Here is a 144179-nt window from a genome sequence, read left to right on the forward strand (position 1 = left end):
AAAACCGATTTCCACATATGTTACATTTGTAGGGTCGCTCTCCAGTGTGAGAACGCAGGTGTATTTGCAAAGCACTATCACTTCCAAACACTTTGGCACAGAACCTGCATTTGTGCTTGAATATACAATCTTCAGATGGTGTCTTGTGTTCACATACACTAACATTGATGGGTTTGGCTTCGCTATGTTGGGCTAGGGCAGTCAAAGCATTCAGGTCCTCCACAATTGTCCCAATACGAGGCAAGGAGTTTGCAGACATATTAAAGCTGTTTGGTTTATGGGGCAATTGGAGTTTGTTTATAATCCCATCTGTAATTGAAGCAGGAGATTGTGCAGGATTTTTTAAATGAGCTGTGCCATCAACTGTATCGCTTACTGTGTTACCATTCAAAGACTGATTACTACACAGATCACTACCAATCTTTGATGGGTGGCCTCTGTTTTCATCACTCATTTGGAAGTTTCCTTTATCACCCCTTAAGTCATCTTGGGTGTTTTGTGAAATAACATGTTTAGACGGTTTAACATTAGCAGCTAGGTTTTCTACTAGCCCAGCAGCTGCTGTGAGTTGTTCAGAGAGGTGTGAGCTAAGTTTTATCAGTGAACTGGTTTGAGACAGACCATTGTAGGCATTTGTGGCCACAGGTGTATCAGAATTTTGGGTTGCTAATGGCATTATTTGGCGTCGAATTTGTTCAATTAGTTTTAACTGCTGCACCTGCTGTTCCTGCAGTGTTAACAGCTGCTCAATCAAACCAGAGGCCGCCATTTTGCTGTCGCTAGTATTTCTGCAACTTGTCTTTGGATTTAAACTTGTTTCGTGTGAAAACTGAGCAACAGCAACTTTGGTGTTTTCTAGGTTCTCAATGAAGACATTGCTATTAATGGCTGATAATTTACATAACTCAAGTAAGGTATTCTCTTGAGGTAGTACAGTTGAGAATGCTGAGCTAAAGCCATCAGCATAATCACTGTGTTCATTATTGTGATATAAATGAGACTTTTTGCCAATGTCATGACTGCGATTTTCAAATTTGTGTTCGAATGTGGATTCGTCAGCTTCCACTGATGTTCCTTCATTAGAAAATTCACAAAGTTCATCTTTATGGTCATTACTTGTCACTCCATCCAAATTCTCCTCAGTGTTGAAGAATGGTGAATTAATTGTGAGGCCAGAAGGTGGAGCATCTAGGCTTTCGTTTTCACTTACTATTAGAACTAATTGATCTTTTGAACAGTCTCTCTGGTGTTGGTATAGGTCTATTATACTGGAAAATTGAGCACAGCATTGTTCACAGATATGGACATTGCAGTTTGGAGTGGGTTCATTCTCCGTTGTATGATCTGAATTTCAAGAAGAAAAAATATATACATTTTTATATAAGGTCATATTAGATAGCAACACAATGTAAACTTAAAGCTTAGCAAAAGACAACACAGTAGCATGCATCTCAGATATAACACAATTCATCATGACATAGTGGGAAAATAAAATTCTTATTAAAAAATGACTTCCAAGTATAACATTGTATGATTATTGATTTAGCAAAATCTGTTTACGTTTTACAATAACTTTATGGCATTTTCATAATGATCTCAAATTATGTAAAAAGAACAGTTTTGTTTCAAGTGCATATCTAGGATATCCTTAATAGATATGTGGATTGATTGACAAATTTTGCTTTAGATTTAAATGACACAACTTTTTCCCCCCCATTATAAAGCAGATAATGTAAAGTTTAACAACAGGAACTATCTATTAATAGGGTACAATAATAACATCTGATTTTCTATTCACTTTACAACAATGGATTTTTTTATATAAATATTAATGGGCAACAGGGTTGCAGATTAAACTAGCCCCAAATAGTAGGGACTAGCTAGATTGTGACAAAATGTTAGTTTATAGATTTTGAAACACTTTTATTTCCCATTAATTCAAGAAAAATAAGAGATTGTTTGAACACCTCTAAACATTTTGGTAATAGAGTTAAATGATAGAGAGAAGCAACATTTTTGTAAAAAAAAAAAAAAGGAAAAAATGTGTAACTTGCTTGTCCCACCATGTAGGTAAAATGATATAGTATGTAGTATGTTACTTCCAGTTTTTATGGAATGTAATTTTTTTGTATTATGGTGAAATTCATGCAATAACACAACTGTGTTTAAAATGTGGGACACACCATATTGACTAGTAGGCCTACGTTTAGAGGTATATATATATATATAACAGTATATTAAAGCTATTACAATGCAAACAATATACAGTAATTTGATTGGCTTCTCCCACTGTTAAACTTTTCTATACTAGTGTTACAACTTGCATGTCATAATTTGGCATTAGGGAGTTGTGGATTAAGTTGTTGTAACAATGACGCTTTTTGAATGCAACTCTCAGAACATATACTTATATAAATATATATATACATATATATACATACATAAGCCTACATACATATGTATATATATATATATATATATATACATATATATATATATATATATATATATATATATATATATATATATAAACACACACACATACAGAGGAAATAGTTGTAGTTGTATTAAAATCCGTGGATAGAAATGTTGCACACATTCCGTACTTTTTTCAAACTTTGCCCGTTTTGATCAAACTCCCTCAGCATAGTTCAGAAAGTGATAGAAAACTTACCGATGAGAACACACTGTGGCTTAGCCTGTTTCCTCCGGGACATGCTGGAATATAGCCTGTTTTTCTCCCTGAAGAATCCACAAGTGTCCTTACATCAAAGTGAATCAGTGTCCGACCAAAAGCATCCTTGTCAATGAGCCCCGGTCAGGGTGAACCTACCGCCGGACCCTTCACGTATTCATCATAACTGAGAAATAAAATGTTGGCAGAAATGAAGTTGCGATGATCACACAGGAATGTGCTAATCGCAGTGATGTCAGCAAAGAAGAACTAAATAAGTAAAATAAGCGAAAGCCGTTCATACATCACCGCACTGTCGCTCACAATATCCAAATTACACACACTCCCACAACTCAAAACATGACAAACTCCAAGACCGCAAATCCATGAGGAAATTCTTTGACAGCGTTGAGAGACTTCAGCCCCGCCCTCCGATATTCCTATTGGCCAACGCGGTTCACGGCCACGCCCATCAGCGATCCTATTGGTCAGTGAGTTTCAGATAGGTGCTCATTAAAGCGTGTATGAGAGCATGAATCAGTGGCTGCTAATGTGAAGGATTATTGTTTCACCAGCAGCAACACAAAACCACAGTGATGTAACCTAGTAACACTTAATAAGTCATTTACAAAACATCATCATGCTAAACATATAAATAGCTAATGAACCTTTATATATACAGCATCAAACTTTAATGCCAAAAATGTATATTAACTAATCATCTGTTAATCATTGAGCATTGCTTAATGAATAATGAAATTATGACCGTCATGGAATTTATTATAAAGTGTGCTACCTATATAAAGTGTGTTTATATAGAGTGGGAACAGTTAAGAAATTCTACATTTCCAGAAAAATCTGTCTCTTGTTTGAAATATCAAATTAAACTGTAAACTGTTTGTCAAAGTTTTTATCGGTCTAATTACAGCATGTAATAAAAGGCCTAACCATAAACCAGTCATCAATTACTCACTCTCATGTCATCCAAATTCCCTAGATCTGAACATGTTTTCCAAGCAATTCATTAATTTAGAGGGAAGCTTCAAGCGTCCAAGAGGATGCAACATTACAAATAAAGACCCATGCACTATATGATATGTCTTCTGAAGATGTTCAACAACTTTGTGTGAGAGGTAGAAGGAAATTCAGGTCGTTATTATTCATTGACAGGCCTATTCTTCCCTCCAGTGAGCCATTAACCACTGCGAACCGACCAATGAGTCAGTGAGTGTTAACCGAATCAACAGAATCGATTCTTTTAGTGAATAACAATTAACGTTTGTGTCTTTCCCTCACACAAAGCTCCCCGTTCGTTATAACTGCAAAGCAGTCTTTGACAGAACAAATCGCAGAAGATCTGAAGAACGTCATACGGTTTGAATAACAAGGTGAGTAAATAATGACAACTTACATTTTAACTAGTCCAGCAAGACTAAAACTTAACCTGCATCAATAAAAAAAAAGTTACACTTAGGTCCATAGTGGACAGAAATGTCAAAAAACGGTCATACAAATCAGAAGCTGAGCACAGACTTAAGTTTGGTCTCATATTAAAGAAGACCCATGGCAGATTATTGTTGAAGTAAAAAAAGTTTAAAAAGTGAAACAAAAAAAAGTTATACAGGTTTAAGTTTATGAAAATGATTTATGAACAATATTTTATATAAAATATATATTTATGAAGCATATTGAACTCTAAACCTGCTAGAAAATCAAAGCCATAAATCTAAACAAGTTGTGTTCCCAGTTTGAGGTTGATATCTCCAAAAATGAGCTTTCAGTAAGATTTTGTTTGGGCGCAGTACCACATTTTCCCCATTAGATGCCAGCAAAGCTCCGCTGGTGCACACAGTGCTTGGATTCGTGATTTACAGTCCAGCTTCTCTCTCTCAAATTTTACAAGAACACACATATACACACACACACACACAATTTTTCTTATGACACACATACAAAGCACACTCTGACATCCATACCAACACACCCACACAATTATAGCTGCATTATTTTCCAATTGGCTCTTTAATATGCAGAAGCAGAAAACAGGAATAAAGTGAGTATATGCTTTATAGACCAAACCTGAAAAAAATGGCACCATCTGGTAAAAAAAATAGTAAAAAATTAATTTTTAAAGCCTTGCCAACAGAATGAAAGCCTATTAACAAAAAGTGCATAATTTTACAGTTAAACAGCACTGCGATTAATAATAGCAGTTTTAATGGGTTTCAATGGGGACATTTTCATCCAAAAGGTCCTGAGAGGAACAATTTTTTGTACCAAGTGTAAAATAGTTTTATTAAAGGAAATGAGGAAGGAATAAAAAAAATACACACATGTGTCAAAATTTATGCAGTTAGCATTAACTAACACAGGCCAAATTATCAAAAAAACAAAACTAAAATTGACAAAAATGTCCATAAGGTCGCACAAGGGTTAAATAGATATCAGAATAAGAATAACAGCCTAATAATAAACCATCCATGTATTTTTTTAAGCTTAATTATGCTATGTGCTTTATTTAAATTCACTTCAGGTTTCAGTTCTGTTTACAAATAAAGGGCGTTAGATGGAAATAGCCTTTTCTGTTAAAAAAAGTAAAAATAAAATGGAAGCAAAATAACAAAAGAACAAGGGAAATTATATAATTCATAATTCAGTGCTGCTTAGCCTGCTTGCATTACAAACTTACATTATTTTTAGCATGTAGTGACTTCAGTTGGCAACACAAACACACATTCATTATTTTCAGCCCACTTTTGATTAACTCATTCATCTCTAAAACCACACACACACACACACACTCACACAGAACCCTTAAAAGTTGACTGTGTGTTAGCACAGCATCCAGTACAAGCCATTATAACCAAATGCATTAATAGACGATGAGCCACGCTGCCTCGGAGGGTCTAATGATATGTTTTGCATGGTTGTCTGCTTTCAAAAAACATGATTTTATTAAATGCCAGTGTGATGTAAACAAGTTATTTTTACCTGTCGCTTCTTCTTGTGTTGCTGTGCACAATGAAGTGTTGACCGAAGCCGGTTACCTTATATGTGAGGAATTTTCCTCTGCTCTTTGATGGTGCGTGAACATGACTATTACTGTCCACCTGATCTTTTGATTCATGGTTCTTTCGTGCAACACACAAATACATAAATACATATGTCATGTTGGTTTTGTGTGAACAGGAGCACACCAGGTGCTCATACTGCGCTCATATGAGTCATGTTTTACAGTCATTAGATATGAAGGGCTGTGCGGGAGCGCTATTATCCGTGGCCTAGGGTCCTTAGCAACAGACTTGATATGGACAAATGACACCTTCACTTCCTAAAAAAACAAACACAGCATGCCAGCACTGTCTGACACCAATATTTTCACACTATACGAGCATAATTATCCGCCTGGACTTCCTGCTCGGGAATATTTTGCTTTCCTCAAAGCCACGGCCGTTTTCACACACCATTCTCCGTTTTCTGGTTGAACTGTTATTGTGAAAACAATCTTTATGCTTCATGATTATTACAGTATTCCTACTGCAACTTCTTCTGACTGGACATGCTCATCTTGCACATCATTCGTGTTTTCATCATTGTAAGACATTCTACACTCTAACTCAATTTCTTTTTTTTTATTCTAACTCTCATTTTGCTCTCATTTTTTGCTGGTAAAAGCTAAATTGCAATAGGTCAAGAGAATCTAATGATGCATTTATTGTCTATATACTGATTTATGTTCGTGTCTCTTACTCACTCCAAACTCCTTTGTTTGGAAATTATATACTTGATACAATATTCTGAATGAGGTGTTTACACGCAACAACATTTTAAGGCACATATTACTGTTTTAAAGTTTGGGATCAGTACAATTGTTGATGTTTTTGAAAGTCTCTTCTGCTCAGGAAGGCCGTCTTTATTTGATGAAAAATACAGTAAAAAACATCAATGTTGTGAAATATTATTACTGCTTGAAATAGCTGTTTTCTATGTGAAGATATTGCATTTTCAGCATCATTACTTCAGTCTTCAGTGTCACATGATCCTTCAGAAATCATTATAATATACTGCTGCTCAATCAAATATATATTCACTGGCAGATTATTTGTGGATTTATGTTTTATTTTGCATCTCTCTCTTCCTAGTTTTCTGCATGAGTTTGTATGTGTGGATTGCTGTTTTGTCTGGGGTTTTGTTCTCCTCAAAATCCTGTGAAGATTGAGCTACTTAGAGAGTCCACAAAAGCATCAGATGAAAGATGAATCATAGTGTTAAAAGACAAGAGAGAAATACATTCATTCCCTGCCACTCTTTTCAATAAAACAAACAAAATTGTTCCTTCCAAGTGATATTTCTAACCCACATAAGGTAGCTTTTGTGCTATAAATGAATGTATTTAGTGAATAAAACCAGTTCATTTAGATTTGTCAAATTTTTAGGTTACAGTGCATTTAATACGTATTGCTTATTGCATATTACTAGCATGTTTATTAGTATCCAAATGGAGACTTTTTGCTTCAGTCTTTTGCTTCTCGGATTTTTCTCCTGAGAAAAAAAAAAAAGATCAATTCTCACATGTCTAAAACATTTAAACATATAAACATTTGTCATCAGTTCTCTGATACGGTATCCACATTAATTTCAGAGCTGTACACTCTTACTGTATGCCAACAAAGTGTCTCATTTGTGTCTATTTACAGCTTTAAGATGAAAAAGCTGAAAGACCGAGCTCTACAATAACATCTTCCTCACCGGCTGTGTTTTTACTGCTCTCCATCGTTCACCGGCAGGTAAATGTTCCAGGTTTGATCAAGAACAAATATCTCATGGAAATGTTCTTAAGCATGGCCTTGGAGATGAATTAAACTCGCGAGGTTTGCTCTGTTCATTTTTGTTTTTACGCGAGCACGCGGCCATTACTGACGGGTATTGTCTGACATCTGCATAAATGCAGCGCATATTTATGATGTGTCAGCTGTGTTTGTCAGGCCGGACCTCACGGCGCGCTAAATCCAGACCCTAAAGCTGCCAGCGGTGAGGTGCGACTTCAGGATTGACAGGTCTGTGAGTGACAGAATGAATATCAGCTCAATGGATTACTTCAAAACAAGCCTGAGTTTTACTGCCTCCATGTTTCCACTGCTGCTGTGATTGTAAAGCACGAGAGGATATATATTTAAGAGAGAGACAAAAAAATGAATACGGGGGTGTGAATGTATATTATGTTAGACTTTCTCTCCTCAAACTTTATTAAATGTTACTTTATCATTTACAAGTGGCCAATAACAAACAGACGCCTAGAAGAAAAATATAAAGAAAAGTAGAGAGACCAGACTGCTTTTATCTCCAAAAACAAATGTTTTCTGGTCTGTTTGAGAAAGAGAAAAATAATGCTAGACGTTACAATGCAAATAATTATTTACATGTATTATAGAAACTTGGTCTTTAAAAAGTGTAAGTATAATGAATTAATACATTTTTAAGAAGTACTACTTATATTTGACAAGGATACATTAATTTAGTCAAAAGTAACATTTAAAAAAGTTTAATCTTACAAAAGATTTCTATTAAAAAATATATATCAAAGAATCCAGAGAAAGAGTAGTTTGGTTTCCTTAAAAATATTCAGCAGCACAGCTGTTTTCAGTATTGAGAATAATCAGAAATTGCATGATCATGTACAAATTCTGAAAGAGATTTCTAAATAAGAAATACATAAAGCCATTAAAAACACATTTCGGCATTATTATATTGCATATGTCTTTATAAACTGTTCAAAGGTTTGGCATCAGTAAGAATTCTGAGTATAAAGACATGTTTGCAATGTAATATGAAATGCCCAAATGCGTGTGTGTGTGTTTTAATTTCATATATATTGCGTGTGCCATTTAATCTGTGACTGAATATGCAAAAATAGACGGAATAAGAGGGAGCGTCACATTAAGAGGAAGTGACAAAATCACTGTTTTAACTTCTTTTAACTTTTTTGCTTAAGTGTGTTAACTTAAATGTCACTAGCTTTTTTTTTAATCTAATCCAATCCAGAGATTCAGATCCTTATGGAGGCCACCGAATGATCAAATGCAACATAATAACCATCGCGGGCTCTCAGTGATGCTGAGTGATCCGTATGAGAGCAGCATGTGGTCATATTTCAGACGCTGAGATCACACACTGACTCACGGCCTCAGCTATGGCCAGCTTTCATTCAGACTCAGCAGCAGAATGCTGAGACTCACACACAGTTCCCAGAAGCTCTGAATCACTTCCACAACGATGATGATGGAGGTCAAATCAACACAGGTGTCCCTCAGCCATTAGATAATGTCTTGATGTTTGATCGCTAATAATAGGAGACTCCATATGATCCCTGCATGACTTTCACAGCATAACTCCATATACAGTAAGCATGACAATGAAGTCAATAATTCATATAAGAACAATATCAGATGTGGACGAGACTGGGAAGGATGCTGCAGCTCATCTCGCTTCTTTCCTAATGAAAATTAGTAGCTTTTGGTATATGTTAACCCGAGAGTGAATTCTTGAAATTCACTATTCAAGATCACACGGTTTCAGTTTCTCAGACATTCATTGTGTATTTCCTCTCAACCGTTCAATATTAATGTGAGTAGCCTTTGTTATCCTGGCTGTGAGGGAGGTTTGGATATGAAATTCATACAGTGTGTTTCTGACTAATGCTGAATCATGTAAGATGAATCAGGTCGTCTGGCTCCAGCTCACTGCTGCTTATTGTGTGATTTGTATTATCATAGCGTGCTCTAGATATTATAACCCCGCGATATTTGAGCCCAGAGGCAGGACAGACTCTTTGTGTCTGCTTCTCACGCTTTGAAGTTTGTCGATGACACATGTTTGGGTTCAAATACAAGAGGGTATCCTGTCCTGGTCTGTTTTTATAGCAGCTTGGTGCTTTTTATATTGTATTTTAATGTAATTAATTTTTAATTTTCTGACAGTATTTTTGGCTCTTTTCTTTGAGAGGAGATGAGGACTAGCAGATGTAGATTTTAGAAATAACGAGAACATTCATTATTTTTGAAGCATGTTTAATCTACATGCATTTATCTATAGAAACTAGCATTAATTAGAGTAAAGCTTGATGAAGCATCTGAACAAGTCACGTTTGTGGGATATATAATACAAATCCATAACTCCAGTGCTCCATCTGCTGGGGAAAATGTATTATACAGAGACAACAAAGCACAACCTATTTATTTTATTCCCACTTTCTAGTCCTCTATAACAGAAATTGTTATTTGAATGCCATAATGTTAAACATTTAATAAGCCTACACTGCAAATAATCAATTTTCCGTTTTTTTATTATTTTTAATGGAAAAGTAATATGAACTGGTCTTTTTAATGATACTAACTACTGTATAAAAGCACTAAACTATTACAAAAAAATAACAATTTTCAGTGTAAATCAAATATAAATATTAGATGAATATTATATATACACTGCACTAGCAATCATTCCATGATTTTTGGAAAACAGTCGGCGATAATAATGCATATTAGTCAATATTTAAGGCTAGCCTGGTTAAAAACAGCATAGACTAGACTTGGTGTAGAGTACAATAGCACAACTTGAGATCAGTTTTCTTAGAAACAATTTATTAACATTGGATGATAATTTAATGCTGGGCCGCTGTGTTAGACTCAGTGAAGCAGAGAGATCATCAGGGAAGGAAAAAGGTGAAAAGGCACTTACAACAAACATGTCATTTTTCAGAAACGAGGGAAGGAAGCAGACGCTACTGAATACATTCCTTTCAGAGCTGACGAGGAAACACGATTCTAACACGTCTAATACATGCAGAGAACAACATGGCAAATAAATACATCAAAAGAGCACTCATCTCTACTAATAACATGATTGTTACCTGATGTTATTCGTCTAGCAAACTACAGTTCGAAAAATAGCATAAATATATAAACCAGCCTTACACACACACAAGACGGAGTTCACATACATCTCTATACATTATAAAACTCTTTAAGAAAAATAACTCTTTATAAAACACATACGGTAAACTCAGTGCAAGATCTGCAAAGAAATCAGTCGTTAAGTGCTTCAAATCTCCTTCAGTCTTATGACACATCCGAGCATTTTAAGCAAACACTAGGCTATGTCTACAAAATACTCATAAAAATATCTGAGCTGAGATCTCAGCTTGATTGTGATTGATTAGATCTTTTTGTAGCCCGTCTGTTTGTTAAAAATGGCTTTAAAGCAATTTTTCTCCCAAAAATGAAATGATCATGTCGTTCAAAACTTATAGTTTCCTTTTGTTTAACACAAAATTTCGATATTTTGACAAATCTTCACGCAGCTCTTTCCCAAAGGAGCCCCACACAAGACATGCAGAGAAACACAACAAGATATTATGGTTTATAAGGGGTCATATGACGATGTTAAAAATAACAGTTTATTTGGTGTAATGCTGTGTTTGTGGTTTAAGGTTAAAAAAATGACATTATTTTCCACATACCGTACATTATTGCGCATCTCTGCCTCGCCTCTCTGAAACGTGTTGATTTTTACAAAGCTCTTCGTCCTGAAAAGCACGGTGTGCTCCGATTGGCCAGTTATTCAGTGCGTTGTGATTGGCTGAATACCTCAAGCGTGTGACGGAAATGTTACGTCCCTTACCATATTTGGAAACACAGTGTCTCCACGACAACAATACCGGAGCGAGAATAAAAGTTACCCCTTCTTTCTTTGCGTAAACATTTGGGCGGAGTTATGCAAATCTTCCCGCACCGTGACGTAGATTTGTGGAGGCGTGAGGCGTTTTAGGAAGGAGTGGACGAGTCTTAACTTTTATAAAGAATGCCTCTGGGTTTGACACTTTAATCTTTGCAACTTTATGGATCTCATATGAGCGCAAACAGCTTGTAACACTCCAAAGACATCACATCATATGACCCCATTAAGTCTTATTCGTTTCACATAAATTGCCGCCACATTGAACTAATCTGTTTCCTAAGGAAGATCGTTTCCGCTACTGAATAAAATAAAAAAAATGTTATTACGACTTTTTATCTCACATTTCTGACTTTTTTCACAGGATTGTGAGATATAAACTCGCAATTGTGAGTTATGAAGTCAGAATTATGATTTATAAAGTCAAAATTGCAAAAACTCGCAGTTCTGACTTTTTTTCTCGCAATTGTGAGTTTATATCTTGCAATTTGGATTTTTTTCTCTCGCAATTCTGCCTTTTTTTCTCAGAATTGTGATAAACTCTCAATTGCGTGTTATAAAGTCAGAATTGCGAGTTTATATCACGCAATTATGAGAAAAAAAGTCAGAATTGTGAGATAAAAAGTTGTAATAACATTTTTTTTATCTTTATTCGGTGGCGGAAACGGGCTTCCATAGTTTCCGCACTTTGCTTGAAGGGATAGATGAAAAATTAAAACTCTGTCATCATTTACTCACCCTCATGTCGTTACACTCCTGCATGAGTTTCTTTCTTCTGTTGAACACAGAGTAAGATATTCTGAAGAATGTTGGTAAGTAAACAGTAGACGGTAGCCATTGACTTCAATAGTATGACAAACACTACCAGTATTCTTCAGAATATCCTCCGTATTCAACAGAAGAAAGGAACTCATACAGGAGTGTTAAGACATGAGGTGAGTAAATGATGACAAAATGTTACGTTTTTGCTCATTTGGGGGGATTTGCTCGCTGGGACTCTTTGATTGGTGGAACTTTCTGTAAAGTATCATGGGTAATGTAATTTTAGACTAGTGACTCCACTGTTAAACATGATTATATAAAACACAAGTTGAAATAAGGCAAACTGATGGCTTCAACAAAAGCATATCCCATCATTTAAACTTCTGAGCATCCACTAGATTTCTCTTTAAAGGTTTATAAATTATTGTTAAAAATCTGTTTCCTTATGGAGAACATGAATGGCATTTTTGCTTGCAGAACCTGACTGTTGTGCTCTCTAGAATACAGGCTTGACTGTAGTTGCATGTAATCAAACATGATTATTTGAGCATTCAAGCCTCTATCTAAGCTGTGATGTCATTTCGAGACTCATGTCTGTAAATAAATGATTTTGGGCGACTTCTATCTTTATGGGTGTTGATGTTGTGGACTCATCAGTGGGAGCAGCTTCGGTCGTTGGCCACATCCTGTAGGCGTCTGAGCAGAGCCGTCTGATTCTCCTGGCAGAGCCTTTTGGCGGGAGACTGCTGCTCTTCTTCCAGGGCGATACTTCGCTTCTTCGTGGGCGTCTCGCCCGTTCGGATCATGCTGTTAATCTCTCGCAGCCGCTGTGGGATGAAGTGAAAATAGTTTAAAGTGCCACTATTATGGATTTTTGAAAATGATCTTTCATGCAGTGTGTAACACAGCTCTAAGTGAATGAAAACATCCTGCAAAGTTTTAAATCTGAAAGTGCACCTTGTATAAAGTTATTGTCTCTCAAAAGAAAGAGTCGACTCTGAATCATTGAAACAAGTCATTTTTAAAACGAATCCCAAGTCGTTTCATGAAACATTAGCATATTCCCGCCCACTTGATTTTCGGGTTGGTCTGAATGAAAATGCAAATTCATTCTTTGCCACTAGGTGCCGCTTTTGGAGCGTTAAAAGCTCTCAAACACTGCTTTAAATGAAATCGACCAATTACCACAGATTAGCATCAGGCAAAGAGGGGCTTTGGAAAATGTATTGTTAAACAAATCGTTTGGGAGTCGTTGAGCAAATAAGGTAAAAAATAAATGCATATTATAAGAAAATTAAAGTGTTTTTTGACCTTGCATGCATGTCAACCTGTTGTTGGGGACTCCCACAACCAAATATGAACCTTTCATTACCAATAATAGGGGCACTTTAAGAACTATGTTTTGATGAATCTGAAGAGTTAATCTGAACAGGAAATAATGATTTGTTCTTTTACATTGGATGGGCTGGAGCTGACGTAGTAGAAGATCTTGTCTCGAGGAGAAATTGGGCTGCCGGTCTTGTGTGGAGAGATGTAGATGGAGTGATTGTGGGACAGGAGGATCCGGCGTGGAGAGCCAATGCGGATTGACGGATAAGGACAGAGGGGAGGAGCTTCAGCCTGAAAACACACACACACACACACACACAATTACAGATATAAATCTGAATCTGAATCAACACTGAATTTCCTGGAGTGGAATAATGGCACGTCTTTTGAGAGCTGCTTCAAAGCAGAATGTGAATACGTCTCATATTTGAAGATGTTTACATCAGCGATTCTGTTATTTTCCTGTTTATTACTGTGAAGCTGCTTTGAAAATGTGTATTTTTTTAAAGTGCTATGGAAATAAGGGTGACCACAGCAATATAGAGGAAGGGCAATAGTTACCCCGTTTTTTGGCGAGTTGCTGGAGTAACGCAGAGCGAACGGTTTGATCTGTTTGATGTAGACGTGGTTGTAGAAATGGATGAGGTCTCCCCTCTCCTCCTCCTGCTCTTGGGGGCCTCCAGGGGCCCGGGTCGGGGTGGATGGGGCGCTGCTGGGCTGGGGAATAGGCAGAGTGCTGCTGGAGCGCATGGACACAGGACTGCTCTCACCGCTGGCTGCAAAACAGAAAAACAGGAAGTTATCGTAATGAATTCACAACCGATTCGCAATTAATTTAATTTAATTACTATGACTTATGTCCCACGATTGCTAAAAAACAGTCCACATTTTTGAAACCAACATATATAGCTATTTTCTAACAAAACAACATAAGTATTACTCTGACTATGGCTGCATTGTTTCAGCACCAGATTTACTATTCACCGGCTTCAATGTGGGTGTATAAATTACAGAACTACCAAAATAGCAGATTTCCAGTGTCAAAAGCTCTATATAATGTGTGTTACCTTGCTCTTGTCCTCCCTCTGTGGGTGAGCACTGTCTGTGGGTGTTTTCACTATTTCCTGAGTGGCGTCTCTTCCTTCCAGAGATCAGCACACTCCTGTACACCTGAGATACAATCTTTATTAATATCTCCATCGTGTTAACTTCTACCTTACTGTTTTTACAGATGCACTGAAGATACACTCACGCTGCTGCTGGCTTGAGGTTGAGATCTGTAGCACTTCATGATGTTCTGAAAGGACTTATCTTCTTTCGTCACCTGAACAATGGACAAAATACTTAAAGCAGCCATTTTCCTTGATCTTTTGAAATAAAAAAGTTACGTGTGACATACTGTAACATACAACGTTGATTTCACACATTTTGACAAACATTAAACTGTACATTAATATGCTGAACAAAAACTGCTACAAAAGTCTAGAATATGACCAATTACATATAAATACACCTATGAATAAATACCTATAAATAACTTGTGTTTGATAAATAATGTTCAAATACCTTAGTCATGACGTAGATGGCACACATGAGGAGCTGGTCCAGATGTCGGTCCATCATGAGATCGGTGCAGTGCACTAGCGAATACTCAAAACATGTCCAGATTTTCCTGCGCAGCTCTGTGCTGATGTCCAGTTTTGCACACAAGTCTCTGAGACGCACACTAGCAAGGTGATATACCTGATGGGGGAAAGGGACATTATTTAGGATTGAATGACATCTATTGATATTTCGATCATGACAACTCTCTGAACAGTTTAAGCATGTTGATGGATATGACAATGTAAATGCATTTGGCTTTTGGTGGACTAGCTCAGCTACACACTCTGCTGCTGTTGGACTTGCTACTGCCAATAGACACGCTGCTGTTACGCTACACATAAATCCTGTAGCAGATGTAGGCAGGTGGTGCTGGGGGAGGTGGAGCGTTTCAGAAGAACAGATCTTACTGTACCTTGCGGAAGAACAGGCAGAGGGAGCCGGTCTTCTGCGCTCGTTTGGTGGGTGTTCCCTGCTGAGAGCTCTTCCTGTCCTGTTTGGCAGGGCTGGGGCTGTTCTGGACTGTGCCTGTGGGTGTTGCTGTCAGCTGCTGGGCCGTCAGGGTGCCCGTCAGAGCCTGGGCACTGAGCGTTGGCAGAGCCCCCCCACTCTGACTTGTCACGCTCACCTGCACCGGGATGAATGTGATGCCACCGCTCTCATTTGCTATTCCTGCAAACAGCATAAACAAAGATGTGAAAAATCAAAATTGTAATTGAAATAAAATGTTTGTAAAATATATTCTGTATTTTTACTGTTATAAATGAAAATTAAAACATAAATATTTCTATATTTTCACAGATCAATAATTGTTGTAATTTTGGGTATTTTATTTAATTTAATTTATTTAATTTTATTTTATTTTATAATTTCTGCTCCTTCTGCCAACGAGATTGCTTTGACAACATTTAAATAGTCTGGCTCAGTGTTTGCTCTAGGCTGCTCATTATTCTGAAACCCTCCACCTCCCCCAGCACCGCCTGTCTAGATCTGCTTAGAGATTGATCTACTATATGCCTATTCGTTAAGCAGCAGCTTATCTTACATGCTCATTGCAACATACAGATATGTTTTTTTTTTTTGAAGAATAAATGTTTATTTTTTTCTGTGGCATCATCTACTGAATAACAGAATCATAAAGGTACTGATGATAAACTGATGATTTTGTAAATATTTTTGCACCTTGAACAGGTATGGTGACCGTCTGGCCATTGTTTGCTGTGACAGTAGCTGTTGCCATGGTGACCACAGTCTGTCCAGCTGGGATGGGACTGATCAGAGATGGCTGGGCCACTTTGACAGGTTGAGGAGGCTCAGAGGTTGAATCTCCATCGACAAAGAGGCGGCGACAGGCCGTGCCAGTAGGGGGCGAGCTGTAGCGGTCATGGAGAGATGTAGGGGATGGAGAAACTCCTGCGGGAGCAAAATAAACATATTAAATTATGAACATTTGGTTTGTTTCAATAAATGTATAAAAATCATCTTGCATTTAGTCATAGTGCTTGTTTCATTCAAAGTAAGTCACCTTTTCCTGCAATATTTCTGCTGAACTCACTCTTCTTGGGAGTGTGTGTGCTGTTTCCTGAACTGTCCTCCAGGTGTTGAGGAGGCATTACCTGTAATTCATTTCACACTTAAGAATAAAGTATCCTAAAATGTACTTCTTTTTCAAGAGGGATAGCAAAGATCACTGATCATGTTTATGTGGTTATAAGCGGTTATATTGTTCTGACCTCCTGGCAGGCAGGAACGCAGTTCTTGGCGTCTCGGATGCTCTCCCACAGCGGGGAGTTTCCTTTCCATGCCAAAGATTCCAATACCTGCTCCTCAACACGGTTTAGATGTTTGACTACCTCCCGGAAAAGACCCTCCTCCGCCCGTACCAACACCTCAATCACCTATGAGCGAGATAGAGAGGCTTTGACTTTTATGAATGAATGCATACAATTGTATGGTTATTTTCTCTCTCTATAGTTGTTTACCTTGTAAAAGTGATAAGCAGGGAGGTCAAAGATTTGCAGGACTCTGGGAAACTCTCCTGGTGGTCGATATGAGAAGATGACGATCTCCAAGCAGCAGACGATCAACGACCGGTGAAATATATCTTGCTCTAGAATGCCCTGAGACACATGATATAACATTCAGCAGACAGAATTACCTAAAGTGTGCTGCTAATATTCAATAGTTTTGCATTCCTCGTGGCTTAGCTTAGGCATATAGTGTGATTTGTGTGAAGATGAAACCTACAGACAGGTCCATGTCTCCAAGTCGTTTCTTCTCCTGGTTGATGATCACTTCCAGTGATTTGTAATAAAGTGCCTCAGCCAAGCAAAAATACTTCACTGCAACATCTGTGAAAAAGGATCCGCCAATTTTTTTTGATCAATTGTTGAATTCTGGGAAAAGCCATTAGCTACAAATGAAAGAAAATAAATAGTATAACATGACATAAGTAAGTTTGAACATGCACACCTCTCGCCAGAGTCTTGTTATCGTCTCCTGTTCCCTCATAATTCTGAAGAAAAATCTCTGACATCTCCTTCAGTCTGACTGCTATGGACTCACTGGGGTCTCTTACACATGATCTGTTACACACAAACAGAAAATACCAATGATTCCAGTGCACAGAAAATTTCACTGTGACTTTAACAGTTCACTGCAAATTTTATAGTGTCACATTTTTACTGGAATCCCTGTAATCAGAATATACTGGAATCACTTAAAGGGCACCTATTATGCCCCTTTTCACAAGATGTAATATTGCTCTTGTGTGTCCCCAGAATGTGTCTGTGAAGTTTCAGCTCAAAATACCCCACAGATCTTTTATTTATCATATCTTTTATCTTTTATTTATTTTTATTTAATTACAGCTAGAAAGTGTCATTTTGGGGTGTGTCTCAAGAAAAGCTGTGCATCACTTTAAATGCAAATGAGCTGCATACTGCCGCCCCATCTCCATACGCGAAGAGGGCGTCGCGTATACGACTCTCTGCATTGAATACCTTCAGAAATAAACAGCCGGTAAAAGTAACTTGACTGAGAGCGAGAGCACCAGTGTTCAGCCGTACAAATGGGAAGCCAAATGCACTGAAATTGGGACGAAACGACACAAGTTATAGAGCTTGCGTCGCGCTGACCTGTCATCAGTGCAACTCAAAGGACCGCGCTACCGAACAAACAGTGCAAACTAATCTCACAGCCTCAGTGCTGATCAATTAAAATACTTTGATAACATATGCACACAAATACGGTTAAAACCACATTCCATCTGATTTCAGTAAACTGTGATTGCAGTGAACCAACAGTAAATACACATACTTTGCTTCTTGTATTTGGGTGTATGCAGCAGATTGTGAGTAACACAGAAGCTAACTCGGGCTCACCTGAACATGTCTCTGAGTCTCATGCTGGGTCTGTATTTGAATCCTGTCAGCAGAGTGTGCAGACGGCCCACGCTCTGCATCGCCGTGGAAACGGGGGTACCAGCACTGCTCTCCGGCACGTACCTCCTTCCTGTCAAAGGCGTGGACACTTTCAGAGCAGATGCCTGTGAAACAAACACACGATTATTGATAAGTATTACATCGTTGTTCATTATAGGGAATTATTCTGATGTGCATTTCTGTTTGTTGGACACACATACTGTCATTGAGTTCTGGAGGGGGTTGGCCGGTCGTTCCTGGTTCTCTATCCCTTCACACAAACAAGGTCCTGAGGTGCCAATGTCTTCTCTGGCTGCTTCTCCCAGAAATATCCTCTCATCCAGAGAACCAGATGACAACACGTGTTCCTCGTAGACACGGTTCAGAGAAGCACTGAAGAAACAGAGAGAGTGAGGAGATTGTAAACTACAGCAGCTTCACGCAGAGTAAAGGCCTTTCCACACTGAGCGCGATGCGAAAAAGCGTGGCGAATCGTCCGCGAATGCTGCTTTCACACCGAGTGCGAAACGAATGTTCGCCTTCTGCTAATTCACGCCTGCACGCTAGGTGGCGCCGACCAGCAATGCATTTTTTCTTCATGTAGCGTATGTATCTTGTATGGTTTACATCGTCCACTGCTCAATATGCAGCATTAAATTAAAATAAATAACTTAAATAAATATCCATAATGCCAACAAATACCAACAATAACAAGAACTCAGCATTCACTGCGGCGGAAAAAGTGTTTTTAAGCTCGTGATCAGTACAGTCTTCTGAGCTTTTAGCGCCACCGCGTCAACCTTTTGGGTAACAGCAGTTGCTCTGGCCACCTGATGTAATATTCAAATCATTCATTTTTCACTTTGCGAAAAGATTCGTTGGACTGGACGGAAAAAAACATTCGTATTTTCCGTGCGTGAATGTTCGCTGTCTATGTGGAAGCATCCATAGGAAGCTGTTGTTTTATTCCAGTGTGTCATCACGTCTGAAATTCGTTTCGCTTTTTCGCGCTCAGTGTGGAAAGGCCTTAAGTTTTTAATTGAATAGAGACACTCACAGACTGTCACCAAAATTCACCGGCTCCAAAAACCCTGTCAGTGTGTGTTCTTTCCCCTTCAAAACCTGTGAGAGAGAAAACAAACAAATTGAATACAAGAATTAATAATAATAAAGCGAAGAAAATCATAATACTATTTAAAGCCCGTTTGAAAGATGTGCAATATGGTTTGGAACACATGACATATTCTGAATGTGTAAACTCAACGGTCAAAAGTCTGGAATAATTAAAATGTTGTGATGTTTTTGGTCTCTTATGTTCACTAAGGCTGAAACAGAGATACTGTGAAATATTATTGTGAAATATATTTGGTAACACTTTATTTTAAGGTCTCTTAACTAGTTGCTTATTAGCATGCATATTACTAGAATATTAGCCTAGAGTTAATTAGTAGTAATTAAGCACATATTAATGCCTTATTCTACATCCCTAATCCCACACAATACCTAAACATAACAACTACCTTACTAACTATTAATAAACAGCAAATTATGAAGGGAAAATTCGTAGTTAATAGTAAAGAAGTGTTCCCTATCCTAAAGTGTTACCAAAGTTGGTTATTTATTTTTTTAAATGTAATTTATTCTTGAAATGGTAAAGCTGAACTCTTTTAGCAGTCGTCTTCAGTGTCACATGATCCTTCAGAAATCATTCTAATATACTGATTTGGTGCCAATTATTATGAATTTTTATTTGTGCTCAATTATTAATCATGTTTTTTTATTATTATCCATGTTGAAATTTTTTTTTGCTCTTTAAAATTTTTTTGTGGAATTTTTAAATGATACTTTCATAATATATCTTTTTGTTTAGGATTTTTTGGTGAATAGAATGTTCAAAACAAAAGCATGTATTTGAAATTGAAAGCTACTGTAACATTATAAATGTGTTTACTGTCACCTTTGATAAATTACTTGTGAATGGTAGTGTATGCACAGTACCCACACAAATATGAAACAGCACAACTCTTTTCAACATTTATAATAATCAGAAATGTTTTTCCGAGCAGAAAATCAGCATGATTTCTGAAAGATCACTGAACACTGAAGATAGAAAAAACTTACATTTTAAAGATATGTATAATCATTCTGTGAAATTTCATTAGTATTTCACAATATTATACTGCTTTAATATTTAGTTGTTTTATTGTAATTTTGATCAATTTGTTCAAATGCAGCCTAAAAGACTTTCATAAGAAAACATTTTGACGGCAGCCTACATCATATGTCTGGTGTATTTCCAGTACCTTGCGCTCAAAGAGTTTCCTAATAAAGGGTTTCCAGAAATGCTCTTTAGCTCCTTTGGCCTCCAGCACCAGCCCATCATGAAGCTCGCACAGCTTCTCTATGAAACATAATGAACCCGGGCCGGGCTTATAATCTTTACTGTTGAAGTCCTCAGGCAGCCCTGCGCACAAAACAAGCACAAACCAATGTTTGATTGACCTTCTGTGATCTCCTCCTGTCTGGACACCTGATCTCAAAACAAACGCTTCAGTGCTGTGTGGGACCTTTAAATGCCGGGTTGAGCAGATCTTTACGACTCGAGCACAGGAGAGCGTTGCAGTAAACCAGATCCAGAGCGCACAGGAGCAGATGATACGAGTTCACCAGATCATCACTGATCATTGGGAAGTTTCCTACAGGACAGAGGAGAACATTTTTTTGATAAAAATATAATTAATAATAATAATATATGAGGGCTTCAGTGGTGGTTCTGCAAGGATCTCTGATGACATTCAATTGTAAACACCTTTTTGGTTCTAGTTGGAACCTACTTTGGTATGAACATGTTTCCGCTACTGAAATGAAACAAACTGTCAAACGTATTACAGTAAAGAGCTGAGCACAATAGTGTTGAGCAGGAACACACTACAAACATATATCAAGCAGACAGGTGGCCAACTTTACTGCAACAACAGGAAAAGTCTGCAAAAAAATCAACATGTGCTGTTAGGCCACAATGCCTGGATTTATCATTTCCTGTTTAATTCATTTCAAGAGTTACAGTACCAGCCTGTGCAATACAAAGCATGCATCCAGCCTGTGAAGCCATATATATATATACATATATATATATATATAGAGAGAGAGAGAGAGAGAGTTTATTTGCAAAAACAGATAACTCTGTTTTTTAAAATGGTCAAAAATCATGTTTTTTTATTATGCTATCATGTTTTTATTGTGCTTTATTGTGTTAGTTAGCTGGTATTTTTTTTTTGTAATTTTGTACCTAATCAAAATAACCCAACTGCAGTTTAATTGAAATGAACTGGAATGCACAATGAAAACGGAGTTATCTGTTTTTGCAAATTAACTCTTCATATATATATATATATATATATATATATATGAACACACACACACACACACCCACACATATGTATGTGTGTGTGTGCACTAATAGCAAGTCTCAAGTGTTTGATTGCTTCCCAGGTAGTAAATTTAGATTATGAAAACATTCTTTTGATATGTTGAAATGTTCAGTTTTCTTGTCATGGTTATAGCATTGTATAAAGATCACAAGAACATTTCTTACAACATTATTCTAACTTTATTTTCACCCAAACTATAAAGTTATTTGAGTGTTTATTTTTAATATTCTCAGACTCAGAGCATTAAAAGGTCTTTTTTTTTGTGTGTGATTAGAATTATCAAAAACGCTATCTTAAAAACAGATATACACTTTTAAAATTTACAGTCTTTCTCTTCTGACAAAATGGGACAAATTCATGACTTTTTAAAAAATGATATTCAATATTGACATATTCTCAGAATGCCCTGTTACAAAAATGTAAGACGTGACATAATAATGGCACAATTCAGAAAGACTTGCAAATGAATTGTTCATACTGGTTATGATTTATTAATCTTGTATGGCATATAAATCACCACTCTTACTATTTTGCAGTATGTACTGCACAAAGTGTACATTTTCTAATATGACTCACTATTTTTCTATAACGTGCAAAATACAACCAGTGCACACTGCATACTGCATCCCACAATGCAATGCATTCAATTCAATATCGTCCATTCCCAGTCTGACGAATGAAGGTAAAAATCTGTGAATTAGAACTTAACTGTAATCTCCTTACTGCTTTGATCGAACTGCTAAAAGCCAAGACAGTTTTACGAACAAGCAAATATGCCAGCCTAACTGTCACTCACTTGCACGCATGCTGCTGTACCTGCAGGCCAGAAAACATGCACTATGCACCTTTCACATATATACATTTCAGATTTCCAGTGCACAATAAAACACAACGTCAAGCTAAGCTGAATTAAGTTTGCTGCACTTGGTACTTACATGCATTTTCTTATTTCATTCCCCAGATAACGTGACTTTGCATCTTTGACCAGCAGCAGGCTGTTTTCCCTGCATTGAGTTCAGCAGAATGAGGGATTTTGCTCCAGGACGGGATATAGAGGGACACAGATCGGCCCCAGTGGCCTGCTGAGCTTTACTCAAACACAGACAAGTCCTGACTTGTCATCTGGGCTGGTTGCTATGTTAAGTGACGCACAGCAGCACATGAGGAAATAATGCACTCAGCATTATGCAAATTATGCAGATTTTTTATTATTTCAAATTATTTTAAGTGCAAATTATTTATTTTATGCTGAATTACATCCATAAACCAAACAACCAATCAAAAACATTTTAAATATAGCATTTAATTAAAATAATGCAATAATAAATATATAATAATTAGCCTACTTATATTTGGGGTGTAGATTTCCAGCACAGGTCTTTCGGGTTAATATCTGTGGAACGTAATTTGAAACTCCTAGTCTTGTATTTGTTCATTTGAACAAATTGATATCAATTCTTAAATCCCAAGATCAGTCTTTTAGTTTATTCTGTTTCAGTTGAAAACATCACTATAAATGAAACAGACATAATTTGTCTTATGATTTTCACTGTTTTCATGATTCACTGATTTCTACTTGATTACTTTCCACCTCTGATGAAATCTTATTGCAGCTCAACACAAACAGCTAAAATATCCCCGTTCAACAAGCCAAATTCACCCGCAGCATTACACCAGCGACTCTGCAGATGAGATGAGGGCTTGTGTTGATGTGTGTGTGAGGAAATGCTCTGGCCTCTGACCGAATCAAACATGCCTGCACAAGCCCACATAATGAGCGCAGGTCACATGATCAAGCTCTCTGCACTCTCAGCCAATGACGGCCTGTCCTTCTGTCAGACACTCTGCAAAGCTCATGACCCTCTTAAGGGACACTAGAGGAGGAACAATTCCATGAAAATTGAAACTCTGCACCTCCTCCCAGGAGCTTTCCTCTGCTCCTGCTAATCTCTTCAGCACTCGTTCCTCACTAAAGTCTCCTTCTGTCCAGCCTTTCTACCCCCAGTCCACTGTTATTTAGCAGTGACTCATTACAGCATAAAAGCCTTGCTCTTATGAAATCTAAATTTGATGCGTATCCAGCCCAGATGGTCACTGCAGTCACCAGATCCAGTCCGTATCCAGATCAGATGATGGATCAGCACCTAGAGACGACCTCTACAGCCCTGAACGTCAGCGGAGACCAGGACACCGAGATGAGCGCCAGAGACAGATCCCCAGTGAGGACCCCGTCACCTAGACAGCCATCGGGAAAGACCACTGGAACCAGTTGAGCCCTCACAATCTGACTTTGCTGCAGTTGGAACTGAACTGCTGGTTCGTCTGGCCAGAGGAGAACTGGCCCCCGACTGAGCCTGGTTTCTCGCAAGGTTTTTTTCTCCATTCTGTCACCGATGGAGTTTTGGTTCCTTGCTGCTGTCGACCTCTGTTGGGGACACTTCATTTCCAGCGATATCGTCGACTTGATTGCAAAGACACTATTTAAACTGAACTGAGCTGGATGATGACATCACTGAATTCAATAATGAAATGCCTTTATCTGAAAATCTCTTTTTTTATCTTTTCATTTTACATTATTGACACACTATTTTCCTTTTTTGATATTGTGCAGCTGCTTTGACACAATTTACATTGTTAAAAGCGCTATATAAATAAAGGTGACTTGACTTGACTTGACTGTATTGTGTAAAACCTGCCTTGGTAAGGTTGCTACCTCTCGGGGCAACACTACTAACCTGATTCAGCACTTAAAAAAACACCACAAAGCAATCTACGATAGTTGCATGGCTAAAAAGCCGAGCACCAGTGTGTCAAGTAAGCCAAATATCACCTGACAGGGATCACTTACCGAAATGTTTGAAAGCATAACTCCATATGAACGTACTTCAAAACGGCACATGGAAATTACTCAAAAAGTAACAGAGTGCATCGCGAAAGATATGATGCCCTTCAGTACAGTGACCAAGCCTGGGTTCACTACTTTAATAAATACACTGGATAAGCGGTATAGTATGCCATCCTGCACATTTTTAGCCAGGTCGCCATACCGGAGCTACACAAAAATTGCAAACAGAGAGTTGCTGCGGAGCTGAAAACAGCAGAGTTTTTCACTGCTACAACGGACATGTGGTCAAGCCGTACAACGGAGCCCTATCAGAGTCTTACGGTGCATTTCATTACTGAAGACCTCAAGCTCAAAGCTCGCTGCCTTCAAACTGCCTACTTCCCAGACGACCACACAGGGGAAAATATTGCAGCCGGCCTGAGAGAGGGGTTTGCCAGCTGGGATCTCCACGAAGAGAACCTTGTCTGCATTACGACGGACAATGCATCAAATATGGTGAAGGCAGCACAGCTTAATGAATGGACCAGGCTCCAGTGTTTTGGGCACAGATTACATCTTGCCATTGGTAAGTTTGTATCTCGTGTGTGTGTGTGTGTGTGTGTGTGTGTGAGAGAGAGAGAGAGAGAGAGAGAGTGAGTGTGTGACTGATTTCAGAGTGAGTGAGAGAGAGAATGTTAGTGTGTGTGTGTGTGTGATATTGTGATAGACTTAAATTGTATAAATAACACTATTGTTAATCATTTATTTTTGCCAGAAATGCAATCAAAGATGACAAGAGCTATAGGGCTGTGCAAGAAGCTGGTGGGGCACTTCTCCCAAAGTTGGAAAAAGAAGGCAGCAATGACTGAGGCCTCATAACTGAGTGCCCAACAAGATGGGGGTCCAAAGAAAAGATAATTGCCAGAGTGCTGGAGCAGGCTAAAGCCATATCCCATGTATTGTCAGGTGACCGATATGCACGCTCCCTCATCCCAACCTGGCAGGATAATGAAGTGTTGGAGTCTATTCACAAGGCACTGCATCCTCTCCTGGAATTCACAGATGCTCTCTCTGGAGAGGAGTATGTGAGCATCTCCTACCTCAAGCCAGTTCTCCACCTTCTGGCCACATCAGTCCTGGCTGAAGATGCTGAGGACACTAACTAGGTCGATTAAAACCAAGGTCCTGGCATACCTCAATGACAAATATAGTGACTCCTACACCCAGGAGCTTTTGGATGTTGCATCATTCATGGACCCTAGTTTCAAAAAGCAGTACATCTGTGCAGACAACATCCCTGCCATTAAGACCCGACTGAAGCTAGTATCAGCAAGACGTACATATAACCAGGTTAATAATATATATAATAGTACTATAATATTATTATCATTATTAATAATTATTATATATTATAATAATATAGAAAAATATGGTTTTTCTATATTATTAGAAAAATAATAATATTTTATTATTGATCCTGTCAGATTGATCCCCCCCCAATCTGACAGGAGAAGAGATCTCGTACTGAAACCATACAGAAGCCTCACAGTGCACAGCCCTCTGGGGAAAAGGTAAAGAAGTCTCTTGGCAGCCTTTTCAAAACCAGTGTGGCCTCTTCTGCTTTGCCTGAGCAACTTGAAGATGTCGCGGAGGCAGAGTTAAACAGTTACCTGTTGACCCCCGTCATTGATGGAGAGGACGATCCCTTGGCCTGGTGGAAGGTGCACAAGATCAACTTTCCACGACTGTGCAAGCCTGCAAGTATCTTTGTGTACCAGCCACAAGTGCCCCCTCAGAGCATCTGTTTAGCACTGGAGGGAATATAGTGACTTGCACTCGCTCCTCTTTAAAACCAGCAAACGTGGATATGCTGGTTTTCCTAGCAAAAAACCTGTGAGCTACTGAGAACCATACAGTAGGATCACTATGGCAGTGCCATACTCATTGTGCACTTTAGTCTGTGTGGTATGTTGCTATTACTGACTGGAGATAATTAAGTTTAATATCTATATTAACATTGAGACAGTGTTTCTTTTTCTTTTAAGATTTAATTAAAAGTACAGGTTACATGTTTATATTATGTTTAACTTTAATATTTTCAAAGAGGTGCAGGTAGATATTTGTTCTGCACTTTGTGTGTTATGTTACTGACTGGAGATCAGTAAGATAGTATATATTTTTATTTATATTTATTTAAAGTCTGTCTAGTAAAGTTCACAGACAGTGTTTAAAAAGTGCAATCCACATGTTTACATATATATTTATTACAGTATTATTTATCAGTGCTTTTTGTTGTCATAATTATTATATGCTTACAAGTTCAACAAATCAGTCAATATACTACTGTGATTGTAGTTGTTAAATAAAAATGTCATTCATATCAATTCATGCATCACCTAATTGATTGTAACATATAGACCTGGCCTACAGAAAAGAACATTTATGTTTAATCTATCTAAATATTGTTTTGGTCATACTACAATTATTTATTGCTTGTCGTTGTTGAATAATACAGAACATAAAGAGCTTTCAAAAAATAATTGCATATTAAATCGCAATCGCAATATTGGTAAAAAAAAATCACGATTCAATTATTTTCCAAAATCGTTCAGCCCTATGCACTATGCAGACATGATGTAACTTTCCCAAATCAAAACTCCATCTCCAATCCATCCAAACCATTTCTGAAACAAAACAAAACAAAGCAAAGCAAAACAAAACAAACCAAGGCAAAACAAAACAAAGCAAAACAAATAAAAGCAAAACAAAACAAAGCAAATAAAAGCAAAACAAAGCAAAACAAAACAAAGCAAAGCAAAGCAAAGCAAAGCAAAGCAAAGCAAAGCAAAGCAAAACAAAACAAAGCAAATAAAAGCAAAACAAAACAAACCAAACCAAGGCAAAACAAAACAAAGCAAAACAAAGCAAAGCAAATAAAAGCAAAACAAAACAAAGCAAATAAAAGCAAAACAAAACAAACCAAAGCAAAACAAAACAAAACAAAGCAAATAAAAGCAAAACAAAACAAACCAAACCAAGGCAAAACAAAACAAAGCAAAACAAAGCAAAGCAAATAAAAGCAAAACAAAACAAAGCAAATAAAAGCAAAACAAAACAAACCAAAGCAAAACAAAACAAAACAAAGCAAATAAAAGCAAAACAAAACAAAGCAAAGCAAAACAAAGCAAATAAAAGCAAAACAAAACAAAGCAAAGCAAAACAAAGCAAATAAAAGCAAAACAAAACAAAGCAAATAAAAGCAAAACAAAACAAACCAAACCAAACCAAGGCAAAACAAAACAAAGCAAATAAAAGCAAAACAAAGCAAATAAAAGCAAAACAAAACAAAGCAAATAAAAGCAAAACAAAACAAAGCAAATAAAAGCAAAACAAAACAAAACAAAGCAAAACAAAACAAAGCAAAGTGAAGCAAAGAAAAACAAAACAAAACAAAATAAAACAAAACAAAACAAAACAAAACAAAACAAAACAAAGCAAAGCAAAGCAAAACAAAGTAAAGCAAATAAAAACAAAACAAAACAAGCACCTGTTTGAAATGCTTTATTATTATATTACTACAAGCTCATTAAATATGACCATTTACATCTCAGCATTCTGTGTCAGTGTGTGGAGGCTACCAATCACTGGAGGTCATTTGCAAATAGAATTCTTAAAGGTACAGTAGCAATAAAGTCAGAAATAATAGTAATATTGCTGCTATTTTATGATTTGGGGGCAGTATATGTTAAAGAACTCTTTACCTTTAGCATGTATGAACAGGATCCAGCAGAAGTTGAATACCTCAGTGACGGTGCAGGGATGTCGTCTGAGGACACAGGAAAGATCAGTCAGCACAAGCCTCTCACGAACACTCAATATAGGCTAGAGCTGTTTGTTTCCACTATCCAAGAGCTTTTGTGTAATCCAAATCAGATCCATATGCATAAACAACTGATCGTTCGCACACTACTGTGATAATCTGTGAACTCCGGAGACCTGTCCTGAGATTATGTGTCATGTGATCATGTGCTTCTCAGGTCAGGCTGAAGTACCTCTGTTTCCTGCCTCTGTGCGTTCTGGGTAATTCATCTGTGGGCGCCTTGAAGATGTCTTTGAATAAGGGCACGTATTTCTTAAAGATGACGGACGTGACGGTGAAGTTCCTCTCTAGTTTCTCTGTGCTCTGCTGGAATTCCTTGGGCAGGTTGGCCATGTCCTGCCACTTCTTCATTTTATTGAAAAACTCAATCAGGCTGAAATATAATATGGCGTTATAAATATATTTAAACCTCAGTATAGTGAGTGTTGCAATAATAAACAAAGTTTATTTTAATGTGTCCTTGTTACACATGAGTCATCGTGAAATTTAATCAAGTCATCTTTATTTATATAGTGCTTTTAACGATACAGATTGTGTCAAAGCTGAAAATACTATTTTTATTCAGTTATGATTATTTAATAGTACCATTACACAACTGTATACACTCCATCCATTTTCTGTGGCTTACGAGCTGTAAGAAGATACAAGCTTATGCCAAGAAGAATTGCAGCTCTATAAATCCTCAGCTGATCTTTAAGTTGTCTTGGGAACATCACAACATGTCTCTGTGTGTGTGTGTGTGTGTGTGTGTGTGTGTGTGTGTGTGCAACAATCACTGAACTGTTTAGCTGTATCTTTTGTATCTCTATCTATATTATCGTCAGAAGACGTTGATCCGTTCACTGACCTCTGCTGTGAAGAGCGCAGGATCCTGGTCAGAGACACATAGTTGCCCTCCGCTGTGCCTTTCCCTATAGTGGGCACCGATGAGCGGCACGCCACATACAGAGCACACGCCAACCAGTGCAGTTCACTGCCCTGACACACACACACACACACGGAGGATATAAAACAGAGGCTTTAGCTAAACTTAGCCTGAAATATATGTTCACAATAGCAAAACAGTATTACCCTGATATTACCATGTTACCTAGTTAACACAGAAGCGTCCTCTAACGATAGTATTTAGTTCTCATTTGGTTCTTTTATGGTCCAGCCATAAATTAATATTCTCAGAATGTTACAGGAAGGTTTTTGAGATACCTAAAATATCTTTCTTGTTTGACCATATTGGTATTGTACCATGAAAATAACATTGTATCCTTATAGCCAGTGTTGGGAAGGTTACTCTGGAAATGTAACTGTTACAGATTACAAGTTACCCTACTTAAAATGTAATAAGTAGTGTAACTATTTCAATTACTTTATTAAAGTAATGTAACTGATTACATTTGATTAGCCTAATTTAGGATTACTTTTGTAAATTTCTAATGTTTTCAACTGTTAATCATTTTGAAACATGAAAAGACCTTACAGTAGAACTGAACACTAATTATGAACCAAAATAGGAAATAAAACAGTTATCGAATAATTGTGTCATAAACTCCTGAAACATTGCAATTTCTGAAAAAAAAAATAATAATTCAGATATAACCCTCTTTGTAATCATTACCATTTTCATAAATAACTGTAATTTAATGACACATTATTTTTTTCTCAGTAACTGAGTAAAATTACATTTATTTTGTAATGAAATTACATGTGACTAGTTACTTCCTAACACTGCTTATTAGTGCTACCACATATGGATATGTATACAATAATAATGGTATTTGACAGAAAATCGTGCTTTTATCATTTACAGTACAGTACAGTAGCCAATGCTGAAATGCACAATAAGGTACTGTAGTGCGGATGTGTTTATTTGTACATATAGACTAAAAACAACCTGAAAGCACAGCTTGTTGTTACTGTGCATTATTATAATCGTTTGGCTGTAAAGCTGTTCATTCAGATAAAGCCGCTGATGATGATGTCACGCGCATTCTGCACTCTTGTCAAACGCGTAATATGCGCGTGCACATATTTGAACATTTTAAAGCACGCACTTTATTCATTAAAACATAAAAATAACATGTTAGCATGTCAATTCACATGAATACTATTAAATGCATGCAGAGCTACGTTTATTAACGCGTGCACCGGGCCTGTATGTTATGAGCTCTCACTTTACCTCCAGAGTGTAATTTTTGCTGATATTTTCATAACTCCTCCATGCCCCGTTACTCGACTCCTCATCCATATTCAGAGCTCGACACAGATCTTCAAATGCACGTCTAGTTTTCACCATCGTATCTTCTTCCTCGCTCATTTCTGTTGCTTTTGGTGCGTAGATGTATAAATATACGAGTGATTTGTATCTTTGTTTGCAATTCGAGAAACGTAGAAAAGCAGATCGCTATGAAATGAACGGCGGTGAATTAAGAATGAAGCTATTTCATGACAGCGCGAGAGACTGTACAGTTCTGCACGGTGTAGCCATTTAAATGTCCTTTGATTGACAGCTGGCTTCTGCCGTGTTTGAGTTACGCTGAGCGCGTGCCGACGCGGACGCAATGAGAACGTACGACGCGTTTCTGGCGCAAGTGTGAACGCGAATGCGGATCTGTGCGTAGAGCCTGTCACACGGAAGTGGAGGTCCCGCCCACTTTCTGACTTCAATATGCCATTTCTCCTTGACTTAACTCATAAATGACTGTTTTACGAGTCTAAACCTGCCAGCCTGCATCTCAGCTTTTGGATAATTTTAATAAGAGTAAATCAGACTTTTGCTGTGTTAAGTTTTGTTCAGTACTCCGTTTTCTTTTCTGTATACTGCTATAGATATATATGGCCAGGGGTGGACTGGGGCCAAAAATTCTATATAATTTTTTGGCACAGAGCGGCTCACCAAACCCGGTCCGCAACACACCACACCACTCAATAAATGACTGGCATATTCTTGACATTATAATTAGTCTTTTCTGGTGTATATGTCAGTCTTGGGTAAGATTTCAAAATATAAATGAATATGTTTCTTCAACAATGTTGAATTAATCAAAGATTATAGAATACACAAAGGGATTACATTGATTTAAGTGACAGTAAAGATATTTACACATTACAAAGTACTTATATTTCAAATAAATGCTGTTCTTTAACTGAGAACCATTATACCAATAATAAAACCATTATTAATAATTGATCACAAATAATAACTGATAATAAAAACAGTAAATTAAGCAGCATTAGAATGATTTCTGAAGGGACGTTGAAGACTGGAGTAATGATGCTGAAAATACAGCTTTGAACACAGAAATAAATTACATTTTAAAACATCCTAAATAGAAAAACACTATTTTAAGTGTTATATTATGCTATTGTTTTACTGAATTTTTGATCAAATAAATTCAATCTTCTTTCAAATAAATAAATAAATAAATAAATAAATAAAAAGCCTTAATTATTTCAAACTTTTAACCACAAGTGTGTATATAAAATAGGCTAATGCATGTGAATTAATAAGCAAATTATACTTTTATTAGGCCTATAATATACATCACTTTCCTATGCAAAAGTCTTCAGATTTACATTGTTCTAGAGTAAGACTGAGAACGATTTTTTTTATACTTTTAACACGTGAAATCACGGAAGAAAGCAGATTTACACTAAATAACTCTTATCTCTCATGTCTGCTGAAAACTGCATTATTTAGCTTAAATTGTGACGATTCGAATAACGGCATTAAAATCTGAGAAATGTGAAAAGACTAGTAGTAGTTTGCATTCCTGAAATGTCTGTGGTTTAACTAAAAGGTTGGCAAATATTGCTGAATTGTCTCTCGTCATGTTTAGCTGCTTGCATCTTAAGCTCGCATTCAAGTCTCGCGCAGCGCAGCGGCTGTGAACAGTAAACTCCGCCTTCTTCACTCTGATTGGCTGTTTCAAACATGTTGATGTTGACGAGCGCTTTTATTTTGAATGAAGTGGGCCGCGCGGGCCATTCGTCTGGGCCGATAGAAGGATATATGTACATTTACTACTAATCCATGCTTTATATTACGCAAAGAGCCGGCCCACATTGTACAACGGCCCACCTGGAAAACTCCCGGTGCTCCAGATGGCCAGTCCGCCCCTGTAACAGTTATATGGCTATTCCCTGCAAGATTTGTTCTGGCATTCAGACTTTTTTTAAAATTATTATTAAATATGTGATATATTTTCGTGTAGAGAACGAATGGTTACTTTGTACCAACATTTCAATGGAAATTCCACCGATGTTTCTGAGCGCAGTTCATTCTAGGCACTCGAAGACGCCACGCCGTAAAAACTACATTACCCATAAGCCAGTCGCCAGAAATGGAGCCCGCTGTAGCGGAAGTGGATGAGTTGTTTGTTAGCAACTGTCGCTGTGGTCTGTGTGTGATGCTTTTGAATCGGTGAGATCATGTTTGGATTAAAATATTTTTGTCTTGTGAAGGTTTAAAGTACGCGGTGTGCTTATAAGTTCGTCTACTGTAACATTGTTTTTCTGTGTTTTATTGGAAACTTAAATTTGTATTTCCGAAATACTACATTTACGATACAAATGACTTAATATGTTAGAAAACGTAGTTATCAGATTGTAATTCAAGTGTCAGTATCGATGCAGTCGAGTATCAGATGGTAATGCCTCGCTACTTTGATATATAATAACACGGTACTAAATGTTTACCATATTCATATGTGGTAATATTTACTTATGATACTAATACCATAATGCATGTCCATAGTAAACATGGTTATACCATTGTATTATTTTGTGTGTAAAATCAAGTTTTAATGAAATAATGGAATTATTTTATTATCTATATATTTGATTTCAGTCTGAATGATGTTTGCTCGTGCTGATGAGACAGCTGGAGATATTCCTGTGAAAGACATCACTGTCAACCCAGATGGAGCAGCCACATTGCCTGGTCAGTATTAAAACAAAAGTATTATAATTGACAATAACTGCTTTAGTTAATGGCCGCTAAATGAGTAATTCCTGTTTGAAACTGTTTTTAGAGGCCCTGCTGTCCCAGAATGTCAGAGAGAGGCAGAATGTGTCCAAGTTCAGCAGAGAGGAGCTGGAGGACAAATTTATACGGCTGCACGAAGAAAACCTCACACTTAAACAACATACATGCAAACAAGAAGACAAGATCCGCAGGTTTGATCAGTCATTAGATTCTAAACATGCAGATTGTCTAGTTTATTTGTATTCTTCAAAAAAAAAAAATGGATCAGTAACAAGAACAATGCAGTAAGTTTAGAAATGTCTTTGGGTGTTTCAGGATGGCCACCAAGTTGATTCGTCTGGTGAAGGACCGTAAGCAGAGCGAGGGCGGTCGAGATGTTGAGATGGAGGAGATGGTGGAGGAGCTGCAGGAGAAGGTTCAGGAGCTGGAGAAACAGAACGAAGGGCTCAAACGGCGGCTGTTAGCAGCCAAACAGCAGCTGCAGGTGCAGAACCACCGGTACACTCCATACAGCCACATCAACTCCGGCCTCCGCAGACTCAGAGACGACATGCCCACGACAGCATCACGACCTCACACTCCCAAAGCAGGTACACCTATTCTATTCTATTCTATTCTATTCTATTCTATTCTATTCCATTCTATTCTATTCTATTCTATTCTATTCTATTCTATTCTATTCTATTCTATTCTATTCTATTCTGTTCTGCAATCTACTGTATATTATATTCGAAATGTGTCCTACTCCGTATTTTGCTCTATTATTGTATGTTGTTACATTCTATTCCGTTCTATACCATGATTTATTACATTTTATTGTGTTTTGCAATTCTATTCTATTCCTCACTATATTGTAATTTAAATTCTGTAGTATGTTCTATCTGTTTATGATTCTATTCTATTCTACTCTATTCTGTCATTTATATTGTTATGCTCTGTTATATTATTTTCACTGTTAAATTCTACTCTGTTCTATTTGTATTCTGTTTTGTTGTATTTTTCTATTCTAGAATCTAAATGATATGTTCTGTTTTATCTGTACTCTATTCTTGTCAGTAATCTATCTGTTTTGTTCGGTTTTATTTCCTATTCTGCAGAACTATGCTGTGTTCTGTTGTAATTCTACTCTTGTCTTCCATTTATATTAAATTATGTTCTGTCCATTCTATTGTGTTCTATTCTGTTATTTAAATAGCATTATTTTGTTATATTCTGTTCACTGTTAATTTCTACTCTGTTCTATTTGTATTCTGTTTTGTTGTTTTTGTTCTCTATTCTATTCTATTCTATTCTATTCTATAATCTAAATTCTGTGTTCTATTTTATTTGTACTCTATTCTAGTCTGTAATCCATCTGTTTCTTCTATTTTATTTTCTATTCTGCAAACTATTCTGTGTTCTATTGTAATTCTACTCTATTATCTTCAATTTATATTATATTATGTTCTTTCCCCTCTATTGTGTTCTATTCTTTTCTGTAATTGTTGTGATAAAATGTTGTGATATTCTGTTCACTGTCTGTTCTGTTCTATTTGTATTCTGTTTTGTTGTATTTGTTCTCTATTCTATTCTATTCTATTCTATTCTATTCTATTCTATTCTATTCTCATCTGTAATCTATCTGTTATGCTCTGTTTTCTATTCTGCCAACTATGCTGTGTTCTATTGTAATTCTACTCGGTGGTCCCCTGCAATTCCTATTCTATTCGATTCGATTAAATTATTTTTGATTATATTCTATTAGATTCTGTAATCGAAATTATATTATGTTATCAATCCATTCTAGTCAAATTTAGTAATCGCTTTTTTGGGGCTGAGAGTGTTTCCATAACGTCTAAATATATTCTCAAATGATCTATTTAGTGTTTTCTAGGATGTGTAAAAACAGAAGTACTGGAGAAAATGAGGAAGACTTATATTTTAAATATGGTACAATTTATGGTGGGGTTTCTTTTTTTACTCGAAGGTATCAGGCATGTTGAAGGGGACATGAGTGCAAAACCACCCCAGGGTTTGTTGTCCCGCTATGGACACAGTCTGCTGGATGAGGCCCGTGCTGAAATCAGCAACCTGTGAGTGCTGACAGAAACACAACACTCACAGAATGGATGACATTACATATATTCTCATGTTTTGCCTGTTTTATCTGATGACAGAGAGAATGTGATTGAAAGCCAGCAAGCTCAGATGGAGGAGATGGAGAGATCAGCAGAGATGCTGAGAGATCAGCTGAAGAGGAAAGAGAGAGAGTTTGAGGAATCACTCCTTCAGATGAGAGAGCATCAGGCCAGCGGACAAAGGTGCTGCTCGCTCGTTTTAAACATTACATTATTAAACTCATATTAAATTGCTGTAATATAATATTGATATGACTACAGCAGAGTTTGAACTACAAACCTGATGAGATATGTGTGTTTTGCAGGTTAACTATAAAGGATAATGTGGAGATGATCAAACTACAGAAGCTGCTGTCTGAGAAAGCAAACACACTCACAGTGCTGGAGGGCAGATTTCTACAGCAACAGGAGGTACGAGATCGTAACTGTGGAGTGTGTTCTCTGCTCTTTCCTGGACTTGCACCTCTATACATGTTGCATGTGTAAGAATATGTGTATGCACACTAATTTTCAAAAGTTTAAGGTCAGTAAGAAATGTTTTGATAGAAATTATTACTTTTATTCAGCAAGGATGCATTTAATTGTTCAAAAGTGATAGTAAAGACATTTATAATGTTACAAATCATCTCCAATAAATTTCAAATAAATGCTGTTCTCTTGAACTTTCTATTTATCAATGAAACATGAAAAAATGTGTCTTGGTTTCCTCAAAAAGTATTAAGCAGCAGAAAATGATTAATCAGAAATGTTTCATGAACAGTAAATCAGCAAATTTAAAAATGATCCTTCAGAAATCAGTGACACTGAAGACTGGACTAATGATGCTGAAGATTCAGCTTTGATCACAGGAATTTTAAAATATATATAAAATACAAAACATTTGATCATTAATAAATCTGTAGTAAATAAATATGTAATCAAATTACAATTGAACCATTAATCAAACCATTAAGTGGACTATAATATGTTTTGCTTTATCAATATTGTAAATCTGTTTTAGGACCAAGGTGCTTCGTAATTTTTACTGCTCTACTTTTTATCGCACTTCATTGGCATCAACATCAGTGTCTCATTTGTTGTTCATTTGGTGGTCATGTCAATAGCAACTGCAGTTTTTGTAGAGTATGAAGACTCTGAAGGCCAGTCACGATGCAGCGCTGGTGAAGGTGGATGAAGTGAGCCGACAGCTGAAGGAGGAGCGACTGAAGAGTTTACAGCTGGAGGCACAGATTCAGACCAGAGCTCTGGACCAGAGACACACACAAGAGGTACAGTTGCCTTCCTGCACACATACTTTATATACAGTATGACACATGCTTTTGAAAGTGCAAAAGTATCACAGCCAGTGTTGTTACTGTTAACTAAAACTAAAACTGCAAATTTCGGCAATTGAAATAAAGCTGTAATAAAATGTAAATATAAGTTGAAGTACTAAAATGACTAGTTAAAGCTATAGAAATATCAAAATAAAAATCACATAAGAAAATATTCAAATAAAATCTAATTCAAAATATTAAAGTCAAGTCACCTTTATTTATATAGCGCTTTTAACAATGTAAATTGTGTCAAAGCAACTGCACAATATCAAAAAAGGAAAACAGTGTGTCAATAATGTAAAATGAAAAGATTAAAAAAAAGATTTTCAGTTAAAGGCATTTCATTATTGAATTCAGTGATGTCATCATCCAGCTCAGTTCAGTTAAAATAGTGTCTTTTCACAGTTTACTCAAATATTTTTTTTGTCTGTTTTCAGTTACAAGAAAGAATCCAAGATTTGGAGAAGGAGAGAGACTTGCTTAAGGAAAACTGTGATAAATTAGTGAAAAGGTGAGAAGATAAAAGCTTGAATGAACTATATTAAATAGTAATAATAAGAAGGATAGATATTACACAGTTCAGAAAACTAAGCAAGTATAGTATATTACTTATGGTAACACTTTATTTTAAGGTGTCCTTGTTACAAGTTACATGTACTTACTATTATAATTACATATAATTAGTAATGTATAATTACACTGTAACAAAGACACCTTAAAATAAAGTGTAACCCTACTTACTAGTGGTGTTTGCTAACTACTATTGTTATTGCTCATACTTAGTATTAAGGATTTCTACAAATCCTTAGCATTGTGGGGGAGCGTTTTGCTCTGAGCACATCACTGAATTTCTGTTTTTCTGATGCAGTAGTGCGTTTGATGTGAGTCAGGAGCAGAAATGGAAGATGAGAGAACAGCAGCTCAAACTACAGGTGGCCCAACTGGAGACGGCATTAAAATCCGACCTCGCTGATAAAAACCAGATCCTGGATAAGATCAAGGCAGAGAGAGGTAACCACACACATGACCGTAGGTGCTTTAAAACCGCTGGTGTGTTAGACTCACTGCTATTTTATTTTCATGGAAGATTCATATGAAAAACTGATGCAAGAAAACAAGGAACTTCAGCTGCGTTACAACGAGCAGAAACAACAACTGGATGAAATTAAAGAGCGCATGAAGTTCTTTACCAAGGTAAAGTTCAATATTTGTAGCAGTAGAGAAGAAATAGTCATTTGAAGGAGTGGTTCAAAATTAATATAGAATAGCTTTTAAAAAAATAAACAAAACATTTGAAAACAATTCAGATTATATTTTTTCACATTGATGCCTGGATCTGATGCTTTTCTCTTAAGGAAAGTGAAATAGATGCAGCTGAACTCAGTGAAGCCCTGATGCTTATAAAGGTAAATCCAAACTACCGAACTATGTACAAATTACTTAAAGGGGTCATCGCAAACATGGACGCATGCCTAAATGCGTCCATGTTTGCGCAAATCATTTGTTATCCAGCCTCACCTACAGAAGAAGTGAGTATATGGGTTTTTTTATGAATCTTTGCAAATCACCTTTCCTAATAATGTGCTAGTTAGCCAGTTTCGTGCCTGAAGTGAACAGTGCTCGTCACCCTATGGAAGAGAGGGGCGGAGTCAGCAGAGCTCATTAGCATTTAAAGCAACATGGACTATAATAGCTTGCTAAAAACAGAGCTGATTTTGACAGGTTTTTACTGCACTACTGTTTTTTACACTACTATTGAGAAATTTTAAACAAGGTATGTTATAGACTTTTAATTAAGACCCTAAAGAATCATATCAACTTGTGCAAAAATGTCATCCGATGACCCCTTTAAAATAATTAGTAATTTATAATAATTTGTGTATAGAAATTATCATTGTTCCTCCTGTCTTTTTTTTTTATTTTATTTTTTAATGAGGTTCGTCGGAGTCAGAAGAGTGGAGAGCTTGGATTTCTGGAGAAGGTGGAGGAAGATGTAAAAGTGGATGTGGAGCGATCTTTAAGGGAACTTCAGGCCACTTATGCTGAGACCATCCAAGAGCTGGAGAAGACCAGGAACATGCTCATCATCCAACACAAGATCAATAAAGACTATCAGGTTTGATCAGTCCTCACACTGATAGACCTTAGATAATCATCACTATCCATTATCCAGAAGTCAACATAAAATCACAATTTACCCACTTTAATTCATTATAGGGATAGGTCACCCAAACATTTCTCACCCTCAAGCCATCCTAGGTGTATATGACTTTCTTCTTTCAGACAAATCCAATCAGAGTTTATTTAAAAACATCCTGGCTCTTACAAGCTTTATAATGGCAGTAAATGGGTGTTATTTTTCAATAGTCCAAAATAAGTCCAATAAAGCGCATGAATCCATAATTCTCTAAAGGAGGCCTTTATTCACCCCACAGAGCCGTGTGAGGCACTTTTTTACTATGGATGGATATGATTTATTGGACGTCTTTTGGACTATTGAAAAATAACACCCACTCACTGCCATTATAAATTTTGAAAGAGCCAGGAAAAAAAACATATAACTTCCCTCACTCCCTAACTAACCGTTAAATTATGTTTTATTAACAAAGTTCGGGAGGAGCACGTCAGATACTTAGCCTAATTAAACACAAGTGGTACGTAATCAAGTCAATCAACTCACGGATATAAATACAGCTGACATACCTCCACTCATTTGACAGTCTATCAGCATCCCTCCACCACCCCTTCTCCACCAATATCACTTAGTTCTCACCATACGGGGGGATACTCTGGGTTCGGGCCATTCCCGAGCTCAGAGCCCTTCCCCAGGACAGCACGCCAACTACGTATTACGTAACTCGTGCTAAATATATGTAAGTGTGAACTCGTGAAACAGGAGAAAACGAATGGGTATCCTCCACCCTACGTTACCCAAAAAGAACTCTTAACCAATAATTAAGGAAATCATCAATTCAGGAAACATTGTGGTAACTCAACAAATAGTGCAACAAGCACGATAAGCGCTCATGGGCTTGGAGAGCGGAAACAACCTCAAACGCTGCGATGTCTCTGTCCTTCTCCACGCTCTCTCTGCCATTTTTGTACTAGAAGCCAGCGAACACGCACCAATAAGGCCGTGGACAGCGCACACAGGTGGATGAGCGCAGATGATCACCATTAACCTATTAGGCACAAACACTAGAAAAGAGAAGGAGTGAGAGAGAACGAGAATAACAATACAAATGCCAATAATACTCTTTGTATAAATAATAAAAACTAAATTTAATACGTCATTAGATGTAACAATACATTCCTGGTCAATATTTCTAAAATCTTAATAGTTACTGCAGTGATTTAATGTTGATCAACTTTAATTTAATGATGCTTTCAAAAATAATAGAAAATAGCAGAAGATTTGAAAGAAGCGCTACCATTGGCACTGTGTCTCAAGTTTAAACTCAAACCTTTCTGAAAGTAGGGGCTGGTGGTGTTTAAGGAAACTACAAATTCACATCCAATTCCAGACTTCCACCTTAGACTGTATTTTGGTATAAAACACACTTTTCACAATTAAATTGCTTCCCAATTGATCAAATCTAATTATGCTGTACATTTTTTTGCATAATGGAACAGTATTGTAGAGTCTGTCTTAAGTCTAAGACCATATTTTCAGGGTTTTGGTCTTGTCATGGACTCATGCTTCACCCTGTTCAGGTCTCTATTTTCATTCCAACTTCACCCTCCTCTAGTCTGTCTTGACTCTGACTCAATTTACTTTATTCAGCCTGGACTCCAGCTCGAATTAGTAGGTCTCGACTACAATGTATTAGAAGTAAAAATGAGTTATGAACTTCATTTCATGTTACAGTAACTTCAAGGGTTTGCTGTTCTCCACATATTGATGTTGGTCACATATGGCTCATGTCTTTGTGTTTTTGTAGGCTGAGGTTGAAGCTGTCTCTCGTGCGATGGACGATCTGAAACTTGAACATGAATTGAAGTCAGAGAAGCTGGCTCAGCTTCTGGACATGAGAGCTTCCAAGATAAAGAAACTTGAAGGTTTAGCTGAATCCAACACATGATCTTCAGATCTCCGATGCTGCAGACATGCTTAGTAAAACTAATTGTTCCTGTGTCTTTCCAGCCCAGCTGAAGGACATTGCATATGGAACCAAGACCCATGTGTTCAGACCTGATGTGACCAGCGATGATGTTACAGATGAGTTTGATGAGACCCTCCGCTTGGCTCGAGGCGAGAACCTTCTGGAAATTCACTTGGGGAAAGCGCAGTTCTCTTCTGAAGCTGTAGAAGGTCTAAAGGACAAAGATCCATCCACCTTCTGCACGTACGCCTTCTATGACTTCGAGCTGCAGTCCACGGCTGTGGTTCGAGGTGTCCATCCAGCGTACAGCCTCACGTCTCAGTATCTCGTGAGGGTGGACGACCTCTTCTTGAACTATCTCCACACCAGCTCAGTTACGGTGGAGGTTCAGCTCGCTGAGGGCTTGAGTTTCCGCACGGTGGCTGCTGGTCAGCTAAGGTTAAATCAATTGCTGGAACGAGATGGGAAGGTGTTTGGCACCATTCGGTTAGTTGGTGAGTCTTTAGACCGTCTTCTGACATTGGTGTAAAGGATATTTTCCTGTAGATGTTGGCCCGTATGTTTTTTTTTTAGTTAATATTAAAGAAATCATTGAAATTAGGCTATGTTCACACTTGGCATAAATTTTGAAGCTGCCAGCGTCTATTTAACATTATAATCCTATGTAGTAAACCGTGTTTTCAAAAAGTCCTGAGCTCTTTTTATAACGCCACCATCGGTGTCTTTTTCTGCAGCTCAGAGCGTCTTTTCAAGTCAGAAAAAAAACGTCAAATTGTCAAGTGCCTTTTTGACAGCTGACCAATGAAACAACAAGACAAATTGAGATGGCAGTCGGTAAATAGATCGTACTAGTTTCGGAGCATAAGGAGCTGTATGATATTAGCACAAAACTCTATCTAGTCTAAAATATGCCGCAAAAAGTGCATCATCCAACCCGGAGCTCCTGGACTAAATTGTTGTAAGCACCATACTGTTTCCTTCCCCATATAATGTCACGCACCCACAAACTTTGTGAACCGACTTTACCCTCCCCATTAGCTTCTAAAGCCAATGCAAGAGTCAACTTTTTACTCTTTCTCGACATTTCTGCAGCACACAGCGCTAGGCTACTGCTGCAGCTGCTGTTATAGTAACAAAAGACGCCATCGGCTGCTATTTATAACCAAAGCGCCGCCAGCTTTTTTATTTTACTAAAAAAGCGCTCGTCAACTTTTTCTTGACAAAAAAAGACACCAAGTTTGAACTTAAATGAAAGCTCACTGTTTTTGTAGATATAAATTTATATTACTTTCTTTTATTTGAAGAACACAAAAAGGAGAAGTTTAGCAGAGAAGAGAAGTTTACAACACTCTTAAAGGGGTCATGAACTGAAAAGTCAAAATTCCCTTGATCTTTTGATATAACGTAGACTAACCATGTTCCGTACACAACGATGTTCCGTACAGATGCCGTTTTAGCTGAATAAATACTTCCAGGTCGTACATAAACTATATATCTGTGTAATCGTCATTTTCCCCTCTTTCACCTCCAATCATGACAGAGACCCACCCGCTGTTTGTTTCAGTGAGATTTGAGTAAGTTTGCTAGGTGCGCCCACTGCGCTTGAAAATGGACGGTGGGCAAGTTACACTTCAAGACTGCAGCTTAGGAGGGAGACAACTAGAGCAGCGAAAATGTACGTTTCTATTTCATTTATGCTTCTCACAGTACTACAGTCTGTACGAAATGAATATCGTGTTATCACAAATGGCTAAATATGTTCCCTTTTATTTAATAAATGTTTTGAAATTTTAATTTTTAAACGTCGATCGCGGACGATGACCACTTAGCGCCACTCTCACCTGAGACAGGTCTCACCTGTTTGCCCTTCATTCTGCGTGCAGTGATGATGTTTATATTCATAAAGGGTCAATTAAGTTAACATTACATGATTTTAATATTTGAACATTTTAAGTTTTTAACAAATTAAACATGAAATATAACTCAATTGATTGTGTTATTTCAAAGCCAACTTTTTCATTAAAAAAGTGACGTTACGTTGTCTGTCCACATAAAAACACACGTTACACACACACACACACACACACACACACACACACACACACACACACACACGTAGGCCTAAATAGTGCTCACAAGTTTTAGTAATAGTATTTTTAATCAGTTTAGTGTCAAATGTAAATAGTAGTAAACACACGCATCTTCACATTGGTTAATCTTTTTTTATTTTAAAATCAGCGCAAATTGTTTGCCCTTCTTGTCTTCAGAGATATGGAAATGTTATTCACTAACGTTTCACATGGTTGATGCTTAACTCGCATGCCATAATTAATATCACGACACAATCATGCCTAACTCGCATGGTCCTTTATTAAAGCAGCAATTAACTTACATTTTAAACAAATAAAAAGGTACTCATCTTTTTTATGAATTTTAATGATGTTTTCATCATTTAAAATAAATAAACAGCTCACAGTTGAGCAGTTAAATGTCCATTTTCGCCGATGAAATCAAGTTATGTGTGCTGTACGGAACATCATTATAGGCCTGTACGGAACACCGTTAAGCCTTACCATTTTCCGTACACTGGCGGAGGAGGTACTTTTCCCCACTTTTCTCAAAAACTGTTGGTCCTAAAGACATCAATCAAAGTGTGGACTGTATAATGGGTATTCCCCCAGAGAAGGATCACACAAACATGCTTGTCTGTCTCTCGACAACATCGGAATGGTTGCTCTCATGCGGCGAATAGCGAAAAGTGTACGGAACATGGTTAGTCTACGTTATAAGAGGTCATTTTACTATAAAAAACATCCTGTAAGTTTCAGAACTCAAACCTTTCTCGTTAGTCTAAAAATAGCTTATATTGAAGCCAGCCTGTCAAAACGTCAGCTTGTGGAATGTTCTACTCTATGATGTAATAGTGTGGATAAGCACCGCCTCCACAGAAGATCAACGCCTGCTTCAACATCACTGCCTGTTTAGCCCCGCCTACAGATTCTACATCACTGCCTGCTAAGCCCCGCCTACAGATTCTACATGATTGCCGGTTTAGCCCTGCCCACTGATTCTACATCACTGCCTGTTTAGCCCCACCCACTGATCTACATCACTGCCTGCTAAGCCTACATATTCTACATGATTGCCGGTTTAACCCTGCCCACTGATTCTACATCACTTCCTGTTTAGCCCCGCCCATCAATTCTACATCACTGCCTGCTAAGCCCTGCCCACCGATTCTACATCACTACCTGTTTAGCAAACAAGGCACAATTAGACGCACAATTTTCAGAAAGATTTAAACTAAGACAATGCTGTGCTGACTATGTTGGATTCGAAAGTAATGTCGCAACAGACAAGTGTGAGTAACTGTTTTTATTACGAGATCACTATTGCTTTGTCTGTTATTATATATCGATTATTATGCACTATGTATTTATGCGTGTTTAACCTAAACCACAGCAGCATCCATCTGTGAGGAATGTACGCTGTCAAACATACACAACTATTAGCCAATCGTAGCAGTGGGTCTTTACTTCTACAATCCACCAGACCTATTCAAATAGAGCGTTCTGATTTCATACACAATGGTAATTCAAAGTGCTTTACATAAAAGGAAGTAAAACAATCATAAAAAATAATCACAACAATAAAACAGGGAACTTAAAAACTTTTAAAATGACGTTATAAGTGAACCTCAGAAATAGTACAAAATAAAAAAAATGAAGGCAGTTCATGATCCCTTTAAAAATAAAGGCTCTTTCTTTATTGGCATTTATGTTTCCTTAACATCCATAGAAACTTTTCAATGCACAAAAGGTTCATTATAGCGGAAAAAGGTTCTTCTGATTATTAAAATATCCTTAACACTAAGAAAAATAGTACTTCTGGAACCCAAAATGGTTCCTCTAGGGCAGGGGTGGGCAATTAATTTCCCCAAGGGGCCACGTGAGAAATTATACCAGTAGCTAGTGAACATTCACAAAAACAGTTTTGAAAATGTGCAATTTTTTGCAGTGTTTCAAAAACTACTATCACAATTTTGGACGTGACATTCGCTGTCAAAATCTGAAACTATTTATTAGTACCAAAAGCTATATTGGACCATCTCTTTATATTTTTCTAAACCACTGAAAATAGAGTCCAGACTTCTATAAACAATGAGGAAAATAGGATACACATGCGTTACAGACGTGACAAAAAAAAAAGACCCGTGTTTTTGGGAGACAACGGCCTATTTGTAGACTTTCTGTGATTTACAATGCAGCCCAGAAGCAACAGTATCTGCCGGATGGAAGGGTTGGCTATTCACAACATTAAATATAGCCAACAAAGACTATTTTTTATTTAAATAAATTCATTTTTGTGTTTCAGAGGTAAAATCAATGTTACGGATGGCCATCTCTCTGTTATGGACGTGACAGTTTCTGAAAGCAGAATTTATCCGACAATGGAAACGCGTAGCTAAAATGCTTTAAAAACTTTAACAGAGACGTCTGGTAGGCTATTTAATAGGGCTGCCCCCAACAACTTAACTAGTCGTTCATTTAAGTCATTATTAACTAATCGCATGTTTATATTAAAGCTAATAATCCAATGAGCTTCAATATATTCCGCGATCAAGCACACGTAGCCTATAAAGTTTGCCACCAAGCACGGGCAAAAGTCGCCTAATGATTATGAATGTGTTGGAAAAAAGGATATATTTTAATTGTTTATTAATTGTCTCTCATCTCCAGAGTAGCCTACTGGACGCACCTTTAGAGAGAAATGCAACCGTCATACAGATTACAATAATCAGGAAATATTTGTTTTTGAATTGCTTCGTTTAAAAGTAGACATCTTAAACTTACTAAAGATATAACGTATTTCACGTCTGTGAAGCAGCCGTACGCGCTTTCTGCCATTGCTGAAAGTTTCGTCCTGCTTTCAGTATTTTATAAAAGCAATTTTTTATTGTTTTTATGAGTTTACAGAAATAAAATCAGTTTCGAACTGATTTTAAGTTGTTTCATTATCAGGAAACAAAGCAGTTGCCTTGCGTACAACTAATTACATCTATTTGCGATTGCCATTTAATTCACAAATGACCTCATGCGGGCCGGTCAAGGAAAGCCAGAGAGCCGGATGTGGCCCGGGGGCCGTACATTGTCCAGTTCTGCTATAGGGCTTTGCTGCGAAAACAAACTTTTGAAACCTTTATTTTTTTAAGAGCTAATGAAAGTGGAAATTTATTTAAACTGCCAAAAGGACAAAATGAACCATACATTTCATAAAAGTGTTTTCCATCTGTTTGCAGGTGTAACAAGTGAGATCCAGGTGTTTGGTACTCTAGAGTACTGGCTCAAACTCAGGGTTCCTATGGAACAAGCCATTCGCCTTTATAAGGAGAGAGTCAAAGCACTTGGTTACCTCAACAGAAGCATGAGGGACAGCCAGGTACTGTTTACAACCCCATCTAGAGCAACATTTCTTGCTTTGAAACATCCTAAAACTACTTGATCTTTTTTCTTTACTATTCAGACTTCATCAGTTCCGGTCCCCAGTTCTTCATCATTGATGGACAGTGACCTAAATGAACTGATCGTCACCATACACTCCTGCTGTGACCTCAGATCCAGAGGTCCTCACACCCAACCCAGCCCCTACATCATCTACAAACTCTACGACCTCCCTGACCACGATACTCCAATCATATCCTCCACCAATGAGCCGCAGTTTGAAGATCACATGGTCTTGCCGGTGGCCATGAACTCTGACCTCAATGCATTCTTGAAGTCAGAGGCTCTGGTGTTGTATTTGTTTGATGATTTGGATGTTGAGAACCAGCTGTATTTGGGGAAGGCTAGAGTACCGCTCATCTCGCTGGCTCACGATAAAACCATCAGTGGTGAGAACAAACACTGTCTTCTAGAGTGTTCAAGGAACATTGGAAAGAAAATTGTGCTTGTTTGTTTAATGATTGATTGATTGAAGAATACCATTAATTTTGACCTAATATTTTGAGGATATACTATTTTTTTTCTTTTTTTGAAAAGAGGTGCTCTACCATCGAAAGAGGAAGTGCAACCAAAAATCAAAATGCCATGTCAATTAGAAAAGGTGCAGCACTCACTCTTGAAAAAGTCCAACTTTATTGGTTAAAATACATTTGACGTTTCAGCAAAAAGGAAGATTGTTTGGAAGCCACTCCCCTAATTGGCAGAGTAACAGCTGTTGCTTATTGTAAGAATGTATAAAGCAATGTTTGGGACTGCTGTTCTTGATGTCTGATGAAGGCCTAAATATGTTTTTCAAGAGTGAGTGCTGCACATTTTTTCATTGACATGAACTAATATTTTGAGGCTAATATAAAAAAAAAAAGAACATGAAAAAAAAAGAACATTTTGAACTAATATTTATATTTTGAAATAGTTGAGTAGTTTTTATATTTTAAATGTATTGTGTTTTTATTTGTTTGGGAACATTTAGGTAAATTATTGTGTTATTGAGATATTTTTGTTGGAAAATAACAATGCTGATTATTATTATTATTATTATTAGTTTGATTTATTATTATTATTTATTTGGTTGTTTTTTTTGGCTTAGATACACCTTTTAATATTGGTATTTTGTATTTTTATTATTTTATTTTATTATTATTTATATTATTTTTTTAAATTATATTATTATGATTTATTTATTATTATTATTATTATATAATTATTTTTATTTTTTTGTTTGTTTTTTGACTTAGATAAACATTTTTAAAATTGGTATTTTTCTTGTGATATTTTTTTTAAGGTATGTTTGAGCTCACAGACCCTGAGGGACTTCCAAGTGGCCAAATCAGTGTGACACTGAAATGGAAGTTCACATACCTCCCTCCAGCATCCTCAGCTATCACCACACAACAGATCGAGATCACCGGCAGAACCACACCAGAGAGACCGACGTCTCAAGACAAGAAGAAAACACAGACAGAGACACAACCAATGACCAAAGACCCTCCACTAATACCTCAGCCCACTGTTTCTGAGGTAATGACATCCCCAAAACACCTCAGCATCCAGGACCATACAGTACATAAATCAGTCCTGAATGCTTTTTGTTGTTTCATCACTGAAGAATATATATATATATGTGACCCTGGACCACAAAACCAGTCATAAGAGTCAATTTTTCAAAATTTAGCTTTATACATCATTATACATATGAATAAATCAGCTTTCCATTGATGTATGGCTTGTTAGGATAGGACAATATTTGTTCGAGATACAGCTCATTTAAAATCTAGAATCTGAGGGTGCAAAAAATTCTAAATATTGAGAAAATCACCTTTAAAGTTGTCCAAATGAAGTTCTTAGCAATGCATATTACTAATCAAAAATGAAGTTTTAATATATTTATGGTAGAAAATTTACAAAATATCTTCATGGAACATGATCTTTACTTAATATTCTAATGATTTTTGGCATAAAAGAAAAATCGACCATTTTGACCCATACAATGTATTTTTGGCTATTGCTACAGATATACTAGTCTCAGCCTCAGACGTAACGCCCACAGAACGTTGGCTAAACGTCTGATGCATATGGCACACTTATCTGGAAACACTTCAGGAATGTCAAAGTCGTCGTCGGATTGGTTGAATTATACAGGATTTCCGGGAGACGTGTGTGTCACGTTCTGTAACGTTCCGCCTGGAAACAAAGATGCCGTGGCGTCAAACCCCCTCTCACGAAAGAAGAAAGCTGTAGTGTTTACAACTGTGACGTCAAACGCTTATCAGGATCAGCTAAATGCTGGATTTTCAAAAGTTTGTGAAATATTTAAAGTTTGCGGCATATAATCTTTAAAATACATCCGAGAGTTTCACACAACGGTCTGTTATTGTGGCGACATTTCCACGCCCCGAAACGTGACGCTGAACGAAACGAACTGTGATTGGTTGTTTCACATGTCAGTCAAACGGCCTCATGGGCGGGCCTTTGCCAATGAAAGCTACCGTAGATTCCAGACCTTCAGCCGTCAGTCTGAAGGTCTGGCTACGCGAGACTACAAATATACCCCAGCGACTTAAATAATATTTTCTTGTTCTTTGTACTATAGACTCCAATGCCCAAACCCAGACTGCGAACTCTACCAAAATCAACTACTAAAAGAGTTTATTTTGTGGATGTCACAGAGCTTGAAAAACAGGTAAAAGAAAAGTCTGCTCTTGTTTAATTAGTGATGCTTGCGAAGTCAATTGCAGCTCAATTCAAGGCATTAATTAACCCTAAGCATTATCCTGTACCATTTGTGCACTTCTGTATGTGGTGTTTTACGTGTTTGTATCAATAATCACAAGATGGAGCAGACTACAGTCTCTGATATTGAAGAGCCGTCATCATCTGTGACCACTGCACCAAAGGTACACAATGTGAAATTTACTGTTTAAATAAGGAATACAATAGTCTTATAAAAAATGTCAGGAATAAACAGTGTGACGCTGTGTTCCTCAGACCGTCATAGTGATGGAAGCAGGAGAGGCCACTGCAGTCAGTGAGGAAGAGGATGAGGAAGAGTCTCATTTCTCTGAGGGTCAGGTGATCACCGCCAGCTCTCAGTCTGATGAGTCTGAGATTTCTGTGGAGCTGCAAGAGCCACCAACACGTATGTGTGTGTTTGGAGTTATGGAAATTAATGTCCTATAAAACATAAAACATTATAAGCATTTTAATGAATTATTTAATCTATTATTAAAACAAGTTTTGTGCTAAAATAATGCTTTTTTTTATTTAATTAAAAAAAAAAAAAAAAATCTTTTTTATTCGCCCTGATATCATTCCAAACCCACACTGTTCCTTTTTGTGTGAAACTCAAAAGTATTTTTTTTTTACAATTACATGCTGCTCTTTTCTATTAAAAAAATGTATGTGAATGCAGAAAAAAAAGAAAAACCTATGTTGGTTATTTGCTAAAAATCCTGCTCTCTTTCATTATTAAAGCTCATTTGCATTGGTATTTTATATATTTTTTTATGCTCTCCAGCATTTTGTCCCCAATTCAAATTCATGGTTTGGAAAAGAGCAGCTTGAACATAATTCAAAACATCTAATTTTGTGTTTCACGGATGAAAGGAAGTCATATATGTTCGGAAAGATATGAAGGTGACTAAATATTGATTTTGTTTTTATGAAGGTTCAAGTTAAACTCTAATTAGATTCAATATGACCAGAAACGTAAGGTGCTTCTAGTATTAAAAAAAGTTTGTGTTTTTGTTTGTTATTGTGGGCAGGAAGGCCCCTGTGCTTTGGCTCTGAGTAGAACTTGTATTCAGTAGAGCCACATATGAATGTTTTGGCAAACCAATACTTAGTGCTGAGTGTTAGTATTCAGTTTTATATGAGGAAGCAGCTGTGCTATTGTTTTTCGAATGAGATGAGAATCATTCATATTTCATTCGCTGCTGCCAATAATCTGATGTGTTTCCTGTTGACAACCAACAACATAAATGTTAATGTGTGTTGACCTTGGCCAAGAGGCTGTCTTTAAAGTGTTGATGTCTAACATCTCTCTCTTACCTGCTGCGGGCCGCTTGAGACCAAAGCGAGAGATGGACGACAAGAAAATACACAACCCAAACCATTCACTAACAACTTCCATATGAAATGAGACTAGGAATGATGCATCTAATGATCTTCTAGTGCTTTACTTTCTGTATTGATCAGAATACAGAAGATGCTCTGCTGTCTGTGCAGATGTTCAGGGTGAGGATGATGATAGCGATGACTGCATCGTTCCTGCTCAGAGCTCACAGCAGAAAAAACAGGTGTGTTGTATGACTTTACATCTGTGCATGTTTAACAAAGAACCGTGCTTGACCGATATATTAAATAGATTTTCTAATGCTTGTAAAGTGTGTTTTGCTGTATATGCAAGTTTTCTTTAGTTTAGCTATTCTTTTCTTTTTGACATGTCCACTGATTTAAAAAAAAAAAAAAAAAACAGTGCTGTCAAACGATTAATCGCATCCAAAATAAAAGATTTTGTTTACATAATATATGTGTGTGTGTACTGTTTATTTATTATGTATATATAAATACACACACATGCATGTATATATTTAAGAAAAATGTTACGCTTATATATTAAATATATTTATATATGATATAATGTATATGAATATAAATATATACATGTAAATACAAGTAAATATTTTCAAAATAGATGCTGTATGTGTGTGTCTTTATATATACATAACAAATATACACACATATATTATGTAAACAAAAAGCTTTTATTTTGGATGCGATTAATCGTTTGACAGCACTAAAAATATGATTTTTATGACACTTTTTTTCTGTCATAAAATAAATTAAACAAATGTTTGATCAAATAAATGTAGTCATGGTGAGCATGATATAATTTCTAAAAAAAACATCAAAATTATATACATGCATGGAAACATTTAAATTTTTTTATATACAAATGAAAAAATAATATGCATGTATTTTTCATTTTATATAAATATTGTAATATACATGCAGTATACACATTCAAATGTTTGGGGTCAGTAAAGGAAATTCTTACTTTTATTCATCAAGGTAGTAAACTTATAATGTTACAAAATATTTCTATTTTGAATAAATTTGTAAACTGATTATTTTAAATTGTAATAATGTTTCACAATATTACTTTTTTTTCTGTATTTTTGATCAAATAAATGCAGCCATGATGAGCATAAGAAACATCTTTAAAAAACATTAAACATCTTTCTGATCCCAAACTTTATTACACACGTTATTATTATTTATCTTATTTTCTGTATTCAACTATGTTTAAAAACCACAGAGAGGACATTTTTTATGACCAAGTACCTAAATATTTGGTATCTCTGACCAAACTGAGTATATAGTCTCAGAGAAAATGGACATTCTCAACAAAGGACAAAAATTAATCACAGGGTCTCAGGAGGATATATATATTTTTTTTTGTTCCTTATTGATAAAAGGTCATTTTAAACATTTTTTGTGATTAATTTAGCCTACAACTACAAGTAATGTACATTCAGAGATATAAACGGTCAGCTTAGTGCTCTGTCCTAAGAGGATTGTAGAAAGAATCAGAGATCTAACGACTGCTGTCAGCACAAACTTAATGGCGTAAACACTCCAACAATGTGGACGGCGTGTTTGACAGATTGAATCAAATGATACACGGACAGACAAAACATCTCCAACCCCTATCATTATCAGAGAACTATGCCCTGTAGGTTACACGTCTACATCAGGAAAGAGATATAGTTTTTCCAGTGTCCATCATTTCAAATGGTGGAATATTCTTCACGGATGTCCTGTCAGATGTAGAGAGTGATTGGAGTCCCTGCAGATTCACAGCGAGTCTCACCATATCAGTTGGTGTGAGGTTGTGATAAGGTAATGTGATGCCTTGCTCCACCAGCCCTCCGAGTGCATTCGTGTGGAGATCGTTTCTCTGAGTCTGAAGCCAGGCTCAAGAGTGACGGAAGACAGTGGAATCGTCCGATTGTTTGTGGAGTACTGTTTCCTGGGCCTGCCATCAGTTGAGACCCCGCTGTCCCTGAAGAAACCTCTGCCTGGACACAGCGTCTCCTACAACTTCAGCAATGGTGAACAACAACATTGATACTAATCTCCATGCAATACCAGCCATTGTAATCGTTCTGATTTTACTGCTTTACCATCTATGGCAGCATATTGAATCTTATGGTAGAAAGTTGTGAAAATTGGTGCATTGATTAGGAAGTCTCTGAACTTTCTTCTGACCAGTTTTAGGGTCTACACCTCAAACCTTCTAAAGCCACCATAGACTCAAAATTACACTTTTCTGCTTTGGTCTATAACAGTGGTTCATGGTCCTGGAGAACCCGCAACATGGAATGTTTTTGATGTCTCGCTTATCTGACACACATTTGAGGTCTTGGAGTCTTTTCTAATGAGCTGATGAGTTGAATCAGATGTGTTTGATTAGGGAAGCATCTAAAATTTGCTGTGTTGGGGGTTCTCCTGGACCAGGACTGGGATCCACTAAGACTACAACAGGGGTGTCCAGTCCTTCTCCTGGAGGGCCACTATCCTGCAAGGTTTAGCTCCAATCCCAATCAAACACACCTGAACCAGCTAATCAAGGTCTTCTAGAAGCTTCTAACTCTGCTGGATATTGGCCCTCCAGGAGCAGGTTTTTCTTTGGGTTTAATGCCAAGCTCAAGAAACTTAGTGATTTTTTGACCAACTAGAAAACATGGGTGACTTGATTTAAAACAGGGATCTCCAATCCTGCTTCTAGAGAGCTATGTCCTGTAGTTCAGTTCCACCTCTGCTCAAATACACTTGCCTATGTGTGCTTGATTGGGATTGGAGCTGAAATTTGCAGGACTGGGGACCCCTGATTTAAATTCATGACTCCATTTAGATTCATTGTGTAATCCAATGTTTTCCAACCCTGTTCCTGGAGGCACCCCAACACTACACTATTTTTGATCTCTTCCAAATCAAACACATCTGAATCAACTCATCAGATCATTAGTACATTTACATTTACATTTATGCATTTAGCAGACGCTTTTATCCAAAGCGACTTACATTGCATTCAAGTTACAGTTTTTACATTTTATCAGCTCATGATAAAATGTAAGTAGTCTAGTAGAGTCTCTAAGACCTGAAATGGATGGGGCAGATAAGGGAGACATCCAAAACGAGTAGTGTTGGGGGCCTGAAGGAACAGGGTTGAGATACATTGGGGTAATCCAGAGTACATTTATCAGCCACATTGACTGCCCACCATTTAGAATTTTATAGCCTTTAATAGCTTGCTTGGCCACATAATTGGTTCGTGTAGCTGTATTATTTTACTAAATAATGGCAGATAAACATTCTTTATCAGTAATTCATCAAATTAAAGAAAGAGACCTAAACAACATACAATGTTCTGACAGTGATCCACGTGGATAAAGAGAGTAACCAACCCAGACGACAAACTCTGAGGGCAGTGCTGGAGGGCCGGAACAAACAACTAGAGCAGTGAGACACTTTCTGATCTATAATCAGTTTCTCTTTGGCTTATTCTTTTGTCATATAAAGTATATAGTTGTAGCATTATATACTACACTGTGTTATCTAACTCAAATAAGCAGCTGACTCTTTCATTGGCTATGGCAGTATAAAGTTCACGGTGGTGAGCGACCCTCCTGAAGAGGAGGAGCAGGATGAGGAGTGTGAGGATGTGGGCGTGGCCTATCTGCGTATCCTTGATATCATGGAAAAACGCACAGACATGAAGAACGTCAGCCTCAACTGTAAGTGTGGTTTAATTGCTATCACGAAATTATAGTTACAACAAAAGTTTTCAGATTAGTGTGAATATTAGAGTGGTGCTTATTTGTTATCTTAAATACTGGATTACCTGGTCATTTCCACAAATAGGATATTAAATAGGACCTGATTTCAACAAGTTATCAAAGTTGACTGTCCATCTGTATAAGAAAGATGACAGAACATTGTAGATTCGCAAGTAACAGGGTTGCAAATATTGCTCGCAGGGTCTAGCTTGTTTGGGAAGAAAGTTTGAAAAATTGAAATTTAATTGAAATGAAACTTTTCATAGTTTCATAAATTGAAGAACAATATTTATAATAAAAATATATTAATTTATAAAGTAACAGGGTTGAATGGGCGAGCTTAATGAATACAGTGTGTGTACAAATTGAGAGAATGTAATGCTCTGCACCACTACAGAAAGGATCTAAATTATGTCACTTCCAGGGTGTCACAATTTAATGAAATGTTACTTTTTTCCCATAACAGGGTGGCATGCAAACACCTAAATTTTGAATTTTTGGTAATTGGTCAAACTAATACATTTTTTAATTGAATGTGGATTAAACAGATATCAATATCAATAGCCTATTATTACTGTGTGATATTATTTTTTGCAAATAGTCAAGAAAGTCAAGACCACTGAGGTGGCACAAACATTTAATGTTTTTTTTTTTTTCATGTTATATATTAGTTTATCTAACATATGTAGTAGTAGAACATGATATTAACGGTGGGGTATGTAACTTTTCAAAAACGCTTTAGAAAACTGAGTCGGGGCCGAGGACCAAAACAAACTTGTAGCCAATCAGCAGTAAGGGGCATGTCTACTCATGATGTGGAGGAGAGAGCGCTCAGTGAACAGCCGAGCTGAGTGACAGATATATAGAGATGGCAAATGAAAAACAAAAGAGGAAAACACCTGCAGGACGATGAGGCAAGAAGTAGGACCCGTGTAAATATCAGATCAGCATTCCAGTGCTGGAGAGAACTCAAGGAGTGGAAGGCCTACGATTGGACACCGAGGTTGCTTTGGTTCTTCTCGATAGGTTAGTATCAACCAGCTCCAACTCACACCTGCTTGGAAGTTACTAGTGATCCTGAAGACCCTGATTAGCTGGATCAGGTGTGTTTGATTAGGGTTGGAGCTAAACTGTGCAAAGCTGTGGCCCTCCAGGTTTGAGACCCCTGTTCTGTAGTATTTTGTTGCGCCGCTCGCATCCGGTGTAGATACAGTGTAACATTGGTTTTGCTTTGTTTCACAGAACTAATCATTGCCTGGGTTGCTTAGGCTACGTATGTGTGAGGCGGAGCTATCAAAATAGGGGTGAGAGCCTTTTGGGGTAGGGGCGTGTTTGTTTTGGTGATTTCAAATATCAACATTGGCTTCCAGAAATTGCTTACCCCACCTTTAATGCTTTTTCATAATGAGAAAACAATTTGTACCCTTTTCATGGCAATTGCCATCTGCTGACCATAAAAACTTTGTGTTTTTTTTCCTCACTGTAGTTGTGGACGTTCAGGACAGCAGTGAAGTTATTGGCCATCTAGTTGTGACCGTCGAAGCTCTGGAGGCTTTAACATCCATCATGAAAGATCCAGAGCGTGATCGTCCACTAACTAAACTTGCTTAATTTACCAAAACCAATTATTTACTTTTTCCAGTCAGCAATATTAAATGTCCCCTAAATCATTTTTGTTTTTAATTAGATTCACCAAAGCAAAGTGAAATGTAATGCACGGGGCGGTCGGTTTGGTTTTAAATGCTACAGACGGTGACAACATATGGGAACAAAACAGACCTTTATGTAAACGCAATCACACGGCTTTGATCCCTTACGGTGTGAAATCATATCCTAATGGTTCTCTTTATGGCCTCCAGTGTTGCGTTTGATTGAGCGCTGATGTTTAGACCTTTAATAACTTTGCTTAATGAAAAGGCTGTTAAGCCTCATTAGGCAGCGCTGTGGCAGGCGGCGATATTTTATTGAAGGTGCGAAATGAAATCTAACTGGATTTAATGGGATTAAATCAAGCTCTTTAAAATGCTAATGCTGATTTTCACGCGTGTCGAGCTGTGGCGCTCGCGCAGACTCCTTCTGTTTTGGTGTGTGCAATTGAGTGTGAAATGTTACTGTTATCTGCACTGCAGATCATTTGATATTTCTGTATGGGTCTGCATAAGAGAGTATAATTCCGATTTAGTATCTTTTGTCGAGATATAGATGCTTTATTTTGAACGCACTGCAAACCTTTGTAGACCGCCTTATAAACTGATATTTGTAAATGTTTTATATTTATGAAAATTTCAGAGTAATGTATTAAAGAGTTTTACTGTTACTTTGTTTTCTGATTTTCTTAAAAACTATATTGACTGACTTTCTTCTGCTGAACACAAAATATTATGAAGAACTTGGACCCCATTGACTTTTGTTTGATGGACCAACAAAACACAAGAGGCATTTTTCAAAATATCTTTTTTTGGTGTGTGAATGTTTCACTCAGTCATAGAGGTTTAGAACCACACGTGGAGGAGTAAATGTTGACAAAATTTTCATTTTTGAATGTTTGCTAAAACCAACAGTCAATAATAAGTGCAGATACTTTGTAGCCGTTAGCATTTATCTCAATGGTAGTTGCTTGGCTGGCACATAGTTCCAGTAACTTCCATTATTTTGAGCCAATCACCTGAGTGTGGTACTAACAATATGTTACAGTCAAACTTTTGGCACTTTTCCACTGCGTGGTACAACTCGGCACAGCACGGCTCGGTTTGTGTTTACACGGCAGTTTAGTACCGCTTTGAGTGGGCGGGATTATTCACATGTTGTTATGGTTGCGCCGCCTCTACTGCCGTGATTCCTGAAAAACTTTTTTATTCCGCATCGCTCCATCAAGCTCTCGCTGGATCCGCTCCTCGGCTATGAACTAGAGGAACGTCTGTACTTCCTCAAAAGACAACAAAACAGGCATATTTTTGGTTGTTAAAAAATTTGTGCTCATTCAAAACAGTTGTGTTCAATCCTTCGCTGGCTGTGCTGACTTAAATCTAGCAGGTCTATTGTGTCTCGTGTCGCAAATTCACAGTGACGATTTTCTCCGGCCAATCAGTGATCAGCAGAGTTTACACGTCACGTTTTGGTAACAGTACGGTTCACTTGGAACCTCAGCCGAGGTGGTACTGAAAAGATTACCAGGTACCAGGTACTGTACTGTACCCAGTGGAAAAAAACCCAAAAATGCCATTTGATCCCTAATAGAATGCAACAGTCAGGTTCTGGAAGTAAAAATGCCATTCATGTTCTCCATAGCGAAAATGATTTTTAATAACTTCTAAACCTTCAAAGACAACTACTGTGAGCTCCGAGGTTGTCTCTCCACGATATCAAAACACTTAAATATTTGAAAATATTTAATATGCATATTTAGCAATAAACTGTTTCTATCACCATCTTTACATGGATGCTTTTATATTTCTCCATTGTTTTAATTTGATTGTCATTTGCGGTCCATGGGATTGTAGTTCTTTCCCTCATTAAAGCTGTGAAGTACAGTCCTGTACCTTTGTCTTTGTGACTGATTTTCAAATGCTTCACATAAAAGTTTGTACTGTTGTGATTCTCATATATGGTTGGTTTGGTTCATGGCTTACAATGCTTTAAGGAATACTTAAATCCCAATTCAAAAAATGAATGGAAAATATAATTCCAGCACTGCAGAAAAAGTTGGTGGACACTAATGCACTCCGTAGCTATTTGGTTAGCATTATTAAGTAGCCTAGCAATGAACGAGCTTATATCAGCCAAAAAGAAAACATGTTTCAGTGGTGGAACAATTCCTCATGTTTTGATGAACGAAGACAAACTTTTCATAATGTTGTTGCTCTGATCAGTCATGTACAATAAGAAGGAACATGTAGTAAAAAAAAGTCAATAAAGTCCATAACTAACAAACAAACTTATGCTAAGAATGAAAAATAATTTGTATCTTTCTCCAGAAACATATTGGCAGATGTTTTAGTGAGTTTGACAGGGCTCTCAGTAAGGCTGAGCCGCTGTACATCAGTATTGGATCTTGGATGGCTAATGATCTCTAACGGGGTTCATGTGTTCAGCCAAGCAACATCATTAGCCGAGCACATGACTTGATCAATATCATTGGTCGATACCGAGCCCTGCTGCCCAGTTCTGTCAGCTTTCTCTTTCGCGCGTTCCCTCTCGCCGGTATCATGCAAATGACCCTACCACCTGAAAAGAGGACAAGAAAAGGTGTCCCAAGGGGTCTCATTAGCCATTCAGAGTTAAGATGTGGGGCGGGTCGTGTTGTCATGTGAAGATGATTGGAGCGCAGCCCTTTGACAGCTGTGACAGGCGGGTGGGTGGCCCCCAGCCCCCCCCTTTCCACTCTTGGCCCATCTGTCAAATCACCGCTGAGCACTCTGGGAAATGATACAGGGCCGCTCCTCAATTAGACATGTTAGGACAAGAGGGAAGTGTCATTTTGGTGACATGGATAACCTGAGCCCACAAAGGCCACTTACCGCCGGCAGATACTAAATGAATCTAGAATGGAGCGAGTTGCAGAAATATCAATTTAACTGTCTCTCGGGGGGGCACCTTGCACTTACATTTTGTTAAACCTGAAGCTTTATAAGTGATGTGACACGACAAAAGCGCTAACGTTGTGATTACGTTTAATTTGAGCCCTTAACTAAAGGAAAATACAGTTTCAGTCACAATTTAAAGTAGTTCAACTAATTAAGCGATCCTTTTAGCTAACTAAAACAGAACATCCCTATTATGTTAGTATTTGGTTCCCGTTTGGTTATTCTTTGGGAACCGAATAAAAGTTCTAGGAACATTCTTAGGTTTGCACTAGGCTAATTAGGCTTGATGGGTTTTACTTATTATAACCATGAAATAATGTTCAAAGAATGTTGCAGGGAGGTTTTTTGAGGCAACCTTAAAGGGATCCCAGGTATTAAGACATGTATAGCTTAAATAATGTCTCTTCTTTAAATATGTAGTAGAAAACTCATGAAAATGTATGTTATTTAGAAAAATCAACATCGTTTTTGGACTATGGGGGGCGCCATTATTTTGCATATACAGTACTTTCGGCATCGATGACGTCAAATGGTTGCACTCGGTGAGCTACTGGTGCTTATTTCTATAGTCTTTGGCTTTCCACCTCAACACAACTCAGAATACACACTGTACAAATTGTAAATAAAAACAGAATGCAATGATGTGGAAGTTTCAAATTTCAATATTTTATTCAGAATACAACATAGATGACATATCAAATGTTTAAACTGAGAAAATGTATAATTTTAAGGGAAAAATAAGTTTATTTTAAATTTCATGGCATCAACACATCTCAAAAAAGTTGGGACAAGGCCATGTTTACCACTGTGTGGCATCCCCTCTTCTTTTTATAACAGTCTGCAAACGTCTGGGGACTGAGGAGACAAGTTGCTCAAGTTTAGGAATAGGAATGTTGTCCCATTCTTGTCTAATATAGGCTTCTAGTTGCTCAACTGTCTTAGGTCTTCTTTGTCGCATCTTCCTCTTTATGATGCGCCAAATGTTTTCTATGGGTGAAAGATCTGGACTGCAGGCTGGCCATTTCAGTACCCGGATCCTCCTTCTACGCAGCCATGATGTTGTAATTGATGCAGTATGTGGTCTGGCATTGTCATGTTGGAAAATGCAAGGTCTTCCCTGAAAGAGACAACGTCTGGATGGGAGCATATGTTGTTCTAGAACTTGGATATACCTTTCAGCATTGATGGTGCCTTTCCAGATGTGTAAGCTGCCCAGGCCACACGCACTCATGCAACCCCATACCATCAGAGATGCAGGCTTCTGAACTGAGCACTGATAACAACTTGGGTTGTCCTTGTCCTCTTTAGTCCGGATGACATGGCGTCCCAATTTTCCAAAAAAGGAACTTCAAATTTTGAAGCCCAGAGAAAACGCCTGCGCTTCTGGATCATGTTTAGATATGGCTTCTTTTTTGACCTATAGAGTTTTAGCCGGCAACAGCGAATGGCACGGTGGATTGTGTTCACCGACAATGTTTTCTGGAAGTATTCCTGAGCCCATGTTGTGATTTCCATTACAGTAGCATTCCTGTATGTGATGCAGTGCTGTCTAAGGGCCCGAAGATCACGGGCATCCAGTATGGTTTTCCGGGCTTGACCCTTACGCACAGAGATTGTTCCAGATTCTCTGAATCTTTGGATGATATTATGCACTGTAGATGATGATAACCTCAAACTCTTTGCAATTTTTATCTGAGAAACTCCTTTCTGATATTGCTCCACTATTTTTCGCCGCAGCATTGGGGGAATTGGTGACCCTCTTGCCATCTTGACTTCTGAGAGACACTGCCACTCTGAGAGGCTCTTTTTATACCCAATCATGTTGCCAATTGACCTAATAAGTTGCAAATTGGTCCTCCAGCTGTTCCTTATATGTACATTTAACTTTTCCGGCCTCTTATTGCTACCTGTCCCAACTTTTTTGGAATGTGTAGCTCTCATGAAATCCACAATGAGCCAATATTTGGCATGACATTTCAAAATGTCTCACTTTCAACATTTGATATGTTATCTATATTCTATTGTGAATAAAATATAAGTTTATGAGATTTGTAAATTATTGCATTCCTTTTTTATTCATAATTTGTACAGTGTCCCAACTTTTTTGGAATCGGGTTTGTAAAATACTGATACAATACCACATTGTGTGGCTTTTGGTTGTAATTTTCAGTCGAAGGGCAACAAGAGAAGCAATGTAAGACTTCACTGCTTTCCTGGAGATAATAGGAGAAAAGAATGGGAAGATGCCTGTGGACGAATAAAACTTCCTAAAGACCCGCTTCTTTTTTCTCTCCACTTTAGACCTTTGAGTCTTTTAGTAGACCACATACTGAAAGAGCTTACAAACGGCTGAGACAAGAAACGTTAGATGCCATCTGTTAGGATGTAAACATGCAGTCGCTAATCATGACACGCGACCGCTAGAGGAGTTTCTCAGTGCAGATTTCCCTCGATATCCGGGGCGGTTAGACTCCTTGTGGGGAAAAATCGATGGTACAGCATTTGGTTTAAGCCTATACTTATATCCATCGCCACCTGTAAGCTCTTTCAGTAGCTGTGGTCATCATATCAGTATTTTATTTTCCGAGTTGTGTTGTGGTAAAAATGGCAACAGGTAGCGCTAGTAGCTCACAGAGTGCAACCATTTTATGTCATCAGAATAATGGCGCTCCAGGTAAATTTCAAGTTCAATTACTTTAACTAATTGAACTCTAAACATGCTAAAACAAACCAAACTTTCCTGTGCTGTATATTAGAGAGAAAGGACAGTTTTAGAGAGCCCTTTGAATTAAATCAGTTCGCATTTGATGAAAATGAACAGATTATTCTTAAAACCTATATTTGCTAGTATAATATTAATGAAATAAAAGCCCACTTAAGTGTACTTCACATGACAACACTTTCCTGACTGTTTCTTATCACACTGAAGTACTCTTTAAAAAGTGCATTTTGCCATCATTTCTAATTTGTAATAATGTCTGAAGTTTTATTTTAAAGTACATTTTACTTGTTTCAATCAAAAAGCACAAACTTCAGCTAATTGCATTTAATATAAATTTCAACTATAATATATTTTATATAATTGCAATTAACACGCAAGTATGTGTCTTAAAACATTAAATTGAGTTTTACCCTAAAGTATAATCTTTTAATGTATATCATTTGATAAGTACTTATTATAAGATTATGCTAAAGTACTTTTTATTCACAAGGGCACAGAAAGTGATTTGCAACCAAACTTGCTAACTGTTAGCTGCTTATTCATCAAGTGCTGTTACGGGGTTGACGAGACGTGAGACGTGCGGATCCATTCGCAAGGCTTTATTATAAAACATGGTCAAGACAGGCAGGGTCAGGAGACAGCAAACAGGTATGGCAGAGGCAAGACAGAGCAATCCGTGGAACAAGCGAGGGTCGACGATCGGCGTACAATATCCAGACAGGGCAAGGCAGAGAGATAATCCAATAAACACGGGCAGGGTCAGACACGGCAAGATAAACAAGGCAAGACTCGGAAAACTAGGACTAGAAAACGCTTCGTAAGGTAGACGGGCTAACAATACTCGGCGGTGAGCAAGAGCAAGTCCCAGGCTTAAATAGAGTGATGGTGATTGTGAAATGGTGATCAGGTGTGGGCGAAATAGTGAACAGCTGTGCAAGTCGTCAGTGCAATGGATTGTGGGAAATTGAGTCCAGTGTGCTGTGTAGTGTGAAAAGTCCATGTGGTGAACGGGTGACCTCTGGTGGTGAATGAGTGGAAGTGCAAGCCAGGATTCGTGACATAGCCCCCCCCCAAGGAGCGGCTTCCAGATGCTCCTAAACAATCCAGGAGGGCGGTGGCGCGGAGGCGGAGCAGGGGGATGGACGGAGGGCCAGGTCCTTGAGGACGTGGGAAGACCGGGGATAGAGGCAGAACCGGCAGAGCAGAAAACCAGGGCGGAGCCAGAGAACAGGTCAGGACCGACAGAGCAGAGGCCCACCAGGGCGGAGCAGACGGCACGGGAGCCCACCAGGGCGAAGTAGACGGGTCCGGAGCCCACCAGGGTGGAGCAGACGGGACCAGAGCCCACCAGGGCGGAGCAGACGGGACCAGAGCCCACCAGGGCAGAGCAGACGGGACCAGAGCCCACCAGGGCGGAGCAGATGACCACCAGACCCGAGCATAAGACCACCACGGCGGGGCAGACAACCACCAGACCCGAGCAGAAGACCACCATGGCAGGGCAGAGGACCACCACAGGGAGGCAGACAGGGCAGGAACCCGTGACGGAGACTGGGATCTGGGCAGAATAAGGACAGACAACACCGAGAGAGCAGGGACAGACAACACTGAGAGAGTCCTTGTTGCAGGGCAGGACGGGACCAGATTCCACCTGGGCGGAGCAGGAGACCCCCAGAGCCAGACAGCTGACCACCACGGCAGAGTAGACGGAGCCGGAGCCCACCAGTGTGGCGTAGACTGGGCATAGTATCTCCACGGTAAAGCGGACTGGTCAGGAAGCCATGGCAGGATCAGGGATCTGGGGAGAACAGAGACAGACACCACAGGGAGAACAGAGACAGACAACACAGAGAGAGTCCCCATGGTCACAGGAGCCGTGACCGGGCAGGTCGAAGGTTCACAGACGGCCTCCATGGCCGTGATTGGCCAGGACGAGGATTCACAGACGGCCTCCTTGGCCGTGACAGGGCAGGGCGTGAGTTCACAGACGGCCTCTTTGGCCGTGACAGGACAGGGCGTGAGTTCACAGACGGCCTCTTTGGCCGTGACAGGACAGGACGTGAGTTCACAGGCGGCCTCTTTGGGGCGCTCTGGAGGAGCGGGCACTTGAGGGCGCTCTGGAGGAGCGGGTACTTGAGGGCGCTCTTGCAGCGCGGACACTTGAGGGCGCTCTTGCAGCGCGGACACTTGAGGGCGCTCTTGCAGCGCGGACACTTGAGGCTCGGGAACGGCACTCCTGGCCGTGACAGGGCAGACAGTGAGTTCAGGGACGGCCTCCGTGGCCGTGACAAGGCAGACAGTGAGTACAGAAACGGCCTCCGTGGCCGTGACAGGGCAGACCATGAAGTCAGGAGTAGGTGCCACCACTTCAGGAGGTTCTGCAGCGGAAGCCACCACCTCTGGAGGCACTGGAGCAAACTCGTGGACAGAAGAGGCCTCAGCAGCACACTCGTGGACAGGAGAGGCCTCAGGAGCACAGTGTGCAGCCCACACACTCAAAATGGCAACCGCCATAACGGGAAGCACTGAGATCAGGGGAACAGTCTCTGTAACAGCCAAGGTTGAGGCCCTGGGAATGCCAGCTACTTGCACCGACATCAGTGGTGGGTCCATCACACTGGATATCATAACTCGAAGGACTGACCTTGAATCTGTGGTAACAGCCTCTGGCAGTTCGGCGGAGGCGTGAAGAGACTCTGGCTGAGGAGCTGAGGCTTGACGTGAGCAGACTCTGGCTTGACGTGAGCAGACTCTGGCTTGACGTGAGCAGACTCTGGCTTGACGTGAGCAGACTCTGGCTTGACGTGAGCAGACTCTGGCTTGACGTGAGCAGACTCTGGCTTGACGTGAGCAGACTCTGGCTTGACGTGAGCAGACTCTGGCTTGACGTGAGCAGACTCTGGCTTGACGTGAGCAGACTCTGGCTTGGCGTGAGCAGACTCTGGCTTGGCTGGCTTGACGCGAGCAGACTCTGGCTTGGCTGGCTTGACGCGAGCAGACTCTGGCTTGGCAGGCATGACGTGAGCAGACTCTGGCTTGGCGGCGACGACGTGAAGGGGTGCTGTTGCTGCCGCCATTTTGTGAGTGAGTGAGGTGTCGCGTTCCCTCGCGACACCCACAGTAAAAGAGGAGCCCACACACAGTAAAGCATAGTCCATAAATTGACTGAGAGATGAGCGGGGACCCTCGCGGATTAACCTTGACCGGAGCGGCTGATTAATGCCCTCGCAAAAAAAATCTATAAGTGCATAGTCCGGCAGATCTGAAAAATAGGCGAGGTCTAAGTACTCCTGAATATAATCCTCGAGCGGTCGCGAGCCCTGCTCGAGGGTTAATAACAGTCGTGCACAGTCCATACCTGGCCAATGTCCTCTTGAAAAGCCGCTGGATCCTTGTGTGGCCGAGTATTCTGTTACGGGGTTGACGAGACGTGAGACGTGCGGATCCATTCGCAAGGCTTTATTATAAAACATGGTCAAGACAGGCAGGGTCAGGAGACAGCAAACAGGTATGGCAGAGGCAAGACAGAGCAATCCGTGGAACAAGCGAGGGTCGACGATCGGCGTACAATATCCAGACAGGGCAAGGCAGAGAGATAATCCAATAAACACGGGCAGGGTCAGACACGGCAAGATAAACAAGGCAAGACTCGGAAAACTAGGACTAGAAAACGCTTCGTAAGGTAGACGGGCTAACAATACTCGGCGGTGAGCAAGAGCAAGTCCCAGGCTTAAATAGAGTGATGGTGATTGTGAAATGGTGATCAGGTGTGGGCGAAATAGTGAACAGCTGTGCAAGTCGTCAGTGCAATGGATTGTGGGAAATTGAGTCCAGTGTGCTGTGTAGTGTGAAAAGTCCATGTGGTGAACGGGTGACCTCTGGTGGTGAATGAGTGGAAGTGCAAGCCAGGATTCGTGACAAGTGCATAGCCTACTTTTCTTTAAGTGTAAATAAAGTTGTAGTCCTTCTGTTACAATAGTTTTAAAGCAGTTAATGTCATTTTTTAAAACTTTTCAAAATTCACATGAAGTAATTACAGTCCATAATTGTGACTATTACTCATACATTTTAAAACTTTGAAAAAAAAAAAGAAAGAAATTTAAAAAATTATTTCCCAGGTCCAAACTGTATTTCATTAACTATCAAGTATGTTTTGACTGTTTGTGATTGTTACATTTTTCCTGACATCGATGAAAGTCAATTTAATGTCGCTGCAGATGCATATATAATACTATGGTGGTTTGACTGGCAGTTGCTTTTCCTGTCAGGTCTTTTCTTAAACCTTTCATGAATTGCTAATGGTGTCATTTAAAGCTCAAACACACGTGTCCAAACGGCCAGCGCTTTGCATGTTGCTTTTGCATGACAGATGGACCAACTCCGGTCACTGAGGCGTGATGTTTGCCCTCACCGCTGTCTCTCCAGCTCCTCACCTTTGACTCGGCTCTGTATTTAGCGGAAGTGCTCTGCTATGGGACGGCTATATCGCCGAACTTGTCTAAATAGGACTGGCCTGTCGGTGGGTTTCATTACATGCACTCAAGCTCCTGCCCAGCAGCCCGTTCCAGTACCGCAGGCCTGTCAACCGCATGATCAGGGGTGCATGAAGACAGGAGCCTCTATCACACTTCCTCCTTATTAATATAGGCAGATTTCTCTTGCTGTAGTGGAAGTGTATTTAGATGAGCAAGTGGAGAGAGTTATAGAGAAAGAGGATGTTGTTTGGACCAGTTTCTAGCTGGGTTTTGATGGGCAGTGCTGGTCTGTTGCTGGCACAAGCTGGTTAGTGTTGCAGGCTGACCGGTGTTCTATAGGCAGCATGAGAGTGAATAAAACACACTTGACCGTACTTGTCATCACGATTGAGTTCTTACTGGTAATTTATAGCTTCAATTCCAGTTAAAACTAGGTTCTAGGATTGGCTCGTCAGGTTTGGTGGAAACGGGAATAAATCTCTTATAATTACTAGAACAATTTAGGACAATTAAAAAATGGCACAGTGATGGTAATAACACAGTAATAACTGTTTATTTATTATTTGGTGTAACTGGTACATGCCCAAAATGATATGGAATTACTCTTTAATGTACAAAAACAATTAAAAAGGGCAAAATACTGTGGTGCAATGAGGGTATCAAATAGTAACAACATGATAATAACATGATAATAACACAACTATTACCAGTTTTTGGCATAACTATGGTATATGCCTAAAATTCCATGTAATTATTATCTTGCATGTCGAAAAAAAGAGAAAAAAATAGTGTTCCTGTGGTATATCCCCAAAATACATTAAGTATATATTTATTAAAATATGGTATCCAAATATTGTAATACCCAAGTATTATATTACAAAAATGTCCCAGAAATATGGTACATGCCCCATAAATATTACCATGGTAATTAACAAAAGGGTATTTCCATAATACACACTTAAAATATGGCATTGCATTAGTACATAAATAAAACATATACGGTATGCCATGCCATGGTGCATGCCCCAAAACTGAATATGAAAAAAAATCTCCAAAAAGCATTGCATTGCAATGGCACTCAATGTAAAAAAATATGGTATTGCTATCAAAGATGCCCAAAACTTGGTACTTGCCCCTTAAGTATTACCCATAGTAAGCCTTCAAAAACACATTACTGTAGTATGTGCTCTAGACTGTAGCTGAAGAGGATAAGATTCATGGAAGGTGCAGAAACCATCACTAGGTGGCGTTATGGCATCATCTTTCCTCATACATTAGAGATCCTGTCCTCCTCTCAGTCTTCTACACTGAATGCTTTTTAATGGCAGTTTTGTCTCGTAATGTCGGCACCTCTTGCCCAGTGAACTCTCCCCAAAACCTGTTCCCTGCCCTGGTTTACCGTAATAATTAGCTGCACGAGGAGCGCCACTTTGGTCAAGCCTTACGTGAGGACTGTGACATTCCTCCGCACTCTCAGGTCATGTGTCCCTGACCTTGTGTTTTCATTGGCTCTCTATTAACAACGCTTTAATGTATGCGTGGCATGTCACCTCCGAAATTACATTTTCAAATCAGCCCTGTCATGCTCCGTCTCACTGTTAATCGTTCACAGCGTTTAAGCTACTGTACCGCTCTCAGCACTAACTCACTCCGCTGCTTGTATAATATTTGTGTTGAGACCATGTGATCCATACTTTAACCCACACACACACACAACACAACAAAACCCTTTACCGGCCTGTATTTAAGCTTATTGATTTAAACACAGACATAAAAAGACTCTTATCAAGAGCACTGTAAAAGCATTAGCATGTTATTGACTGCACTTGCACTGTCAAAGCCATTAAACTCATTGGACTGTGTTCCTAATCTGTTTTTCACTCAATGCTTTTCTCACATAGAAGTCATACAGTTAACGCCACAGACTGCGATACTGTTCAAGGCAAATTATTTGCTTAACAGCCTGAAAAGAAAGTAGTCCTTAGAGACCATTGGCAAAGAAAGTCTGAATCGATATATAAGCAGTGCTTTGTAAATCATTTTTCTTTGCACAAAAAAGAAAGAAATCAGTATTTGCCTCAATGTCATACTATCATAAACACCTCAGCACACCAATATGCTAAATTAGAAACAAAATAAAAAATTGAATCAGCTTTTCATTTTTTTCATTTGCAACGTTTTCAGCTCTGTTACTAAAATGTATAACCTCAATACTCTGATCTGTGTGATTTCATTATTTTATAGTGCTAAGCATTAAATAATCTTAAAACATTAAATAAATAAAATTGGCACTTTAGGGTACAAAGTAAGCCATTAAACTCAGTTTAATGTTGTGTTGTGTGTGTTTTTGGAAAATGTAGATCATCTAGTTTAATCTACATTAAAACTTGTTTTTTACTAAATCACAAACTAAATAAAACATTAAGCATATCCCAAATTTGGCATATGAATGCCCTGATCTGTATGATATCATATTATTTTCTAATGCTAAACAGTGAATTAACATAAAACACTGAATGAATAACATTTATAAAATTAAGAATGAGTAACAGGGTTGTAGATTTAGTATAAATAAAGTGATCACTTTTATAGGGGCTAATTAATGTTGGTTTTATAGTAGTAGGTGCTGTAAATTAATAACACGTATGTATTTTTGTAATTATTCTTACGATAACAGGGTTGAATGGTCAAACAATGAAGTCAGTCTACGTTACAATTTGAGTAAAAATGACTAAATGGAATTTAAATTTCAGTTCATTGTACATATTATAAACTAAACATTCAATTAGGTTTTTATTTTCTATATTCATTTCAATATTTTTTTCAACCCTTTTACTAAAATTTGGAATATAAATACACTGATTTCATTATTTTTTAGCATTAGATATTAAATTATCATAAAATATTAACTGATTATTGTATACATTAAAAGAAAAAAGTATAAAATTAAGAATGGGTAACGGTTAATTAAGCTCTCACTCATTATAGGCTATTTGGAACCAAATGTTGGTTTCTAGTTAATAAACATTAACAAATATTAGTTTCATGATTTTTCTTACAGTAACTGAGTTGAATAGTTAAATTTGATAAATATAATCAACACTACAATTTGTGTAAAACTGACAAAATGTAAAGTGATTATTACTATATAAATTATCACCAGTGAGAGGGCCCAAATATCACTTTATTTGTTGACATAATTTCATAAAATGTTCCGGTAACACTTTATTTGTCTCTTTTGAGCATTCTGTTGACATTCAGTAACTTTACACCTACATGTCAACAAACTCTCATTAGATTGTTAGTAGACTGTCTAAATGATATCTGCTGACTCTTTATTGTGATGGTGTTCCAACAGACATTCTACTCACTATAAATTACTTTTCAAGTAAATGTCAACTTATTCTAACCCTAACCCTACCAGTCTACTAATACTCTACTAACACGCTAACGAGAGTTAGTAGACATGTAGGTGCAACGTTACTTATAGTCAATAGAATGATCAAAAGGGACTATCAAAATAAACCAATGTTCCATTTTTAATAGGGAAAAATCATGCAGTAACAGGGTTGAACAGAAAATGTGGGACAGCTGAAAATGACTTTCTGGGGTGAGTAAAATAAAACTAATATCAAAATGATAATATTATGGAATGACGTTTATACATCTGTGTTGATAAAGCATGTTTGAGTGATGCATTGATCAGTGATCAAGAGCCATGGATCTGTACAGCTTTCATAGGGCTGGAGGTTACAGCCCACAGGCACAGCACGCGCACACACACACACACAGAGACAGACAGAGAGACGGACAGACAGATCAATCTTTATATTAATGATCTCTACAGAGACAGATGAACTCTGCCCCCATCCACATTTAAATTACCTGCCCATTGTCTGCTGGCCGCTGCCGCCGCTGGCAATCATTTCTCAAACGCCACCTGGGTTGGTTTAACTTGAGATTAACACTTAAAGTGGCTTTGTGTGTGTGTGTGTGTGTGTGATATATGAACTGGAGATTTTGCTACAAAATATGTGTTTATGAATGTGTAAAGGTGAATAATGTATTTTCATAAAATATTATAGAGGAAACCAGACCTAGCTTTCATACTTTTTACTGCAGTGAATATTTTTGGGGGGTAGGATACATTTTTTGAACTCCATTTTTACACGCATAGCTAAAAAAAAAAAACAAATGCCTTCAAATAAATTAATACAATAATAATACAAAAATAAAAATAGAACTATAATAATTATAATTAATATCAATGTATGCATGACTGGATTCATCACCAAAATGATGACTTTATGTGAAATTTAAAAACATATTTTCAGTTCAGTGTTAATTGTTAATTCATGTAACAGGAAGTGACACTAATGTTATTCTCATTTCACAATCAAAACAAATCATAGTTGTTTACACTGAATAATTTGATCATAACATTCAAAAGGTGTTCTTGCACCGAAGGGCCAAAATGCTCCTGCACTATATCACTAGTTCTGTGAATGAATGACCGATAGTTAGCGGTATTATAGCGCTCGTGACGGTTACGTGCGTGAATAAGTATGCCTTTTCACACCTTAAGAGAATAAGCAGAATAAATTAAGGAGTCTATTGCCTTTTGGGTTAGACATTAGACGTCTTTGCTTCGGACAAGAGTGTATGAAATGTTAGTGATTAATTTCAACTGAATGTGGACATGAATGTGCATGGCTTGCTTTGTTTAATGGTCCATCCATCTAACCTAGAACCTTCTCCAGGATACAAGACCTTGACAAGTTACAGCTGAATACAGTAGAGCTTTGCTGTATTTGAAAACATGGTTTACCGTAATACTTTTTATAGATATGTTTAGAGACTTTGTGTATGGATTACTATTAAACTTTCAAGAAATCATATGTTCCCACCTCAGGACCAAAGAACCAGGGCTATAACTCATCATACCAGTATTCAGATTGATAGTCAACAAATATGGAGTTTAAATGGTTAATTCTTTACCTATTACTATAACTATTGCGAAGCACTTATGATTTTCTATGATTAAGTGTTGCGTTATTTCAATTCTGTCAGCAAAGCTGCATGCTGGAAGTTTCATTCAGCTACTTTTTCAACTTAATAAATCACACATTATAATTGGGGGAAAAGATTACCAACAAACAAACAGGCAAGCAATCAAACAAATAAATACATAAACGGCATATCTCTTTTAAAACATGTTTCATTTGGTATTCAGAAACAACCAGTAACAGTCTTAGCAATCAGAAATTATCTATCTGCAATATTCCTATAACAGAGCTGAACTATTGAGCTTCACATGGGTTGATGTAAGTCAGCTAATTTGGAATTAAATGTTAGTTTATAGTTTGATAAACAAAAAATGAACAACAGATACGTGTTTTACGCATCATCTTCAAATAACAGGGTTGAAAAGTTTAACTCGATGACCACTACAATTTGTATAAAATTAACAAAATTGATTTTATTATTTTTTTATTATTAGTTCCACTTCCTGCCAATGAGAGAGTCCAAATATGACTTTATGGGTGTCACAATTACAATTAGTATATGAAATGATAGTAGGGAGAAATCATGCAATTATAGGGTTACACACAAAATTTTAAATTCTATTTTGAAACGTGTTTTGTTTGTGTTTTGGGGTTGAATATCAGTGCAAATACAACTAGTAACAACCTTATCTAGCAAAATTATTTTAGATTACAGTCAGTGTTCTTCTGGTTTTTGCAAAACATGTTTTCCCTATAACAGAGCGGAACTATTGAGATTCACAGGGTTGACATAAGTGAAAAGTGATGAAATAATGAAATGCCAGTAAAGACTGTAAGAGCATGTTACATCTTTTTGAAGCATGCAGCCAGAACGACTTTGATAAATTCAAATTCCCAAACATTTAAAATGAGGAAAGCTACAGCATAACGGTGTTGAACAAAGACAAGTCATGCATATAATTCCAACACACCTCATTATTATTATTTTGAATCATTACTATTACAGTCAGCATTGTTGTGCAATTTAAACCCATTTATTTAAAAAGCATTAATAAATAAAGATGCAACAATATTCTTAGGAGGAAATGCATAACAGGGTTGAAAAGAAATGGGAAAATGGCATAGAAAGTAACAGCATGACATTTCTCTTTCAGAAAAAGCAATATTTAGGTCTTTTTGTCTATATATCCCATTAAAATGTAACTGTAAAGAGTATTTAAACATAAAAACATCATTTGTATTATTTTGCTTTAAACAGAGTTAGTTATCAAATGTTACAAAGTATGCCATAATATTAATTATATTATAATTAGCCATGTAATATTAAATATCAGTACTGGCACCTTGCACAGTCTCACATTGTCTGCTGACCTCTGACCCCTGAGACCCCAGCGAGCGTCTTTGTGTTCTCAGCACATTCCAGGAGTCCAGTAGCACCAGCCTTCCATTTCTAGCGACTAGGAGGCAAATGAGCTTCAGGTTTGATGGAGGTGCTGTAGGTTCAGCCTTCAGTTTGTCACTGTGTTTGTCTGCGCTGACAGCTTTATGTGATCAGGGCGATTCTGGGACGGGTGTCAGGTAGGTAGTGTATATGACAGCTTAACTGAGTAAATACAGTGATCTGTCTGCCAGCTGCCAAACACACTGGAAATCTACTGCCATCCACTGCGCCGGGTGATGGAGGATTGAGCGGCAGTGCTGAAATATATCTCAGAACAGTCTGTATGCTTGTCTGGACAGAAACTCGCTCTTAAAACAACCCGTTTGAATGTGTTTGTGTCTTACAGGTTCTGCTTCCTTCCCGTTTGTACAGAAGTAGCTACATGTGAAGTATGCTAGCAGGCTTGCGTTATTCAATTCAGCTTTGTGTGCGATGACATTTGTATTTGGAACAGGGTCACATTACACTTGAAATCTTCTAGTTACGCGTATATGTTACTCTGCAAACTAGCTGTTCTGTCCTGGTAAATGTTTACATTTCATGAATTAATATGTTGAATTGTGTGTGTGTGTGTGTGTGTGTGTGTCTGTGTACATATATATAAAGATGCCTGCTTAGGAGAAATTATATCTCTTATTTTAAGTCAAATAATACATTTCTCCAAATTCATCTGTCACTTGTGTGTTTTGTGTAGAGATTTATTCACTGCCAAGAGCATGAATCCATCTTTCTTTTTTCGTTTTTTTTTCAAGAAACATTTAGAAACCACAGATGTGTTTCCTATTGCACTTATATCATGATAATATTTGTACACATTGCTTGTCTGTGCAGTTCATGGTAATGAAAGGTAAATGAGGATCAATGAGAATTTATAAGAATGTATTTTTTTAAAGTTGCTGTAATATAAAAAATATAGTACTCTCATACGGTATGGATTTATAAATCATGAAGCAAGAATGTTTTAATGAAATATAGCACTTAAACTCCTAATGAAAATGTATATTTCTTTATTTAATAAATCTACAGGTCTCATTAGATTTATAGCTGATAATATTGTGCTGTAGATAAGTGATTGTTTTGGTTAGCTGCGGCAGCTAAGGTAGATCGGCAGACTATATCCTTGGCTGGAATGATTGATTGAACCTTTTGTTTCCATTTACCCTTGAGGGCAGGGAGTCAGTATATCCATTATTTATGGCTGTCTTAGTGTGGTGGGCCGCCCGCTTGGCCCTTGTGTTCCTCCTGCCTTTATGACATAAACCTCTACTGAGAGAATGTTACAACAGAGACAAAATATAGCAACAGAATCAATCAAACGTAACCTGGTCAGAGGTTGACTCCACACCTCACCTATAGAACTACATGATGGGAATTCTCTTTTTTTAAAATTAACACTCTAAAGAGATTGTAATTATTGAAATTAATGATGGCAAATGACTGCGACGTAGAACAGAACCATTTATCTGTTTTTACGGTTACTTTTTAAAGCAATCATACTGTATATAATTTAAACATAGGACTGGAATATGACATTGCTTCTTGAAAATTTTGCGACACTTAAATGATATGTCCAGTGAGTAAAAACGCATTCTAAACAGATGAACATGAAACTAGCAATGTTTTATTACTTTAGTTGTATGTATTGCGGCAGTTCGAAAAGAAATGATGTCTGGTGATGTCTATTTATCGCATTTAAAAATAACAAAGTGCTTACACTAAACTAAACCAATAGGTGTCAACATGAAATAAAAATGCATTTGAAAGCATCCACACCATTTCAGATTGCTTCTACAAGTCTTCAAATTTTTTAATTGTGTTTCACAGACCCATACCAAAAGTGCAAAACTGTACCAGGTGCGCCATCGAGCAAGTTTACTACATCAGAAAAGCCATACATACAGTATAAAACTGATTATACAATGCAAATGTTGACATGTATTAGTTTACAAATCATACACTATGAAAAATATTGAGGTCATAGCATAGTATTTTGCAGGGGAAACTTGTGAAAATACATCTTTGTTAATTAATAATCTGCCCCTATAATCATAATTTTAAGCAGAGAATTGTATGTGTAGGTACATTTTTGTACGTTTCTTTCAATGAAACGTGTTTTTTTTCATCACAGTGTAGAAAACTTTATTTAAAGTTTGTGTGTAAGCACAAATGTATTCTCACTCTTCAGACTCTTATCTGTAGATCTGTTTTGAGCTCCATTTGTGTGCAAAGTCAGGTTTGCTGGTTGTTGCTCATTTGTTTTAGGCACTTGTTTGACAGACACATGTGTTAATTGAGAGTGAGTGTTTGTTTGAGTCATCAGATGAACTCGGTCTCTCATGCACAGGAAGTGCACGTGGCAGGGATTGATGTGGCGCTATGCGCATGTCTGCTGCGCGAGGCTGTCTCGTCACTCTGACAGTTTTGACAGTTCTCCTGCCTAGATGTTGATGCCAGGAACGTCAAACTAATATTGCGACATGATTGGCACTCCACAAATACAAACAAGCTCATGTGATGATATTCTCTGTAATTGATGTGTGCAGAGAAACAAGGATAAGCAATTTGAGTTGTCAGCCATAATAAGGCTGTTTATAATGGACTGTTGCCTCTTCAGAGAGAGAGAGAGAAATTAGATATGCCTAGTACAATAAACTATGAAGTTTATTTGCAAGCCTTTCTGTGGAATATGAAACAACCCTGTAAAATTACCCTGGATAGGGGGTGCTGTTTAATTCAATTTTGACGTGAAAACTTAGTTATATTTAACCTTTCAAAGTATACTCCATGGAGTCAATGCATGCACACCAGTTTCATCTTTGACCGATGTTTGCGTCATTTCTATGACCAACAAAATGACTGAACTAGTGTTGCTGTTTTAGGCTAGTTCAGGCTATCGATAGCACCACAGTGTTATTTAACTTAGTTGAAATAAAATATAACACTGACAAAATTACAATGTGTTTCCCATGCAACAACAAAACCTGCTGCTTAAATGGACAGTTTAACCAAAAAGGAAAATTATGTCATTAATTACTCATCCATTCCAAACCCATGATCTATCTTCTGAACACAAATGACAATATTTTTGATGAAATCCAAGAGCTTTCTGACTGCATAAACAGTAAGGAAACTGCCATGGTCAAGGCACAGAAATGTAGTTAAGGACAATGTTAAAATAGTCACATCAGTGGTCCAATAGTAATTTTATGAAGCTACTAGAATACCTTTTGTGCGCAAAGAAAACAAAAACAATGACTTTATTCAACAATTTCTTCTCTTCCGTGTCAGTCGACGCGCATTCACGAGAGTATCACAACGTATGCGTGTGGTGCTTCTGATGCAGGAGCCGGAGTTCTGACGTCTTTGCGCACAAAAAGTATTTTTCTGATGTCTTTGCGCACTATCATATTGCGATGCATTGTTGGAGAAATGAGCTAGCTAGTTAGCGACAGTTTTCCGAAACCGTGCTAGCATTTCACACTTTCACACTAAGTTGGTTCAACAATATAGGACTGACTGTCGTTAATGATGTCACACGCAAGTTTTGGAGTAATAACTCCTGCTAATTAATTGATTCAAGATAGCAATTGATGTCCGTTTATTGCAATTTAAACAAAACAACAGAAAGCTGCTAATTTTTTTTAAACACACGTTTGCATGTAGTAGGTAATTGATAAACACTTTACTCCCATATATGCGGTTCATTGAGCCAGCAGCTAAAATAAATTCTCTGAAATGCTGAGGACTACTTCACTATTTTTTATCTCTGCATTTTTTGAATGTTTGATTCATTGCATACACATTGCTGTCACCCAGGCCCCTCCCACGATTGTTGATTGACAGTAGCATTTCAGCACAGACTGGACTGTTGTCTTACCTTAGACCCACTCTGAGTGATCTGTCAGCAGTCCGCCATTGTTTCACAGCTGGAGCAGACGTAGACAAGAATGACGCCTAAGCGATTGAAGTGTTTAGTTGTTTGATGTAATAATGAATATAGCAGCCATCATTTACTCCCGACATCTGAGCTGCTGAAGATGATTACATTTGTTTTTGAAGGGAATGCTCACCTGATCTACCTAAATGCGTTTATGTTTGCACAAATCATTCGTGATCCAGCTTCACCAACAGAAGAATTGAGTATACTTTTTTTTTTTATATATGAATCTTTGCAAATTGCCTTTCCTAATAACGTGCTACTTAGAAAGTTTCACACTGAATGTGGCTAAAGTTTACCGTCTCTTAGAAAGCGGCCTGGAAGAAAGGGGCGGGGTAAGCACAGCTCATTTGCATTTAAAGCAGCATGCAAGAAAACGGCTTGCTCTGAAATAAGCTGTTTTTGACTGGGTAAAAAGGGTGTGTTTTACACTACCATTGAGAAATTTTAACCAAAGTATAAGTAGATTCATATTCAGCTTTTCGCTTTGGAGACGAGCGATCACATCGTTTTGCTCCTGCCTGCTCTACTGAGAGAAGATTGAACGAGTTCAGTGCGCTCTTTGGTGCTCTTTGTCTTGGCGGTCCGGCGCTTCAGCAGTGGTGGTGTCCCGTGTCGAGTGGGTTGCTCACATCAGGCTGCACTACCCCGTTTGTGTTGCAGGCAATCATCTCCCCTGTGCGCTTCAGCACGCTAAAAGAGCTTTTTCCCTAAAAGAGCATTCATGGGTGCGTCTTTTTAAAGAGGACATTGCATCTGGCAAACTCGACGTTACGTCTTTGTAAAGACGATTTGGGTCTTGCTATCGACAATGCGTCACCCGTGTGTTTCTGGATGCGATCGTTACCTGTCGCCGGGTGATGTTCACGATTGCTGCCTCATGTGCCTGGGAAGTAGCACGCTGAGGTGGTGTTTGTGGATGAGTCATGTTCTCATTGTGGGAAGATGATCATCTCTGAGTTGCGGGCCAGGCTCCGTTACCTCTACAAAGGGGCGGAGCTCTGTTGCCTCTGCCTTGATCTGGTTCTCGTTCTGGCTACAAACAGGCGGGGACTACTTCAGGCGGTGGCACGGGTGGTCTGAGGATTACAGTGGTGTCAAACCCTCCAGGGAACCCACCCTCGTGGGACCATAGCTCCTCTTTCACTCCGCAACCAGTTGAGCTTCCAATGGAACGTGCTGGGCCCTCTACAAGGAACGTACCAGCAGGGAAGTTGTGGCCTAATGGTTAGAGAGTCGGACTCGTAATCCAAAGGTTGCGGGTTCGAGTCTCAGGCCGGCAGGGATTGTAGGTGGGGGAGTGAATGTCCAGTGCTCTCTCTACCCTCAATACCACGACTGAGGTGCCCTTGAGCAAGGCACCGAACTCCCAACTGCTCCCTGGGCGCTGCAGCATAAAATGGCTGCCCACTGCTCCGGGTGTGTGTTCACGGTGTGTGTGAGTTCACTGCTGTGTGTGTGCACGTTGGATGGGTTAAATGCAGAGCACGAATTCTGAGTATGGGTCATCATACTTGGCAGTAAAAAAAAAAAAAAAAAAAAAAAAAAAGTATCCTTGGCGCTTCTCCCGACGACCAGCTGTCGATCGCTGCATCGGAGGGTGAGCCGGAGCTTTCTGGAGAAGAAGATTCGGCTGTGCTGCTGCTCCGGAGGTAACAATGCCTGAGTCGGATCCAGAAATGATGGCTATGCTTTCCCGGGCCACTGAGAGGGTAGGGTTCAAGTGGAGACCTCCACCATGTCCCGAGCCCTCGAGGTTGGATGACTTGTTTCTCGGGGTACCTTGCGCTGGTTCTCAGCGCCCTGCCCCGGTGCCTCTCTTCCTGAAGGTGCATGGGGAGCTTACCAGGTCGTGGACGGCACCTTTTACTGCCAGAAGCCGACCTGCAGCTAGGGGGTCCCTCCGGTGGAGCGGTCAGTTGCTATGCACTTGTGTCCTAATACCGCCTCCACCCAGCGGGGCAAACCGTGCCTCCCCCTCCGGGCCTGTAGGTACTCGTCTGATCTGACCGGCGATGCTTATGTGGCCTGTGGAGAAGCTGCCTCTGCTTTACGCTATGGCGTTATTGCAGATTCTTCAGGCTAAAAGTCACGAGTTCTCTGGATCGTGCGATGTCCACATTTGTGGCCCAGGAGCGTCACGTCTGGCTGTGTCTGGTTGACATGGAGATGACATGAAAATTCCCCAAGGTCTTGGTGTCCTAGAATACTTGGTGTACTAGCTCAGTCTCAGGATCAGTTGTGCGAACATAGGGACTTGGTGCTCTCGCACCTCAGCCAGTTGGGCCTTCGGGTCACCTGAGGAAAGAGCAAACTCTCCCCGACTCAGAGGATCACTTTTCTCAGTATGGTGTTGGACTCGGTCGAACAGACAGCACGCCTCACGCAGGAACGTGCTCAGTCGGTGTTGAACTGCCTGAATATGTTCAAGAGCAGGATGGCGGTCCCACTGAAACAGTTTCAGAGGCTCCTGGGGCGTATGAGAGCTGCAGGGGCAGTCACGCCGCTGGGGCTGCTTCATATGAGACCGCTTCAACACTGGCTCCATGGCAGAGTCCCGAGGTGGGCATGGCAGCACGGCACTCACCAGGTCCAAGTCACACGGGCCTGTTGCCGAACCTTCACCCTGTGGTCAGACCTTTCGTTTCTCTGGGCAGAAGTGCCCCTAGAACAGGTCTCCAGGCATGCCGTGGTTCACACGAATGCCACCACCACCAGCTGGGGGGGCCACGTTCAACGGGCTTGTAGTTTCGGGGGTTTGGACGGGCCCCAACTGCACTGGCCTGTGACCGTTGTGTACATCAACCAAGGTGGTCTACGCTTCCGTCACATTTCGCAACTCGCCTGCCACCTCCTCCTCTGGAGTCAGAAGCTTCTGAGGTCGCTTAGTGCCATTCACATCCCGGTCTTGCACGAGCTGTGCTCCCCAGAGAGTGGAGACTCCATCCCCAGACGGTCCAGCTGATTTGGAGACGTTTCGGACTCGATCAGGTAGACCTGTTTGCGTCTCTAGAAACCTCTCACTACCAGTTGGTTTACTCCCTGACCGAGGGAACACTCGGCACGGATGCACTGGCACACAGCTGGCCGCAGGGCCTTCGCAAGTCTGTGTTTTTCCCCAGTGAGCCTTCTCGCACAAACACCGTGTAAGATCAGAGAGAACGAGGAGCAGGTCCTGCTGGTGGCACCGTACTGGCTCACTCGGACTTGGTTCCCGGAACTGGTGCTCCTCGTGATAGCCCCTCCTTGGCAGATTCCTCTGAGGAAGGATCTTCTGACTCAGAGACGGGGCACCCTGTGGCACCTGCATCCAGACATCTGGAAACTTCATGTCTGGAGGTTCTAGGTGACCTTCCCCAAGAGGTAGTTGATACCATCACTTCGGCGAGAGCACAGTCTACGAGACATGCTTACGCCTTGAAGTGTAACCTGTTCGTCGAATGGTGCCCTTCTCATCGAGAAGACCCCCCGGAAATGCCTGATCAGAGTCGTGCTGTCCTTTCTGCAGCAAGGGTTGGAGCGAAGGCTATCTCCCTTCACCCTTAGCTCCATACACTATTTAAACTGAACTGAGCTGAACGATGACATTACTGAATTCAATAATGAAATGCCTTTAACTAAAAATTGAGTGTTTAATCTTGTCATTTTACATTATTAACACACTATTTTCCTATTTTGATATTGTGCAGTTGCTTTGACGCAATTTGTATTGTTAAAAGGGCTATATAAATAAAGGTGACTTAACTTGACCCTTAAAGTCTATGTGGCTGTGATTGCTGCCAACCACGACCCCGTGGAAGGGAAGTCGGTGGGGAAGCATGACATCAGGTTCCTTAGGGGGAGAGAAGGCTAAATCCTCCATGGCCCCCCTCTATACCCTCTTGGGACTTGTCTCTAGTGCTCAGAGCACTACAGAAGGGCCCATTTGAGCCTTTGCCGACAGTTAAGGTGAAGTTTATATCAGTCCTGCTTGCACTGGCCTCCATCAGGGTAGGGGACCTGCAAGTATTTTCGGTCAACGATTCGGCCTAGAGTTTGAGCTGGCTGACTCCCAGGTAATCCTGAGGCCCCAGCCCAGCTATGTGCCCAAGGTTCCCACTACTCCCTTCAGGGACCAGGTGGTGAGCCTGCAAGCGATGCCCCCGGAGGAGGCAGACCCAGCCCTAACTTTGCTTGTCCCGTCTGAGCATTGAGATGCTACGTAGAGGACGCAAAGCTTCAGGACCTCAGACCAGCTCTTTGTCTCTCACAGAGGCCGGCAGAAGGGGAATGCTGTCTCTAAGCAGAGGATGGCTTACTGGATAGTGGATGCCATCACCCTGGCTTATCAGGTACAGGGTGTGCCCTGCTCGTTCAGGTTGAGAGCTCACTCTACTATAAGTGTTGCATCCTCCTGGGCGCTGGCTCGTGGCGCCTCGCTGGTAGATATTTGTAGAGATGCAGGTTGCCCAACACGTTAGCTAGATTCTATAGCCTTCGCGTGGAGCCGGAATCCTCGTGTGTTTCACCTCAAACGGGTAGAAACACTAAGGTGCCCCAGCTTCGGGTCGGCTTGCTAAAACTGCTCCTCTGTCCCCTCGGCAGCCAGACGTGGCGGAGCGTCCGGAGCCAGGCCTTCACTCTGTGAATCCGTGAGAACCGGTAGAGGGCTGTGTTCCATATGTAGAGACCTAATGGATCCCATATGTGTAATTCTGCAGTATAACTCCAGAGTCTGTGTTTCCCCGGCAACTTCTGCCATTTTTCTTGGAGTTTTACAATCACCTCTAACCTTCCATATGCACCTAAACGGTTGTTCATATGTGTATGTGCTTTTGAACCTCCTTCGGGAAGGTTTCCGCAGCGTTCCTGTTCCAAGTGGAACGGGTATGTTTTCCCAGTGTTATCCAGTCTTTCTGAGTGGATAGTGCCATAGCAACAGTAACTGGTCTTCTTGTGATAAGCCCCGACCTACGCCAAAAAGAAGGGGCGCAGGAGGCTTCCACAGGACACTGGAAAGGGCAGTATTCGTGGCCCTTTGGCAGGGACCCCAATTCGTCAGTGACCGACGTGACTCGGAGTGACCGACTGAAAGGGAACGTCTCAGTTAAATATGTAACCCTCGTTTCCTGAATGAGGGAGCGGAGACGTCACGTTCCATCACCACGGCTTCTGTACCACCGCTGAGCTCCTCAGCGAAAACCTGAATATGCACTTCACCTGCTGCCTACTTATACTCATGCTGTGATCAGCGGCAGCTGGATGCAATCATCACATGCCAATGTGCATTGGCTCGTTTAGTTACACTTGAAGTGGATTGGTTTCTCTAAGCAAGATCCCAATTCGTCGGTCACCAACGTGACGTCTCCATTCCCTCCTTCAGGGAATGAGGGTTAAATATGTAACCGAGACGATCCAATGACCCCTTTAAATGGAATGACTGATATAGATTGTACTACATGTTAGCCCAATAGCATTATCTACTGTACACTCTAAAATAAATACAACCCAGTACTGGGTAAAATAGGGGAAAAACCCAGCAATTGGATTATTTTTAATGGTTTTGTCCCTATTTTACCCAGCACTGGGTTGTATGTAGCCCAGCATTTTTTTAGAGCATATGTAAGTGTTATGCTAACAAGAAACTATGCTTCTAACCACAGATCAAGAGCTTTAGTTCCAAACACAACTATACTAACAACGGAACTTGCAAACATGGTTGGCTAACAAGGTTTTTGGGAATTGCAACCCTGACCTATAGTCGTGGGATCATTAACGACATAAATCTGTGTTACTGTAATTCATCAGATCACTGATATTTGTGCATCTGTGTTATGGAATACAGCCTTTGAGTTGCATTCATATGTATTTTCATTTCAGAGTACAAAAGCAAACAATTCTGAATTTATTTGACCATTTAAAAACAGACTTAACATAAATGTCTTTTCGAAATAGAAAAGGTTTTTACAGAGCGAGTTTGTAAATGTTTGAACAACACTGATCAGACCCACACTGATGAGTTGTGAAGCCTCTTAAAGCGCACTGAACACTGGCCTGAACACTGAACACATCCTCATGACATGTGAATGAAGCAGCAGGAGGGCTGAGTGATATTCAGCTGTCCTGACCTCTGTGTCTGTCGGCTGACCTCTGCCGTGACACTCTCAAACACAATACATCTGCACTGTCCACTCATGACAGCCCAACACTGACGACTCCTCAGGACTGCTGGAGATGCCAGCGCACTCGGAAACAGGCTTTTGTCGCTGATGGAGATGGATACTCTGTGAACCTCTTGTTTTGTTGGCCAGCCTGATGGTTTCCTGAATCGCAGTCTACATGTCATTTGTATTGTGGGGAGTTCAATTCAAGCATCGCAGTGATTTTACCATAGTTAAGGACTGTTCTTAGGCATAACTCCTTATTTATCCAGTCAGACATTATTATACTGCCGAATGTATAATAAACCAAAGTAAAATAAATGAAAGATGCATAATTTATTATTGCATATTTATAAAAAAAAGACGAAAGAAATCAGCGTATTGTTTATTAATAATAATGAAAGACTTCAATAAGTAATTAATTAAAGTCTATTCATTCAATCAAGATAGGAAAATCCTGAAAGTACGAAATTTAGATGAACTGTATTAATATTATGTTGCAATTATTATAACTTAATCACATAATAATTAATCAGTTATGCTTAAACACACCACATTAACACATGAACAAAATCACAGGTGCATGTCTAGCAGCATTTCAAAATGTATTTTTGGATGTGTCACATCCCAGTCAGAACTAGCCATTTGTTTTATAAATTTATATTTGCTATTGATAGTTCATATTTACTATATTTTCAAATATTCAAAAGTAAAAGAGCAATGTCGTATAAAACGGACATCTCGGCGTGGATGAAAGAACATCACCTACAGCTCAACCTGGCAAAGACGGAACTTCTGGTCTTCCCTGCCACTCCGACTCTACAGCATGACTTCACGATTCAGTTAGGCTCATCAATGATTACCCCATCAACTTCGGTCAGAAATCTTGATGACCAGCTGACCTTCAAAGAGCACATTGCAAAGACTGCTCGATCCTGCAGGTTTGCACTACACAACATCAGCAAGATCAGGCCTTTTCTGACAGAGCATGCTGCGCAACTTCTTGTCCAGGCCCTTGTCGTTTCTAGACTGGACTACTGCAATGCTCTTCTGGCTGGTCTGCCATCAAACACAATCAAACCTCTACAAATGATTCAGAATGCAGCGGCACGACTGATCTTCAACGAGCCCAAAAGAGCGCATGTTATACCTCTCTTCATCTCCTTGCACTGGCTACCAGTGGCAGCTCGCATCAAGTTCAAGACACTGATGCTTGCGTACAGAACTACCACAGGCTCAGCACCCTCCTACTTCCACTCACTATTACGAACCTACATCCCCTCCAGAAGTTTGAGATCTGCTAGTGAGCGACGCCTTGTAGTACCATCACAGAGGCTCAAAATCACTCTCCAGAACATTCTCGTTCACCATTCCTGGCTGGTGGAATAATCTGCCCACCCCTATCCGGAACGCCGGATCCCTGGCAATCTTCAAGCAACAACTGAAAACTCATCTCTTTCGGCAGTACTTGACTTCATCCTAAACTCAAAAAAAAAAAAAAAAACTTTCCCTCTATCTTTCTCTCCCCTTACTAGCTTGTACTTATTTGAACAATGACTGAGACTTGGTGTTACGAGCACTTCCTCTGTCTGATTGCCTCTTCAAGATTAATCGCTTTTTGTATTCCCCAATTGTAAGTCGCTTTGGATAAAAGCATCTGCCAAATGACTAAATGTAAATGTAAAATGTAAATGTAAATTTATGGACATGATTAACTTGTGTTTTTTATTATTTATTATTATTTTTATAATTCTAATTTAATTACACCATAATGAATAAATTTAGAATTATTTTATGTGTAAACAATCACACTATAGTGCTACATTAAACAAGCATACGTTTGTGTTTATTAGCATTTAAAAAGTATATTTTTTTTGGATGTGGCTCATTTCAGGTTAGAATGTGTTATATAAATGTATATTTCTTATTGATAGTCCATATTTAATCACTTTCAGAGGATACTATTGGTTTCCATGTATCTAATGACAACAAACCTTCAGAATCTCACATTGTCCTTCTTTGTGATTCTCCAGAAAAGGCTCTATAAACTTCATTCACTCAACATCACTAACGCTTGTTGGACTGAAACCTGAACAGATTTTCTTTCCTAAGCACCAAAAGAGAAGAAGAGCTCTTCTATAGGCAGCATATGGCAAAGCGTGAGGCCAACAGTTGGTTCAGTGAAGATCTACAGAAGCGGACAAAGAGAAGTCTACTGCTCACTGGCATATTAAACAGGGGGCAGGAACAAGATGTTTTACTGCCGCAGTCTGTTGATGATCGACCACTGAGAGCCACTTTTGTCTGCGCCTCCTTCAGCATTCAGAGGCATGATTCTAAATGTTTTACACCTCATATAATGCTTTGAATATGTCCGGCACACTTTGACACTGATGGAGCGTTGCTGAGTTTAGAGCATCTGCTGTTGGTGGGGATTCTTGTAATGATATGCTATTAAAGTCAACACGAAACAATGTAAAACATCAAAACAATTTGATGTATATCTGAATGAAACAAGAAATTCAATGAGACCAAATGTAGAACGGGGCCTGATTTTGCTGAAAAGTTAATGGAGGCAGTCTGTTGAAATTTCTGAACAGGGGTGAAGCAAACCATTTGAATTACACTTTATATATATATATATATATATATATATATATATATATATATATATATATACACTTTGGAATAACTTGCACTTATAATTTATGTACGATATTATAGTATTTACTATAATACTCAATTTCAATTTTTATTTATTTTTGACTTAAGCGGTCATACATTGTGCAGGAATTATTTTTTTGAAAATAGTGTTGTTTATTAGGCCTATTATTATTATTATTTTATAATAGTCATTTTATAGGTAGCACCTAAGGTTCAAACTTGTTAACAGTAGTCAATGCGAACTAAGTTTTTATTTGTTTTTTTTTAAGCATTTTTAAATCTTGGTTAATATATGATATATTATAGTAAATATATTATAGTTCATTGTTATTTAATGTTCACCTATGTGAAATGTGCACTTGTAATGCACTTCAAATCTTAAAAAGCATATTTTTATGTACTTGCAATATATTGTTTCTTAACACACTTGCAGTATGTACACTTTTTGAAAAGTGCAAATCAGTTTTTTTTTCACCTGTAAAGTAAATTTTTCATCATCGTTTTAATAATCTTTTGTCATGATTTAAAGAAGTACACTTATTTTGATGTGTTGACTAATATACTAAAGCACATGTAAAGTGTTTGATTATAACTAAGTTCATCATTAACATGTAATTACATATTTAAATACACACAAGTTTCAATAAATTGCATTAAAATATATTTTAGTTAAATGTTTTCAGTACATTTGACTATACTTTAACCATATTCAAAGACAATGCGAGTTAAAAAAAATCACTTTAAAATTCAGCAAATTGCATTTAATATATAAATTCAAACTAAAACAGATTTTCATTTAATTGCAATTAACATGAAATTAAGTGTCCAGAAACATTCAGTTCACACTTATAAAGTATATTAATTTACAGTATATTCTGCAATAGTTGTTCTGTTAAAAGCATGCTAAAGTGTACTTGTTTTTCACAAGGGCATTCATATTACTTTAGCTAATGTAAAGTCCTTTATATAGACATTAGCTCGATTAAACCTATACAAAGTTTACTGTATGTTGTTTTGATGTTTGGCACCAGAGTGACATTTTGGTTGTACACACATAAACGCAAGGGTCCCAAACTAACACTCACCAAATGAGATATACAAGTGAAAATGGGATTTTGCAAATACATTGTGGATTTACATTCACAAATATCCAAGGTAAAAAGGTGTTGCCATAAAGACTTGGTTTATTTGAATGGCCGTTCTCTGAACCCTAACCTGGAGTCACAAAGTTGCCATTTTGCCTACACTAGAAGACAGGTATTGTCATCTGTCCATAAACACAATGTCTAAAGAGACCGGTGATGACAGAGGACATCTTAAGAACAATCCAGCCTCTGTTTTGTGTGAGCATGAGCAAGCGTTACTCAAAGCCTGTCAACGGCCTTATTGCGATGGTTCAAACATGTTTGGATGGGACGTGTGGTTCAAAGAAGGGTCACATACTACAAAACGTTAAGAGTTGAGGTTAAAATGCTGAGGTTTAAAACATCTGTTGACAAATCCTCCATTGAACAGGTTTAGCAAATCTAAAATTTAACACTTCTATTGTTTTTTTTCCTCCTTAGTTTTCAATAATAAATTGTATCTTATCAATTATATTTTCTTATTGTATGACTTATAAAGAATTTCTCTTATTTTAAGTGTGCAATTATGAGTTAAAATTGCCTGAATTCTGAATCCAAACTCCAATCCGGTCTCATGGTAATTTGTACATATTTTACAAGATGTCTAATTCTTTGGAATTTTTGATAAGTTGTACATCATTTACGAGTTCCCCAATTCGTATGAATTCATATGAATGATCTACCCCTAACCCTGCCCCTTAACCTACCCATCACTGGGGTCTAGACACATTGTACAAAATTGAGAGGTCGTACAAATTATTACGAATTAGTAAAATACGTACGAATTGGTAACATTGGGATATTCGATTTACGTCTACATATGAAGGTGGCGGAATTGAAATCCGAGAAACAGATCTCGACCCTTGCGACAGACCTTTGACTTTCTGTCTTTGTTTGGTCTAGTGACAGCACCTTTCACTGTGGCCCACTTGCACCATGAAGTCTTGTGTGTGTGACCCTTGACCCCTGACCCTGGTTGACACCTCCACACCCACCCAGGAAATGACCTTCTACTGACCCGCCAACATAAAGCTCTGAATTACCCGAGTAAAAGATGGTCGTCATCATCAGTGTGGGCGAGCGATCTGGAGGAGCAGCGGCGGGGGGGCTACGTGGGCTTATTTAAGATAGGCTATTACATGATAATGGGCATTTGAACTAAACGATCAGGGGCTTTAGGGCAGGCAGGGGGCAGGAGATGAGAGCTGAGGCAGAGAAGCACTGGTGGGCCACATTTGATAAATGAAGGGGGAATCAAAACCCATCTGCTCCACCATCTCTAGTGCATCATGCTAGCACATTTGCATTTTATATTTCCTGCACCATCCCTCTCTTTTATAACTTTTGCTGTGTCCATCACAAACTACACCTTTTCTTTGACTTAAAAAGATGCATTTTATTATTGTTAAAATACTTTTTCTTTACCAGTACATGCAGAGCAACAGTGTGGTCTGTTTGACTGACCGATGGGAGACACGAGGAGTGGTGAAGAAACTGTTTGTAAACAATATTTATTTTACAATTCTTTTTGGTGATGCTAATAGTGAAGAAATGTTGACATTACATCTTAAACGATCTCTGAGCTTGTTTTATTAATGAACAAATTAGAGCACACTGTTGTGTGGTCTCCATGGGTGGCATGCTAATATCATGCAACCTAAACCTCAAAAATATGACTACTGTACAGTACAGTGCTGCCTACTGGTCAGGAGATGGATATTTTTGCTTGTAACTTCTGACAAATTTGACCAAATTTTGGATGAGGGTCATGTTTAATTTTATTGTAAAAACACTATATACCTGTTTGTGTATATCAGTGTATGTATAATTTTAAGCCCACATTTAGCAGATGCTTTTATCCAAATCGACTTACAAAGCCGATTCTTGAACATGGCTAAGGACTCAGCTGCTCGGATTGAGTTGGGCAGGTCATTCCACCAGGAGGGAACATTTGATGTAAAGGTCTGTGAAAGGGATTTTTTACCTCTTTGGGATGCACAATAAAGCGACGTTCACTTGCAGAATGCAAGTTTCTAGAGGCACATAACTCTGAAGTAATGAATTCAGGTAAAAGGGTGCAGAGCCAGAGGTGGTTTTTAGGCAAACATTAATGCCTTGAATTTTATGCGAGCAGCTATTGGTAGCCATTGCAAAATGAGAAACAGAGGTGTGATGTGCATTCTTTTTTCGGCTCATTAAAAATTAATCTTGCTGCCGCTTTCTGGATTTATTTTATTGGTTTCATAGAACTGGCTGGAAGACTTGCTGAGAGAGCATTGCAATAGTCCAGCCTGGACAGAACAAGAGCTTGAACAAAGCGGTTGCATTGAAATATTAAAGTGAACAGTTAATCTGTGCAAGTTAATCTACTGAATAAAAGTTTGTCTTGGTAATATTCAATCAAAATCTGAACATTTGCTTCTGCTCTGGAATTCTTTTCTTAGATGACACAAGTTTGATGGCTAGGCCTGAGTTTCCTTAACCACGCCCCTCCAAACCATAATTTGCCGTGAATGAGAAATGAGAGGAGGAGCGCTAAAATAAAACCCCACCCTCTATTCCATATTCCGTTTCTGTTGGAAATAATTTGCGATACTGAAGTTGGCAGCAACTTCCGGTTCTCACAGACTTTAATTATGGGAAGTATCAACTTTATGAAAAGTTACGTTAATTTTATACAACCAAAGAGAGAGAGAAATGTTTTCTAAATTTTGAATAATGTATAATGTCAAACTCAGACCAAACTGCAGTGTTTATTTTGGTTGTAGAATAATTAATTTTGTTTTGGATTTCTTTGGCCAAAAAAATGGAATCGTTTGTTGTAGGCCTGACTTGAACTCCGGTATCTCGCATGAGCGCCACAGCTGTTTAGAGCACATGCTAACCGCTAGGCTACAGCTCCAACAAACCTGACTTATGAATACATTTCATAGTAATAGCTTGGGAGAAGAAGAATAATTCATCTAAACATGTTTAAACAGCAAAAATATGACCCACTCATGATCTATGCTTTACAGACCGGCGTCCCGCGCAGTTTGCATTCAGCTAATCGCACAACCCACGAGCAACATCTGTGAGCCACATCAGCGAGCCGTGTGTCACGGCTAGGCATACTATGTCATGGGACTGCAGATGGAATTTTATCGGTTTCAGTGAGCACGGTTTGACTTTAACCAAAGTGGACATGTGTGTGGAAACAATAATGTTAGGAGCTCTTAATTTCCCCTGGAAACGGCATCAATTATTCATGCTGATGCAGTTGGCGCTACGGCTGGCGTCTTCGCTCCGTGAACCGCTGTTAATTACAACCTACAAGACTGTTACAGTTAATTTCAAGGCAAGCATATTGTCTCTTGGAGGTTGGTGAGCGGGTCATAAATTATCCTGAAGGTGAAGGAGAACTCGAGGGAAACAGTTATGAAAATTTCATCAATCTCGGCTGCACACCACAGCTGGTCCTGTCAGCGGCCGCATTGTGGAGGAGCAGCGCTGGGTGGAGGGTCAAAGCTGGGGAGCGGCGAGGGCCGAGGGGGGCCTGTCACATCCTGCTACTGCTCTCTGTCACAGAGCAAACACACACACTGGCTATTATTGTAGCGCTGGGCAGAGAGTCACACAGGCAATCTTCAGCCTGTCCTACTCTATTAATTTACTTAAAGCGTGCTCTGTGGTCGAGACCTCTTCCTTTCATCAGCTTGAGTGAACGAGTGCATGTGTGTGTGTGTGTGTGGGAGTTCATTACCAGCTTTAGTACTCACTTTGTGCCATATCATACTTCAAGCTTCTGTGTGAGATTATAAATGTCTGTTTATGGTGGTAAAAAAGGGTTTGAAGGTCATGGCAAAGCGACCAGCGGTGAGAGAGAGTCTAATGGAGATCTTTATATCTCCTGTCAGCTCGGAGATCAGCCTACAAACTGAGACAGGCTGGATATCATATTACCTTTTTGACACTTTTGTAATGATGCTAAAAGTAGAGAGAAAAGGAAAACATTGGATCAAGGAATGTTGCAAGACAGACTCAAACCTGCATTGCCCATATGCACACCACACTAACACATCAGACCACGGTTCTAGCAACATGTTACACTACAGCAGCACACACCTCTTTCTTTCTTTCTTTCTTTCTTTCTTTCTTTCTTTCTTTCTTTCTTTCTTTCTTTCTTTCTTTCTTTCTTTCTTTCTTTCTTTCTTTCTTTCTATTTGTTTGTTTGTACTTTCCTTTGATCTATTTTTAGTCATTCTTATTTTGTTTGTTTTTTCAATCTTTTGTTCATTCTTAAGTTTTTTTAGTTACCTTTTTGTTGTTGTTTTCTTTTTTCACATTTTCAGTTTTTTTTGCATTTGTTTGCTCTTACAGATTAGTTCATTCTTCATCTTTTGTTGTTTTCTATATTTGTTGTTTATTTTGTTTGCTCTGAAAGATTTTGTTCTTTTGTTCATTCATATTTTCTTATATTCGTTCCGTCAGTATATTGTCAATTCTTACATTAATTATTTAGTTTGTTCGTTCTTTTGTTTTGTTTTTTTTGTGTTTCATTTGTTTTAGATTTATTCATTGTTTCTAATTTCTTCATTCATTTTATTTGATTCTTCTGTTTCTTTTTTATTCTGACGTTTGTTATTTTGTTTACATGAACTAACAATGAAAAATACTTTTAAAGCATTTCTTAATCTTGTTTTTTATGATTAATCTTAATTTTAATTTCAGCATTTGCTAATATGTTTTTAAAATCAAAATAGTATCTATTAATATTACTTAATGGACTTGAGAGAACATAAACTAACAATCTACTATCATTAACAAAGGTTAAGTACTGTAACCATTTTTAAATATATATTTTTTAATCAATATTATAACTACAGTTAATGTTAGATAATGCATTAAATAACATTAACCTTTTTAAGTATTACCATTATTTCTTTTTTAATTTGCTTGTTCATTCATCTGTATTTTTGTTTATATTACATTTCTTATTTCTTTCTTCTTTTGTTTGTTTTTATGGGTCTTTTTTTCTTTCATTTGTTATTTTATTAATTCTTTCTTTGATTATTTTGTTTATTCAATCATTCTTTCTATCTTTGGTTCATTCATGCATTCTTCCTTTCATGTGTAAGTTTTCTTTCTCCCCCCCCCCCCCTCTGCCTCCCCTCCCTGCCGACAGCTGTGGCACCCATCCGCAGTCATACATCAGCGCTCGTGCTCGTCCTCTCGCTGCAGCCACAGACGGACACTGAGGTGTGCGAGCGGCTCGTCTCGTCAGGTGTGAACACCGTCTTCCATCCCTCAATCTGTCAATTAGTGCGGCTGCAGATCAGAGGAGAGGGAGTGTGGGCCTTTGATGGTAGGCAGAACGGCCCGTCACACAAGAGAACGGGGCGGAACAGAGCTGACAAGGCTATTTTTTACTCTTTTGTGAGGGATTTTTTGAATGTGTTAGGATAAGACTGTGGGTAGTGAATATCTTTGAGTTCATTTGAATTTTTAGGCTAACCCGATGGCCTTATTACAGCAAGTAATCTGTTCTGCTCGTTTCAGACTTCCTGTTTGTCCCATCATAGTCTAACATGGTGAAGTGTCTCTCAGTAAAAGCTGTCTATAAGGTACCCATGTGTGATGTGTGATTTGGCGAATGACCTTCTGTATTCGGGGCTCCGTCTGGGTCTTAGCGAAAGCCGTCTCCTCCATAAGACTGGCACGTTTTGGCACCTAGGACAGACGCATAAACAGATGCAGTCTCTGTTAGTAATGACAGGTGATTATATGTGGCAGCAGTGCCAAGGCAATTAAACGGCGGGCTGACGGCACCATTTGGCGCGCTGTTATCCCAGCGTTAAGGCTAATTGTGGCAGCACATTCACTCCTGCCAGGACACTGCTTCGAACATCGTTAATTTTACACCAATACATGTCGTCTGGAGATGAATGCTGGCTCTCTGAGGGCTCTTCAATTCAGGGTGGGATCAGACACGGTGAAGTAATTACCCAGCGTTTCATGATTATAATCAGTCAAACTGTTCTCTGTGGCGATGTTCCTCTTCGCGTTTCGCTTCTCTCTGAGGCCGCTGCTCAATTTTCCAATGCAGTTTGAAAATATTAGAAAACAATTTAGTTTTTAGGCATCAATCATACATGTTGAAAGTGAAAAGTCAGGCTTAAGTTCAAAATTATTTCAAACAGTGTCTCAATAATGGCTAATCGTCAAGATGTCATTATATATTGGTAAATGAAGACCTTCAACCTTCATTCAGACAGACAGTCGCCCTGAATTGCCTTGTGGTCACATGTGATGTACTTCAGATTTTTGAGACCAAAAAAATAAAATAATATATATATATATATATATATATATATATATATATATATATATATATATATATATATATATATATTATTAATTGAATTACATCCCAAATTCCGGAAATGTTGGGACATTTTTAAAATTGGAATAAAATGAAAACTAAAAGACTTTCAAATCACATGAGTCAATATTTCATTCAAAATAGAACATAGAGAACATAACAACTGTTTAAACTGAGAAATTTTACACTTTTATCCACTAAATTAACTCATTTCATAAAGACATTTTGAAAAGATTCAGCTGGGAGAACATCTAGCAACTAATTAAGTTAATTGACATCAGGTCTGTAACATGATTAGCTATAAAAGGGATGTCTAAGAAAGGCAAAGTCTCTCAGAAGTAAAGATGAGCAGAGGCTCTCTAATCTTTGAAAGAGTGCATAAAAAGATTTTGGAATACTTTGCAATTTGATGTTGAGGAACGTTGTTTTTAAAGGCTTTACAAATCTGTGTGTAAGGGACAAGGCCGAAGACCTTTGTTGGATGCACGTGGTATTCGGGCCCTCAGACGACACTACATCACTCATCGGCATGATTCTGCCATTGACATTATTAAATGGGCCCAGGAATACTTCCAGAAGCCACTGTCGGTAAACACAATCCGTCGTGCCATCTGCAGATGCCAACTAAAGCTCTATCATTCAAAAAGGAAGCCATATGTGAACATGGTCCAGAAGTGCCATCGTGTCCTGTGGGCGAAGGCTCATTAAAAATGGACTGTTTCAAAGTGGAAAAGTGTTCTATGGTCAGATGAGTCCAAATTTGCCATTCTTGTTGGAAATCACAGACGCCGTGTCCTCCGGGCTAAAGAGGAGGGAGACCTTCCAGCGTGTTATCAGAGTTCAGTTCAAAAGCCAGCATTTCTGATGTTATGGGGGTGCATAAGTGCATATGGTATGGGCAGCTTGCATGTTTTGGAAGGCACTATGAATGCTGAAAGGTATATAATGGTTTTAGAGCAACATATGCTCCCCTCCAGACGATGTGTATTCCAGCAGGACAATGCAAAACCACATACTGCAGCTATTACAGTAGCATGGCTTCGTCGTAGAAGAGTCCGGGTGCTGAATTGGCTTACCTGCAGTCCAGATCTTTCACCTATAGAGAACATTGGGTGAAATAGGTCAAAGATGACCACAAACTCTTCAGCGGGGAGGGGGGATTTGAGACCAAATTCCTACACAAAAACTAAATAAACTCATAACCTCGATGCCCAGACATCTTCAAACTGTTTTGAAAAGAAGAGGAGATGCTACACCATGGTAAACATGTCCCCATCCCAACTATTTTGAGATGTTGTTCAAAATGAAGTATTTAAAAACTGTACAAGAAATTGCAATGCATGCAAATAGTTAATGTATTGAACTTTATCTATGGCTATTCTGCCAGAGCACCTGTATGAATTTGATACTTCATACATCCATTTTTTTAAAAATACATAATGTTAGAAATTTAGATCTAATGTATTGACAATCATACAATTTTTAGGTGTGACTTAAGTGTCCAAATATTTGTACATCACAGACTGAATAGTCAGCTGTTGAAATGTAATCATGCAGGCCTAAATATACATGACATAACTGAATTATTTAAAAGGACTTAAGCTGGCGTTGTAGTGCAGTTGTAGTAGTCATCTTCAGTTCGCTTTGCCAGATTACAGTAAAGCACCTCCGCTGTTCTAATGAGCTCTTGAGCCCATCAGCACCAAATGTTTAAATGGCTCTTGCTCGGGCCGCTGACCTGCCCAACACATGATTTCATTGGCCGTCACACAATGCAGCACGCTGTTATTCTTTAATTACTGAGGCCTTAGCTGTGAACAGCCTCCGCTAACGACTTTTAATCAACCAGGATTTGACACAGAATGATGGTCCAGTGTGGAATTTCACAGCCGTGTACTCGCAACCCCTCGCAGGCAGATTTTATCCAGAGCTTTAGACTACATGTGTCTGCGGAATTCAATTTGGATCGGAAACAATAATGTGATTAGGAAGCTATGTGACCCAGGGCATTTAACTATGAACTACTTTTGGTCCTGTGGACGTAGAAACTCCTTTGAAAAACACTCTCACTTGTTTTTTTGTCTGCCAGCCGTGTATATAAATGTATCCCAGGAGAATCCTGTCATTTTTGCCTTTTTTCTGGCCTTACAAATGTCTACAATGTGTGTCGATGTGTCAATGTGGAAATGACATGAATGAAACAAAATAGCCACCTCCTTTGTCTTGCTAGTGCTAATTATCTTTCTAGCATTATACATATCTTTTATTGATTAATCAAAGTTTTTTCACCAACAAAAAGCTTTCAGTTCTTCTCTATAGAGTAAGTGTCATTTAAAAGTGAATTAATTGTGTTTATTGCAGTACAGCGCTGGTTGTGTTTGCATTGGCAGAGGAGAAGGGTGTCAGATGGACTGTAATTAGGAGTCAGTGAACAGACTGTCCTCTCGCTGGGCTCGGTGCGTTTGATGCTGTTGGGACACAGTGCTGTCAGTTTGGCCAAATCCAACAAATTTTAAATATTGGGTCAAAGACACTTCCTGTGAGCTTCCTTAATCTGCCCGCACATGCATGCCAAAGTCATTAACACACACTTTAACAGTTCCAAATGAGCATATGATTTTAGGGAAATATGGCATGTTTGCGTAGCATGAATATCTGATGTGTTGAGGCACAGTTTGGGGGCAATTATAACATGCTACATTTCTTCAGTCACAAGTGATGTCACCTATTCATACACGCTCAGTGTTATTAATTTTTCAACAAAAATGGTTTTGATATATATATTCCTATTCATGTCCTATATATCCTGCTCTTTTTGATGGTTTTGAAACTTGTTTCAATTTCATCTCAGCTAAGGTTGTTGGTTAACCAATATTTAACCAATATTTTATCATGATTGTGTGGTTGTAAAAACTATTCATTAATATCAATAGTACTGTGGGTTAATACAATGGTACATTTTATTTTTTTTGAGTTATAAATGACAATGTTAAAATATTTCAGTGCAGCCCAGAATCCACTTTTAGATCCTAATTATTGTAAATAAAATGTAAATAACTTTGGTCACAGATGATTTTACTTTAATTCAAGTGCCATATAGCCCTACAATTATAGTAAAAATTACCATGGCTCTTCTATTTGTCATGGACATAAACTCACAATACGCCATTAATGCATTTACAGTACTTCCATAAAAGAGTGAAAAGCAATATAAAACAGCTGAACAATTGTGCTGTATTGGGTAATCCTTTTGTGGTTAATAATAGAATTTACAAGGCAGTAAGATCTCCCAGCATTGACATTCACATTTGTTTTTATACATCCAGTGTTAAATGTCTCATATCTTCAAAATATTTATGTCTCATACAAACAGATGAAAACAATAATTCACCATATTTAATCTTGCAGAAAATAAACCATAAAATATTTATCTGCTGTTTATCTTCTTGTCTCTATTTCATTTATTTATTTATTTTTAATTTAAAGGTGTTTCATGAAAATATTTTGTCAAATGCACTTGGTGCTTGACTACATATTAATAAAATGAAATAAAATTATGCCATAATTCTTTCTAACTCTATAGAGATTACAGTCATTAACACTGAAAATCACTGCACTAAATATAGATCTGACTGTATTGTCATACAAAGTCGATTTCTTAAATCAGTCTAGACAGATTTCATTCTTCATGTGAGTCTTTCTCGTCACAGAAGCCAACTGATCACCATTTACATTTCTCTACGTCCCACGTTTGATATGAAACACTCAAACTGATGTGCTTGAACTGCTGTCATACATCTGCCCCATCTTCATGTGCAAAGATAATATGACAGCTGTTTCAGAGGATAAAATGAACGCAGCTATTAAAAGGTGTTAAACAGTGAGAGATTTCATGATGGAGGCATTTAAATTTTTTGAATCCTCTTATATCTGAGACACTCAAAGAAAAAGAGGGTCTGTCAAAGAAAGCAAGATACATTGTTGCTGTTGAATGCTCCATAAAAAATAAAAAAAAACACTGTGATTTTGACCTTTTTTCAGTTTCTTTGTAGTGGATTTGTTAGAACAGTTTACCAACAATTGAAAATGTTCTCATTATTTAGTCACCCTCATATAGTTCCAGATCTGTTCTTTGGAACACAAAAGCATAATTTGGAAAAATCTTTACACCAATCTTACAAAAGTATTATAATATGTTCCGTTATAGTAATTGTATGGCTTCTAAAAACTTAATTCACATGGACTAACTTTTTTTCCCCTTCGAGAACAATTGACATCCAACACCTTTGTGAAATAACACTCCTGAGGAGAGATTTATGAACTTATTGGAATAAAATTGGAATAAAATAAACAAAGATATGACAAGCGACTTTCCATAGTGCTGGTTAATGTGTTAATACAGAAGTGCAGCAGTGGCTGTAAACACTGTAATTATAGTGAAGTTAGTAAGTTAATTAGCGAGCGTTAAGGAGCCCCACTGGAGAGGAACGTAATAGAGTAATAAAATGGCTCGCCATTACCTTACCTGATCATTATGAGCTATTATACACATCTGCAGAGTGTAATTATATCTAGATCCAACAGTAAAATAAGCGTAATGTAAAATCTGAATATTGCTATAAAAGTTCAACAAGGACAACAACTGATGAAATCTTTTTAGGAATTGAAACTAAACCCAAAAAACTCTAAATTCTGATTGGATGACCTGTATTTGAAATGTCCTATACCAACAGAGTAAAGTCATTTCAATCATATAATGGGTAAATTATTATGGCTTAGTGTGTCAGAGCATTAACCATAGGCCAAAACTCTGACTACTTATGTGCTTTGGTTTACTTGACATAGCATTCAAGGTTTTTTTGAGGGGAAAGGTGCCTAAGATATCAACTAATCACCGGCATGCCTCTGGGTTCGGTGCTTGGCCCTTTTCAATTCTCAATGCACACAACTTCACTGGGTCCAAACATAAAAGGAAATGATTTCTCCTATTCGTGAAGATCTTAATCACCCCTGCCTGTCATTTCAGCTTGATAACAATGGTTGATGTGACATTAGTTTTTCAGACTCATAGGTTTTCATATTTTTCAAATAACCCACGAACCAAACCAACCAGCACAGAGATTAATCACATCATGAAATATTATGAAAGACATAGTATTATAAAAATGACACTGACACAAATGGCTTCTACAGAAGCATATATCATCACTTCCACAATCTTAAGTTTATACTTCATAGGTAAAAATCAATTTCTCCATGGAGAATCTGAATGAAATTTTTACTTCCGCAACCCTACAGGTGCGCTCTGTTACTGTAAGAATTCTCCATATTCTGCTTTCACAGGATAACCTTTTAGACCTTTTGATATTACACATGTCTGGAGTTTGCAAAACACAAGCCTTTACTCTTTTATTGAAATTATGGCTATTACATCCATTCAACTGAGATCAGACACTCACCATTATTGAATGAGGTTTGATTCTTCCCCATTGAAAATCCAATGGCATTGATCACTCTGTAATATGAGCTCATTAGCAAACTGACTCAGGATCACTGTGTTTGGAAAGCGAAGAAGTTGCTCATCTTGACCTTAGCTAACGTCTCCAATCGATTAACTCAGACTGGGAAAATAAGCCGCGGAGAGGTGAACACTGCTTTGCTTGAAACATGATTACAGTACTTTGGCCTCTTGGTTTTTAGCATTAGAGTAGAGTAACTTAATTAGTGCTTACTGATAGTATTAATAATGACTTGGGGCGACTGATTTACATTGATTCTTGTTGCGCGTTTCAAGAGCCGTATGGCACCACACACTTGATGTGTTTAAATGATATGAAAGTGCATGCTAAATTACTGTACTTGGAGATGATGGGAGGTAATATTGTTAATGACTTGGGTAAAAGATTTGATTCGATTCTTTAGGCATTTCAATTGAGTGTTATAGACCCTAAGTATGTCGATTGCTGAATCCAGAGTCGGTAAATCAAAATATAGCTGCTTTTTTTCTGAAGGTAAATGGTTTTGTAAACATTAAGGTGATCATTAGCGTTAGCTTAGTTGTTAACACCTCACATGTCTTGTTACGGTTCTTGGCTTCAGTTTGAATTGTGAAATTGGGGAGAGGGGTAGGATAAGTTGTGCCAGTGTATAAGCTGTGTCACTCCTTAAATCTAACAAACTGTGCACAATGATTGCAACACGACCATATTTTTAGAAACAGCCCATTATAAACATCGGCCTGTGATTGGTAAAAAAAAAGAAAAAAAAAAGATAGCTTTGGTGTAAAGTGTGTCAGCATCGCAAAATCGTTTCACTGCAATCAAATATCTAGAATAGTAAACCGTTTCTCAGCAAATAAATTTGTTGATAGTAGACAACTTGAAATAATTAGACTTTGTGATTGTACCTCTACTTTTTGCCTAAGAGACAACTTGAATAAAAATAATAGTAAGAATCCTCTAAATCGTCCATGTAGTAATTATAAAAAAACATATTTTTTTTTTCTTTTTGAACCTCAGCTGTAAACTCTAAACGACTGTTGACACCATGGAGCAGCATCTAATATAAATGGTTAATGGGTTGTGATGACCAACTACATGGTTGAAAGACCATGTAATCTCTCTTCAATTACAGAAAAGCACACACAGCTTTCTCTCTCTCTCTCTCTCTCTCTTCCAGCTGACACTGAAGGGCTGTGATGTGTAAAAATGGAGATCTGTGGTAGAGAAGCTCTTGGAGGCGCTAGGCATCTGTCTGGTTATTTGTGTTTTAGCACCATGTGTCAGTTTAAACCCCTCCAACACACAACAAACACACCTCTCAGATACTTCAGCTTAATTAGTGCTAAGGCAAATATCATTATTGATCAAACCTCTGACCTTTAGTATTAAAATGTGGCATGCAACTCATGCTGCACCATTTGTTCTTGGATATGATAGTTAAAATCATGCAGCTTGTTGTGGAGAGATGTGCCATTACTTTTCTAAGTGGTCTTAATTACAATTTTGCCTGACAGATGGCAAAATGGGTGAAATAAATCATATAGACTTGATGGATTAGACTGGAAAACAAGTGCACTTAAATGTATTGAACGTGCACTTTTAGCATACTTCAAATCTTAAAAGTAAGGCCAATTAAGTGTGCATAAAGTGAATATGCACACTTGCATTATTACTTCACTATGCATTTATTACTTCCTAATGTACTTTTGATATTATTCTCCTGGTCTTTGTTTGAAACATTAAGGAAACATCTGCAAGATGTAAAAAGCCCCCATTGTCTAAAATTAGGCCCCCAAGCTTAAGAAAAATGAAACATTGATGCTTTAGGCCTGTTTAGATAAGAACTATCAGTTTTTGACTTGCTTTTCTTATTGATTTGATTAAAGGGATTATATAGTTTAATGAGTTTTCTGCTTGAGTGCTCTGAGAGATGAGGAATCCACTCACTGTCTTTCACTCTCTTCAGTTGATAGGATTGAACATTTCAAGCACACTTCACACAATCAATGTAATCTCTATCAAACAGTACTAGAACACAGACACACAGACACACACACACACACACACACACAAACAAAGCAAAACTCCAACATAATAAAATTCAGTATCAATCAACCAGAAATATTTTAATATTTTTCCTCAGATCTAATAATGTAATTAAAAATGTAATTCATACAGACAATAATTAGGTTAATCTTTACTAAGGTAAACATGTTTTACATTTCTGTATTAAAAGTATCTTAAAATTAATTTGCTGGTAAACATGTTTATGATGAAATCATAAAAAAACTGCATTAAAAACCTGGAAGAAATATTTCTCAAAAAGTAGTTTTGTTTTAAAATAAAAACTATCAATTCATCCATCTCTATCTGTCCACCTGTTCATCCGTCTATCTTTTAGTCCGTTCATATCTATCTGTCGGTCCAACCGTCTATATCTAGCTACTGTCTATCTGTTTGTCCATCCATCCATCCATCCATCCATCCATCCATCCATCCATCCATCCATCTCTGTCTGTGGGCCTATTTGTCTGTTTATATCTGTCTGTCCACCTGTCCGTCCACCAACCCATCCATCTGTCCTCGTTCATCCATTCATCCATATTTATCTGTCCATCCATCCATATGCATGTGTCTGTCTATCCATCAGTCTACATCTATCTGTCTGTCTGCCATCTCTCCATCTCTCCGTCCATATCTATCTGTCTGTCGGTTGTCCATCTCTCTGTATTTATCCATCCGTCCGTCCGTCCGTCCGTCCATCTATATCTATCGTCTTAGGTTACGTATGTAACCCCAGTTCATCGAAGGAATGAGACGCTGCGTCAGGAGACGCTTTGGGGAACACCTACAGCGTAACCGGCTCTGAATACCAATGAAATCTGTCCAAAGCATGGGAGGGACGTCATGGGCGAGGTGACTTAATGACCAGCTGGTATAAAAGCACGTGCGGTGCAACCGGCGTCAGCTTCTTGAATGAAGCAAGCGCTGGCAGGGATGCCGGAAGTGTGGGCTCCTGACGCAGCTCAAGTTCCTGAAGAGGAACGTCTTAGGTTACGTATGTAACTCCAGTTCCTCGAAGGAACGAGCTGCGTCGCGAGCACGCTTTGGGGAACGAGATGCCCACGGCTCCAGACTTCCAAGTCCCTGCCCTGTGTGTATCCATAAGGAGCACAGCTAAGGCAAGAGAACGGAATAGCCTGGAGTGGCTCTCATGTCCAGCCCATAAAATCTGACAAAGGTCAGGGGCGTGGACCATCCCGCAGCGTTGCAGATGTCCTGGATAGGGACACCTGCGAGAAAGGCCTTGGAGGCCGCCACACTCCTCGTGGAATGAGCCCTGACTCCCATGGGCGAGGGTAGATCAGAAGACTCATAAGCCATCTGAATGGCATCCACAATCCACCGACTGAGGGTCTGCTTGGAAGCAGGAAGACCTGTCTTAGGGGGACCAAAGCAAATAAGCAGTTGGTTCGCCTTCCTCCACAAGGCAGTTCTGTGGATGTATGCGTCCAGTGCTCGCACTGGACACATACGATTTAGCCTCAGCTGGTCAGGCTCCCGAAAGGGAGGAGGACTAAAGGCCTGCAGCACGACAGGCTGTGGTGTGACTAGGGATGGGTACCGAAACTCGGTATTAAATCGGTCTCGGGGCTAAATTATGAAAGACCGGAGTATCGATAAGCTCTGACGTTATCGGTACTTCTGTCGGTATTGGAGAAATTAAGAAAACACACATACATTTATTGTTTCTCTCTTTCTCTCTCTCTCTCTCTCTCTCTCTCTCTCTCTATATATATATATATATATATATATATATATATATATATATATATATATATATATGTATATATGTCGCCAGCTGTTTTTATGTGCAATAATATTCAAACATTTGTCTATGATGCATTTTTGCTATGCGCAATTCAGAAGCCAGATAGCGCTCACGCGGAGCTTCAGCACACGCAACATGAAAGTCCTGTTTAATTATGATAGAAGAGAGAACCAACTATTCAAACATCTGCTCACACTTTAGGCCTGTGGCTGTTATATTAAGCTAAGTATTTTTTTATTTTTTTCGATTTTGGCTTCCAAGGATTATAGCCGCATTTCTTCTAGCACAACTCCCTTCCCTTCATAGCGGCGCGGATTCGTTCCTCCGAATCAAAACTTAACATCTGAATCAGCTCAATCAGTGATTGTTATAAAATGCCGTCTTTACTGTTGCTACATTGCAGGACATATTTGATAGTAAAACGTTGAAAGTACAATCTGAACAAGTGACGCTGTTCAGGCTGAAATGTGTGTGCGCGCGTGTGCCTGCGCGGCGGCGTGCTCCAAAACGGACAAGCACACTTTGAGCTTCGGGCGCGTCGAAATAACACACAAAAATATGCCAAAAATACACACACAATGTGTCAAAATGGCCGGTTATGAGAGTCTTCACTTTTATGTTTTAAGTGGACGAGAACAGTTGGGAGAAAATCCGATCCGTGTCAGTATATTGTCTTAAAGTGTCAGACTGGAGCTTGAGCCATCAATGTTAATCAAAGAACAAAATGCAAAAAGAAAATCACCCACAGCTCTTAATCTGAACAACGTTATAGCTTTAATAAGCATAAATCTATCAGTACATACAGTGAAAACTATGCAGTGCTCATTTACATTTGATTACTTTTGTAACTATTACTTACCTGAACATTAATATTAGTAGACCTTCATGGAAAAATGAAAGCACTGTTTATTTCATTTCGTTTTTGTGTTTGTTTTATTGTATTTGTCAGTTTGTTTTACTTTGTTTCTTTGTTCATGTTGTTACTGTATCTTATCTTATGTATATAAAACACTAAAAATACCTGCACACTGGTGCATTTACAAATTGATGAAGTGCAGGCATTTTTAGTGTTTTATATACATAAGATAAGATACTGTAAGAATATGAACAAAGAAACAAAGTAAAACAAAAAGTACCGATAAGAATACCGTTAAAGTACCGGATCGATAAGCAGTATCGATAAGAGTAGTAATACCGTTAAAACCTTAACGATACCCATCCCTAGGTGTGACAGAAGGAACCTTGGGGACATACCCTGCACGAGGGTATAGAAATGCTTTGGCCATGCCAGGCGCAAAGTCCAAATGGGTAGGGGCCACAGAAATGGCCTGCAAGTCCTCAACTCTCTTCAGAGAAGTGATCGCCATAAGAAGAAACACGGTCTTCAGGGTGAGATGGCGAACTGATGTCTCCTCAATAGGCTCGAAGGGAGGCCTACAGAGAGCGTTCAACACCACAGCCAAGTCCCAGGGGGGAACCCGGGACCGTACCGGAGGCCTTAGCCTCAGTGCACCACGGAGGAAACGTGTAACTAGGGGTTGTCTGCCCACTGTCAGTCCACCAAGAGGGGTGTGGTAAGCAGAGATTGCCGCCACATAGACCTTCAAGGTGGAGTAGGCTAACCCTGTGGAGAGTCGAGCCTGCAGGAACTCCAGCACTGTACCAACCGGGCAGTTAACTGGGTCGAGCTGGCGATCTCCGCACAATGAAGTGAACAGTCTCCACTTCAGGGCGTACAGTTTCCTCATAGAGGGAGGTCTGGATTGGAAAATGGTCTCAACAACCTCGGTTGGGAGACGGGCAGCTATGAGCTGTGCCCCCTCAGCGGCCACACCCACAGCTTCCACAACTCCGGGCGGGGGTGCACAATGGTGAGCCGTCGAGGAGGGAAATCAGGTCCGAGAACCATACTCGGCTCGGCCAGAACGGGGCTACTAATAGCAGCCAAAGTCCATCCCGGCGCACTCTCTCCAGAACTCCGGGGAGCAGAGCGATCGGGGGAAAGGCGTACAGACGAAGCCTCGTCCACCTCTGTACCATGGCATCCAGCCCCAACGGAACTGGATGACGTAGAGAGTACCAGAGGGGACATTGCGCTGACTGGCGTAGAGGTCCAGCTGAGCCTGGCCAAACACTCTCCAGATCTGCTTCATCACCTCGGTGTGAAGCATCCATTCCCCGGATAACAGCCCCTGCCTTGACAGGGTGTCTGCTCCCATATTTAGGTGCCCAGGGATGTAAACCGCTCTCAGTGAGAGGAGTTTGCCCTGGGCCCACACAAGGATCTGGTGTGCCAACCTGTACAGGAGGCGCGACCGCAGACCTCCTTGGTGGTTGATATAAGAGACCACCGATGTGTTGTCGGTGCAAACTAACACATGGTGACCTCTCAGGTCTGGGAGAAAGTGTTTCAGAGCCTGAAACACGGCCAGCATCTTGAGCCTCTCATGACCGCTCCCCAACCGGTGAGGGATGCGTCCGTCGCTAGCGTTACGCAGCAACAAGGAGCTCCCAACACCAGGCCCTGGGACTAGAACCAAGGTTGTCTCCACATGTCCAAGGCATGTAGGCACTGCCGCGTGACCTTGATCATGCGAAGCGGGTTTCCCCTCGGGGAGAACCCCTTGGTCTTGAGCCACCACTGTAGGGGTCTCATGTACAGCAGGCCAATAGGTAACACGTTGGACGCAGCCGCCATCAGACCCAGCAGTCTCTAAAACTGCTTGACAGTGAGTGACTGGCCTTCTCTCACTCTTCTGACTTCCGTGAGGATTGACTCGATCCGAGCAGGAGACATACGTGCCTGCATCGTGGTCGAATAAGTGGTTCTCTGTACTGGAGAAAAACACTCTTCTTGGCGTTTAGTCTTAACCCCAACACCTTCATGTGGGCGAGAACAACATCTCACAAATGCCCTCTGCAGAAATTCCCTCGCCCTCATCCAACTCCTTGAGCAGGTCCGCTTGGTATGCCTGCAACACCGCCATGGTGTGCAGACATGACCCAGCGTGACCTGCTGCCGCGTACCCCTTGCCCACCAGCGCTGACGATGTGCGCAGCGGCTTGGTGGGCAAGGTCGGAGCCTTCAGGGACGACGCCGCACCAGGAGATAGATAGCCCGCAAGCGTCTGCTCCACACACGACATCGCCCCATAACCGCACTACCTCGACCCTGTCACATTGCTATATAAACCAGACGAGGGGGCGAAGAGGCGGGGCGAAAAAGGTTCTCCCCACGACCTCGAAACCTCAGTGTGGAGGTCGGGGAAAAACGGCAGGCTCCGATGTGGAGGTGAGGTCTGAAACCGCAGGAAATGCTCATCCAGTTTGCCTCTCCGTGGTTCCACCGAACACTCGGCCGGCCAGTCGAGTCTCAACTTGGCAACAGCACGAGTGATCACCTCCACAAGCTCCTCATACTGGGGTGAAAGAGGGGGTGTGACGTGTTCGGCGCCTCCCATGTCAACCTCCTCCTCAGAAGAAAAGAGAAGCGCCGCGGCCGCTGCCCGAGGGGCAGTAACCTCCAGGCGTGCTTCCGGACACAGGGAGCGGTCGGAGGATCCAGCAGTTGAGGATGGAGATAGAGACTCGCTCGTATCCGATCCCTCTGCTAGATCCCGTTGCGAACCCCATGAGCGTCGTCTCTGCTCCGCCTCAGCGAAAGCGGGACCCGCGCCATGGGGAACGGCAATGAAAGAACCCTCTGCTGAAAAGAGGGCCTTTTGGGAGCGAAGCACAGAGGAAAACCCCCGCAGTGCTCGCTCCCAAGCAAAGCACACACAAGCTGTGTGTATCCTCCGCACACAAATAACGTTTGCACAGAGGCACACACAGCCTGTATTGCGCCTCACTCCTCCCAAACTTGGTTTTACAAAGCCTCTTTGACATTGCAAAACAGACAGACAACTGTAAATAAGACTTACAAGACACAGAGCGATGAATGACAGAAAGCTGACGCCGGTTGCACCGCACATGCTTTTATACCAGCTGGTCATTACGTCACCTCGCCCGTGACGTCCCTCCCATGCTTTGGACAGATTTCATTCCCAAAGCGTCTCCTGACGCAGCTCGAGTTCCTGAAGAAGAACTGTCTGTTTATCCATCCTTCTCTCATTCTAACATTTTCTCTATCATTCTATTGTTCTATTTACAAGTCTTTTTTGTCAAATACGTTTAATTGAAAGACAAAGATATGGAAGATGGATTTGCAATCTTACATACTGAGTCTCTATTACTCGTACAAAGACACAAGTCTTTTTTAACAACATATTAAACCGATGGTAATATAAAAAACAGCTTTTACCTTTTCATCATATTGGACATCTTTAAATGTCATTGACCCTTTAATTCTGTTCTGTCATAACAATTAAGGTCAAGAGGATAAACAAGCTCTAATTGCTTATAAAAGAGATTTCTAAGGTCATGCGTGAAGGTTGCATATTTTGCATCTGTCTAAATAGAGCACACTGTACTCTGCCTGACCCATCCAAGGCAATGCTTTTTTTACTGTACCTCCCATGGGCCAGCAGAAGCAAGCAGACTGACTAATGCTTTTATTAGCTTTCAGACCACCAGCACAAATGATGACCGATCTAATCTCATCAGCTTGTTTAAGAGTATGAGAAATGAGACGTTTGCAGGTATATACAAAGTCCTAATGTCAGTGTTCCAGGCCTTACGTCGCCTCTGGGCTTTTCCCGCCCTGGAAAGAATGATGTGAATATTATTCCTCTCTGAGTGGCATTAGAAGCCCACATCGTTTCTCCGACAACTTTATGAAAGCAGAAGGGGTCGTGGCTCATATTCAGCGATGATTGACAATTATGGCCACATAATTCTCCTCCTGTCAGTTGTACACACCGGCCCCCTTTCTCTCCATCGGAGTGACACGTCCCTTAGATAGAGGAGAATAAATATGTCATAAATCAAGCCAAAGGCTGACGGGCACCCACTGGGATAATCTGCCATGATGCACCAGTCTAGTATTCATCATTAGATTGGGAACTAGAAAAAGGTCATGGTACCAGGTTATTTCCTCTCCCTCTTCTCTCTCTCGCTCAAGCCGCGGACACACGGTGCGAGAAACGCCTGCTCATCTCAGCCAATAAGAGTGCATTAAGATGAGATCTCCGTATCATTTCCCCCTGCCCCCTACCATATTCACAGATAACCGCATTTCACATCACTTGTTCCTTTTTTTTCATCCGCTTCCCTTTGTGTCTGTCAACCATTGATTTATTAGCATCTCCTAGTGCCGTGCCGCTAGCTTAAGTTCGGTTAGCATCGGCGGTCCTGTCAGCTGTTGAGTTAATTACCGCTCTTAATGAAGGACTGCTGCTTGGGTGGACATGACATTTGAGGCGTGTCGTCAAAGGAAAACAAACAAACGGAAAAATTTCATTAGAGCAAAGTGACAGCTTTTCTAGCCGCTCAGACCGAAGCACACTCTTATGCATATAATGAACCGCTCCGGTGATTTAATTTTATTTATTTATTTTTTTATAGTATTACCAGGCCCACTTCTTAAGAGTCAACAGTAATTGATAAGAAAGCGGCTCGCGCTGTGCGTGTTATGGCAAACACATCAATTATTCATCTTTGTTAGCCTTATTATCTTTCCAGCGTCGACGTTAAGCGCCACGCCGTATTTGACGGGAGATAATGATCAATGCTTCTTGAAGACTGGGAATGAAGTAAGGTGTGTGACAGCGCTGATTATATTTACATGGCTATTCCCTAAATATAGTGGCGCTGCGGTCCTGCTAGCTCTGGTGTTGAGGCGTCGGTTCACGAGGTGACAGCAGTGCTAGCGTAATGAGAGAGCTGTTGTATTTGGGGCTCGTGGGAAGGCCTATAAGCTTCGTGTGGGTTTGTTAAGTACACATTTGTAGTGTGACTAGCTCAAATGATGCCACGTACAACAGAAACAATGAAATCAGAAGAATATCCATATAAGAGAACTCCCTACTGGTGACAACATTAATTTAATTAACTTTGACTAATGGTTAGCTTGAAAGGGTAAAAGTTGAGTGCCCAAAGTTCCACTTCAAGTATAGCAAAATCACAGTCTCTTGTGGTTTATTGGTTTTATGAAAAAGCAGCAATATCAGTATGACAAAAATCACAGATGGACTCTTTTCACATTTCCGGGGGCCTCAGAAGCAGAAGTCTTCATAGTTGGGTACATTTCTATAGTGGTGAATGGAAATGACAACAAATACAATTTTGTATTCCCAGAAATTTTAGGAAAAATATATCGAGTGATTGATACTCTTGGTCAGAAGAGAGAAAGGACTCAGATTTGCCTTCACGTTCTCAGCCGTTGTATTAGAAACACTTCAAAGCACAAAGTATTAATGCAGATTTAAAAATAAAATAAAATCATTCATTCATTTATATATTCATTTATATATATTAGTGCTGTCAAACGATTAATCGTGATTTATCGTATCCAAAATAAAAGTTTTTGTTTACATAGTATATGTGTGTTTACTGTGTATATTTATTATGTATATATAAATACACACCTATGAATGTATATATTTAAGAACAATATGTTACGTTTATGTATTAAATATATTTATATAAAATATAAATTATATGAATATAAATATATACATGTAAATATTTTCAAAATATGTACTATATGTGTGTATTTATATATACATAATATATACACACACACACACACACATATATATATACATACACATACATATATAAAATACACGTTTATAAATTCAATATATATATTATTTCATTTCCATTTAGTTTGTTGAAGTATTAAAATAACTCAAATTAAATAAAATTAAAACTTAATAAAAGACATAATTCAGACAAAATTGAACTAAAATTAAAATAAATAACAAATACAAATCAAACAACAGTAGTTTATCAGTAATCCTAAGAAATAACACTACCAAACACACATGCTAAAAACAACAACTTAATTACACATAGTAAGAAATGGTTATAAAAACTGAAACAGAAGTGAAACAAGTAGTAGGAAAGAGGAGAAATAAAAAGCGATACTTATTATATATATAACTTTTTAAGATGTTAAAAAGTGGGGGAATTCCTCATCACATTCTGTTAAAAAGGTCAATGATCAATAAATTAAAATTCAATGAAATAAATCTGTTAGAATTAATAAAGAATATTTCCAGCAAGAAATATAGCAAACAAACAAAGAAATACATAAATAAACTATCCACACAAATGACATCTGTTAACAATTAATAAATAATATTTCCAGCAAGTAATATAGTTTATTAACCTAACTGTTGGCTGTTTACAGTTGATCCTCTACAGTTAGAACAATCTTTAAAAAAATAGTACAAATAGAAGACAATTGCTGAATTTGAACAAACATGTTTTACAAAATATTTCAAACAAAATTAAATTAAATGTGTTATCAATTGGAATGGAATTGATCTTGAAAATGAAATTGAAATGACCTCTTCTACCAATTAGCCTAAATGGCACAGCACCTGGCCGATATATGTCTGCCACTCGCTTTGAAGTAATTCTAGTGATTTTAAGCGAGGAAATTTAATGCTACTAACCTCACTATAGTCTCTGAAAGTTAGGTTTACAGAAAGAACCAAGTGTGCTACTCAAAGGCTTATTTGAGCTCGACAAGTTTTAATTCTCCCATACGCCAGTCGACAGACTTCATAGATGTTCATTTGTTTTGCCTCGTTCGCCCGCCTTTCATTTCCCCATTTCCGTAATTCTTTTATTTTTCGATTTTCTTTATTTCTTGTTTGGCTAAATCACATCACCCCTCCCCTCCCTCCACTTTGATAAATTATTTGCGGCGATGCGTGGAGCCGTCAGTCATGTGGGCTAGCGTGGCGTGGGCTCTGCCGTGATGCGATAACCGCTCGCATCTCTTGGCTGCGGCATGGAGATTTATTGAGCCGCGATAAGTGAAGAGCTAGCCATCATGCTCAGCCAAATAGACTCCCCTATGCGTTTATTCTTATTGCGACGAGAGATGCAAAATGTCTCCCCAGAGGGCCCGACGGCTGCCAAAGAGGCCTGGCAGGCTGTACGTGTCATTACTTTCTATTAGATAAAGAAGGAAATGCGGCTCGCTGGGACTTGGGCGATGATGGCAGTCGTTTGTATGAGTGACAGAGCATCACTCACCGGCAGACCCGAAGACGACTGCCAGACGCTGCGTCCTGTCTTGTGCTGTCATATTTTTCTCCCCTGTTTAAGATGTTTTTGTCTTCGCAGAGTTTTGAAGTCATTAAGGAGCTGCGAGCTCTCGGGCTGTTGTTGTCCTATCGGAGGATGTCAGAGGAACTGGCTTCGGGACAGGCCGCTGAGGCCTCAGCAAATGCAATATTACACACTGAGTTCTAATAAGCACATGATAAATGGAGAATTATACTACCTATATTCAGACAATCAATCTGACACATGCATAAACATTTTCTAATAATAGGTTCACAAAGGATTCCAAGGATAGTTTCGGTTCTTGATGCGGATCACATTTGAGATAAAAGACACAAATGTTCAAAATATCATTCAGTGCGTATTAGTCTCATTAGTATTTGTTGGTATTTATACATAAAGTATGCAAGCACAAATGAAAATGAAATTAAAACTAAGTACCGTAAATAATAATAAAAATGTGACACAGTTGTATACAAAAATGTATATATTATATTATTTATAAAATAGCAATAAAAACGTTTTTTATTTCAGCTCTAATTTCTCGTTGTTTAGTTTAAATTGAAGCTCTAAACATAACGGTTTAGTGTATAAGATGTATAAAAACTACATAAACACAAAAAAAAACTAATAAAAATTATTTTAAAAAAATGTGTAATTTAGTATTACCATTAGTGTCACTAAAGAGAACTGCCAAAAATGTTATTGATTAAATACCTTGTTGATTAAATAGGCCTGTTAACTTTAACTGCATATCTGAAAGTTCTAGTTTTGAAACTGTTTAGGTTCTTATTGATCAAATTATGAGTATTTGTGATTGCATGCACCACCAGAGACCCCCGCAGTGATTAGACAAGGTCTTTTAAGACTATATTTTCCATTTCACCTTCTCCTAATATGTGCGGTTGTTTCTGCTCATCCACCCTGAGCATGTCAAATCCCTTCTCATCAAATATTCACACCACCAACGTCTGTAATGATTTCCTGTCGCTTTGTATCTTTTGCATCCTGTGATTTCCCTTCCTTCTCCTCTGTGTCACATTCGACTGAGGTCAGCTAGTGTGATACACAGATGGGTTTTAGATCTTTGCTTCCATGCGAAAGATGATGTCCTCAAAGTGATGTAAAGATGCAGCGATTGAGTATATGCATGCTAGATGGATAAAATTATTGATTTTAAAAAGCCAATGAATTTGCTGCAGCTGTACGTACAATTTTTGACTAGCCAGACGTCAACCGCTGAGTAACATGTCATTTATTTAAGCCACAAAATAAGTTTAATTCCATAAAATAAGCCTAATGAACTGCTCAAAAAGCATTTAATATGTCTCCAGCATTTTCACTCCTCGTGCACGTTATCACGTCCGTCAAAAGTTTAGGCTGGCTGTCGGTTGGAATATTATAAGTAAAAACATCAGCATACATTCATGGGCATCAATCACTTTACTGAATACTAGTTGCCAGCGAAGAAAGAAATAATTATGATCTTACAATCCGTCTGTTTTCAAATCCACATCAAATGAATAGCACAACATCAACGTTTGTCAAGAAATAACACACACAAGAGGTCCAGGGAGTACATGCATTTCCTGAATAACCCATACTATCGGATGTTTTGAGTACATCATCTCTTTCTGAAAAGATGGAGAAAATGGCAGCTAGAAAGGCATCAAAATGCTCTCTGTCAGAGATGTAATGTACCTAATACATAAATGTGTTCTTTACTCACTGAAATTGACAGGTGATTTTTATATAATGTAGTTTGATCGCTATCTTCTCAGTTGTTTAAAAGGATTACAGCAATTACTAAAGTTTAATGTTTAATTTTCCAATATATATTGACACGTTTTGTTCTCAAAGATTTTGTGCAATTTTATCTCTAGATCACACATCTACACCTCAACACATTTGTGTCCGTTCAGTGGGTAATGACTCAGACTTTGTTGACCCTTCTTGATTCGGTTCATCGCCCTCTCTTCCTATGTCGATGTGCCTCAAGGTATGTTCAGTCTTATGTCTGTTAAAAACCGATAAATGTGTCCACACATCAACACCTGTAATCCAACTCCAGCACTCTGTCTGGTTTATTGGCAGGTGATTGAAGCTGTGTCAGGTCATAATTCAACCAGGCTAAGATCCAGAGCCATTCCCACTGCTTTGGCCTGACAAAGCTGTAGTTTAGTGTGATTTGGCTCGTTGTAAAAGTCAATGGTCCACTACTTGGTTTTAAAGGTTCAGTGAGTTCTCAGTTATTTCAGCTGTCAATATTTCAGAGCTGCAGATGTTAATGGCACTCAGCAAGGTTGGTGTTTAATAGTCATGGCACATTTTTGTTTGTCTCAAAGAATATGCATGACTCTACCTTTTCAGTCATTTGTTTGCTTCAGTTTCATGGAAAAACAGTGACTTTGCATATCTTTACAAATGTGGGAATAACTAACTAGTAAGCTTAGATGATATGTTAATTCACTGTTAACAATGTGTTAAAGCAAATGAACAAATACATAAATTAACACACACACACAGTGCTTCATTCATGATATACAAAGAAAGAACTGTAATCCATAAAAATGTTTCCAATATTGGCAAAATTATACAGATACAATACCGATATTCATACTAATACTGCAAAACTGAACTATCAACCCATATAATTAAGATAAAGGTGTGGGGAAAAACAGGTCTATTTAAATTAATAAAACTAAACCTTTAAAAAAAAAAAAAAGTATGGTAGCGGTGAAGAAGTATCTGCCAGTGTTTTTCGGCCAATTTTGAAAGCAGAAGATCGGTAGTAATTATTATTGGGCATTATTCTGATTAGGCCAATATCGGAAACAAATCATTTGCATAATATGATTATCGTTATTAATATCAATATCGGTAATGGTTAAGCCATTATTTGAAGCAGTATTTATCAGATTAAGCAGATTATCGGCATCTGCTTGCTCTGGCTGATACTGTAAACAGAATATATCTATATATACAGGTGCTGGTCATAAAATTAGAATATCATGAAAAAGTTGATTTATTTCAGTAATACCATTCAAAAACTGAAACTTGTATATTAGATTCATTCATTACACAGACTGATATATTTCAGATGTTTATTTCCTTTAATTTTGATGATTATAACTGACAACTAATGAAAGTCCCAAATTCAGTATCTCAGAAAATTAGAATATCAATTAAGACCAATGCAAAAAAAAATATATTTTTAGAAATGTTGGCCAACTGAAAAGTATGAACATGAAAAGTATGAGCATGTACAGCACTCAATATTTAGTTGGGGCTCCTTTGGCCTGGATTACTGCAGCAATGCGGCGTGGCATGGAGTCGATCAGTCTGTGGCACTGCTCAGGTGTTATGAGAGCCCATGTTGCTCTGATAGTGGACTTCAGCTCTTCTGAATTGTTGGGTCTGGCATATTGCATCTTCCTCTTCACAATACCCCATAGGTTTTCTATGGGGTTAAGGTCAGGCGAGTTTGCTGGCCAATCAAGAACAGGGATACCATGGTCCTTAAACCAGGTACTGGTAGCTTTGGCAGTGTGTGCAGGTGCCAAGTCCTGTTGGAAACTGAAATCTGCATCTCCATAAAGTTGGTCAGCAGCAGGAAGCATGAAGTGCTCTAAAACTTCCTGGTAGACGGCTGCGTTGACCTTGGACCTCAGAAAACACAATGGACCAACACCAGCAGATGACATGGCACCCCAAACCATCAATGACTGTGGAAACTTTACACTGGACCACAAGCAACGTGGATTATGTGCCTCTCCTCTCTTCCTCCAGACTCTGGGACCTTGATTTCCAAAGGAAATGCAAAATTTACTTTCATCAGAGAACATAACTTTGGACCACTCAGCAGCAGTCCAGTCAAGATGCTTCTGACGCTGTCTCTTGTTCAAGAGTGGCTTGACACAAGGAATGCGACAGCTGAAACCCATGTCTTGCATACGTCTGTGCGTGGTGGTTCTTGAAGCACTGACTCCAGCTGCAGTCCACTCTTTGTGAATCTCCCCCACATTTTTGAATGGGTTTTGTTTCACAATCCTCTCCAGGGTGCGGGTATCCCTATTGCTTGTACACTTTTTTCTACCACATCTTGTCCTTCCCTTCGCCTCTCTATTAATGTGCTTGGACACAGAGCTCTGTGAACAGCCAGCCTCTTTAGCAATGACCTTTTGTGTCTTGCCCTCCTTGTGCAAGGTGTCAATGGTCGTTTTTTGGACAACTGTCAAGTCAGCAGTCTTCCCCATGATTGTGTAGCCTACAGAACTAGACAGAGACCATTTAAAGGCTTTTGCAGGTGTTTTGAGTTAATTAGCTGATTAGAGTGTGGCACCAGGGGTCTTCAATATTGAACATTTTCACAATATTCTAATTTTCTGAGATACTGAATTTGGGACTTTCATTAGTTGTCAGTTATAATCATCAAAATGAAAGGAAATAAACATTTGAAATATATCAGTCTGTGTGTAATGAATTAATATAATATACAAGTTTCACTTTTTGAATGGTATTACTGAAATAAATTAACTTTTTCATGATATTCTAATTTTATGACCAGCACCTGTATATTACATCTTATGTTTATTAATATTGGTCTGACTAGGCCGTAATTGGAAACAGATAATTTGATAATAATTTATTTTTTCTAATTTAAACAGTACTCTCTTTCAGTGCCAATTTTTTTAAGTATTAAACCGTTAATCCATCAATATTAATACATCATTAGTTGATATTGTTGCAGGGGCCACAGTAATAGAAATCAATCAGGACTTTTTAACCGACTGACCCAAACAGAAATATCATACAGTCAATTAAACATGAGATAAAAATAACATCTGGTCCTTTTTTTGATATGGGAGACCTTTTTATTTATTAATGTTAGCTTTATTTCATTGCTCTATGAGTAAGGATCTTCAAATTAATAAAGATTTGTGGAGGTTGTTGCTTTTAGAAGTGCGTGATGGGATAGACTTTATTTAAAGAAGGCCTAAGTGAGACTCGCTTTCTGTGTCCATCTCTTGCGAATACCTAGTTATTTGTGCAATCTGTTGAGTACAGTCTGCCAAACTGCATTTGTGCTTTATAATAATAATAATCATAAATATGTATGTGTCTGGAGATGGCCATGCTTCTCTGACACATTTCTGAGAGTCCCTGAGAGATGATTTTTACAATACCATCTTCTCACATTTATTACCCTCTGTCGAGCTCTTTCAAGCAGTCCTGAATCATGAGCAGCGGTGTACTTTGATGCCACTGGAGAAAGCCATAGATGGATTTGAAAGGAATCTATTTGGCACTTCAGTTCTTTTGTCAGTCTTTTCCTCAAGAAAAAAAAGAGAGAATGGGATCTCTTTGTATTTCCAGGGGAATCATTACTGTTTTGCTGAATATTTCATACACTTCAATACCTCTCTTCTCATTCACTTGACAAACACCCTCCCTCACCTGCCCCCGAGTTCAGGAAATAAATAAAACACATCCCGCGGTGGATACACCCTGAACTCGGCCGTCAGTCTGTTAAGTAAAACCATCGCCTTCAAAGTGGGATAGAGTTCACAGAAACAAAGTGGATTACATTTGTTTTCTCAGATGATAATGTATGAACAGAGCTATTTTAATTCTTTAGAATATAGCATTTTGTCTGGATACACTGGTTTACATTGGTTTACTACTCTCAGAAATCAGCTGTTTCCCTTCCCTTCCCTTTCAAATCAAATCAAACCAAACCAAACCAAACCAAACCAAACCAAACCAAACCAAACCACACTAAACAAATTAAACTTTTCCTTTCCTTTCCTTTCCTTTCCTTTCCTTTCCTTTCCTTTCCTTTCCTTTCCTTTCGAAAAACTAACATATGCTGGTTAGGTATGTTTTGAAGCATTGGCAGCTGGTTTAAGCTGGTCATGTGCTGGTCCTAAGCAATTATCTCCTGCTCAGGACCAGCTAACAACCAGCTTATAACCAGCTCAGGACCAACTTAAATTAGCTCATGACCAACTAATCACCAGCTTAAACCAGCTTCCATGCTTCAAAACACACCTAACCAGCATTTGCTGTTTTTTTCTTTCCTTTTCCTTCCTTTTCTTATTTTCTTTCCTTTAGCTTCCACACCTTTTCAACCTTCCTTTCCTTTCCTTTTTTCTCTTCCAAACCTTCAAATTCAAATTTTATTTGTCACATACATATACATACATAGTACGACATGTAGTGAAATGTATTGGATGTATTCCATTTTCTTCCTTTCTTATCCTATCCTATGCTATCCAAACTAAACCAAAAATGTTCAAATCTTAAACCAAAAGAAATCCTTTTACGTTTGATCAAACAGAATATATGTGATCAGTCAGAGTGTGAACACCTAATACAGAGTATCTAGTCAAAGGGAATTCAGGGCTTTCCAACTGAATGTCTTCATATTTAATTTACGTGTGTAGAGATGGTGTTTCTACAGCCGTAGGTCTGGCTAAAGCATAGCCTGAGGGTTGTGTGCTCCTCTTAAAGTCTGTAGAGATTTCTCATCTCCTATCCTGATCTTCAGGCTGATGCTTTTGTTTAGCTGCCCTTAGTTGTACATGTGTACTTCTGTGATTGAGGTAAACGTCAATACACATTAACAAACTTTGACTCAGAACACAAGGAAATGCTAAAGCCTTTTTGTTCAGCAGTGACTTTTCTCAGCTCTCCATTGTAGTTCTCATGTCTAACATTACTTTTAGTTTCATACCAAGATAGAGAACTGATTTTGACAGTGTTTGTGTGTTAACGTATTTGTGAGTAAAATTCCTCAAGACATTGTGATTGGGTGTGTAGAATGGGGAATTTGGTTCAAAGAAAAAAAAAAAAAAAAAAAAACGGTCTAAACTACAATCACACCAAGTCTCTCTCTCCAGATGAAAGTGTATTTACTCTCTGTTATAACCTATCCTAACACTAGTGAAGTATGGAGTGCCACAAGGCTCTATCTTCAGCTTTGACCTGTCAGTCAAACTCTTACCTGACATCCTGGGCCAAGGGAGGCAAACAGTTATTTTAAACAATCTTTCAGATGTCTAAACCACAGAAAACCTGTCTCTCTACAGCGCTGCAGAAATAAGAATTATATTATCTTTTATCTGAAGCAATGATGTGAATTATTATTTTAAAATACTACAAAATATAATGTATATATTGTTTAAAGCTGAGGTGTTAAAATATAGTTGTTACAAAATGTTCTCCTATCTCAGCATAATACGCAACTGTAAGCAAGCTATTTATACATGATGTTCCTTATTTCCATGATTTAAGATATTCATAAGTCTTGTTTTCTGAAAAATATAACAAAATTAAGTTTTGCATAAAGAACAGAAAAATTAACTCCAAATATTTTGGAAAGTAGATGTATCTTGATTCAAGAATATTTTGATATTTGTATTGGAAAACAAGAAAAAAGGGTGTGTATACACACACACACACACACATATATATATATATATATATATATATATTATTCTAATTCCTATTCTTATTCTTATTGTTCTTATTATTGTTGTTGTTTAACATGAACCACAAATTTATTAATGTATTACAGCTTTGCATTTAAAACTAAAATTTCATGTTATTTCATGTTTAATGTTTATGCATTATACTGTATATTGTAAACAATGCTATGCCATTAGACACAGATGCAGGTGTGTGTGTGTGTGTGTTGTGTGCAGAAATGATTGCGTTAGTCAGAGCTGAGCTCACCAGCTCCCTGCGCTGCTGGTCTGGTGTTTCATTAGAGAGTGTGTGTAAGCTGGCAAAGTGAAAGAACCAGGAAGGATTTTCCAGCGGTCATCGCACCTCACCCTTAGCCCAGTGAAGGACACATGTGGTGGGTCACTGGGAGAGATGTGGCCTTCTCATCCTGGTGCTATTTAAACAGGCTGGTGAAAGGAGTGACTGCCAGCTTTCAGATTTAATTCAATTTACTGATGACTAATGATCATATTCCTCAAATAGAGCAATGAAGTATATATTTGCCTCTCTCAAAGGCATTTCTGATCCGTGGTTTACTGAAATGCAAGAATAACCATTTTAGACTTTAATAACTTAAGATTGAAAGTATGGGCCTTGGACAATGATAAAACAATAAAAATAAGAAATAAATCATAAAAAGCTTTTTAAGTATAATATATAATTAAAGCATAGTAAAACTTTCCAAGATGTGACCCTCATATTAGAATTTTTTTTAAATAAAACAAACTGTTATTTTTAATAAAAATCAACCCCTGGGACAAAAAAAGTGTCAAAGTTGAAGCTACACCCATGTCGGGTCAGTCATGAGAGTTGTTTGATAAAGATTTGCAATGAAACCCATGGAAAATGCAATGTCACTGTGAATAACTGATGAAAACATGATTTCAAGCCATTTAATCATTTTGGATGTGGATTTAACCGTTTGACCCCATATCCCATGCACTGTTTGCTTTCCTCTATTTTAAACGATCATCTGTTCATCCGTGTAAGATATGTTTATACCAAACCCCAGATCCCAACAACTGTATATTTTCTTTCAATATAACACATACCGAGTCCATCCTAAAGTCGGGGTGAGCGGCACTCCAGGGAATTCTTAGAGGTCGACATTTTAATACTGGTAATTACGTTCCAATCTTCCTGTGAATCCACCTGCAAAATTGTATTAGCCATGCGATTTCCCATGGTCCTGTGGGGGAGTGGCCCAGTGCGGAAGTCCTGTTCTGGATGTTTGATTATTTAATCAGTGAGTGATCTTAGGTCTCACACATTTATCAAGGTCATGGGAGTTTCCACAAAGACTTGTGTGTGAACCTTACAGGGCTCTGAGGATGATGATGATGAGGTGGTGGGGGTTGTTTTAGGTGGGCTCTGGTGCATAATGGTTCATGAAAAGAAATATGGATAGACAATATCAGAAAACAACCCCCACACAAAAAAAAACAAAAAAAAAACAACATCATTTTAATTATTGTAGAAAACAAAAATGTTATATTTTCCAGTAATGTCAGGTATGCAAGAATTTTACAGTATTATATGTGCTGTTAAATCTAATGTAACATCACTTTGTAAACAAACATGCATTTTTTTCAACTCCTAAATACCTTTGACTGGTATATTACAGTTAAAGTATACATATATTGTCTTGTTGAATATAATTTTTTCACCTAGGTTTCTTTAAAAGATTATACAATGCATTTATTGTATGTTTTAATATCATTTAAATATATATATATATTTGCACAATTTTTACTGTATGTTATAATTACATTATTTGATCAAAATAAGAATCTTCAAACAAACTTTAGATGAGTTTGATAGATAGATTTGTTTTGTTTAGCTCTATGACTAAAAATTAGATCATATCATCATGTTTTACTGTAACATTTTTAAAATGTAAACACTTACATGAAAGGAGAATTGGTTTATCGTGTACAGAAAACAGATATAAATAAACGATAGACAGACAGACAGACAGACAGACAGACAGACAGATAGACAGACAGACAGACAGATAGACAGATAGACAGATAGATAGATAGATAGATAGATAGATAGATAGATAGATAGATAGATAGATAGATAGATAGATAGATAGATAGATAGATGTGATGAACATAATATAATCTTGAGACAATAGAGCTACACAAAACAAAACTTTCTGTCAAACTCATATGTGACCCTGGAGCACAAAACCAGTCTTAAGTCGCTGGGGTATTTTGTAGCAATAGCCAAAAATGCATTGTATGGGTCAAAATTATAGATTTCTCTTTTATGCCAAAAAAACATTAGGATATTAAGTAAAGATCATGTTCCAATTTGCTACTGCAAATATATCAAAACTTAATTTTTGATTAGTAATATCCATAGCTAAGGACTTAATTTGCACAACTTTAAAGGCGATTTTCTCAATATTTAGATTTTTTTGCACCCTCAGACTCCAGATTTTCAAATAGATGTATCTCAGCCAAATATTGTCCTATCATAAACCATCCATCAATGGAAATTTATTCATTTAGCTTTCAGATTATGTATAAATCTCAATTTCTGAAAATTGACCCTTATAACTGGTTTTGTGGTCCAGGGTCACATATAAAGTTTGTTTGAAGAATGACTTTGAGGATTGAAAATGTATCACTTTATTACTCCTTCACTCACACATTTCTAGGCTTTGGCTGGCGGCCATCATGCTGAAACTAACACCATCGTGTTAGATGACTGCCAGCAAATTTTCTCAGATACAGGTGAAGTTGTGTCTTATTAGTTTGCACCGCGGGTCTACATTTTGGTCTAGAATGATGATATGGTAGGGCAGTGATAACATTCAGGGCAGTTGTTTTCAGGGTTATGCTACTGCGCTGCTGTACGATCACACATAACACTCCTATCAGCTGATCAGAGCCATAAAACATGATCTGTGTACAAAATGAAGACTGTGACATCTGTTCACTTATAATCTGTCAAGGCCAAAGCTAAAACCAAGATTTTGACATTTTTGGAAAGAAATGTGAGCATTTTTACCCACTTGAGCTCTGAGGGATGTTGTCAGGATGTTGTTAAGGTGTTCTGAGAGGTTGTTAGCATGCTATGTGGTTGCTAGCATGTTTTAAGTGGCGGTTAGCATGCTGTGTGCCCTGATAGCACATGTACAATGTATGAGTTTTTGTAATTTGTTTGGAGCGTTTACTCATCTGCAAAATGTTTCCTGTCAGATTTTAAAGTCTTTATGATGTTTATGAATTAGAATACATATAAATTTTATTTTTAAAGACATTTATCAGCTGTTTGTACACAACTGATGCTTTCCAGATGAAACATTCTGCAAGCATCTCAGAGATGTACATGTGCTATCTGGGTGCTTGCTAGTGTGTTCGAAATAGCTGTTAGCATGCTATGTGGTTGCTAGCATGAGTAGTTGTTCTATAGATATGTATACGCAGATGCCTCATTAGCAATGTTTGTCGCTATATACGCCAGAGAAACAAGTGCAAATAATTTTGTCTGTGATCTTCTGTTCTTGCAGTAGCTCTATAGCATCACTGGTGAAGAGTAATTAGCTGGTGAAATGGATTTACTTATTGTAGAGTTAATGAAAGCTATCATGAGCATTGTGATGTTTGAAGCGGATGTCGTAAATGTCAGTAGAGCAGGAAGTTTTTTAAATGAGCGGTTCATTCATAAATTCATGCGATCTTACCTTCATGCTGTGGAAATATAAACAGAAGACAGAAGACAATGAGCATCCCATCACCGGCTCAGATTTCAGCGACACACCAGCACGAGAATTAGCACTATTTTGGTCAAAAGTTATTACAGAGAACTTTTGAATTCACTTAAATTAAAATTCTACTTTTACATTTTAATGTCTAAAATGCTTGTTAAACGAGTTTAAATATATGTGATCTTAAATGATGCTGTATTCATCCAAATAAATTAAATTTGTCTTGTATTTTGTCCGTGTTCTTGCTTAATAATAAATGCTCATCTTTTGTTTATTTCTGTTGCCTATAGTAATTCTCTGTGTGATTTTTAATCTCCAGTCCATTTTAATCCAGCAATATAATCATTTTTAAACAATAGTTGTCTTATATGAAACAACCCAGCATGGTGGGTATGTTTAATCCAACCAGCTGGGTCAAAATAACCCAGCATGTGTTCTGTCCAATATTTACTCAGCGCTGAGTTGCCAAATAACCCAAGTTGGGTTGTTTTTAACCCAGCATTTTTTAGCGTGTACTACTCAGTAATGTGTAGCCATCATAGAAATGTGATTCGAATTACTGACGACTAATTCTAGGCTATTCAGAGTCAAAGCTTTCTTTTGAGAGACAATAACTTTATTTATCATGCACTTTCAGCTTTACAATTTTGCAGATTGTTTATTTTCACATACAGCTACATTACACTGCACAGAAGTCAAATTCAAAATGTGATAATAGGAAACACTTTAAATCTTTGTTTTTACAACCACAGGCTTTACATGGCTTCACATGTTTTGGCATGCTGGAAAACATTCGAAATGTTGACCGCTTCAAGATGTTGGACGTGTTGATGTGTATGGAGCAGTAGAATGAACTGTCTATGTACAAATGTCTATGCTTAACTTGTTGTGTGGTTACTAGCATGTTCTGAGTGGTTATTAGCATGCTATGCAGTTGCTAGCATGTTTTGAGTTGTTATTAGCATAATATGTGGTTGTTAGCATGCTCTGGTTGATTGCAAGGTGTTTACGTCCACTTCCTAGGTAAAGACTTTCAGGAAACTAAACTGTTCAGTCACAGATTTAGCCCTAAATGTAATACAGGACATCACTTAAGAGCCCACACACCACAAGAATGCCACTATATCTTGAGCAACAACAGGTCTAGTGAAATATTAGTATAAAATGACTGTAGAGTAGAACACTGGCCCCTCTCCATTTGCTTTAATACTTACTCAAGAAAACAATCTATTACCATAATTGTTCTGCAACTGAAGGCCTTGTGGGAACAGGGTGAGGAATTTTTACACTGAATGGAGAGAGACCTCAGTCTGTCCTCCTTCTCCCCCAATCCAGACGAGGGTCCTTTGTGTGGCGTGAAAGCGTTTCCCTCAGAACGCAAGCATGAAATTAGCGCGGCCTCCCGATCTGTGCCGTCTGTCCTCTAGAGACACACAAACAAACACACAAGGGTTAACCTTTAACATACACTCAGATAGTTGTGGTTTAAATACAGAAACTAAATTTGACCTGATCACCAATACCTTTTTTTCAGTTTTATTACAGATGCAGATCTACAAACAGCAAGACAAATGCACAACTCTCAAGTTTCTATGATATTCTGGTCTCTAGTTTTAAATGTATTTCATCATTTAGAAATGTAATAGGACAGCTTTCCTCAACAAGCCATTCGTTTTGAAGTATAATTCATATCTGTAAGCTACAGGTTAGCATACATGCTAGGAATGAGTTAGCATACATGCTAGGGATGAAGGGATGTTGGTTAAATTATGAGGAATAGTAATTGTGAAGCTTGTCATAGCGAACAGCACTATGGTCTCCATCTATGATCTAATGGCCTGAAGCAGAGGAGATAGCAGAAAATGTAAACGTTTTAACTGGGATCTCTTGGCTGTCTATAGATGGCGCTCTAAAGCAGAGCAGTTCATCTGTGTGACAGCATGTCAATCCTGAAACAGCCATGAGACTACCGCAAGAAAAACAAGTCATCTCAAGTGTAGCTTGACAAAAATTATTTTATTTTCTATCTGTCAATCAATGTGACAGATATAGAGAAAATATGGTGTCCATTGAGATTAAGGCATTGGGCAACCATTACATATTTAAAATTATGTTTGATGACACAAATCTGTGCTTTTTATGGTTCTTGTTGATTATTAATATTGTAGATTTAACATATCTATTCAAAAAGAGTGTAAACAAGAATAAATTCGTTATGACAATTGTGATTTTAATATTCAAAATATATGTCTTTGTACAATATTTCAAGTAGGTACATTTTCATTTCGTTTACAAAACCATTTCAAATATTTATTTTGTTTTACCCTATTTAAAATATTCAGACAAAACATGACATATAAAATGCAACGTGACAAACAATGACAGGTTTTTAAAATCCAAGGCATTTGGGAAAACAAAACAACAATAAAAATGAATAACTGTCAAATCACTTCTTAAGACAAGCATAAATTCTGGTGTGATATTATTGTGAATCTTTAAAACAGATGTGCTAAAATAAGACAAAGATGTGGATGCAACACAAATCATAATTCATGCGAACAAAGCCATGAGCGTGTGTTAGAGGACTTCTAAAACTCCCATATAGGCACTATTTCCTCCATGAATTCAGTGACTAATTCTGTAATCGTACAATCTATTCATTTAGATGCTTTATTTGTTTTAAATAGGTCTGAATCCAACCTCAGTGTAAGACTGTTAAAACAAACTGGGCCTACAGATCAAAATCACAGGATTTATCGAATGATTCTAACAAATTAAACACAATGAAATGTATGTTTACAAGTCAGCAGTATAAAATATATTCTAATATAATCTCATATTAATTGAAGAGCTAATAGACAGCTTTAATCTATTATAAATTCAGGGCATCCGTTATGCAGAAACTGGATATTTCTCTGATTCATAAGTGTTAGGCTCCCACGAGGAAGGTGAAAAATATTTTAAAACATGAAAAAGTCTTTAAATGTGTGATTTGTTTCATAGGCTGTGAGTCCTCTGCTCTCCATGCTTCACGTGTATGTGGCTGGTGGTTTGGTGTTTAAGTCCGAGGTAATGGCTGGTTAAAGCCATCTGATGGGCCATTTTGGTCCAGTTTTGAACATGGAGAGGGTTCCTGACTGTCTGAGCATCACAGTTCCTCTGAATCCACAAGGACTTTTTGGGACTGTCCGGCGCTGTCGCGGTTTCAGCCAAAGACCAGATCTTTGGTTTCTGAGGCGGACTCACATTATTTGAGGGCTCTTGTGCTGCCGGACTCTTTTTGATTTGGTCCTCCTCTCCTTCATTTGAGTTTGTGTCTCTTCTGTCTTTCATAATATCGTTCATAAAACTCTTCTCTGCTCCTGTGTCGTCATATTCCTCAGAATCCGAAACTTTAGACACTGATTTTTCATCGTCCTGATAATCACAATCCTGCTTGTCTTCGATGTTTTCCATGTCAATGTTCTCCAGGTCTATTTCCTCGTCCTCGTCCTCGTCCCTCTTGTCTCCATCCTCGTTGTCACTCGTATACACATTTCCTTCCTCGTCAGTTCTTGCTTTGGGAACCCAAGTCATTTTATTCTCTTTTTTCAGTCTTCTGCGGGCGTTGGCGAACCAGGTGGACACCTGAGTGAGGGTCATCTTGGTGATGATGGCCAGCATGATTTTTTCTCCTTTGGTGGGGTACGGGTTTTTCCGGTGTTCGCTGAGCCAGGCCTTCAGGGTGCTGGTGCTCTCACGAGTGGCGTTCTTGGGTCGGGACGGATCGCCAAACTGATACTGGTGTCCGTATGGGTAGAAGGATGCGTGAGGAAACCCTGCATGCTGAATCCCAGGACTGTCTTTAAACTCGTACTGCGAGCCCTTAAACAGAAGAAAAAGCAAGTATATATGAGCACATGTGCTTCTGAGAGAAATGTGTGCTTATTAACTGCTAAATTTGTTTAAATTCATTGGAGAAATATGAATAAAACAAGGAAAAATAAAAGAAAACCATATTTAATATAAAGAAAGAATTGTCCAGTGTTTGTGTAAATGAACATATACTGTTGTTATCTTTTTATTATTATTTGTTTATTTTGTGCTTGTTTGTTTTTTGTTTCCTTAGCAAAAAGTATTTTATAGATTATAAGGGTGCATTTTGGTATTTTAACTTAAGGCTTATGAAATAATATTTTTGACTTGAATAAACCAGTCTAACCATTTAAAAGTACTTTTTTTTTTTATTCCTCAAGAGTTCTTGAATTGCTTTTGAAGATTAAAGAAAAAAAAATACTATAGAATCTTCAGGAACAATAAACTGTTTAAATACATTCTATTAATTTGCATAAATACCAATTAAATGTCATTTGTGGACCTTGACAAACGTTTTCACATTTCACTAATAAGACTATGCCATAGCAACATTTTCCGATTTAAAGATTTCCTAATTTTCTTAAAAATAAGAGTTAAAAATAATTCGGCTTTTCTTCATTACAGGTTTTTAGCGTAGGCTATTTGGTTTCTGTGTTTTTTTTAAAGCATCGATAAATAGATGTGAAATAAACAACTAGAGAAACGAAAAAGTTATTTTCGGTACTTAACCTTAAATAAACTTACATTTTATTTTGAAGTTATGCAGCTAACAGGTCGAACGATAAATGCGAACGATATTTTCAAACTTTCCAAGATGCTTGTAAATCCAAATGATTAGCCTATTATTATATTCCTCAACTCAAAGATGAATTCTCCATGAACTCACCAGCTGATTGAGCACGGAGAGGTCGCTGGAATAGGGCAGGAACGCGCTGTATCCCTGCGCGCTGGCGAACGGAGCTCCGTACATGCTGGAGAGCACGCTGGAGAGCGAGCCTGACGCGCTGAGCTCCGCGCCGACGCGCCGCTCCGTGGAGTACAGCGGTCTGATGTACTTATAGCCGAGCTGCGGGAGAGACATGCTGCTGCCAAAGGTCCGAGCGACGGAAAACAATCACAGATCTCGCCTTTGACGCGGAGGATCGAGTGGAAACTCGCGGAGAGCCTCGCTGAGAGTTAAAGCCGCTCTCCGCTCTGAGGTGGACTGAGGTCACATTCAGATTGAGTCAGATTGTTCACTACACTCGTGTGATTGACATTTCTAGTGTCTCTCAGGCCCCTCCCATCTCTTAAAACTCTCTCTCTCTCTCATACACACACACACGCAATGTCAGTCGTCGTCGGATAATTTTATTCTCACAAAAGAAACAAGACTTATGAGAGAGAAATAAACTTATTTGCGTAACACGTGCCAGGAATGACCAAATCTTCAAATATTAAATAGCCAACAATTTTAAGCAATTGGACTAAATTATTATGACAATAAAATGTTAGATATATAATGATGGAAAATATCAGGACAATATGGGTATTAAAAACAGTACAATAATAATTTAAAAAAGAGCTTTTGTTATTTGTCATAATTATAATAATAATAAAATAACAATATTTCTGAAATCTGCGATGGATTAAACTAGAGCTTCTGCTAACATTAAGAGAAAACCAGAGAAACATGAGATACAATATTGAAATTCCAGGAAAAGATTAAATAAATCCTGAACAGACATATCGATGTTTTATTGTCCTCAGAATACAGGCTATGCTGCGATTACATCTCCATCGGTTTATTATGAACACACCACACATCTTATTTCAGTGAATCTTTATAAAGCTTTATAAAAAAGAGTTTTTATCCGAAGCAGATGGTATCTCTATTCATCGACGTGTGCTTAAATGAACACAGAATGAAAAAGATAGATGATGGTAGATTTAAAACTAAGAGAAATGAGAAATAAAAAACGAGAGAGTGAAAAACCGTTCGTTTATATTATTTTCATAAATAAAAACTACGCATGACGTTGTAGTTTATTTCTAAATTTTCTAGATTTATATAATAATTGCATTTGTTACATTTCTGTAAAAAATAGGCTTCTTTAAAAATAAATAGGCTAAATATTAATAAAAAAATATATATTGATTTTGTATTATGGTGGGTCAATAACGAGCTGTCAAATAATTGTATTGACACGATACTGGTCGCTCCAGTCCGGGAGAGCTAATATCTTCCTTTCACCTTAAATCAAGGACCTGAATGATTAGCAGCTGGTCTTTGGGACATGTTGATTTGGCCTGATGCACCGAGGGAACCTTTAGAAAGCGCAGTGACAAGCACATATCAGAACCTGCTACTGAAGGGTCGTCGGTGGATTTGGAGAGTCAGGAGCTCATCATCAGCTGTATCTCCAGCAGCACTGATCTCTGCAGGGCTGTGGTGGACCCTCAGTCTCTAGCTCATAGACGCTTGTTTTAGCGAGATTAGACGCGGCGCTCGACCTGTCAGCAACGATTTGCACGCTGGAGCGAGCTGGTCTAGTGGTAACGAAAAATAAATAGTGTTCGCAAATTATCTGAACATCCTACAGCCTCCTATCTTTTGCACCTGCTTTATTTGAGCAGGCAAATGGCCGCAGTCTTGGGGAATCAATACTCTCGTCGCGCGTTTAGCCAGGAGAAACAGACTCCTTATGGCAGTCAAATGGATGACTTCACAGCCAGTTATTCTTAAGTAATAGATACATTGCGCTCAGCCACCCTGAAGAGAGCAACCCCCATTTCCCCTTCATACTAACAGAGCATTGCGCGGCCGCGCACAGGGTCACGGGATAATGTAATGCACGCTCGCGCAGTTTGTTTTCCTGAGAAGTTTAGATAAGTAGCTGACCAATGAAGCTTGTAATTACAATATTCCAAAAACTGGTCCCGGATCAGTATATAAATCTCTCCATCCAATTACAAGATGTAATATTTCTGCACTGGAGCTGGTAATGAGCTCTAATGCCTGTGCTGGAGTTAATCCCCCTCGGATGCAGCACAGATCAGATGTTGCCTCTGTAATTAGACTGGCAGAAAATCATTATTTCATGTTCAAATAGAAAATGAGGTTGGTGGGGAAGTTAATTCTCTCTGCTCTGTCAAGCATGGACAAGAATTTAATGATTTAATTACAGTTGTAATATCTTTAGATCAGATTTAAATGGAGCCAAGGGTTTTTTTTTTTACTCTTTTTTTTTTTTTCTTAGCCACAGTTGTGTAAAAGTCTAGGCGACTCAAAGCCTTTGACACCAGCTCAGAGAGAGCAGAGGTCTTTGTGAGCGCTTCTTATGGATATATTAATTGCCTCGCTTCCTTGTTTAACAACTTAAGTAATGCCTCTTTCTTCACCCATGATGACAATTACAGAAAATATATTTCAGGAAGAGTGCACTCAAAGTGGCGTTTAAAATCTAAATGGTTGACTTATTCCGTGAAACACAGTAGAAGATGTTTAGCAGAATGTCCAAGCTGCTCTTTTCCATACAATGAAGGTGAATGAAGACCGTTGAGCTTCAGAATGACACAAAAGAAAAAGAAATATAGAATGCGACTTGTGCACAAGTCTTGTCATATCTTTTTTTGACTCACAATTGACTCACTTTTCTCCTCAAATCATCTTTTAAGTCCACATTATCTGAGTGTCAATATAACATTGTGCTCTCACATCAACAGTCTGGTTTATGTTTGGTTGTATTCCTCTTAATTGGAAACAGATCTGATACTTAAATGAAAGATGCACTCTTAAAATAAAGGGGCTTTAAAAGGTTCTTCACAGCAATGCCATAGAAGAAACATTTTTGGTTCCACAAAGAACCATTCAGTCAAAGGTTCTTTAAAGAACCATCTCTTTCTTACCTTTTTATAATCTGAAGAACCTTCTTTCACGACAAAGAACCTTTTGTGAAACAGAAAGGTTCTTCAGATGTTAACGGTTCTTTATTTAGACAAAAAGGTTCTTCTATACCTTTATTTTTAAGGGTAACTGAGAACACTATCTTCTGAGCGATAAAGACCCATGCATTTCCAGGTTTTGTCAGTGCGTTTTCTTCCCGCACTATTAAATGAAGGCCCTGTGTAACTTCACCGCCAGTGTATAATGCTGACATTGTCCACAGTCCAGTGCGAATATGCAAGAATAGATTTTAGTATTCAGAGGCTTTATGTGTCACTCAACATGACAGACCCCCCGTCTCTGCTCCACATTCAGAATGACCCCTCGTTTTCCCTCCCTACGAGCAGCTTGCATAGCAAAATGTGTTTTAAAGGACTAAATCCTTCATGAGTTAACACTCTGTGAGTGTTTATGTATATTAATAGTGCTTACTAAGGCAAGCATCACTACATTGCTTATATTTCTGGTATATAAGCAATGTAGCACTTTGCAAGGTAACACTTTATTTTAAGGTGTTCTTGTTACACGTTACATTTACGTACTATTATAATAACAATAAATTATGCATAATTACATGCAAGTAACCCTAAGCCAAACCCTATAGTAATTTATAATTACACTGTAAAAAGGACACCTTAAGTGTTAACCCTATATTATACTATTACTACATTTATTTATTTAGACTGAGCAGTCGTGCTCTTGTCTCTGTGTGAGTGTGTGTGTGTGCATGTGAAAGTGTGTGTTTGTCATAGTAAATTAGTTGTGGGAGAGTGTGTGATTTTAAGACACTAGTGAGATTTGCTCTGGCAAACAGGTAAATCCCACAGCATGCTGTTACAATCATGTGTTTGTCTGCGTTTCTGTGAAGCTACACATTCCTGGGAGATATGTTTTCCATGTTCTGATTTCTGCTTGTATTACACTGTACTTTTTTAATGTCATAGGGATTTGAAAACAACTACGTACTGTACATATATTAAGATACATTTTTACATTTTCTGAAAAGAATGTTAATTTGTATGTTAAGTTTAACACACAAAACCCACTGCTATGATACTATCTGGCTGTTTTGTACAGATGAAATAACTGGAAGTGAATGTAGAAGTCTTGCACATACAAACAGCTGTGCACGATCTTATGTCAAAAATAAGGTGGATATGGTGGGATTTTTAAGTGGTTGCCAGTACATTGTTAAGTAATTCCCAAAGTGTTCCGGGTGGTCGTATAAGTGAAAAGACGCTGCAGAAATTAAAAGACAATCAAAAATCTTTCTGTGATATTCTTGTCTTTATGGCTCAAGTCCGTCCTTCAGTGTAAATTCAGAGTTCTTTTTTTTTTTTGCCTTTTATCATCCATTATGAGAAAGTTGTAAGAATGATCTCTTAAGATGTGATCAACAGAGAAATTTCGTGAGCTAAATCCAGTCATTCCAATAGTAATCAACATGATTGGTAGTTTGTTGTGATTTAAGTTGGTTAGGTGAATTCACCGCACTGACTAACAGAAGACTGCTTGGTTTGAAAGCCCACCCGGAACACTTTGGGAATTACTTAATGTACTGGCAACCACTTACAAATCCCACCATATCCACCTTATTTTTGACATAAGATCGTGCACAGCTGTTTGTAACTGGAATGTGCAAGACTTCTACATTCACTTCCAGTTATTTCATCTGTACAAAACAGCCAGTTATTCTGCTTGATACTGCAAACTGGGATTTTGAGCTATTAGCCGTCCTACCTTATTGGCTGGGCTGATCAGAAGCCGGCCACAGTGACTGTGAAAGTATTTAAACTGCTCGGTCGCTGCTCTAAGGTTGGGAAAGCCGACGATTAGTCACCAGAAGAGACGGGCGACAGCTCGTGTAATAACAACCAAGTAATAATAACCAAGTTTCGAATAACTTGGTCGCAGTTCTGTTGTTAAAATAATTTACTTGCTACTAGGAAGGAATAGTTCGTTTCCTACCTATTTCTACTCTGCATTTTCGTTGGTTTTTCTGTTTGATTGCACTTACTGGTAATTAGAATAATTTGCTCCTTAGCTGAGAACGAGCCTGTGTGATTGTGCAAAGTGTTAGTTTCGTCTTGAGCTATTAGCAGTCCTACCTTATTGGCTGGGCTGATCAGAAGCCGGCCACAGCTGTTTTCACTCTAGTTTCTTAGACTGTATTTATTTGATGTCAGAGCGCTGACGCGGAAGCGTTCAGCCTCCTCGTTTGAAGACCAACGAGTGTAAAGACAGACGACTTTTTCCTGCGTGACTTTTTCACCGAGCAACGACACCGAGCACACACTTAAGTATCGTTTTTATCTTCCCTCACACTTTCCTATCCTCTATCCTTCCACGTCTATCATGTGTTTCCAAACCATTCCGGTTCTCTCTCAACCTCGCTCTAAAAACACACACAGAAGGTTACGTAACCCTGCTAACCTGCGCACTATCTCTACATCTTCCACTGCACCTCTTTCTTTCTCTGTAGGTCTTTGGAATTGCCAGTCAGCTGTCAACAAAGCCGACTTCATTTCTGCATTTTCCTTACATTCCACACTCAGCATCCTGGGCTTGACTGAGACCTGGATTCGTCCAGAAGACACGACAACCCCAGCTGCTCTCTCTCACAATTTCTCTTTCTCTCACACCCCGGGGTGGGGGCACTGGTTTGCTCATTTCTAACAATTGGAAATCCTCTACCCACTCTCCCCTAGGCAATCTCAACTCATTTGAATCTCATGCCGTTACTGTAACAGCTCCTATAAGACTCCAGATTGTGGTAATCTATCGTTCCCCCATGCAGGCCAAATACCACCAACCTTCCTAGACGAGCTGGACGGACTGCTGTCCTCTTTCATGGAGGATGGCACTCCACTCTTAGTCTTCGGCGATTTCAACATTCACCTAGACAGGCCTTATGCTACAGACGTCCAGTCACTCCTAGCTTCATTTGATCTCAAACGCCTCACCACTACTAGCACGCACAAATCAGGTAACCAACTCGACTTAATTTACACACGCAATTGTTCTACAGATAACATTCTGGCACAACCACTACATATCTCTGACCATTTCTTCATTACATTTACTTTACATTTTGCTACCCAGGTGCCACCATCTCCCTTACCGGTTACTTTCAGACGCAACCTACGCTCCCTTTCCCCCTCCCTTCTTTCCTCTGTAGTATCCTCCTCTCTTCCCTTGCCTACCCATTTCTCTTCTCTGGATGTAAATGCAGCCACTGACACTTTATGCTCTAACTTAACCTCTTGTCTAGACGACATCTGTCCTCTCTCCTCCAGGCCAGCACGGGCTGCCCCTTCTAACCCCTGGTTATCCGATGTTCTTCGTGAGAATCGGACCAAATTCAGAGTGGCAGAGAGAAAATGGCGCAAATCAAACAATCCGTAGGTAGGTATCAGTCTTTGCTTTCATCTTTCTCTACTGAAGTCCACACTGCCAAATCCTCACATTTCCACAACAAGATCACCAGCGCTCCAGACATGCGTAATCTCTTCAGAACATTTAATTATCTCCTCTGTCCCCCTCTTCCACCTCCCACCACTTTGATAACCGCTGATGACTTTGCCTCTTTTTTCACAGACAAAACTAGAACAATCAGTAACCAGTTCTCAACTCCACAGGACCTCCAATCAACCACATCCACTGCTCTAACTCCCATCTTCTCCTTCTGTCCCCTCACCGAGGCAGAAGTATCCAAACTTCTCCTCTCCAGCCATCCTACAACATGTCCTCTCGACCCAATCCCCTCACACCTTCTCCAAACAATCTCTCCCACACTCTTACAGGCACTCACACACATTATCAACACATCTCTCCTCACAGGCATCTTCCCCACAGCATTCAAGCAGGCTCAGGTAACCCCACTGATCAAAAAACCTACATTAAACACTTCTCTTTTAGATAACTACAGACCTGTCTCTCTCCTTCCATTCGTAGGGAAAACACTCAAAAGAGTTGTCTTCAACCAGCTCTCACGGTTTCTTTCACAGTACAACAAACTGGATGCTAAACAGTCAGGTTTCAGGAGTGGCTATTCAACAGAGACTGCGCTACTCTCAGTCACTGAAGCCTTTCGAACTGCAAAGGCTGATTCCAAATCGTCAGTCCTCATTCTGCTGGATCTTTCTGCTGCTTTTGACACTGTCAATCATCAGATTCTCCTGTCTACCCTCTCATCACTGGGCATCACTGGGATTCCACTTCGCTGGTTTGAATCCTATCTCACTGGTAGATCCTTCAGGGTGGCCTGGGGAGGGGAGGTATCCGAACCACATCAATTGGTCACTGGAGTTCCTCAGGGATCGGTTCTTGGACCCCTCCTCTTCTCCACATACACTACATCGCTGGGTCCCATCATACATGCACATGGCTTCTCCTATCACTGCTACGCCGATGACACACAGCTCTATCTCTCTTTTCAACCAGATGACCCAACGGTAGCTGCACGGATCTCAGGCTGCCTGGCGGACATCTCGGCATGGATGAAAGAACATCACCTACAGCTCAACCTGGCAAAGACGGAACTTCTGGTCTACCCTGCCACTCCGACTCTACAGCATGACTTCACGATTCAGTTAGGCTCATCAATGATTACCCCATCAACTTCGGTCAGAAATCTTGGTGTAATCTTTGATGACCAGCTGACCTTCAAAAGAGCACATTGCAAAGACTGCTCGATCCTGCAGGTTTGCACTACACAACATCAGAAAGATCAGGCCCTTTCTGACAGAGCATGCTGCGCAACTTCTTGTCCAGGCCCTTGTTGTTTCTAGACTGGACTACTGCAATGCTCTTCTGGCTGGTCTGCCATCAAACACAATCAAACCTCTACAAATGATTCAGAATGCTGCGGCACGACTGATCTTCAACGAGCCCAAAAGAGCGCATGTTACACCTCTCTTCATCTCCTTGCACTGGCTACCAGTGGAAGCTCGCATCAAGTTCAAGACACTGATGCTTGCGTACAGAACTACCACAGGCTCAGAACCCTCCTACTTCCACTCACTACTACGAACCTACATCCCCTCCAGAAGTCTGAGATCTGCTAGTGAGCGACGCCTTGTAGTACCATCACAGAGAGGCTCAAAATCACTCTCCAGAACATTCTCGTTCACCATTCCTGGCTGGTGGAATAATCTTCCCACCCCTATCCGGAACGCCGGATCCCTGGCAATCTTCAAGCAACAACTGAAAACTCATCTCTTTCGGCAGTACTTGACTTCATCCTAAAGTAAAAAAAAAAACAAAAAAACTCTTTCCCTCTATCTTTCTCTCCGCTTACTAGCTTGTACTTATTTGAACAATGACTGAGACTTGGTGTTACGAGCACTTCCTCTGTCTGATTGCCTCTTCAAGATTAATTGCTTTTTGTATTCCCCAATTGTAAGTCGCTTTGGATAAAAGCGTCTGCCAAATGAGTAAATGTAAATGTAAAGTGACTTCTGTGTGAGTAGTGCTTCATACATCGCAAGTTGACAAAAGACTTGTTTTGCATGTGAATTCTCACTGAAATATGCCAATGTGGCCTTAGCAAAAAGGTTATAGTTACAAACCAAAGTTTCTGGCAAATACATTCTCTACGCAAATGGCTAATGCATGGCTAGCATGCATGCATTCTTCTGTTATTGATATGCTAACAAACATCTGTCATCAAAGTTTCCTTCAGATGTTTGTGAAAATAAACTGGTTGTGTTATTATTCAGGTAGCTAGCCATAAATATGTTAAACGTATTCTGGCATGCTCAGTTGTTCCGCCCTGACATTAGTAAACGGACAATGATTTGTTGGAGAAACTAACTAGTCGGTGCTTGAAATCGTATAGTGACCCGTGCTGGAGGTTATGCATTACAAGTACTGCGAGTTACGTAATCAGATTACTTTTTTCCAAGTAACTAGTAAAGTAATGCATTACTTTTAAATTTATAATGAAATATCTGGGTTACTTTTTTAAATAAGTAACGCAAGTTACTTTGTTTTCCCATTTATTTACTGAGAGCTCTCTTATCCCTTTTCTGAGAGAAATCGGGAGTGAGGGGAAGAGGCACTTCTTTCAGCCTGAGGATTATTAATGCCACTTTTGGAGTGAAAGGGACATTACAGTTGCCAAATATATAACTTTTAGGTTTTTGTTATAAAAAAATAAAAATAAAACAAACAAACAAGCCCAGCTCAGGTTACAAAAGTAATGCAATGCATTACTTTCCATAAAAAGTAAGTAATGCAATTAGTTACCTTTTTAACGGAGTAACACAATATTGTAATGCATTTTTTTTAAAGTAACTTTCCCCAACACTGTTAGTAACTTTGTAACGCTATTTTGGTTCAACAATATTGAACTTTTGTTATAAGGTCACTATAAGTAAAAACAAAAAACTTTATATTTAAATCAAATTTATGTCATAATATTGGGTTACACTTTATTTTTATAGTCCACTTTAGACATTCTACTAACTATAAGTAACTTTGTAACTACATGTCAACTAATTCTCATTCATTTGCAAACTATAGGTCTACTAACTCTCAAAGTAGACTGTTAGGGTAGGTTTAGGGTTAGTAGAATAAATTGACATATACTTGCAAAGTTTATCATACTCAGTATTTTGTATGTTGTAGACGCATCAAAATAAACTGTTAGAAGTTATTAAGCAGACGGTCTACTAATACTCTAATGACTGTTGACATAAAGCTGGGTGTCTTTATTTCAGCTTTACAGTATTTAGACGGAGATATAGTTTGTCGAAATAGTGTCATTCTCCTCTGGCCAGACAAAATCAGCAATTTAAATCTAGGCTAAAGCAGGGTCAGATTGTACAAAGAACTCATCTGGTTCCTGTGGTCTTGTCCCGATGGCCGTCTAGGAGACAGGGTCTTCACTGCGGATCAGTCTCTGGGGCTCATCTAGTTGCCCTGGTCTCCGCTAACGTTCAGGGTTGTAGAGGTCATTTCTAGGTGCTGATCCACCATCTGATCTGGATACGGACTGGATCCGGGTGGCTGCAGTGACCATCTGATCTGGATACAGTCTGGATCTGGGTGGCTACGGTGACCTCGGAATAAGAAAGAAAAAGACTAATATTAGCGTAGATGCCATTCTTCTAATGATGTAACAAGTACATCAGGTGTTTTGGGAAGTGTTCCCGGTTCCGGTTGACTTAATTAATGCAGCCTAACAATCCTTTAACGTATTTGAATTATAGAAATGCGATAGTGTATTATGTGTAAACCAGGTTAAAGAGATGGGTCTTTAACATAGATTTAAACTGTGTCTGCTTCCCGAACAGTATTAGGTAGATTGTTCCAGAGTTTGGGCACTAAACAGGAAAATGATCACCCGCCCGCAGTTGATTTTGATATTCTAGGTATTATCAAATGGCCAGAGTTTTGAGACCGCAGTGGACATGAAGGACTATAATGCGATAAGAGCTTACTCAAATACTGAGGTGCCAAACCATTCAGGGCTTTATAGGTAATTAGCAAGATCTTAAAATGTATACCATGTTTAATAGGGAGCCAGTGCAGCTAATGTGGTCATACTTCCTGGTTGTAGTAAGAACTCTAGCTGCTGCATTTTGAACCAGCTGGAGTTTGTTTATTAAACGTGCAGAGCAACCACCCAATAAAGCATTACAATAATCTAGCCTCGAGGTCATGAATGCATGAATTAATGTTTCTGCATTTTACATTGAGAGCATAGGTCGTAATTTAGATATATTTTCAAGATGGAAAAATGCAGTTTTACAAATGCTAGAAATTCTAAACATTCCGTTAGTTTTGCAAATTGGTAAGTTTCATGAAGTTGCAAAGAAATATAGAGCTGAGTATCATCAGCATAACAGTGAAAGCTAACACCATGTTTCCTAATGATATCTCCCAAGGGTAACATGTAAAGCGTGAAAAGTAAGGGGCCAAGTACTGAGCCTTGAGGTACTCCATACTGCACTTGTGATTGGTATGATACCTCTTCATTTACTGCCACAAATTGATGGTGGTCAGATAAGTACGATTTGAACCATGCCAGTGCACTTCTTCTAATGCCAACCTAATTTTCTAGTCTATTTAAAAGAATGTTGTGGTCGATAGTGTCAAACGCGGCACTAAGATCCAGTAGCACTAATAGAGAGATACAACCACGATCAGATGATAAAAGCAGGTCGTTTGTAACTCTAATGAGAGCAGTCTCGGGACTATGATATGGTCTAAAACCTGACTGGAAATCCTCACATATATAATTTTTCTCTAAGAAGGAACATAGTTGTGATGATATTTACAGATAATTTACGACATACTAGAGCACATCCACACTCTTTAAAAAAACACCACATTCATTTTTGACAAACTAAAAGACATAATGAAATATATAGATTGAACAGATTGTTTGCTTGCTTATTTTGTATGAGCTATGTAAGTCTACATGTTGTACTAACACAAAACTAGGTTGAGAGCTTTAGTTCCAACCACGCAAATTTGCAATGTTGTTTGTGAATGTTTGTTGGAACTATGGTTAGGGAAACACTGAATCATTGAACTGTACTGGCAATAAGAGAACTTGTGACCATAGTTAGCTTACGATGCTTTTTGGAAACGAACCTTTAGAAAAAAAAAAAATAAAAAAATCAACTGACTTTAGAGGAATTGCAGCATGTGAAATTGAAAAGTGTTTGCGTTCTTGTATTTGCATACTTGCAAATGTTTGTTGTATGTTTCTTGTTTAATACTTAGGCTTAACAGTTTGATTAAATCACCAACCCAAATAGGAACAAGAGTGAGAGTAATGCTTGCTTTAGCAAAACCACCAAATACACTGTCATTTGAATTTTAAAACATTACGAACACTAATCACCGCAGACTGTCACACAAGTCCAGCCCTTTCAAAGCACCCAACACAATACAACATCCACCTCAATAGACACCGAACACGCATTGTAATGTAAAACATGCCGGGGAGGAAAAAGGCAATTATTATTTTAAGAGAATGATTACAATCTGAAATGAAAGGACCTCGGTGGTCCGTTATTTCTACGAGGTGAAGATTAATCTTTTCCAATCTGTGGACAGGATAATCAGGACTGTCCCTCACACCTGGTCTTCCCGTGTGTGTGTGTGGCCGTGATGGAGAGAGTAGAGTAATTAATGACTCTCACCCAAGGCTGACAGTAATGGATTGGCTGCTATCAGGGCTGGCCATCCGTTAGTTCATGGGAAAATATCACAGCATCATACTTGATGGGATCGAGAGAGTCTTCATCAAATAGGGTTTTCAAGAGAAGTTATCTGGAGTCAGACTGATGGTGAAGGCTCCTCGGGGCAGGTTATGTTGGTCAGGGAGTCCTTAACAGCTAATTTCATCTGTAAATGCCTTTGTGTGTTGTGTGTTACAGTTCTATTTTATATAGGTTCAATACAAGTTAGGATTCATGTACAGCATGTGACATGCTGTCGAAACTAACTTCAGCTCATCTCTCAATTTGTAAAAAAGAAAATAGTGTGTTTACAGTAAAACCCTTATAATGGGGCCAGTACACCAAGATAAATGTTAAAATACTTAAAAGTAGTAATTAAGCACATTTTAATGCCTTATTATACATGACCTTATTCTACATCCCTAATCCTACCCAATACCTTAAACTTAACAAATCCCTTACTAACTATTAATAAGCAGCAAATTAGGAATTTATTGAGGGAAAAGTCTTAGTTAGTGAATGTGTTCCCTATTCTAAAGTGTTACCATTAGCATTTAAATAAAAAGAAAAGCTTTACATTTCTGCTTTTAAAGCCTCCATGATTGCCCCATAGATGTCCATTATAGGTGCAGTGTTTGCAAACCAATGGTCGAGTCAAATTATATTTTTTTGGTAAATGACAGGATGCTAGAGATGTTGTTGATAGAGCTCAAGTTTTATTGAACCTGGAACATTCCTTTGACTCACATTCAGAATATCTATTATTAGAAATCTGATATACTGTATAATAATATCAACATTATTATATAGACCTCACGCACCACGAGGCTCACTAAATCGATTATTAATGTTAAATTAGGCTTGAAAATTCAAGAATTATTTCCATTTTATTCTGATATAGATTATATATCCTCTCTCAAACTCTCATAAACACTTACACAGTGAGCCGGAAGTATTAGCATAAATACAATAGAATATGAACAAGTGTGAGCATGCCATTCTTCCTCAATAATGATTAATATTCATTCACGTTGCAGTCTTCAGATCAGGCTCACTACCCAACAATCCACAACTATTAATATTTAAATGCTGTTTTTTTTGAACAGCTATACTCCACATGAGGGTGTTTATGGGTGTGAGGCGAGAGATCTTGATAAGTTTCTCCTGAGAGCTGCACTTGAGCGGATACATTCTACGCGCCAGTGTCATCTGCAATATCCAATTTAACACAAAGCAGTCTTATTTACAGAGAAGCCAAAGATAAACATACCTGAATGACTTTTGTCCAAAACCATTATGCTCATAAATTTAGCACCCAAACCCTTTTTCTCTCATTTTTTTTACTTCTTGAGAATTCGTTTTTGTGAGTGTTTGGAGCCTCGATTCAAATGTTGATTCACCAGTTGTGGCCTACTGGAACATTTTTACCAACACACAAGTTCAACATGCTAACCAGCACTCTGTGAACCACAGAGTATATCATCATTGACATAGAAACAAAGGCATAGATTAAGCAAAGATTGTCTATCAGAAGTCAGACATCAACCTCGTTTTCAAAACCTAGTGACCCAGCGGGAAGGATCTTGGTTCTGGAAGGTTCTTATTGGCAGAAACGTGTCTACGATTCCTTCATTTGACCATTCTTGAGGGGGAAAAGGCATGTATCCTTCATGGAAAAAGCAATTCCAAAATACATTGAGAATTTTATTGAGCTCAGTGAAAAAAAAAAAAAAAAAAAAAACAGATTGCTGACAAAGGAAGGAATAATATTGATTACAATACTACCAACAACTATATAGTTCTGCATCAGTCGCTTATGAAGTTCCGTTTTAGTTAGGATTCTGCCTCAAAGGGATACTCCACCCCAAAATTAAAATTGTCATTAATCACTTACCCCCATGTCGTTCCAAACTCATAAAAGCTTCGTTCATCTTCGGAACAAAATTTAAGATATTTTGGATGACAACCAGGGGCTTTTGACTGTCCGATTGACTGCATACACTGTAAAAAAAAAAAAAAAGAAAGAAAAAAAAAAAAAGTTGAGCCAGCTTGTTGTTTTAAGTTTATACAACAAAAAGTTGAGAATCTCCTACAAAAATAAGTTGAGAGAACTCAAAAATCTGCTGAAGCTGGTTGTCTTAAAATTTTAAGTTGGCTCAACTTTTCTTTTCTTTTTTTACAGTGTAGTAAATTGCACTGTCAAGGTCCATAAAAGTATCGTCAGAATAGTCCATCTGCCATCATTGGTTCAATCTGAATTTAATGAAGCGACGAGAACACTTTTTCTGCGCAAAGAAAACAAAAACAATTAAAAAAATTATTCAATTAGTCTCTTCTGTGTCAGCATAGCGCCGTTTTGGGGAATCTGGATGCAAGCAGTGTGTCAGCCGTGCCACGCGGATTCGCTGTTTTCCTTCAATTCAAAGCGTAAACAAATGTAGAAGACAGAACAGCTTATGCTACTGGCGTCTAGTGGATATTCTCCAAAATGGTGCTGCACTGACACAGAGGAGACTAATTGTAGAATAAAATTGTTTTTTTGTTTTCTTTGCGCAGAAAAAGTGTTCTCATCGCTTCATTAAATTCAGATTGAACCAGATTGAATTGGCAAGCGTTTGTGTGAACTTTTAAAAGAGTACAAACACAGCTGCATTGGTCATAATATCTTGTGGAGAAAAACAGCGCAGACGCTGGACAACCCCCACATGTAATAACTTAGAACACTGTCTAATACTTGATGGCTGCTCTGTAAATTCTTCTTCATCAGTTAGGAACCTAGGTGTGCTGTTTGATAGCAATCTTTCCTTTGACAGCCACGTTTCTAGCATTTGTAAAACTGCATTTTTTCATCTTAAAAATATATCTAAACTGAGACCTATGCTCTCAATGTCAAATGCAGAAATGTTAATCTATGCATTTATGACCTCAAGGCTAGATTATTGTAATGCTTTATTGGGTGGTTGTTCTGCACGCTTAATAAACAAACTCCAGCTGGTCCAAAATGCAGCAGCTAGAGTTCTTACTAGAACCAGGAAGTATGACCACATTAGCCGGGTTCTGTCAACACTGCACTGGCTCCCTATTAAATATTGTGTAGGTTTAAATTCTTGTTAATTACTTATAAAGCCCTGAATGGTTTAGCTCCTCAGTACTTGAGCGAGCTCTTATCACATTATAGTCCTCCACGTCCATTACGTTCTCAACACTCTGGTCATTTGATAATACCTAGAATATCAAACTCAACTGCAGCTGGCAGATATTTTTCCTATTTAGCGCCCAAACTCTGGAACAATCTACCTAAAACTGTTTGGGAAGCAGGCACACTCTGTCATTTTAAATCTAGATTAAAGACCCATCTCTTTAACCTGGCATGCACATAACACACTAATACGCTTCTAATATTAATATTATATTATTATATTATTATATTGTTAGGCTGCATTAATTAGGTCAACCGGAACCGGGAACACCTCCCATAACACACAATGTACTTGTTACATTGTAAGAAGAATGGCATCTACGCGAATATTAGTCCGTTTCTCTCTTATTCTGAGATCACCGTATCCACTATCATATGGAGTATGCTTTGAAAGGGTACGCGCTCAACTGTACATATACTCTAGCGTACACAGAAAAAAGTGAAGTATACTTTGGGTTTTTTAATAGCAATTGCCAATGTAGGTGCTTAGAAAGCTTGCTATGCTGTGGAACAGAGCTATCATTTGTCTTCATGCACCTCTTTACTCTCGCTATGAGCTGATTAGCTGATTTCTTTTTGTATGCTAACAGGATGCCAGCAATGCCTCCCCTGTCATGTAGAGTCTAGCTAACAGGCTCTATAAGAATCTCATAATGTTTTACGTGCACGACGGACGAATGGCCACAATTACCATTTTACACTTCACTTCATGATGATTGGTCTGTAGATCCGACTGGCTCTAGCTACTGATATGGATTCGCCTGTCCCCTTCCCCAGCGCATTTACATACAAATTGAGGATTTTATATTTATTTATTCTTATTAATCAGCCCCATGGCAGGAATCACGCATTGGTGCTCCATCAGTCTTTAAATACATCTCTGTGACATTTGTCCCCTGCTTTAGCATGATAGGGCCAAGCGGGTGGATAATGTAGCCGGGATTACTTTTTCCATTGAGAGGACAAACGCTTTCATTTTTCCTGTCATCTTGAATAAGTGTTAAAGAGGGTTTAGGGCCTTCACTGTGTGCTCAGTATGCAAAAGGAGTGGAATGCGGAGATGGGTGTATTAAATAACCATTAGCAGCCAGGCTCGGATCCATTATGACAACCCGCCTCTTGAATGCATCACGGTGATTTGGGTTGAGTGGAATCCACGCTTGGGGCTTGCAGTCCACTTTCTTTTTTTTTGGTGTAGCGTTAATGTATCATCACTTAAACAGCTGGCATTGGTATGGTAATTTTGTGCGGCGCAGATAAGGGTGAGCTTGTGATAACTGGGGTATCAGTTTTACGGAGATGGCCAGTCGGTCTGTGGGTCTGTGTCTTTGTAATTTAATGTGTGTTTTTTTTGGATTGATTGATCAGTAGTTCGTAAAGTAAGGTCACCATCTTACTTTACCAAAAGTGTTTGGTTATGAATAGAGGATTTAAACACAATATTACTTCATTCTGCATATGTAGTTTATAAGAAAACTTCATACTGCACTGATATTTGATATTCTTGCAATGTTGTATTAATAAATAAATACATTTTACATTCTGTTTGAATTTTTAATTGATCAGATTTATTATTATTTAATTTATTATATGAATTATTTAGAAAAAAAAAATGGCAAACATTTAATAATGCAAACTGGTGCACAACTCCTGTTCTGATCACACTGAGGACACAATGGTGTTCACCAACCACCCAAGCACTTGGATCTTGGTAGTACCTCTCTGAAAATATGCATCATCTGGAAAGTGCATCTGGTCATCTGCTGTTCCTGTGGCTTAACCGGTACAGCATTATGGTAGCAAGGTCATGTCACGGTGCACACACAAGGAGGAAACAGGATCGCGCAGACGAGGACGTAAACTCAAATAGTCTTTAATGTAGACATCAGGACAAGACATGGCAGGACAAGGCAAGGCTTACAGACAGGAAACACCGGGGGTAACGAGTAGACCAGACGAAATCAAACAGAACAGACAGGACTATAAATACACAGGTAAATCATAGATAATGAGACGAACACGGCTGGACAATAATTAACTAATTATTACATTTAACAAGGACAAGAAACAAACCAAATATGGAAACATGAGGCGGGAACACATGACACACACAACAGAGGACTGACAGGTCAAGGTTAGGGGTTCAATTCCCAGATAATTACATGGACTGATATATATGCCAAGAGTATTTTTTTGGATAAAATTGTCAATTTCATTCACCAACATTTTCAACCCCAAACATTGCAAAAAACATCTAATGGATGTTGTACTAACTACAAAAATAAAAAAA

At 38.7% G+C, this 144179-nt stretch overlaps 4 protein-coding genes across 5 annotated transcripts in view; 1 reads left to right on the forward strand and 3 right to left on the reverse strand.

Moving 5' to 3' along the window:
* Nucleotides 1–2717, reverse strand: part of LOC306866578 (sal-like protein 1) — a gene marked incomplete at both ends in the record, with an annotated part of 5193 nt that extends 2476 nt beyond the window's left edge. Inside the window, 2 exons of the mRNA XM_079411837.1 lie at nucleotides 1–1344; nucleotides 2675–2717. The exon at nucleotides 1–1344 is cut by the window's left edge and continues 1964 nt beyond it. Of these exons, the coding sequence (XP_079267963.1) occupies nucleotides 1–1344; nucleotides 2675–2717 (1387 nt within the window). The remainder of the gene's footprint in view (nucleotides 1345–2674) is intronic.
* A 7574-nt stretch (nucleotides 2718–10291) lies between these two features.
* Nucleotides 10292–31156, reverse strand: LOC306866849 (retinoblastoma-like protein 2). 2 transcript variants are annotated; one of them, XM_079412240.1, is made up of 22 exons: nucleotides 30828–31156; nucleotides 29502–29632; nucleotides 28827–29027; nucleotides 28536–28600; nucleotides 21087–21215; nucleotides 20823–20983; nucleotides 19577–19641; nucleotides 18741–18912; nucleotides 18481–18644; nucleotides 17570–17682; nucleotides 17345–17448; nucleotides 17080–17217; nucleotides 16831–16995; nucleotides 16623–16713; nucleotides 16280–16510; nucleotides 15513–15769; nucleotides 15062–15238; nucleotides 14748–14819; nucleotides 14563–14665; nucleotides 14057–14271; nucleotides 13622–13786; nucleotides 10292–12993 (listed from the first exon to the last, which is right to left on the reverse strand). In XM_079412240.1, exons 1-22 carry the CDS (start codon nucleotides 30963–30965, stop codon nucleotides 12820–12822), a joined length of 3231 nt encoding a protein of 1076 aa, XP_079268366.1. In that variant the 5' UTR covers nucleotides 30966–31156; the 3' UTR covers nucleotides 10292–12819. The 2 variants fall into 2 exon arrangements, with proteins under 2 accessions (XP_079268366.1, XP_079268367.1); XM_079412241.1 differs by having other exon boundaries at nucleotides 29502–29672; nucleotides 30828–31017.
* Nucleotides 31157–32989: 1833 nt separating this feature from the next.
* Nucleotides 32990–56829, forward strand: LOC306866765 (protein fantom-like). Its single transcript, XM_079412105.1, has 26 exons — nucleotides 32990–33071; nucleotides 33498–33590; nucleotides 33682–33826; nucleotides 33951–34225; nucleotides 35602–35707; nucleotides 35792–35935; nucleotides 36058–36163; nucleotides 36874–37020; nucleotides 37506–37579; nucleotides 37937–38079; nucleotides 38156–38262; nucleotides 38424–38474; nucleotides 39005–39184; nucleotides 41010–41127; nucleotides 41213–41665; nucleotides 46471–46610; nucleotides 46695–47061; nucleotides 47955–48190; nucleotides 49263–49352; nucleotides 49504–49566; nucleotides 49658–49808; nucleotides 50897–50967; nucleotides 52599–52785; nucleotides 54112–54196; nucleotides 54335–54471; nucleotides 56000–56829. Exons 2-26 carry the CDS (start codon nucleotides 33503–33505, stop codon nucleotides 56122–56124), a joined length of 3789 nt encoding a protein of 1262 aa, XP_079268231.1. The 5' UTR covers nucleotides 32990–33071; nucleotides 33498–33502; the 3' UTR covers nucleotides 56125–56829.
* Nucleotides 56830–123924: 67095 nt separating this feature from the next.
* Nucleotides 123925–126791, reverse strand: LOC306866949 (iroquois-class homeodomain protein irx-3-like). Its single transcript, XM_079412403.1, has 2 exons — nucleotides 126455–126791; nucleotides 123925–125577 (listed from the first exon to the last, which is right to left on the reverse strand). The coding sequence occupies exons 1-2, from the start codon at nucleotides 126647–126649 to the stop codon at nucleotides 124711–124713; spliced, it is 1062 nt and encodes a 353-aa protein (XP_079268529.1). The 5' UTR covers nucleotides 126650–126791; the 3' UTR covers nucleotides 123925–124710.
* Between the last annotated feature and the right edge of the window lie 17388 nt (nucleotides 126792–144179).

Source organism: Barbus barbus, assembly GCF_936440315.1.
Source record: "Barbus barbus genome assembly, chromosome: 48".
In the NCBI taxonomy this organism is placed as follows: domain Eukaryota; kingdom Metazoa; phylum Chordata; class Actinopteri; order Cypriniformes; family Cyprinidae; genus Barbus; species Barbus barbus.

Excerpts from the sequence above, each read along its gene's own strand:
- LOC306866765 (XM_079412105.1), top strand. The coding sequence starts at position 33,503 with ATGATGTTTGCTCGTGCTGATGAGACAGCTGGAGATATTCCTGTGAAA. Across the intron at positions 49,809-50,896 it reads GCTGCAAGAGCCACCAACAC|ATGTTCAGGGTGAGGATGAT; the intron begins GTATGTGTGTGT and ends CTGTCTGTGCAG. Across the intron at positions 50,968-52,598 it reads GCTCACAGCAGAAAAAACAG|CCCTCCGAGTGCATTCGTGT; the intron begins GTGTGTTGTATG and ends TTGCTCCACCAG.
- LOC306866949 (XM_079412403.1), bottom strand. The coding sequence starts at position 126,649 with ATGTCTCTCCCGCAGCTCGGCTATAAGTACATCAGACCGCTGTACTCC. Across the intron at positions 125,578-126,454 it reads TCTCCGTGCTCAATCAGCTG|GGCTCGCAGTACGAGTTTAA; the intron begins GTGAGTTCATGG and ends CTTCTGTTTAAG.
- LOC306866849 (XM_079412240.1), bottom strand. The coding sequence starts at position 30,965 with ATGAGCGAGGAAGAAGATACGATGGTGAAAACTAGACGTGCATTTGAA. Across the intron at positions 28,601-28,826 it reads CACAGAGGCAGGAAACAGAG|ACGACATCCCTGCACCGTCA; the intron begins GTACTTCAGCCT and ends CTGTGTCCTCAG. Across the intron at positions 16,714-16,830 it reads GCGTTCCTGCCTGCCAGGAG|GTAATGCCTCCTCAACACCT; the intron begins GTCAGAACAATA and ends AATGAATTACAG.